General features: G+C 38.2%; 11 protein-coding genes across 13 annotated transcripts in view; 9 read left to right on the top strand and 2 right to left on the bottom strand.

Annotated features, from left to right (window-relative positions):
• Nucleotides 1–2,018, top strand: part of LOC145785092 (uncharacterized) — a 2,978-nt gene extending 960 nt beyond the window's left edge. Inside the window, exons 2-5 of the mRNA XM_082596790.1 lie at nucleotides 241–329; nucleotides 499–563; nucleotides 1,175–1,305; nucleotides 1,825–2,018. Of these exons, the coding sequence (XP_082452916.1) occupies nucleotides 281–329; nucleotides 499–563; nucleotides 1,175–1,305; nucleotides 1,825–1,885 (306 nt within the window). The 5' untranslated portion in view covers nucleotides 241–280 and the 3' untranslated portion in view covers nucleotides 1,886–2,018. The remainder of the gene's footprint in view (nucleotides 1–240; nucleotides 330–498; nucleotides 564–1,174; nucleotides 1,306–1,824) is intronic.
• Nucleotides 2,019–6,236: 4,218 nt separating this feature from the next.
• Nucleotides 6,237–10,186, top strand: LOC145785708 (uncharacterized). Its single transcript, XM_082597403.1, has 4 exons — nucleotides 6,237–6,345; nucleotides 8,186–8,253; nucleotides 9,069–9,208; nucleotides 9,303–10,186. The coding sequence occupies exons 1-4, from the start codon at nucleotides 6,294–6,296 to the stop codon at nucleotides 9,349–9,351; spliced, it is 309 nt and encodes a 102-aa protein (XP_082453529.1). The 5' UTR covers nucleotides 6,237–6,293; the 3' UTR covers nucleotides 9,352–10,186.
• A 572-nt stretch (nucleotides 10,187–10,758) lies between these two features.
• Nucleotides 10,759–18,768, bottom strand: LOC145785694 (transcriptional activator Myb-like). Its single transcript, XM_082597388.1, has 18 exons — nucleotides 18,532–18,768; nucleotides 17,882–18,012; nucleotides 17,325–17,509; nucleotides 16,902–17,030; nucleotides 16,525–16,675; nucleotides 16,235–16,354; nucleotides 15,847–15,957; nucleotides 15,579–15,687; nucleotides 15,267–15,381; nucleotides 14,908–15,068; nucleotides 14,589–14,674; nucleotides 14,165–14,329; nucleotides 13,900–14,012; nucleotides 13,652–13,763; nucleotides 13,287–13,394; nucleotides 13,025–13,135; nucleotides 12,501–12,887; nucleotides 10,759–12,280 (listed from the first exon to the last, which is right to left on the bottom strand). The coding sequence occupies exons 1-18, from the start codon at nucleotides 18,743–18,745 to the stop codon at nucleotides 12,173–12,175; spliced, it is 2,616 nt and encodes an 871-aa protein (XP_082453514.1). The 5' UTR covers nucleotides 18,746–18,768; the 3' UTR covers nucleotides 10,759–12,172.
• A 16,824-nt stretch (nucleotides 18,769–35,592) lies between these two features.
• LOC145785795 (uncharacterized) lies at nucleotides 35,593–47,285 on the top strand. 2 transcript variants are annotated; one of them, XM_082597506.1, is made up of 6 exons: nucleotides 35,593–35,731; nucleotides 38,238–38,438; nucleotides 39,357–39,454; nucleotides 39,716–39,814; nucleotides 45,844–45,988; nucleotides 46,749–47,277. In XM_082597506.1, exons 1-6 carry the CDS (start codon nucleotides 35,624–35,626, stop codon nucleotides 46,959–46,961), a joined length of 864 nt encoding a protein of 287 aa, XP_082453632.1. In that variant the 5' UTR covers nucleotides 35,593–35,623; the 3' UTR covers nucleotides 46,962–47,277. The 2 variants fall into 2 exon arrangements, with proteins under 2 accessions (XP_082453632.1, XP_082453631.1); XM_082597505.1 differs by lacking the exon at nucleotides 35,593–35,731 and adding an exon at nucleotides 36,392–36,547 and having other exon boundaries at nucleotides 46,749–47,285.
• Nucleotides 47,286–61,617: 14,332 nt separating this feature from the next.
• Nucleotides 61,618–63,816, top strand: LOC145785405 (charged multivesicular body protein 3-like). The gene has a single exon (XM_082597062.1). The coding sequence runs from the start codon at nucleotides 61,690–61,692 to the stop codon at nucleotides 62,335–62,337; it is 648 nt and encodes a 215-aa protein (XP_082453188.1). The 5' UTR covers nucleotides 61,618–61,689; the 3' UTR covers nucleotides 62,338–63,816.
• A 110-nt stretch (nucleotides 63,817–63,926) lies between these two features.
• Nucleotides 63,927–80,767, top strand: LOC145785514 (uncharacterized). Of its 2 annotated transcripts, none has more exons than XM_082597170.1 (24): nucleotides 63,927–64,026; nucleotides 64,914–65,005; nucleotides 65,378–65,480; nucleotides 66,701–66,755; nucleotides 66,893–66,928; nucleotides 67,472–67,602; nucleotides 68,285–68,333; nucleotides 68,670–68,905; nucleotides 69,082–69,255; nucleotides 69,595–69,728; nucleotides 70,285–70,403; nucleotides 70,774–71,318; nucleotides 71,667–71,703; nucleotides 71,836–71,954; nucleotides 72,493–72,803; nucleotides 73,365–73,900; nucleotides 74,043–74,211; nucleotides 74,524–74,833; nucleotides 75,201–75,341; nucleotides 75,602–75,948; nucleotides 77,706–77,832; nucleotides 78,711–78,798; nucleotides 79,052–79,197; nucleotides 79,729–80,767. In XM_082597170.1, exons 1-24 carry the CDS (start codon nucleotides 63,961–63,963, stop codon nucleotides 79,867–79,869), a joined length of 4,212 nt encoding a protein of 1,403 aa, XP_082453296.1. In that variant the 5' UTR covers nucleotides 63,927–63,960; the 3' UTR covers nucleotides 79,870–80,767. The 2 variants fall into 2 exon arrangements, with proteins under 2 accessions (XP_082453296.1, XP_082453295.1); XM_082597169.1 differs by having other exon boundaries at nucleotides 71,836–71,966.
• A 399-nt stretch (nucleotides 80,768–81,166) lies between these two features.
• LOC145785622 (intraflagellar transport protein 70A-like) lies at nucleotides 81,167–86,289 on the bottom strand. Its single transcript, XM_082597298.1, has one exon. The coding sequence runs from the start codon at nucleotides 86,243–86,245 to the stop codon at nucleotides 84,290–84,292; it is 1,956 nt and encodes a 651-aa protein (XP_082453424.1). The 5' UTR covers nucleotides 86,246–86,289; the 3' UTR covers nucleotides 81,167–84,289.
• Nucleotides 86,290–89,212: 2,923 nt separating this feature from the next.
• On the top strand, nucleotides 89,213–90,863 carry LOC145785266 (kelch-like protein 12). The gene is made up of 2 exons (XM_082596946.1): nucleotides 89,213–90,230; nucleotides 90,298–90,863. Exons 1-2 carry the CDS (start codon nucleotides 89,213–89,215, stop codon nucleotides 90,816–90,818), a joined length of 1,539 nt encoding a protein of 512 aa, XP_082453072.1. The 3' UTR covers nucleotides 90,819–90,863.
• Nucleotides 90,864–93,732: 2,869 nt separating this feature from the next.
• LOC145785111 (kinesin-like protein KIF3B) lies at nucleotides 93,733–105,767 on the top strand. The gene is made up of 16 exons (XM_082596813.1): nucleotides 93,733–93,944; nucleotides 97,065–97,241; nucleotides 97,590–97,784; nucleotides 98,106–98,223; nucleotides 98,508–98,628; nucleotides 99,252–99,321; nucleotides 99,917–100,026; nucleotides 100,196–100,347; nucleotides 100,709–100,824; nucleotides 101,286–101,458; nucleotides 102,194–102,418; nucleotides 102,694–102,789; nucleotides 103,397–103,536; nucleotides 103,701–103,887; nucleotides 104,175–104,266; nucleotides 104,842–105,767. The coding sequence occupies exons 1-16, from the start codon at nucleotides 93,803–93,805 to the stop codon at nucleotides 104,951–104,953; spliced, it is 2,226 nt and encodes a 741-aa protein (XP_082452939.1). The 5' UTR covers nucleotides 93,733–93,802; the 3' UTR covers nucleotides 104,954–105,767.
• A 5,059-nt stretch (nucleotides 105,768–110,826) lies between these two features.
• On the top strand, nucleotides 110,827–119,280 carry LOC145785684 (calcium and integrin-binding protein 1-like). Its single transcript, XM_082597375.1, has 7 exons — nucleotides 110,827–110,980; nucleotides 112,125–112,159; nucleotides 113,637–113,750; nucleotides 114,132–114,271; nucleotides 115,449–115,561; nucleotides 115,971–116,059; nucleotides 116,384–119,280. Exons 1-7 carry the CDS (start codon nucleotides 110,930–110,932, stop codon nucleotides 116,403–116,405), a joined length of 564 nt encoding a protein of 187 aa, XP_082453501.1. The 5' UTR covers nucleotides 110,827–110,929; the 3' UTR covers nucleotides 116,406–119,280.
• A 6,516-nt stretch (nucleotides 119,281–125,796) lies between these two features.
• LOC145785807 (glucokinase regulatory protein-like) lies at nucleotides 125,797–142,042 on the top strand. Its single transcript, XM_082597518.1, has 16 exons — nucleotides 125,797–126,112; nucleotides 131,380–131,520; nucleotides 133,888–133,949; nucleotides 134,438–134,504; nucleotides 134,657–134,805; nucleotides 135,398–135,438; nucleotides 135,730–135,794; nucleotides 136,314–136,465; nucleotides 136,656–136,813; nucleotides 137,617–137,693; nucleotides 138,913–139,054; nucleotides 139,837–139,937; nucleotides 140,341–140,520; nucleotides 140,890–140,964; nucleotides 141,283–141,420; nucleotides 141,606–142,042. The coding sequence occupies exons 1-16, from the start codon at nucleotides 125,978–125,980 to the stop codon at nucleotides 141,723–141,725; spliced, it is 1,803 nt and encodes a 600-aa protein (XP_082453644.1). The 5' UTR covers nucleotides 125,797–125,977; the 3' UTR covers nucleotides 141,726–142,042.
• The last annotated feature ends 394 nt before the right edge of the window (nucleotides 142,043–142,436 follow it).

Here is a 142,436-nt window from a genome sequence, read left to right as displayed (position 1 = left end):
CACAAAACTTGGCTACTTTGTAAACCTGGCATCTTTACGGATTGACCAAAAAATGTCAATAAAGTTTGAAAGTCCTTTCATGTGACCAGACCTGGAATCTAACCTAGGCCTGGCAGATGCAACCAGGAAAGACACTAATCAGCAGACTGACAGACTACCAAGCATGAGCGTTAAGTCAAACAAAATTTAAAAAAATTATCAACTTTATCCAATTACTCTGTGCACATGTTTTATCAACAGGTAGATTTCAGTTTGTGTTTAAACCAACGATTTGATAACAATGAAAGCTATTGTCTTCTTTTGTGGATTTCTTCTTCTGGGTGTTGTATGTAAGTATGAATCGAACTTGGTTAACACAAGTAGGCTACATAGGCTACAAACTTGAGACCTCGTTTATGACAGTTACTTTAATAGTGGTAATCACAGTAAGCTAATCATAAGCTAAAAACAACACACAACATCATAAATAATAATTTATCACTTGAAGATTTTTCTCAGGCAGCAACCAAATAGCAGATGATTGTGAAGAACTGCAAATCTATCATTCCGACGGCACGCTGTATGTAAGTATGATTGGTTTGATATGGTTGGATAAACTCAATTATTCTGTCATATTATTCATTTCAAGAACAGTTTAATGAGAAAAAACCTTGATTCTTAGAAGTTGTAAAAATATATAACTTTGTGAGAGAATTTATTTTGTCAAAATTTTAAGGACTTGCTTGACGAAATAGAGTAGCCCGATTGTGAATGCCATAAGTAAGACATGGAATCAAAAGCTGCGTTTCCGGTTCACCTGGGATAAAAAACGTGGATACTCATAGGCTACGGTACTTTTATATGTATTTAAGAACCGACTTTGAAGTAATCACTTTTACGTTCAGTCAGGGGCGGGCTCAGTAAGCAGCCTTAGAGGGGGGAGACCACATTTCAACAAAACACAATAATGTCTAGGCTTACATTTATCCATTGTGTTTTGTTGAAATGTGGTCTCCCCCCCTCTAAGGCTGCTTACTGAGCCCGCCCCTGACTGAACGTAAAAGTGATTACTTCAAAGTCGGTTCTTAAATACATATAAAAGTACCGTAGCCTATAGGGAGAGAGGGGCGATTCGCGTCTATTGTTCTCCCTCGATCCGCCATTGTGCTTACTTTAACTAAGTTACTTTCTACAGAGAACGTGCTCTTGCATCCAGATGAATGGAGCTTGCTCGAGAGAATTCAATGAAGTTTGCGACACAAATTTGAATAAATACTCGAACCCTTGCATAATGTGCTACCAGGCTGCGGAGCTGTGGAACTACAAGTAGGCTATAAGTCATTTTACTGAAAAAAAGCAAACATGACTGCATGGAATCGAAACTAGAAACGCATAATAAAGAAAAAGATATTTCCGATAACATTGGTTTGAGATCAAGTCTTTTTGGTCGATCAAACGTCACGGCAGAAGTTAATTTTACTGTAAAAAACTTTTGCGGATGCCACGTTTCTTGTTTTCCACATTGAAAAAGCATAAAATATTTACATTTACTGACAATTTCCTTTTCAACAAAAGATCGAAACAGCGAAGTTTTATCGCAAAGATACGTGGGGTCATACAACTTTCTCTCTTTGGTGCGTTTGAACAATAAAACAGGCTGCATGTTATTTCTTGTTTGGAGCGTGGAGAACAACGTCTTAAACTCTTTTCCAACAATGCAAAACTTTCTTTTGAAAGACTTTACATGACAAAATAAAAATATTGTCACAATCCATTACTTTAGATTACTTTTACCGCGATAACTTTTGCACAGTTGTCAGGCTGCTTACTGTGTATTATTTCTAGCTCCACAGTTGTCGTGTACAAAGGAAGTGTGCAAGATGGAGAATGTGACTCGGAATCATGAACAAGGACAACACAACGTCAGATCGGCATTAACACCAACAGCTTCGACAGTTAAACAATGTCTGACGCTTTAACGAACAATCAAAGACGTCACAAGAATTAAAAACTAATTTGTTTTGTAAATGTCATATTATCGTTGCTACTTTTTACAATAAATTGTTTCAACGGTTGAAAACCAGTGACATAATAAATGTATGTGGACGTCTGATTTCTTCTTTCTTGTATGTTTTCTAAGTATTTCAGTGTTGTTTGCTCTTTACTATTTTCAAATTCCATCTCATATGATCTACGTCAGGGGTGTGCAACCTTTGTTACAGGAGGGCCAGATATAAATAACTGGGTGAAACCGCGGGCCGCACGTTTATTTAACATATGATTTCTAGTAGTTGCAGGCACAAAAGAGTAGTTTTTCTTGTTATTCGTGTTGTTCTTATATTAGGGGTTATCTCCTTCCAGAAATAATAAGTTAGGACGCATAAATTTCTGAAGAAAACTGCTATTCAAATTTATTGTCACACTGTCTTTAAACGAGCTCAGTGAGAAGTTTGCAGCTGGCTTCTTTTCCTGACGGCTTTTTCCAAATTTACTTTAATGGAAGTGATCGCAATTCGAAGTCCATTTTTCAAGTGTTGGTCTGTCAGAACCGATCAATAGAGAGATTTCATGACACCCGTTTTAGAAAAACATGTTCGCACAAATACGTTGAGCCAAAAAGTGCCATTTTTGAAGCCATGGATTTTTGAAATGTGGAAAGTCATCTTAGTTGAAATGTTTTCGGTAGCCTAAAAATCGCCAAGATTCATTTTTAAATACTTTGCTTTCAAATCCTTTTTCTCTTGAAGATCAATCAGTTCAAGTTGAATATCAGCTGGTGCTTTGTCAATTGGCGAAGAGAATATATCAAACAAATGTTCATGAGATTTGAAGTCCTTGAAACGAGCCAAAAATTCATACAACAATTTTTCAAATTTAGTTTTCTTCTCCGGATGCATTCCATAGTCTCTCAAAGTTGGAAAGTGGAAAAGATGTCCTGTCTGTATGTGAGTTTTCCAAAGTCGTACTTTGTTCATAATGCCTTTTATGTGACCATACATTTTTAGAAATAATTGATTAAACTACCATTCAACGTTTTATAGGCAGAGAAAACTTTTTCTCGAACCGTAGAAAATTTCATGATCAGATCACCGCTTCAATGCGTGATGGAAAGCTACAGATAAATCTGCATCTGGCATTACAGAGTGCAAAAAACAGTGTTGCAGAACGCGTTTTCGAATATTAAATTCTCATCAGTGCAACTACGTTTATGAACGCAATAACAGCGGTTAACTTTAAACTTAATACAATACATTACAAACATTATAAGGACATATTCTCAGTGTTCAATTAAATCCAGAGACATCAGAATTGAAAATTAAATACAATGGATTGGCGGTGGCCGGTGGGAGACTTCTAAAATGGTTAACAGAAGGTGCGAAATCTACAATATTCCACTCCACAATGAGTTGTTCAAACGTACCAGACTAAACTAAATTACCGTATAAACATGTTTCGCGGGCCGCACACAATTCAAAATTGGCACATCTTCGCGGGCCACATAATTTTTCTTTGCGGGCCACATTTGGCCCGCGGGCCGCACGTTGCACACCCCTGATCTACGTCAATGCTGAGTTGTGGAGTTGTGGAACATCTGTCAACACCCACTCTAGATATCTTGTAGATTGTAAAAGTTGTCATAAGGCGCAAGCGATCAGCCTACCAACATTTCCGAATACTTTTATCCAAACTTTGAAGATCTTCAATATTTAATCTATTGAACAAAGAATATGTATTTGACCTTGATTTCAATTTGTTTTTAAATCCAAACAAGTTCATGTGATCGTGAGGCTGAAAAAGAAACGTAGCCTATCACAGTTCAATTGCTTTTATTTCTGACCATCACAGCAAAAACAATATATAGAAGGCCTAATATAGCAATATATATAAGCTTCAATATAGCAAAGGTCTAAAAAAGGGTAGAAGCGACAAAACGCGAACGTTATATTGTACTTGAGACCGAAATAAGTGTTAAGTTAAAAGAAAATTGGCACGGTCGCAACACTTCCAGAAAAAGGAAGGGGCGGACCCAACAAGTAGCATTAAGGGTGAAGGGGGCGATTTCAAAATACAATGATGTACAAGTTTACATTAATCCAACCTAGCAAATACACTGTAAATAAAGTTACTTTTCGTGTTTTAGGGGTTTGTCGCCCAATCTCCCCCTTCTGGATCCACCACTGGAAAAAAGTTTACACATTTACGTTGTTCAGCATTTAGAATACTGAACAACCTAAATGTCGGCTGCATAGCCGAGTGGTGAAAGCGCTGGAACGGCAATCGAAAGGGCGCCGGTTCGACACCGCTCATAAGTATGCAGTTGTGTTTTTGGCAGGACACTTGCAATAAAGGCATGCCTCAAAGTGGACATGAAGATTGACTTCATTGCCTTCCCGCTCACTTAATCTAAATCTTCAACCACCAGGTATGGGATGATGAGCACCTTTACGTGGTCCCTCGTAGCAGTAGCCGAGTTCAATTACAAATGAAAAGGCGAAACGAAGCTCATCAAAAAGTCAGCACCAGGTGTAAGTCTGGATACGACAAACAAAAAAGTATTTTATAGCATGCCTTTAGACTTTTGTATATTTTTTTCAAACTCATTGCTACGAGCGAATGAGTTTTCATGGTCTGAAGAGAATTTACTTGAGAAGTTTGAACGCAGCGTGCGCTATTTCACACAGGAAGGTATCCGGAAACAATTGTTAATAATTATTCGTCAATGTATTTTGCTTGATGACTTCTGAATATGAGTAGTAATAAGAAGATTTTAAATGTGAAACGAGCGCTGTTTGACTCCACAGTCCAGTAGTTAAACCATTGCGACTTGATTCGTTTTGTTTTCAGTCAGATGTTCACCGAAAGTTGTTGGTTTGTTGATTTTTGCCAAAAAAAATCACAATCTGGAGAAAAGACTTAGCCGGGCTAAAAGAGAACATTCCAAAACAGTTGATGTTTTTGCGGAGGCAGCCATGACTTAGGCTTGTTTGAAGTTTTGACAATTAATTGGTTGGCCTATTTGAAATCGAATACTTCCGTGACACAGCACACCAAAGATTAGCGATTTCATTTTTTTCAGCTGCAAACGTTTTAGAAAACAGCAAACAAAACCGTGTGCTTTCGTTTAATGTTTGTTAAAAGTAATTCAACGTCAAAACAGCGGGTGCAAAGCAGCATGATGGTCAAATGCTAAGAATTTTCAAGTTAATGCGTGGTGCATTAGATTTGATAGCATTTCCTTTTGCTGCTTGTTGACCTTAACAACTTGGCAACTTCGCAAACGACAACTTCACAAGCAAACAAAGATTTCCTTCTTCTCAAAGCTGTTTATAAAAGGAAAAGCTAGTAACAGTATGTGGAATAAAAATCTAAAAGCTACAGAAAGCCAGACACAGAATTATCAATGGCATGTATGTTTTCACACAGCCTAACGCTGCATTTTCAGCTGGTAAAGATTGTTCTCGACTCTCTACAAGTCTAACAGCTTTTAAATAGCCGGGTGGTGGCGCTGTTGTTAAGTCATTGCACTAGTGCTACTGCTTTTAAAACGTTAAGTTACGTTTTAAACAGACTGCTCAAACTTTTCGTCGACAATGTTGTTCAGTGCAGTATCGTCAGTTCAGTTTGTTTTGCTTTGTTTTGCTTTTGCAGAACTCTTGTGTTCTGACGACTAAAACTTTTCAAGTTAAAAACAAGGACAACGAAACAATGCACGACATCTTATAGCCGCTGTTCGAAAAACCTAATAGCCTATATTTGTCCGGCGACTGTTGTGGGTTTAGAATAGCCAAAGGTAGGATTAACTAAGGCTGGGGATTTTGAACAATTTCCCGTTTCTAAAGTTAGTTCATCAAAAACTGCAAAGTCATGATCAGATATTTGGATCGGACTCGGTAGGACAGACTTGATACAGACAGACCTGACTATCGACACACGACGAGTGCAAATCTCTGCTTTGTTTAGAAAATAAGGTTTATTTCAGCTTAAAGTGAACTTTATTTGAATTTGTAATATTTGCAAAACCTAAGTTATTTTAAATTTTCGTTTTGTATCTTGTCCAGGCAATTGTTCTGATTTGATTGTTTGAATTTGTTTTGATTTTTTTAAAATGTAAAAAAAAATTTAAAAAAGGGCTTAAGTTTGCCTGAATTATTGCGAATTGTAGGTCCGAGGAACAGGCTCTACAGAAACATACAATTTAAGATTTTAACAATTTAACATTTTTTGTTTCATTATTTTTTTTATACTGCATCTTTTTAATTAGACTTAAGCTAACACTTTACCATACTTGACTTGTTTCACGGCAGCTCGAAAGAATGAAATTTGTCCTACTTTGTGTTTTCCTTTGTCTGGTCTGCGCATGTCAGGGTGAGTATTACCAACGTCAGTGCCGGTCTTTGGGATGTGCAAACCGTGCGATCGCACAGGGCCCGCAAATTAGGGGGCCCGCAATTTACTCAGAAAATGCAGTAATTTTGTCATTTTCAAAGGAAAAATTCAACATGTGAATTCAGCAAAGGAATTCGCAGCAAGAAAATATAGAGACTCAACGAATTCAACCTATTTCGTCGCCTGAATATTTCGTACCCTGAAAAGATCAAGAGAAAAAAAACGACATAGCCGAAATCGCTGATCGGAGTTGCCGCAAACATTTCAAAATTTCTCGATCTTTTCAGGGAACGAAGTAGGTTGCATCCAGACTTAACATACTGTAGAGACATACCTTTATTTCCGAAAAATGCCAAAAAAAGCATGATCTTATCCTTTTGCTATGCCACCGGACAGCACCATTTCACAGTAATATTCATACCTAAATTTTTGTTGAACATGCTCTCAGAATGTCCCAAATTCAAAGTAATTTTTCAAAATTTTCTGGGGGAGGCCTCCCACACCCCCCGCCGCTGGTTGTCGTTTTTGGCAATCACGCCGCCACCGTCGCCCCTCCCCTTTCAAAGTACCTAACTAGTAGCTACGCCGCTGAATTGGATTATTGTCATTGGGGCCCGCAAAAGCATATTCCGCACAGGGCCCGAAAAACCCTAAGACCGGCACTGCCAACGTCAATTGCTGATGACACAAAATCGATTTAATTTTTAGCTGTATTTGTTTTCTTTTCAATTAGCATACATTGAAAGAAAGCATTTTTGTTTCGTTGTGAGCTGAAAACAAACATAGCCAAAAATAAACAAATCTTTAAACTTATGGAATCTACAAAGCGCGCATCATGAAAACCAGTGATTTCGCGAGATGCTTATCAACATCTAGGAGTAGTGACATTTGAAGTTCTTGGCTTGGTTTTCTAACCTTGAATAACTAGATTAAATTTAGGAGCAAAATTGTTGGAACGCCTGGTTAATCTAATCAAAAAATAAAGAGCCCAGAATGTAGATACCAAACTCATGTTCAGCAAACAAACGTTTCGAAAACTATACTGTCTTCATCTTCAGTGTTATAAATGTGTTTTAAACAGTGTTTTAAACATTTATAACACTGAAGATGAAGACAGTATAGTTTTCGAAACGTTTGTTTGCTGAACATGAGTTTGGTATCTACATTTTGGGCTCTTTATTTTTTGATTAGATTGAATTTACTATACGTATATTGATTTTTTTGTCTGCTTTAGTGTATAAGCTACTGTAGGCCTTCGTGTTTAAAAAAAGCGTGACCGAATTCTCGTTTTAGCAGCCACTCAATTTCTTCGTTTTTATTTCGTTTCAAACTAAATTTTCTTAAATAATTTTGTTTAGCTTAGGAATGCCTTTTAAAAACTTAAATTTAGTTTATCATCTAAAGGATTTTTAACAAAACCACTAAACTTGATGCAATGTGTTTTACTCCCAAACAATATCAAATCGATTAATTGATTGTGGGGACCAATATCCTCACACAGGTTCGCATACTTGTAGTAGGCCTAGAAGCTTTCAACCACTGACGCAGGCCCGGCCATCGAAATTGACAGAATGGAGTTTTCCCTTGTTGCTGAAATATTGTTGTCTGTGAATTAGTTGATCTACCAGTTGGTGCTAAATGGTGAGTTGTCCTAACAATGAGTTGTTTAAGCGCACATCCCGAGACTCAAACCTGCGTCGCTTGATCTTACTGATTTTTCGAATAATTTTAAACAAAATGCAAATAGTTATACTTTATTGCAGGCTACGTTGAAGACGTTTTTGTCTTTTACTGATGTCTTTACTGTACATTCACTTAGGTTACTTCGGAGGAAAAAAACGATATGATTGTGATCGACATGGCGAGACACAAGATATTGGACCTATGGTAATCAAGCAGAAGTGGCGTGAGGAAACTACTTTAACATTACGAAATTCTGCCAGATCCAAATGACTGCAATGACACGGCCAAGCAACCACATGTCATAAGAGGTTACCGTCCAATTGTGACCCTTCTTTTTGGCACGGGGGCCCCCGATCTAAAAGTGCCCCGGGTCCCCCATAAGCTAAATCCGGCCCTGGAAGTAGCAAATAGCATTGTTAGACCTAGCGAGACAGACCTAGCTTTACGAAGCTCGGTTTACTATGGGCTCAAGCTCAACAACAAAAAGGTGCAATTAAAGATCACTTACTAAAATGTGCATTTCTAAATTAAGCATTGAACAATAGTCTGCTGTCTTAAAACAATGAGGTTGGACATATAGCCTGAAAAAAGACTTTTACATAAAAGTTTTTCAGTTAGAAAACCGAATCTTAGTGTCTTTTGATATTTTAAACGACGCATCAGTGGGTCACGGCGTACGTTCGAGGATCACTGTAACACACAAATGAAGCACAACCAATTTTTAAATGTCTTGATTTATCAGTCATGCTACAAGTTCGAAACTTCCATGGACCCATTGAAGATGCTTTGTGGACCTCCGGTTTAGAGCCGCTGATATACCCCATAGCTGAAAGCATTATTGGCCTAAGCCATAGCCTCGGTCATGGCCTAAACTATTTTTTTCTTGATACAAAACTGGATTATTGCATACTTTCGTGTGCGTATGAATCCATAAATCAACCACTCCGCTGAAATTGAAAATAATATTGTTCGAATAATCAAGCTTAAAAATCAATTTGAATTTTTTTCTTATATTTTAGAAGCCCTGCAGTTGTCGGGAGTTGCGAGGTCTTTGCCCTAGAAATGTACACCCAGTTTGTGATACCAATGGAAAGAAGTATTTTAACCGATGCCTGCTATGCCAGGTGAATGGAAATGGAATCGAAGCAGATCCCAACGGGTAAGTCACCTAACTCAAACGTCTTTGAACGAACACAGGCATTGAGACGTTTCGCATGGAATCTTCCAACTTGTTGTCTCTTTATTGTTTTTAGATTCTCCAAGATTCTCTATCAACCTTGCAACTCTCCTCCGAGAAGATAAAGTCAGAATGTAAATCTCATTATCTGTACATAAACCAACGATTAAACTGCATTGCAATAAAGAAATCTCCTGGTGAAACTACAAAATTCACCTCTATCCTCTATTACCATAACCGTATGAGATGGAAGTGCAGGATCGCTTCTCCGCTACAAAAAAAACATCGCGAATCGGGGCAAAAATGTTCAGTTATTTGAACAAATTGTAAAAAATCGTAAATTGCTGCGCTTTCAAAAACATATTCGCAAAGACCAAATTTTATTCGATCCCCCAAGATGCTATGACTAATACTCATCGCTAGTTTTCCTAAGGCTATTAAAAAACTGCAAAATATGCCCGGCGGGCAGTTGCTCCATCAGGGGTTGTTTAAATATAATGTGACGGTATTTTTCGGTTTGGTGTTGAGCATCGACTGTTCTATCTTGCCCAGTGCTCATCTGGTGGAGAGAGTAGAGCAGTGCTGGTCAAACAAAATAACCTACCGATTGCCCCTGGATATTTTCAACGTCAACGGCTATAACAACTATTAAGATTTTCTCCCCCCCATTATATTTTGTTAAGTATAATAACATTCTTCGTCTTCTATTATCCCAGGCGTTGAATCAATGTAAAAATAGGTTGGTTTTCTATCTAGAATAGCGGCTTTGGTCCATCTTTCTCACCGACTTCATACAACAAAGTAGTTGAACTTGTAAATATCGATTGTATTTTGCTAATTGTCTCATATTATTTGAATTAGATGTCCCAAACTGCTGGTTGTGAGTTATTCTTCAGCAACTGAGGTCGTCAAAAAAAAAAGTGATTTGTTCATCACAATCAATAAACTTCTCGCTTGTTTCCATTGAGGATTCTGAAGTACAAGAAACTGAGATAAAAAACAGCTTTCCAGTTAATTCGGATTAAGTGGACGGAAAGGCGAGGAAGCCAATCTTCGTGTCCACCTTCAAGCATGCCTTTAAGTGTCTTACCAAAGATGCAACCACGTGCTTTTGAGCGGTATCGGACCGGAGTCCTATCGAACGAAGGAATACACCACTCGATCAGATTTTTGTTTTGACAAAACTTCAGCAGTTGCTGCATTGCAAAGTTGCTTTATTTGAAGCTGTTAAAGGATCGTTGTTAGTCAGGAATGCTTGCAATTTCTGTGCTGCCAGCTAGCAAATCAGCTATTTGTTCATATTGATTCAATCTCAGCAGGCGTCGAATCAATGTAAAACCAGCTGTGTCTGGCTGCGATTTCATTGCCTCAACATCAACAAGATAATGCAAGTTGTAAACTTGATTTTGCGTTCAACTCCCTTTCATACTTTTCTTAGAATCATGAGGCAAATCAATTGCTGTTTCATGAGGCGATCAACACTGAACGAAAAACCAATGGAATATTGGTGGCAAATAATTAAGGCGCCAAACTTTTGTTACAACAGTTTATTTGTAAAAATCTACACGATAAAAGTTCAAAAAAATTTCGCTTGATTTCAACACACAACAATAAATCAAACACGATTTGATTTCAAAAGAACTTTAACAACAAATAACAGTGAGATGACACAAACGACGTCACACAACACGTGATCGTGACGTCACAACTGTACAGTACACGGGAACAAAGACATAGATCAAAAAGGCAAAAGATATTTTTTATGATTTTAAAGAGAAGGTTAGGAAAACTAGTTTATATGACTGATAAGCGGGGACCATCAGACAGCAAAATCTGTCATTTTTACATTGATTCAACTCATACAGACGTTAAATAAATGTAAAAATGACAGATTTTGCCGTGGGATATAAGCTCAAGCATCAAATATCGAACAAGAGCGGATGCAGTCTTTACAAAAGGCTGTTCCAATATCATGTGAGGTACCTGGGGAAGGGGGGTGTCAGAACAATGTATAAAATTATACAGGGAGACAAAACCCAGACAGCCAATCAGTCGTTTTTCAAGTCTGCAGACGTTGAATCAATGCATAAAACGACAGATTTGCGATCTGGTAAAACGTCTCATCGGACAAATAGGTGATAAGAGTTGAATAAACGCAAAAATAACGTCACTTGATATTCAAACAGCCACAAAGGAAACGAAACAACTTCCTTCACCAAGTTAAAGCAGCATCGGTTAAAGTCAGGCAAGCAAAACGTGGAGCAGCGACATCGCGTGGAGGAAGTTTGTGACAAAACTAGCAGCTTCATTGGAAAATAGACAATTGTATGACGAAACCAGAAGCAGATGATCAACAAAAAACGTAGTTTTTTGTCATCTCAACATTGTATGACGATGACATAAAAACAAGTGATTTGTGAAACAATTGAATCACCTTGTGTTTTTCGATGGGTTCGTAAGTAAGCATGACGAAATACAGACCGTGGTTAACGAAAATGCTTCGATTGGACTTCAAGTAAGTTGCATTGTTCGCTGCAGTGATGACGCAACGCTCTAATGACGTCATTAAAAGCACCACACTAAAACTACAATAGACACAGCGTAAGATACCTCACTTAGGATGGGAATATATTATTATTTACAACAAGATGTAGAAAATATAACAAACGATGAAAATCACAAAGAGGTAGAAAAAATAAAATTCTCTGTAGCAAAAAGGTGAGCCAGAAATATTTGGACGTTCGATCAACGTAATGTGAGTTGAAATATATTTTCATCAAAATAAAACAAACGAATGAATCAACCGCGTGTCGGTAGTTCCATCTTGCGGAAAGCTGTGTGGTGTTTTCAATCCGCACGGAGCGCTGCATTGGACCCTTGATGTACAGCACTCGGCTCATTGCCCAAGTATTGAAGCCATTCCAAGCGGGATTCGAACTTCGGTCCTTAGATGCCAGATGGGCTGATGAGCATTAAATAAGACTTGGCTGCTTCCGTCATGCTCTGTTGATCATTGGTCTTCCCACACGCTATCTCCTCCCATGCAGAGTTAAGCTGATGAGAAAAAAAATAAAGAGCTAACTAAAAACAAGTGATGAAAGCAAAATAAAAATGTATAGTTTCCATCATCAATACATGGAAATGAACTTAATATAATCTCATGCTGACGTCGTATACATAGAACCAGTCACAATGCAAATTCCATAATACGGAAGTAATTTCTTGGCCATGGAAACATGTGAAATAACCTAGCCTAGTGATCCACATGGGCTACCTGAGCTGTTTCTCTGGTTCTTCTTCTCTTTCCCATGAAGGTCGGTTTCATCAGCGATTGCAGTGAGGTGGTCGATGACGTCAACGTTGATGACGTCAACGTCGATGACGTGAGCGTTGCGTCAGATTCGTCGTCGGTGAAAAATCGAGCAAAATCGTCATCGATCAAGTTGGGATTGTAAAAAGACAAATCCGGATCGTAATCGTCTAAGACATCAGCGCCGCCAGAGGGCGACAAGGAGTGGTTGGTTGCTGGATAATCAGGAGAGGTGGACACAGGATCTGCAGGTGAGTCGGATTCAAACTTTACGTCTCCAACTGGAAGAGGAGCAGGAGAAAAGAAGGAATTGCAGGATGAAAATGCTGGAGGAGGTGGCTCTTGCAAATCCTAAAAAACATAACCATCTCTCAATTCACCGTGTTACATGACACCACCAGGAAACGATGACGTCAGGAATGACGTATGATCTAAAGCGCTGATCAACCAACTTTAGCTTCAGGATGGCAGCAAGTCTTAGTACTTACCACATCTGTCTTGGTGAGGCCGGTTTTGAGGGAGACCTGGCAGTTGATGTTCGGGGAGCGAGTTTTCATCCAGTCATCACCGAGCAGCAAAGCTTTGCGGACTCGATCAGGCTGAACAACAACGGGTTCTATTAGGTAACAATAGGGTTGTAGTGGAGCCATAAACAGGTTGATTGTAGAAACAGGGTATCCAGTAGCGTAATGCTTGAGAAAAGTGAACAAAAGCTCCAGTCTGAACGTCGCCAGCCGGTTGGAAACTTACTTTATAAGAGGCGTCGGGCTTCGAGCGCTTGGCGCTAGGTTCGAAGTCGGTCTTCTCTTCTCTGTTTATCATTTCGAACAAGTCGTCGAGAGAATTCGGTGTCAAAGGCTGGAAAGGAAGGGTGGGTTTAAGCGGCGTTTGCAGCAATGGAGCCATACCCCAGACAGCAAATCAACCATTTTTTACATTGATTCAACGTATACGGGTTCCAGCTTCACATGGTGAATCTGGGATAGTAAAAAGATAGACTCTCGGCCCCAGAGGCTTACACAACGACAGGTTTGTGGGAACGTAGTTGGCGAGGTACATTCTTATTAAACTGGCTCATCTATGCTCACAGGTCATGATAGATGTATGTAGCTTACCATTGAGATGGCCCCATGTCTCTTTACTTGAGCTGCCATCGCGTTTTTGAAAGGAGTTGGGGTCCTAGGCACAGATTCGGCAATCGAACGGTACAGGTTGGGTGTTGAGCCACTGAAAAGAAAATGTAACTCTTACACATTTCGGTTCGAAAAAAAAATGACCCACTTATCACAATAACTCTACAAAGATAATGTGATGCTAGGGCATGGTCATGATTAAGATATTGAAAGGCAATATATTTTCTTACTCGAAGTTTTCTTTGTTCTCTACTTTGACTGGGGTGAGAAGCATGTGGCTTTGTTCCTTCACAGGTGTGGAGGTCAGGGAGGGTTGCTCCATGTTCATCGAGCTGTTCATGAACTGAGTAAGCAAAAGAAGAAGTTAGAAAACTTCACCGTCTGTAAAATTTTAATTCATTCCATAACGTTGTTTTGTCTATTTTTTTTAAAAGTGTTTTACTGCAACTTAAATAAAATTTTAGTTGCAGTAAAACACGTAGGTCTAAAAATTACCTTTGATGGAGAGAATGGAAGAGATTTGATCGGAGTAAACTTATGAGCCGGTTTTGGTACGAACGGTTTGACGTCGACCAAAAGGTCAAGGGGTTGAGAGGAAGACATCGATGAAAGGCTACTATAGGTCATGCCCGGGTTATTCGAGGTCGCGTTCTCAGAAAACTGTTGCAAAAAACAGAAACGTGCTAAAAGCGCATGTTACGACAAAAACATCCAAAACTGCTTCTCGCCAGGTATCCCAACAACCACCAGACATGAATGTTGCCAGTTGCCACGCCGTGGTAAATCAAGAATTTTCCGGGTTTCGGTAGCAAGATGCCAAGCAAAATATTTGATATTGTGTAAATATGAGCAAAAGTATAAAAATGTTCGAGTTGTTACATTTTTCATAAAGTTTTGTTCCTAACACTCGGGTACTTACATCGTGCATTTGGGAAGACACCGGAGGCATGCTTGAAGCAGGAGGAGTTCCAAGATCACTTTGATTCTCGGAATTAATGAGTTCATCTGAAATAGAATATTTCGGCGTGATTAAATGTCGCACACAACTTGGGCCGCTCAGGCAAGCAAAGTATGTGGTCTCGGGTTAATTTTCAAACGGTTTTAGCACTGCAAATTTTGTGTTCTTAGAAAACGTAGCCACTTAAGATCGAACTTCAAAAGAGAGAAATTTTGAAGGCTAGACACTGTTTTACAACTACAAGACTTTTTCAAACAGATCTATCAACCACAGGACCAACCTATCATTGATTCGGTCAGCTGGTCATCAGATGGTTTAGTGTCAAGCATCACGAGCTGTCGAGATGCCGGGCACTTCACCTGGCAGTTTCCAGGCAACGGGGTCTGGTTGGTGGGAAACACGTGCTGAGGATTGGGTTGCTTCCGAATGTGATGACGTTTCCTGCAAACAAGATTTGTTTGAAATGGGTAAAAAATATCTTTTTATTTGTTATTTATAACAGTACTAGAAGAATAGAGGCACCCCAGACAGCCAAGCAACCGTTTTTTTAGATTGATTTAACGTCTTAAGACGTTGAACCAGTCTAAAAAAACGGTTGATTTTTTTGTCTGGGGCTGTGCTTGTACGGTTGAAGCATACCTCTTCAAAATAGTGGGAGGTGAAAGAAATTTTGTCGCAGCAGGGGACATCATTGGGATGAGTCCGTTGGTGGTGCGTGAGAGCGATGCAAGGTTTTTGCTTGTCAGACGAATTTCTGCAAGACAAGGCGGAGTCCAGGTTATTCATTGGTTGTCATAATCCTTGATCAAGTCAAAGTTAGATGAAATCGAAAATGCGGCCGTATTAAGACACAGCGGCTGACCAAACGAGGTTTCAAAGTGTTGCAGGTTAAGCAAATTTGACTCAGAAAATATTTTATGCTAGCATAGAAAAGAAGTCAAAGAAACTAACCGGTTTTTCCTGTTTTTGACATCTGGGTGAATTTGATGGGAGTCACTTGTTGCTGGCATCCTCCTGTTCCCATGCGGGAGGGATTGATGCAAGTCCAGCCGTTGGCATCCTAAAGACACAATGCGTTCAATTATTAGCTTAAGTAAGAGGTAAGCTTAATAATATATTAAGCGATTCTTGGAAAATGACAACGACGGAGGTGATACAAATGCAAATTAGGGTGTTTCCGAACTTGTACAAATATTTGCCCAACAAACAAGCTCCGTACCTTCGATATATCTGGAATGCGGATGATGTTCATGCCTTTGAATGGAGAGAGGGACTCAGCACCGCTCAAGTCGACCAGTTGGTACTTCTCTCCGTTTACCTCATGTTGGATCTGACATAATAGGTGCCATTATAATAACGTAATAAGAGCTATTGTAGTCGATGTGCAAAAGATAGATTCCCGTTGACCAAAGTTGCCTTTTTTAAGTCATTTTAACGTTTAGTGAAGTTAAGATATAAAAAACCAAGTTTCGCTAGATGTGTTGTTATTGTGCTATCAAAGCATGTAGCAGTATAAAAGCATCAGCGATAACCATCAGCTACAAATACTTTGTTTCATTTTCAAACGCGTGTGATAATTGCTATGTCACAATGCTAGAGACAAATACCTGAGAATAATCGTGCTCTTGCGAGAGAACGAACGACGTGTTGTGATTGGCTGAATCATTAGTGACGCCTGATGGGGTATACACTTGAAATTGACCAGATACGTTGTTGGGATATTGTCCCTGCAATGCACATGATGCTTTAATGTGGAATCGGCAATAATCAGGTTTTTTGGAAATAGTGACAAGAGAAATTCACTTAGCCGACGAGGTGAGACAAATTTTCAAAACAACTTGGTAATCCTAAGTAGCTTTAACTTTTAACGTGATAAAACAGGAAAGCAAATACATACCTGAGGACTCCACATGGGCAAAACTGGGTGTCTTGCTAGAGATCCCAATCTTTCCAGCACAAAGTGGGGCATGGGACCGGATAGGTACCCTTCATTTTCAACTTTTCTCTTCATTGTCGAGTTCCAGTGATTCTTTATGGCGTTGTCTGTCCTACAAAGAAAATCGATGACTTTAAAAACAGATAAAACTTCGCTCACGAAAAGTCTCTTTTGATAGGTTTGCACCACCTTGCAGAATTTTAGCGCAACTTTACCTTTGACATGTTAATGGTAACCCAATGAGCAAAATCTATCTTTTTTACGTTGTCTGCAGACGTTCAATCAATGTAAAAAAGACGGATGTTTCTAGCTGAGGAAATTACAAAGCAAAGACCAACCTTCCAGGCAGCAACTTGGCGATCTCTGCCCACCGGTTTCCGAGTCTTTTGTGGGCCTCAAAGATGACCCTGTCCTCATCCTCCCCCCAGGCGCACTTCTTTATGTCCGGATTCAAGTGGTTGTGCCACCTGGTAACACATGGATGTTTAGTTTGACTGAAAGTTCCCAAATATTTTCCGATAAAGATCATAACATCTCAGACAGCAAAATCCGTCATTTTTACATTGATTCAACGTCTACAGACGTAGACAGACTACAGACGTCTACAGACATAGAATCAATGCAAAGTGACGGATTTTGCAGTCTGGGATTGAACACTAGGACAAATTCGGTTAAGAAACTAGTTTATAACGAACATTTGATGCATCGTGACGCAAATTTAGCATCAGATTACGAAAAAGTGGTTTGGTACAAGTAGTCACCTTTCTCTGCATTGCTTGCCGATCCTCCCTTTGAGATGCTTCGATATGAGAGACCATTTTTTTGGTCCATATTTCTTGACAAGCTCCACAACTAAATCATCTTCTTCCTTCGTCCAGGGACCTTTGACGAGGTCCGGACTGAGAACCTTCTGCCAACGTTGGAGACACTGGATGTCGGAGCGATCCTGGAGGAGGAGAACGGCAAAAGTTCAAACACCATTGTGAAAAATTTTGTAAGTTTGCTGAAATTTCTAAAATAAATATGAGCATATAGATTTCAACGTCAACGTGTTCATAGTACCAGAAGCATGCTTTAACAATCATTGTCGAGAAAAAACAAAATGAAAATATTTCGTTAATTCGTTGAAAAAGTTCATTTACGCAAGCTAAAACATATGGATACAATCTAAAGGCAGAGATTTTATTGTCAGCGTGCTATATTATCAATAACGTGCTCCAACAATTATTTTCGAAAAAATACAACATGACCACAGATTTTGCAAAGTCTCACGAAATATCTACCGGCAATCGGTCGAGTTTAAACATACGACTCTTACCTCAAAAAAGGAAGCGATTTTCTGAAAGTCCTCCATACCGTGCTTATCCACAAGCTGCTTGAGCTTGTCGTCTTCTTCGCTACTCCAACGAGTTTTTGTTAATCTTTTCGAGTGACTGCTCGATAGAATGCCTGCAAAGCCAAGCGGCGATGTATTGACTAACACGTCTATCCTCGGCTTAGACAATTAAATGCCCTGACAAGAAATTTACTTTAAAAATATTTTTTACGAAGTTCTGTATAAGATGATTAGTAGAACTAAGGTAACTTAGGTATAAGCGTCACTTCGTTGCTAAATATGCAAGCTGGAAATTTTAGCCAGTTTATCAGCTCTACGCTTTGCTGCAGGCTCAAGAGACGAGTGACAAATCAAAACGATTAATCAAAATATCATAGCAAATAAGCAGGAAATCCGCTGTGCAGTCTACTCTTGAAATACATTGACAAGAGTAATATGAGCTGTTGTGAAGGAGGCTTCTTATGTCAACAACGGCTACCATTGTTTCAAGTCTGCCTTTATATATTTGTTTATTCAACAAGCAAACAGGAAATGCCCACAAAATAAAAATTGTGAAGTTTTAATACTTCTCAGCTCGAACAATTTTTATTTACGTTCAAAAGCAACTTGATATTATTCAATCTTTACTGTACCTTGGTTGCTGGTAAAAATGTGCGGCGTCTTGACGTCATAATCGTGGTCATAGTTTGATGACGTGGATGAGTCTTCTGACGCAATAGATTCGGTGCGGTACAGCGGCGTGTGGCCGGAGCTGACGAGGCCATTGTGACGAAACGTGTTCATGTTGCTGACGTCATACGAGCTGAGGTCGCATGGCAATTTAGTGGGATGCAGAACGCTTAACATTTCACAACATTTGTCAACCTACACGTCTCTGAAACAATGGAAAGCGCATCAAGAAAAATGTTATAAGCAGGGGTATGGAGTCGGAGTCGTTGAGAGCCAACTCTGACTTGATACAAAACGATTGAACTATAAATTTTTTGAAAGCAATTGTTTTTTTTAACTGTTGCTTTTTGTTCCCCGTATTGCGGCCTAAAACTTGGCACAAAAATGAAAATGCTTGTTCTTGTCAGTTTTTGCGAAAGTCGTTTCAATTTCCATCACAACATACGTGAAACTGAACTTAAAAAAAAATGCAAAAGAGCAATAGTTAAAAAACTGGCAACCCTCAAAGATCTGGCAACATTGAAGTTAGAGTCGGCCAGTTATAAAACCGAAAAGTCGGAGTCGTATATTTTTCGCCCGGCTTTACAGCTCTGGTAATAAGCCACTTGGTGCATAAACAACGTGAGACAAAAGCTATTTACTCCAGGTGAAAACAACGCGGTAACTCTATCACTCAATAACATACATTGTGTAAGACTTCCATCATCCAATAAAGTTGTTAATAAACTTTACCAAAAACTTTAGACTAAACCAACACGAAGAACAAAAGAGTGAATAGGCTTTTCGGGATGACGACTAGAGGTATTCGATGTCTTCAAAAGCTGCAAGTCTGAAAACGCCTCGGCGATGAATAGGAATGAACAATAACAAACCGGCATGCTCGGACAAGCAGCCATTCCACTACGAGCCGTGATCGCTGCGACCATACCATGACGTCACAGAGCCAGCCTTCGTAAATAACTCAGACTTGAAATATCAAAAACAGAAAATATTCGCAAAAACTCGACCAAAGAAATAAAAATATAGATTTTAATGTTTCAACTTATGAAGTTTTCTTGTGACTGTCTTCTTTGTGTACCATCCCTGTGCCAGGCTTAGGCGTTCATGCATAGTTCTTTGCATTTATCTCGGTATTTCACTGTATTAAATTTTTCTAGTGACTTAAGAACTTAGTTTATTACCGTCACTACTCATCTACATAGTCAAATAAATTAAACAGTAAACGCAAAATTAATACTTTGATCGCATATCGGCTGACGTAAAATCTGTGTTGTATGACGTGCAGTCGACACCACCCTGGCTTCATTGTAATCTGTACAAAACATTTCAAATCTGCATCAGCTCATTACTTGCAATGCTTGCTATCCGTTGTAGTTTTGTTACTATACAGTATCACAAATGTTACTATCACCCTGGTCTTTGCAATCGCCAAGTAGAACTTCTTGTATTGTTGGCCTGTAGCTGCCTGGCTTCATCTGTGTATAGCCTGTCTCACACGCGCTAAGTAATAAATTGCTAATCCCCTTCAAGGGGGGCCATGAGAGGAAACGGAGGTTCACCTTGCCCGAGCTGCACTGGCGACAAGTTGAGAGAGCGACAGGTTTAATACAGGGATTTGCACTTTTTTTCTGTGCTTTTAATCTTCAATGAAAACGTGAGAGAAGTGCCAGACAAAAGTACGCTCTGGCTATGTCAATACGGCGGAGTCAAATTCCAATGATCGGCCGATTTAAATTATGAAAAGGCCACAAAAAACTCATTCATGGCTGTTTATACAAGCTCTCTTAAAGGCGAGTCCAGGCTGGCCGTGTCCTCAGCCCTAATAAATGTCTAAATCATTTATTGGCGAAAAGAAATCGTCGATTGTAGCATTGCAAGGGCTATTTCTGTCAACAAAGCGACGATAAAGTTTGTAAAAACATTGCTTTGTTGTATCAAATTATAAAAACTTCACTAATGGCTTCGATTGTCAACAATTAAGCCTTCCGACTGAATGATAGCTTTCATTGTGACGTGATGGGAATGTCATGTGGGGACACAAACACAAGGTTGAACAAGATTCGGCTTCGATTTGGCCGTGACATTGCATGATAATTTACTAAGCTTTAAAGATGCTAACTGGGTCATTAAAGCATTGCCGGTATGCCCTAAACATGCTGTGAGTAAAGAAATGAATAAAAAAATCTCAAGATTCAGTCCAATGGCGTGTTGGTAATAAACACATTGTGGGAAATCGTTAAGCAAAGTAAACATTTCATATTTCGACATTGAATGACGGATTTATAAGAGCTCTGACGTAATTATTACCCGGGTTTATGACCCTTGAAGTCTTGAGCGAACTTGGAGCCGACGCCATGTTTCAATTTTGCGATCTATTCCAGCATTGTTCCAAACTGGCTTTTAGAACCACACGCATACAAGCAACAAGGCACCAGTATAACATGACAAAGATATAGAAATATTCAAAGCAAATTTTCTTTGCTTGACACTAAACGAAAATTTGCAATGACAATTTTTTCCAGAAGTAGGCTAAATCGTTTTTTACGAATTTTTCTTCAGTTTACAAAACGCAACCATGTGCTGGAGGAAGTCCTGTATCATTCATCAATGAAGACCAGGAAGATCCAAAAATAATAAAATTACCGAAACGGAAAATTCAACAAATAGAACCGCAAAGCAATTTCGATGAAAATGGTCAATTGCTGAAGCCGTCCATTCATTGCCCGTCAACAGTTTGTAAGAATAATGTTTGATGCCGCAGATTGACAGGCAATTAGGCAGATGCCTTTATATTAAATGGAAGCGCCACTTTGTTGGCAAGAAATGACGCGCTTCAACTGGTAACAGATTGATGCCTCGACATTTTAAATCCCGGTCGCCAAATAAAAGCAGAAAAATCAAAAAGACTGATTTTGAACAAGGAAAACCCCCGTTTTTTTTAATGTTTTTTCAATGTTGGTTATCTTTAAACAAACGCAAATAACTTGATGCTTAAGTCAGTTGTCCCTTGCACGTGGCAGGAAGAAAAGTTTTGAAAGGCTGATGAAAAGTTAAATCTTCAAACAATGTCAAGGTTAATGGACCATGACCGACTATTAAACGGTCACTTCCTGGCCAATCACAACTAAGCAAATCAACACTTGGGCTCCACCTAAACCATTGTGACATCACAATAGAATCCACGAGCCTTAAAGCCATAGGTTTGCCAAAAACAAACACATATTAGCCGAGCAAAAAATATCCAAAGAGCTTTAAAAATGTAGTTAAGTTTAAATGCTAAGCCTATTTTTCACTTTCCTTCGCAAATACTTTAATGAAACGAAAGTACAAACGAAACAGAATCTTTAGCTTTTACACGGAAATCGCTGATACCACCAGCCATGAAAAAAGGACTCACAGTGCATCAAAACGGAAAAGCATTTTGATCATGGATGAAAACGTTTATTTAACGTTTACAGATGCGGAATCAACGTTGCGATGAGCCGCCGTCAACAAAAAAATTAAAAGGATGTTTAAAGTATTTTTGGAATTTTGATGAAAATACAAGAATCGGATTTTTGTTGACAATGATAATAATGAAGACCGAACTTCCGGGAAATAAAAAAAATCGTGAAGTTGAGCGAAAAAGAAAAAGTGATAAGGTACAAAGGAAAGCACGAATCTATAACAAAAGGTTAAATACCCGTTTCCACATAATATCAAGTAGGTCCAGGTGAAGGGGGCGCCTGGGCCATTGTTGGCCCACAGACCTACCATTATGACACAATACACCAGCAAAGGTAACAAGATAGCTTTGGATACAATGGGAGAGAATTCCAGATGACTGTGTTCACGTTGCTTCAATCAACTTAAAACATTAACCTACCACGAACTTCAACGACAACACGAGTACGAGTGAAACTACATCAAATAACTTGTTTTTGATAACTGGTTAAAATCGGAAGTGATTGGTCTTTGCCAGTACAAGTCAGAATAACAATGAAAAGAACGTGTTAACAAAAAGATGAGATTTGTTAGAGCACGAGGAAGAGTTAGTTCCCACAGATGCTCGACCTACAGGAAATTTAAATTCCCAGATAAAAATGTAATGCGACACGCTAACTTGAAAGCTGTGGAATTGAAGTCCACAAAGGAAAAACATTCATTTAGACCTGAGGGCACCTGTTCACATGTCGTTAAAGTTTAATTCAATCAAAACCTGGTGGCACCTGTCTCGAGCAAGTGACAAGCATAGCATACAGGCTCCAGAAGAAGAGAAACAAGGAAAAGTTCAAACTGATGTTTGTGGATGTTGTTTCAACTAATTAAACTTCAACACTGCTTGAGTGGTTTGAATGGAATAATACGCCAAGAAAACCTGGCAAGCATGAACACAATTGCTAATCGCACTAAACATCAAATTAAAACTTATTTTTGTATTAAAAATTATAACCAAGACAGAATAATACATGGCAATGCCAAGAAACCGCCACCGATGACAAACACAAACCCAGGACAGGTAGTGGAAGTGCGACTTTCACACCTAAAACATGGCAGGTCGAGACTTAATGTCTGGAACGCGACAAACGATTGAAATTGAAAACACTGCTTAAAGGGAAACCCATGTTGAATTTTGCGTTTATTACAGTTTGAAACATAACTAGAAGTGGGTCATATAAATTTGATTATTAAAAATCTGAATGTAGATTAGAATTCAAAGTCGCGTTACATCGACAACACCATCTCATCATTGACAGAGCCGTCATGTAATGTTTTCATAGCCACGTTGGATGAGACACAAAAATTGAAATCAGAAACAAGGACCATAAATCAACCCCAAATCCATGGAGAAACTTCAGCCTCTACTTTGCTTTGAAGGGAAAGCCAATATTTGCTCTGAACTTAAGCGTATCAAGTGAAAAATCGAACAAGCAACCATGATCTCACAGCTGAACACCGACATGAAACAATATTGTTTTCTTGCTTTAAGAGAACTAAAAAAGATTTTCTGAATCCGAAGCATCTCAGAAACCAACACCGTTCGCGTTCATGCTGCAACAAACTCATTTCACAGCTTTCAGAAGATTGGATGAATATTTGATTGTTTGTGCAATAAGATATTAATTGAGAAGTGATCAAAGGCTTGCCCAGACTTGTGATGAGTGTACATAGCGGGACAGTAATTTCAGCAGAGTGCGCTTCTGTTGATTCAGTTTTATAGAAGGAAGAATTCAACAAACAATAAGAAGTGAATGAGCGAAGTACGGGCCTGTCATTGGTATTCAATTCATTCTTTGATGAAACCCTTTTACTTTTTTTTTATAACCCCGTTTAATGAAAACCCTACTTTTTATGACGTCTTAAATTTTTAAATAATTGCAATTCACCAGCGACTGATCTGAAACGCAAATGACAACAACATGCACTTGGCGCGATTGCATTGCTTGTATGGTCAATACACCTAATTACTAGGGAATGAAAAACAATTTAGATCATTGGAAGTCATCCATGAATCTTGGATACATTTTTTTTTGTTTTTTTGACTGCCGCAAAGAGATTTTTACAATAATAAAACAAAATACACAGAAACGTTTTAATATTTGAGGCAAGATGTCATGAGAAGGTAATTCCGTTCAATTAAAAGTTATGCTCTCGTACACAAATATGATAATCACATAGCGCAGCTTGTGGAGATTTAAATCGCCATGTGGAAGTTAAATGGACAAGTCAAAATAAAAACTCTGAGCTGCAATGTACCGCAAGGTGAGCCGGCAAGTCCTCATAACCTCAAGCATCAGAGCGCAGGCAATAAATAAATGAGACCGCTTTGTGGATTTTAGAAATCTTCACCGTATGTCAAAGTTGGAGAGCTGTCAAAACGAGAAATCACACCCACTTTATTCACACAGCAGTCAGAACTATTCAATTTCCTGAGAATAACTTTTGCCACAGTTTTGTTTGAATAACGTCAGAAGATCTAGAAAAAAAGTGAAAAAAACACACGATGTTTGCCACAGGCTTGGAATTGACGTAAATACTTTCCAACAAAGAGATTAAAAAGTAAATCGTTAACCAGGCGAGTTGGGACATGCTTTAAGGCGTAAATGCCAACTAATCTAAGCATTTATAACCATAACATCAGACAAACAAGGCGCATTCTTCATCTGCGCCAAAGACAATGCTGCAGCTTCAAGTGAGGGACAAACGTCACAATAGTTTCTATTTGGTGACCTTGGGGTCAAGCACAGACTTGCCCATTTGACAAAATATTAGCCGAAGTTTTATCCAGGACGGGGAGATACGATCAAAAGTTTCAAATGAAGTTTGCTTTGAAAATGAAGGCAAATATTGAAACTTATTGTCGCACCAAAGGAACTGTTAATAGAAAGATTAAATGCGAAGCGCACACAACACTTTCACGCCTAAGCAAAGCAAGTCAAAACTGAATATTTGACCAAGAAGAAAAAGTCACAAAAGAAGTGTTATTACACTTGTCAACTGATAGATATCCATCACCAAGCAGAAAAAAGTATATATTTACAATGCAGCAAATTTTGCACTGAGCAGTTTCGAAGTAACAAGAGGAGAGAACTACCACTGTGTTTAACCCATTCCTTGTCTTCAGTATTAATAACATAGTAAGTTGAATTACGTATTGACATTACGAATTATTTTTGCACCCTCCTATCTTGCACTGTTAACGAGTTCATTCATGGGAGCAACGTTGCAAGTTCGCTACAGTTTTCCAATAAAAAAAACTTCATATGCAGTCAAGTCTCATAAAAAAATAAAACTCGTTTGACACAAAAAAATAATATTTAAAATATTTAAAATCTTGAAAGCAACAACAAAAACAGCGCAAGGTTGGCCAGTGAATGGCAAGATGATATCGAAATAACGGGCATTTCTTAACAAAACTTCTGGCCCTCAACGGTTGAAAGATAAATTGTTCAATGCGATGGTTGTGTAGCTTGTTATGATAAGAACCGTTGTCATAAAATATCCATTGTTGACATCTTTTAGCAACACTTTAGAAAATGATAGCGCAAGGTACGTTTTGTCGCCAACAAAAGGCAAGGGCTCACTCAATAAAGTTGATCTTTGACTGTCAGTAATATTCACAGGCCACTGACTGCTTTACAATAACAAAACAATATCAAGTCCTTTTTGTAGAAATCGAAAAGGGAGCCTATTTAATTTTCATTTGCGCTGAAAACAAGCTTGTAGTACAAAGAAAAGCTTCCTCTCAAACCAAGGCTGACTGCATGGTCTGTCCACCAGAAAATTCATTTCCGATCGTAAAATAAGTGAAAAAAAAAACAGGCCAATCTTCCAAGGCAAACAATACCTTCTTTTCGTATACTTTAAGTTATGGCACATCGTTTGAAAGCATATAATTTGCACAAGTTTAAACGCCAAGGAAAAAGTCCACTTTTTATTGAAAGCTTAACGATTTTAAACATCAAGATTAAGGTGGTAAATTTAGCTGATCTAGTAGCAAACATGGCTTTGTTTAGGTTGCCATCCAGAGAGCACAAGCTAAGAGTTGAACACACATTAGACAATGTTTTCTAGCAACGTATACAAAACATTGAAAATCTGACGTCATCATCCGCTTTGTTGAACATCGAAACTAAGGCACCGACTCACTACGAAGATCCTCAAGTCAAGCCGCCATTCATAAAACTGTTCACATTTAACGCCACTACACAATAACGCCCTGCAGCGGCTGAAAGAAAATAGAAAATTCTGTTCCAAACGTAATTATTGAAGATACACTTCGATGGGGAAATGAAACATGTTTTTAGCGATTTAGCAACTACGACGCTACGTACTTAACTTCTTATGTTGGACAAAGCAACTGAAAAAGAAATCGACTGTAAACAGATAAACTCCTTTACGTGTAAGACACACAAGAAAGTAAAATGTTTGAAACGAAAATGTTACGCAGAGAAGCAGTAGCATAAAACAAGCAAGAGTATCTTAAAATGACGATCTTATCCACAGAAAGCATAAAGCTAGAACCACGTATTGAACAAACGTCTTTGCAGTCCTCATTGGGCATCACAAGGAAAAAGAGATATTATTCTTCAAACATTTTTACCAGACGATGTCAATTGACACTCGCTGCAAGCAAAGCATATCCCAACATAACACAGTACCGGCAGTAATTTCTGCTTATTTCATTATTAAAAAAACTGCAACAGCAACTTGGTATGCATCTTAAAGCAGAAGTATGCAAGGAAACTTTGATTTTGCAAACACACGCTTGGCAAGCCATATGTGGTGGGGGCAAGTAATCACCAGTCAATACAACGTTTCCTCACAACTCTCACCCGGAAAGAATGTCACGTGCGAGTGTAAAATCGTGACCTAATCAACGACAGAACTTGATCTGTGCGACAAAACGTGCCAAATGCAACCAATACACGTTGCCCACATTGACTGGCAACGTGCCGCCAATGATGCAAGACATGCTAAATAGTCACTACAATATGGACAAACTGTTGTGCAGAAACAAATGACTGCATTAAGAAAAGCCTTCTAAATCAACTAATCACTAATGTGATGCGGCCATTGCAAAGCAAAAATGAACAATAAAACATTTTACACAGCTTTAATCACAGTATATCACAATTTACTGCTGTAAATTAAATAAATAAACAAACAGCAACGCAAAATTTACAAACTTGTTCAAACTACCAGGCACTCCAGGCAGGCATAAAAAAACTCGCAGAGAAAAGTTGCTTGTTTGTGCGCTTCAAGATTGACCGCAGCACTTGCCATCTTTGCCAGCACGTCATTAAAAGTTGAATCAGTGAAAAAGTAGTTTTCATTCATCTAGGTTGCCAGATTACTCTTACTCAAACATTACTTCAGTAGATACTGCAGGTTTTATGTGAGTATAAAGCCAGCTTCACCATCTGTCGCTTTCTTTTCGGTTGCTGTAAAGCATAAAGCAACATTGTCCAGTGAATTAAAAAAACGAATCAATTTGCAGAAAACCGACATCACATAACTGTCAATGTACTGGATTATACATATATCAATAAACAGGCGTCATCTGGAGAAAATATGCCATGCAAATTGGTGTCATTGGCGCCAATAATTTCGATTCAAAACACTAAAAAACACATCTGTTGTTTCACAACAAATGCTTTTTGTGAGTAACCCATCTGTTAGCTCACACACTTGGGACACCCATAACTGTACTATGTACATTGCGAGAACAATAAACCCGTCGCCTTCACTGCTACAATAAAGACATTGCATCCACTTTGCTGACACTTGCGAATGACAAAGGATTATTTTGATAGACTAGAACACTAGCACTCTTACTACAGCTAATTTGCATAAACTAACATCTGAGGTATCTTTCAAGCAAAGTTATTTACTATAAGTTATTGACCTTGCCTCCAAACATCTCGTTATAGAATGAAAAACAAAAGCACCACACAACCCAAACAAACAACTTACCACAAACTCACGTTTCATCAAAAGCGCAGGGTTGAAAATGACTGCTATCAGTGCCTTTGTGAAACTTTTATAGCAACTTTTTGAGCAATATCATCGGTGGAGCACAATGGAAATGACAGCCAGCAGGGCCAACCATACGCATCACAACAGCTGTGAATTATATGGAGATATCCTGTGCACTTGCTATACAGTTACAACATGGAACAATCCACACATTTTGATACTTTTTCGTTGATGTGATGTGGAATTATCTATTTGTATCAAAATTCACAGTGGGAATTAATGTAACCCAGAAGTATCTTATAACTCTCCGCTGGGACAATTCGTAAAACCTAACAACATTTCAGAACACATGTGGCAAGATATCAGGTTATTAGAAATACAGTAGCAACATAAAAAAGTGCATTTTTTTAACCTATTTGGAATAATACTCTCAAATAGTCAGTAATGGGAACTTACACCATACATTTTTTCGTTCACTTTTAAGTCGATAAAGTACGGTCGGATAAAAGAAACATGTTTAGTAAGGATAAAACCTTGCGTTTGTTCACATTTGATAAAAACTTAATTTGAAAATCATTTTCATGCCTGTATTCATTTGCAACCACTTAATGACTAAAGAATCAAATCTACTATCTTTATGTTTCAAAAATTCATAAACACAGAACATAAAACATTAAGAAAACTATAAAGTATACAACTATATAATACAATACATATAATAGCGGTTATGATACAGTGGACCAAGAAACGAGCATACCATAGAGCAGTGCCTTTCAACCTTCGAAACAACAGTGTGCACTTTTTTATTTTGCAAAAATTTCATCAGCAAATTTCACAAACCAAAAATAGTTAGTTCGCAGCTATTTGATTTACCTGTTCGTGGAGTAACAATGTAAGGGTTTATTCAATAAAATCGTGCAACTAAACTAATTTTTAAGATGACAGGTCAATTTGTAATAGATTGATCAGATTTCTACTCTACTTACAATTTAAGAAACGTGAACGAAATTTTATTTTAGCAACAACAATAACCAGCACAATGGGCTAGTGCGTTTGAGTGCTTGCTTCTGCGTCGCTCGGTCGATGTGGGCTTGATTCCACTTTCCACATCGTGTCATGCCAAAGATCTTTAAAAACAATCACTGAGCACTCTATTACCAGTGTCGAGGAATAGACCCTACAGACTGTGCGAATTGCGTTTGCTCCTTTAAAAAAAACTGGCAGTTGATTGCAATTCAAGAGCTCTCAACCTTAGAGCCTAGGAAGGAGTCCAAATTACTCAGCAAACAACAACGAAAAATTCTTATAATATATATAATTATATATGTATATAAACGTTAGGAAAATTAGCATTTTTATTCAACCATCCAAATATATTAATGACTGATTGCACAGATCCATAGAATATTTCAGAAAATATCAAATCACTGACTAATTTCTAGTGCACTAAATCCCTTTTGAGCCAAAGTACCTAGTGGAATTTTTGCGCAAGAACTTCAAGCGCTTAGAACTTTTAGGTCTTGAAAATCTATCAAAAACTCCAACCCAAAATTCAGTGTTTTTTCACGCGGTTAAACCATTCGCCTTATAAACGTGTTGCAAAACAGCCAAACGCTCCTTTCTAGTGTAAACTTGAACAAGTAGCATACTTCTAAATTGCGAAACCGAAAACAAAAACCAGCAACTGCTGAATTTTCCTCCCGATTTTGAATCAAAACGAATTCCGCAGGAAGCCCGCAAGACTGGCAACCCTATGATGGCGTATGAGCGATCTTTCCAGGCTAGATTGGAGGACAGGAAATCTTCAGCCACTCAGCAGTCTCGTCGTCCAGGACCCTCAGACCATGCGAATCGTGTGGAGGCCGGTGGGTTAGGCAGTGGTGGATGACATGGTCTGCGGTCTGTTCCGTGGCACCACACTCACATTCTGATGAAGGAGCCAGGCCCCACTTGTGCAATGTGCATGTCCGAATGAAAGCGGCCGACGCCAGTTCGCAGGCAGTTAAGCCTGACCCACGCAAGCCTTGCAAGGCCTATGATGAAGCACTTTAAAAGAATAAAAACTATATTGGCATGCGGAATGCAGGTCTGCTACTATTCGGCGAGTCCGATTGGGCGAGTCCAATTCGGCTAGTCTGATTCGGCAAATGCCCTATTTGGCGAGAGCCCTTTTTGGCGAGTTCCCTATTCGGCGATTTTTCGAATTTTTTTTTTTAAATTATCGGGTACCGTAGCCTAATTATCCTTGCCGCTTTTACATCGTTTTAACGTCGCTAAACGTTCAAATAACCCCCTAACCCTTATCCCCCTAACCCTTAACCTCCTAACTCTTAACCCCCTAACCTTTAACTTCCTAACCCTAACCCCCTAACCCTTAACACCCCAACCCTCTAACTCCAACCCTAACCTCTAATCCCAACCCCTAACCCTAAAACGGTAATGATAATTAGGCTACAGTACCCAATAATAAAAAAAAAAATTCAAAAAATAACCGAATAGGGAACTCGCCGAAAAGGGCTCTCGCCGGCGGAATGCACACACATGGCTTTTAATACGGCTTATTTGAATCATTGCACAACATGAAAAGTAAAAATCATGGACGATTTTCGTCCGCACCACGTTTGTCATTTGCATTACAATATTTTTCATCTGCACAAGTGCGTACCATCTTACGGGTTGCGTACCATCTCACAAGTGCGTACCATCTTACGAAAAGCACTGCCACAGAGCAAAAAGTAATGGTGCCAAACTTAGTTGTTTGCCAATTCCATTAATCAAAACAATTCAAAAACCTTTAACTTCCACCTTTCTTGGTTATGATAAGGGCATTTAAAAATGTAGTTATATTATAGTTATTATATTGAGCATTGGTCTGTGCTTTGCACCAAAATCAAATTGTCAATCAATTCTTTGTATTAATGATTAACCATAAAAAAATCAAGATTAATCATGCAGGACTAACAAACCTTACTCAAAAAAGTACATAACCATGAAATCTTCTGTTTGATGAAGTTTAGATCACAACGCAATAGAAACACGCTTTATCAAAATGCACACATAACTTTCTGTGGCTATGTTCTCAATCTTATACAGAAAACTTGTAACTAGATAAACATTTGTACTTATTTTGACAACTTTGTTCATTTAATGTTAATAGTTTTGAACAATAGTAAATGCAGGGTGCAATCTAGTTCGTACCTTGAACCCTTCGTACAGTCAGTTCGTACCCTGCAAAGATCGAGAAAAAAAATTAAAAAAAGCTGAAGTCGCTGATCGAAGTTTCCCCAAACAATTTGAAACAAACTCGAGGGTTGGGGTTAGCGGAAACTGCGGTTAGTGGAAACTGCGATCAGCGAGGGTTAGAGCATAGATTAGGGGTAGAGCCTACTCTATCGTTAGGGTAAAGGTTAGCAAAAACGGCGGAAAAATGTTTGCGGAAACTGCGGAAAAATGTTTGCGGAAACTGCGATCAGCGAGGGTTAGGGTTAGAGCATAGATTACTCTATGGTTAGAATTAGGGTAAGGGTTAACGGAAACTGCGGAAAAAATTTTGCAAAAACTGCGATCAGCGAGGGTTAGAGCATAGATTACTCTATGGTTAGAGTTAGCGGAAACTGCGGGAAAATGTTTGCGGAAACTGCGATCAGCGGACTTCGGTTTTGAGCTATTTTTTCTCTCGATCTTTTCAGGGGGAAAATTTTAAAATGATTGCAGAAACTGCGATCAGCGACTTCGGCTTTTTTTAATTTTTTTCTCGATCTTTTCAAGGTACGAACTGACGATCCGAACTGTTCATGGTACGAACTAGGTTGCATCCGTAAATGCACTGTGTCAACATTATACGTTTTCCAACTAAAAAGTAGGCTAGCCATTGAAGTACTTAACAAATATCATGATACATATTATGTATGGCTCACAGTCACACAAAATTGGCTAGGCTACTTAATCAAACTACAAATGACAAAACAGAAATTTTCAAAGTGCTAAAGTTGTCATTTACAAAGTTGTGCAAGTATTTTGAAACAAGAAAAATTAGCTCACTTTTCTGTTGAATACAATTATAGACACACAAGCAAACAGATGAGTGATTGACCTTGACAGCCTGCGATTTTCTTAGGATCCAACATAAAACCCGGCTTCTTTGAAGGAAAAAGAGAAACATATGGTACGGTACATAGAAAAAAACACTGGTTTTATTTAAGCTAGTGCATGCTATTTCATAGGCAATTAACTGAGCATTCAATTTGGCCTTGCTATTCAGCCTTGTAGCAAGGCCAAATTGGTAGGTCATGTAGGTCATAGGGGTCAAAACACCCAATTGTAACACAGCCTACCATGCTGATTATTAGGGTGAGGTAAAATATATTTTTGAAACTTAAACAAATGATTTGAAAATGGGACATGTCACTTTAAAACACAATTTGAAATGCTTCTCGAGTTTACCCAACCCAGCTAGCACTTTCCCTGCTTGTTTATAAAAACTACTATTGCAAATCAGCTATTCTTTTATAACTATTTAGGATGTTGGGACTTTTTCTGGCTTCTTTCTTCGTTCTCTGGGGCCGAGGGTTTATCCTTTTACCACCCCAGAGACGCCCTGATGTGTCTCTGTTTGTTGTCATTAGCCTGTTTTGTGCAGTTACCAGGACTCACCGCGAGGAGGTTGACAACATGAGTGCCATCAGCGCAGCACACTTCATGGAAGACACTTGGAATGCAGCATGGTGTGCCACCGACACGAAACTACATGGTTTTATGCCCCACCCGGTGGCGCGCCCCCCTGGTATGGACCTTCCTCGGCCGACTTGGGTCAAGCTCAACAGAATCCGAACCGGAGTCGGTCGCTTCCATTCCAACATGCACAAGTGGGGTTTGGCTCCCTCACCGGCCTGCGAATGCGGCGCGGAGGAACAAACTGCTGACCATGTCGTTCTCGAATGTCCGATCTATAAGGCACCAAATGGAACGCATGGTATAGCAACGCTGGACGAAGCTACACTCACCTGGCTCTCCACCACCTGCCCTGAAATTTGATCTAGTCTCAAACGAAAGAAGAAGACTATTTAGACTAGCAAATTATCCTGACTTTGATACATTAAAACCTTGTTTAATCTTTTAAAAGTGAACATTTTCTCTAAGCCATATATATACTATTCAAAACAGGTTATTGGATCAGACTCATACAAAAAGATGACTGAATCAAGCTCCCAAAAAGGCTTTCAATAGTTTGAGCACAAAGACTGATTCTCATAATAAATCAAACAGGCAAGGTTAACTATGAAAACTAATATGTCAGCGTCAGGAGCGAAACAACAAGAAAAAATCTAGTTTTGCAAAATAACTATGCTTTAAAAAAAACAATTTGAGGTGGCTATTTGGTAATGTTTAAGCTATAAGCAACATTCCATGCTAGTATGTTGGCTAATGCAATTAAAACATATCTAGAATACAGTGGAGCTGTTTGAAATAAAAAAGTTTTGAAGTTTAAACACTTTCATTGAGCAATTGAAACAAAACATAGAACAATCACAGAAAACACTGAAATTCATAATTTAAAAATAGGGAGAAAATTAAAAATGTTTGAGGCAACTCTATCAGCGACTTCGGCTCTGGGAGCTGGTATACAAGTCCCCCCCACCCCCCTTGGCAACTCATGACAAAGAGGAATTGACCAAAACATGTGGACTGAAGTGTGTGAACAGTAAAGCAAAGGTAAAGTAGTTTCACCCTATATGTTTGGTTGAGTCCTGTCTTTGTCATGAGTTACCAAGGGGGGGAGGGGGGGACTTGTATACCAGCTCCCGGCTCTGTTGTATGTTTTTCTCGATCTTTTCAGGGGACGAAATACATTGCACCGATTTTAAATTACACCAAGTAGAAAAATCTTAGCAGTTGAAAGCAACGAATGTCAAGTGGAGAATCCAAAAAACACGGTTGCTACAGGATGGGGGTTTGAGAAAGGAAGATAACTTGTTTGAAAGGTACCCCCAGGCGATTTTGAAAGTGACCTATCACAGCTTTAAAAATCCAGATAAACAGAAATAAAAATGAATGTCAATTGAATTGGTAGAATATTAACCAAACTCACTTTCCAATGATGGTAAAGCTAGAGCACATTTTATAACTGTGTCAGCAACTTCCACCTCAAGTGAGTATTTGCAGTCGGCCGCATATAACATTGTTTTACCAAACCATGAAATCTTAAACTCTTCTAGCACAAAATGTTATGACAAAACTGGGGAAAATTTTCTTGCAAACATCTCTAAACTGAAGCCAAACCCTATTTCAGGCTATTTTTTTCTATCATTCTCACAATGCTCATATGAAAACTGAGCTGCGGTACCCACCCTAAAAATTGCTTTATGTAACTGCTCTGTTATGTGCAGTCTGATAACTGGTGATAAGGGTAAACTACCATGTGCAATTGTGCATTGATGGATGTGTCGAAGCTGAACAAGCTTAGTGTCAGTAACTAGATACATTAACAACTATCTTGTCATACTAAATTGCTCCAGTAGCTCAGTTGCCCAAATGCCCCAATTTCTCGATGTTGATAGCTAACTAATGGCAATATCAAGTAGTGCTAATTCAACTCTCGATGTGTGCACTTGAGCAATGCATTTGAAGGAAAGCTCTAAACACCTGGTGGTTGAAGATTTAGTTTAAGTGGACGGGAAGGCAAGGAGCCAATCTTCGTGTCCACCTTCAGGCATGCCTTTAAGTGTCCTGCCAAAGACACAGCCGTCTGCTCTTGAGCGATATTGAACCGACGTCCTTTCGATTGCCATTCCAGGGCTCTCACCACTCGGCTATGCAGCCGACTAAAGATGTTTTACTATTTGTAGCCTGAGCTCACTACGGTATCATCTGCTGTCTACAGTGTAGCTTCAACATGAATAAAAGTTATGTTTTTGGTATTGTACATTCAAAGATATGTGGAGCTAAACTAAAATAAAGTTGATTGATAGCCACTTCTGCTACCCTATGGTGAGCTTTTTAAACCTCTTAAGCTGATTTAATCATCTTGTATCTCTGGTATTTAACTGATACCGGTAGTCTAATTGTTGTCATTGACTCATGACTTTTAATGACAATATTTCATAGCAAATTTGTCGAATTGCATGCAGCTGGGTGCATTCCATCGTATTAAATTGATTAATTTCACTGTCTGTTCTCACACTGTCCTGCAACCTAAATCTTCTTTTGAAGAGTGCTTCAAAAAAATTGAAAAACGCGCGGCTGCTCACAATGAATGATCACGTGATTTGTAAAGGTTGAGTAGTCACATTGAACATCTGCCACCAATGCGAGCGACATCAAACGAAAGCTGGTAAGCGGAGAAACAACAACGTGTGGCTGATGATGATGGAAGCGATGATGTCATCGTTCAACTGATGACGAAAGAAACTAGAGACAATAATCGAAAGGTTGATAATTTTAAATTACGCTCAGTTTTCACTGTTGGGTTGCTACTGAAACAAAAATTGATTGCTTCAAACAATTTGACATTGTGACAATCAAACGTCATATTGTGACCAAAGGGATGACATAATTTTTTTTAAAAGGCTGATTTTAATTCAAAGTGGAAATGTAAAGATGGATGGTCAAGAACTGGTCACTCTTGCTACATGTGCGGCTAAGTCGAATCAAGAAGCAAAAAAAGCTGAGGCTCATGCCAGAGCAGGCAGGGTATACGCAAAAAAGGTAGGCTGTTGCAGTTGCACCATAGCTATTTAGAGCAATTTTTTTTATCAAAGGAAACTAAATTATAGCCTAGTCTACTCGAAAATGAAAAAAGTTACTACTCTAATCAAAAAATAAAGAGTTAATTTTAATTTACTGATTTTATTTATTTATTAAATTAACATATGTTAAACTCATTATTTATCATATTCATTTAACCCTGAAGGTGGACACGAAGATTGGCTTCCTTGCATTAATCTAAATCTTCAACCACCAGGTGTAAGCCTGGATACGACGACAAATCTATATTTTGGCCTCTGTTTTTAATTAGAGTAACCAGTCTTTCCAACCACTTTGCTCCTAAGAAACAAAGTTATTCCCAAGAAAAATATTTTTAAAGGACTGGGCTATCGAGTTTTCTGTTGCATGGAAACCAGATCGGGTTTGACCTATATTGTGTCGAAATAGGCTATTTCATTTTTTGCTACATTATTTGTCTTGTGTTTGCTTCATTTCAAAACAGAAACAGTTTTGCTTTATTGTGAATTTGAAACCATGCGCTAATTTTATTGGATGTTCAGCACAAAAATTTTTCTCTTCGTCGCCACATAAAAATTGTCTTGAATATATTTCGAGTCAAACTCTTTGAGAAAAAGTTTGCTTCATGTTTCAGCGTTAAGCTCTCCATTGACCATGCAGCGGTATCTAATGGATGGAATAATTCCCGGCAACAAGACTTCAACAATCGGAAACTTCACTTTGTCAATCTCGGTGACCGGGCCGCGAAATTTTTTTTCCCACGAGATTTCTGTATCATTGATTCTAGTCACTCTAAAAGTAAGATTTTCCGAAAGTGTTAAGAGATTGGTTGATTCAGATTGCGAAATAACTATTTACCAATCAAATTCTGCAATGATAATAAAATATAAGCTTTCCCTAACTCTACTTTTTTTGAAAAGCTCTTGTGCACCGCAAAAATTAATTTAAATAAGAAAAGAAAGTTTGACTCCGTCGAACCCTCGTTCTCACGATCACTAGGCGAGGATGAAACCACTGAACCAACCGTGCCAACGAGAAAATGTTGTATTCACACGGTTTTAATCCAAACTTTTACCAACATATGTAAATGAGATATGTAAATATTCCTGTAAAATGGTGCTGTCTGGTAGCATAGCAAAAGGATATCATGTTTTCTTCGGCATTTTTCGGAAATAAAGCTAAGTCTCTGTGTTTTCTTGTTGCTAATTCCTGGCTGAGATGTTTGAATGTTTGGTATTGGCAAAACTCGCTCTTTTAATGCAATTTTGTTTAAAACTAGGCAATTTTTTTTTTGACTGAAAGCATCATTCTCAATATCGTGACGTCACATGCGTGCCAAAGGGGGGGGGGGGGTTGTAACCCTCAAACCCCCCCCCCCTGGCTACGCTACTGCTAGAATCTATGAGACAGAAATGTCGTGGGAAAAAAAATTTCGCGACCGGGCCTGCGTCAGTGATTCAAATCCTCTACAAGTATGCGCGAAGCTTCCCAGTCCGAGGATAAAGATTCAATCAATCAACAAAAATAATTACTTTTGAGCATGAATTCTCGGCGCTGCATTCTGTGTTTCGTTTCAACACATAGCGAAACAAACTTGTCTGCATTTCGAAACAACACGAAATTTAAAGTCATTTTTTTAGAACGAAATGAAACGAAGCAGCGGCAAAGAAATTTATGTCAAAACAAAAAAAGTCGTTTTAAACAAAGTTATTTTTCTTGATTGCCTCGAACAAAGTTCTTGGTAAATTTTTTTTTCTAATTACCGCAGTAGCGTAGCCAAAAATTTTGGAAGGGGGGGGGGTTTTGACGACCCAGCGGCGGGGGGTCTGGGGGCCTCCCCCAGAAAATTTTGAAAAATTACATTGAATTTGGTGCATTCTGAAAGCATTTTCAACAAAAATGTGGGTATGAATATTACTGTAAAATGGTGCTGTCCGGTGGCATAGCAAAAGGATAAGATCATGTTTTCTTCGGCATTTTTCGGAAATAAAGCTAAGTCTCTATGTTTTCTTGTTGCTAATTTCTGGCTGAGATGTTTGAATGTTTGGTATTGGCAAAACTCGCTCTTTTAATGCAATTTTGTTTAAAATTAGACAATTTTTTTTTGATTGAAAGCATCATTCTCAATATCGTGACGTCACACGCATGCCAAAGGGGGGGGGGGGGTTGTCACCCCCAACCCCCCCCCCCCCTTGGCTACGCCACTGAATTACAGTATTTCTAACTTATAACTAAAAGGAATTTTCAATTTTGTGTCATCGCCAACTGGAAACGAAATTTAAACGGGCAAGAACTAAGTAAACGAGTTTCAGCAACTGTAATTATTATTTTATTTAGTGTTGTTGACACTTAAGCTAATTTCTTTCCTTTTTTTATTGCAAACCATCATTTCATTTGATGACGAAAAATGTGAAGTTTTTGTCATTATTTTCATTTCTTTGACTAAATTTTCACTTTGACCAACCAAAAGTTATTTGTGAACCCACAGGCAGAAACGGACGCTAAAGAGGCCCAAGTGGTGGCAGCACATCTTATTCAATTTGCGAAGGATATCTTACTTCGTTTGATCTACTTCAGTGATGACGTCACAGAGGTGTCGTTGGAAGATCTCGATGCCCTTGTAAAGGTTGCCAACATGGGGGAGCCCATGATCGATGCTGTCACTCTACAATCTTTACTAAACTGTGAGGTAACTTTTGCTTGTTTTTTGAAGTTGCTTATATTTCTTGGTCAACTGTAAAAAGAGTCTTTGTTCTATAAATGTGCCACATTAGTGCTTAGTTTAATCAGGATGAAATGTAAGGTTTAGCTTGCTCCAGTAAAATTGCATTGTATAGTATTGCGTGTGAAAGACGATTTTTCTTTTGCATTTTGGAAAAATAGAATTCTACTTGCTACAAATTAATTTTATCATCCTGCTCACAAGTCCGTCTATTTTATATTGCTGTAACATCTGCAGACGTTGAAGCAATGTAACAAACGACCGTTTTTCTAATAATAATGATGTTATGATTTTAGTTATTTTCGCTCTACAACAGCTAATGCCTAGTAGCGACAGTAATCATTCGTAATTTCTTACCAGGCTTACATACGATGTCATCACATTATTACCCGACTTATTTTCACTGCCTTATGCAAGAAAAAACACAATCGGTATCGTTTCTAAAGTCTTCTGTTTGACCCGACCTGGAAATATGGAATCGATCTTTGATCAACCGACACGATACTTTATAGTCCAAGGCGAAACCACTCGGCCACTGAGCTGGTTTACCGTTGTTTAGTTGTGTTTCATTTCGAATTAGCAATATATTCTAATTAATGGCCTGTTGGCTGCATGGCTGAGTGGTGAGAACGTCTGCTAGACATTCCAAAGGGCGTGGGTTCGACACCGCTCAAGAGCACTTGACTGTGTCTCAGCATGACCCCTAATGGCATGCCAAAACAATGTGAGCAGCTGAATACATCTTTCGTAGCTTCTTCTAGTCGTCTCTTGCATCGCATCTGTAACTGAGGTGGACTGTACGTTGTCGCAATGGTCCAAAAATAAATCACGACTATTATTACTGTGCAGGTTATTGCTTTTAAAAATCTGCTCTATTTTCTAAAGGTATTCAGCATTGAAAATTCTTTTAAAAAATCCAGTATGTTTTTGACTGATGATCAAGTTGCAAGAATTGAAAAGGAAATCAGCAAAACTAAAATCAGGTTTGTAACAGGCTACTATAAGAGTGGCGTTGACCTGGGTTGGGGGCTTGGATTGTTTTACTCCTCCCTTCTTACCTAAAGAGGATTTATATTTCGAAAAGATGAATGCAAATTAAAGACAACTTTAGCTTGTTTCTCGCAGCTCATCTACAACATTTGGGTCGAAGTTAGGGCCTGTAGATCTCTTAGCTAAAAAGGTGTTTTCCCCATATTAAAAATTAAAATCTCTTGAATTAATTTCATATCTTGCTGTTCTTGCAGTGACAGTTCTTCAGATTCTGAATGCGAACATACTGATCCGTATCTTCCGCCACCACGAAACTCAACCTTGTCAAACTTGGATATTTATCTCCCAGGAAGGTAAGTGACCAGCTATATATATAATCAGACCAGCAGCTTCCAAACGGGATAACTGACATGTAGACAACTCACAGGGCGTGGATAGAATGAAGGACAATTTCTTCTATTCTATATCATAGAAATTTGTTATTTCATCCCAAATGTTTTTTTCAGTTTTGGCAGTAACGGATTCATGGGGGCACTAGGTCACTTATTACCTTCAAAACGAAGAAAAACGTGTAATTTTTTTCAATTTCTTCAAATTTATCTCTCTCGTATCGCTTACTCAACCACGTTTCATCCACCTATCTTGTGGCAGGTTGATGAATCGCGTATTTTAGATAGGAATCGCGTATTTTCAGCAGTAGATATAAGCAAGGGTGTGCATTTTTGTGCTTCTCAAAAACAGAAAAAAATAAAATAATTCATTTTTTTAAATCACAACATTTATCTAAATTTTTTTTTCGCTTGTGCTGGTGTCTGGTTTTTAGTCCAATAGTCCATTAAGAAAACAAAAAAGTGAAAACGCCACTGCTCTTTTCTAAAATAAAAGAATGCTTACCGTCTGTAACAAAGACGTAAAAATAAGGAAACTCTCAAACGATTTTAATATGTCAAGCGCAATGGGGTTTGAAGCCTTTGTCAGTGCTGTTGGAAGATGATTTGGTCCAGTTAAAAACGAAAGGCATGAGTACCTAAACGAAAGGCAATAGTACCGCCCCAATAGCTCAATTGGTTAGCGCGTCACTTCTTGAACGAAGAAACTTCAAGATCAACAGCGGCGCTGGTTCGACTCTCGGGGTGTGCGCTTGAGCAACGCACGTTAAGGACTGCTCTCCATTCAGCGGCATCTAATGGATGGAATAATTCCTCAGCTACAAGACTTCAACAATCGAAAACTTCAATCTGTCAATCTCGGGGACCGGCCTGCGAAGGTGATTCAAAGCCTCTACAAGTATGCGAAACTGGCAGGATTAAGCTCTGCAAGAAGCTTTTCCAGTCCGAGGATAAAGATTCAATCAATCAATCTACCTTAAATAAGACACTTTTAACACAAAAAACTGACATTGCCTCAAGAAAGAATAAATTACCTGTAAGTTCATTCAGGAAAGAGATAATTTTTTACCAAAAAGGAAAAGTTATATCAAACAGAAAAACAAGATCAGGAATAGTTGGTTGGTTGGTTTTGAATCAGTTCAGTTCAGTTGTTTTTTATTTCTGACCATCATATCAAAAAACAATACACGTCAACATAGCAAAGGTCGAGAAAAAGGTAGAAGCGACAAAACGCGAACGTTAAAACGTGCTTGTGACCGAATTAAGTTATCAAGTTGAGAAATCTGGCACGGTCGCAACACCTTCAGAAAAATTTAAGATATGGAAAATTTAAGATAATTTAAGAGAATTTAAGAGAATTTAAGAGAATTTAAAAGAATTTAAGAGAATTTAAGAGAATTTAAGAGAATTTAAGAGAATTTAAGAGAATTTAAGAGAATTTAAGAGAATTTAAGAGAATTTAAGAGAATTTAAAAGAATTTAAGATAATTTAGGAAAATTTAAGATAAAAGATATAAAGCTTTAGCTGATATAGGCCTATTTAAGATTTGTATGGACAGTTGCTATGAAGATCGGTCATGGTGCGTTATCAAGAGTGCTGATGGTCGTGAGGGGAACACGTCTTGATGCGTTTAGCTCATAGCAAAGAAGAGCAAGGCAGGCAAAGAAAACCCCACAAAGAAATCCTACCACGGGCAAAGCCATTTCAATCGCAACGCACCAGGCCTTGCACGACTCACAAAACAGATACAACTTGAGTACTTGACGATGCGAATCAATGACGAAAACAAATAAAACAAACTAGAAAAAACAACATCATCATCTTGCGGAAATTCAATTATACCCAGGGAAGTTATGTCTTGAAGATGTCAAGCGTGCTTTGATATAAAGTTGCGTTGATAAAGCGATAATTTTACACCCCAGTCAGCTAAACTCGTCACTTCCACACCGATCCAACGTTTGCAAACGTTGAATTAATGCAAAAATGACAGGCATCGCTAGCTGGGACGTAGTAGTGGCATGTCACAGTAATATGAGAAATTTGGGTTACCATATGTTTTACACGTTAAACCATAATAAAAGTGAAAAAAAACTTCGGCATATTACGTTAGAAAAAATAGATGAACAAACAGACAATAGCATGACGATCCAGTCCAAGATATTGATATAAAACAACTGGTTGGAGCACATGGCCACCGCTTCACCGAAAGATGGCGATTGGTCAAAGTGGATGGAAAATCTTTATCCTCTGGCTGACAAAGCCTTAATAAGTTATCCCTGGTAGTTTCGCATACTTGTAGACTAGTGGCTGTTGATGCAGGATTGGTTACCGAGATTGATAGAGTGAAGTTTCTAATTGTTGAAATGCTGTTGCCGGGAAATTATTCCATCCATTAGGTGCCGTTGAATGGAGAGCAGTCCTGAAATGCGTTTTTCAAGCGCACACCCCGAAAACCGAACCAGCGCTGCTTGACCTTGAGTTGAGCGCTTAACCACTGAGCTAACAGGGCGGATAAAATAATAATAGCCTACAATAAATGAATACAAATGTGGGCCACTGTAACCAAACAAGACTCTCAAGAATACGCGATGTTTTTTTCCAGTGTTTGGGCGCCCATAAAAAATTTTGAGACCCTAAAAACATCCCAAAGACCGGGTGAAAGGGTCCTATTGCTCTTAGCTTTCTCTGCTGACTGTGAAGCGGCGCACTTGTAGACACCGAGCTAATACAAAAAAGACTGATTACATACCACAAATTCAAAACAAATAAAAAAATTTGTTCTTTAAATCGAGGAGCTGAGTTTGCTTTTATACGGCGGTAATCTTGCTTAGGGGCTGTGAGGCTTGTGCTTACAACCTCGGGAAGGTCTGAGACAGTGGCGCTACTCATCCGTGACGGGTGACGCAATAAGAGTGTCCGGGAAGCAACAGCAAACAACCAGTTCAGCATCACAATGGCGGAAGATGCGAATCTGCGGACGCCGATGCTCAAATTGGGTTGAAAGCTTCCCCGCCAGCTTGCAGAGTACAATTAGCAAGGCGACCTATGTCGTAACTCAATTCAGACTATTCTACTGCCGTACTTTTTTCAAAGAAGACAAAATTGTATTTTTATCGTCACATGTGCTGCATACCGCTATGATATTTTTACTGACTAATTTAAAATCATAGACAGACACAGGTCGGAGTTTAAACTTTTAATACATTTAAACGTATCAAATAATGATAATCCTTCCTTGAACAGGCAATTGCATGTTTTGTAGTGCGTTCTCTAATCACCTTGTTTGGCGCTTTTGCATATCTGTCGCATTGCACCTCGTGAGATCACAGTGGCGAATCCAGAAGGAGATCGCCTCTCCCAATCCTTTTTCTTCTTTCGTTTGAGACTAGATCAAATCAAATTTCAGGGCAGGTGCTGGAGAGCCAGGTGAGTGTAGCTTCGTCCAGCGTTGCTATACCATGCGTTCCATTTGGTGCCTTATAGATCGGACATTCGAGAACGACATGGTCAGCAGTTTGTTCCTCCGCGCCGCATTCGCAGGCCGGTGAGGGAGCCAAACCCCACTTGTGCATGTTGGAATGGAAGCGACCGACTCCGGTTCGGATTCTGTTGAGCTTGACCCAAGTCGGCCGAGGCAGGTCCATACCAGGGGGGCGCGCCACCGGGTGAGGTATAAAACGATGTAGTTTCGTATCGGTGGCACACCACGCTGCATTCCAATTGTCTTCCATAAAGTGTGCTGCGCTGATGGCATGATCGCTGAACGGATGTAGTAATTCAACAGCAGCTGGCACAAAGGGGTGTCTTGACTTTAATTGCCGGGGAGATTCCTGAGGTGGGGTGTTGAGTTTTGCATGAAGCAAGTGGTTAGGATCCCCTGCCCGGCGAGCCAGGTGTATAAGGGCTCCCTTTCGGCGAAGCTCAGCAGGTTGGATGCCTGCGAGGATTGGTAAATACTCTGTTGGAGTTGGGCGCAGGCATCCAGTTACAGTTCGCAATGCGTCGTTGATTGGGCTGTCGATGAGACGGGTGTGGGCACTGCGGCACCAGGCAGGGGCGCAGTATTCAGCAGTGGAGTGGACCAACGCCAGGGTTGCAGTGCGCAAGGTGTCAGCACCTGCACCCCAAGTTGTGCCTGCCAAACGTCTCAGCAGGGCGACGCGAGATGTCAGCTTTTTGCGTAGTGACTGTAAATGGTGACGGTATGTGAGTGACCTGTCAAGTGTAACCCCAAGGTATGTAGGTTCTGGGCAGGGCGGCAAAATTTTGCCGTTAACGGTCACTTTCAGGTCACGTTTTGCCTCCCTGTTGTTGAGATGGAAGGCTGCCGTCACAGTTTTACTTTCGCTGAGCTTCAGTTTCCATTGGTGAAGGTATCCAGATATGGTCGTCATGTCTTGGCTCAACGTTATTTCTAATGATTGCCAGTCTTTCGCAGAGTGCAAGATGGCCAAGTCATCAGCATATGCATATTTGTCAGATGTTGTTGATGGTAGGTCATGCATATAGACATTGAAAAGGAGGGGAGCCAAGACTGATCCCTGTGGGACACCGTTTTTGAGTCGCCGCAGTCTACTTGGTTTTCCGCTTCCGGTGGTAAGGGTAAAACTCCTGTTGTGGATCAGTTCCATGATCATTTTGACCATGTGCCTGTCAGGGAGTAGGCGGAGTAGTTTGTAGACTAGGCCACGGTGCCAAACAGTGTCATAGGCTGCTGTTAGGTCGATAAAGACAGCCCCCGCTTTCCCGTGTCGGAATCCAGCTTGTTCTTTGGGAAGCAGTGGGTCAATTATTGGTTCGACACGAGCGTAGATCAGTCTCTCAAGGATCTTGAAAGGGATGCAGAGCAAGGAGATGGGGCGGTAGCTCTTTGCATCGTCTAGTGGTTTGTTTGGCTTAGGGATCGCGACGACCAGAGATCTTCTCCATATTTTAGGAATCTTGAGGCGGCGCAGGCAGGACGACAGGAAATCGCATAACCAGGACTTTAGAACATAACCAGCGTGCATGATAAGCTCTGGACATATCCTATCTGGACCAGGGGCCTTACCAGGTTTTAGGTGCTTGAGGGCAGCATTAAATTCGCTCCGTGAGAAGGAGCTAGAAATGCTCTCCTGGTCGGGTGTGTTGATCTTCCATAGCTTTTTCACTTCTTTGGTAACAAACCGATCGGAGGTACGATCACACGGCTTATATATCCCATTTTTTATTACCTGCGATGCGATCTTATTAGCAGGAATGGGACATTGTCGGGGTGATTGTCTTGATAGTCCCGTAAGGTTATTGAGTGTGCTCCACGCTGTACGGCTTGAGTGCGAGAGATCGATAGATTGGATAGTCTCTGTCCAGCGTTCTTTTCTTTTTGCATCGAGTCTTTCCAGAAGAGCCTTGGCGGCTGAGGGTGTTGTTTGACCATCTGAAGAGCTAACAAAAGATTGGTAGAGGCGCTCGCACTCAATCCCAATCCTAATACCTAGACAGAAAAGTAAATTTATTCATGGTACATTTGCAAGATATAATTTGTCTTCTTCTTCTTCTTCTTCTTCTTCTTCTTCTTCTTCTTCTTCTTTTTCTTCTTCTTCGTCTTCTTCTTCTCGGCTTAATGTAAACCTACACCTCATTATGTTTTGTTGAAATCTCCCCCTTCCTAAAGCTACTTGCGAGATCCTCCCTTATGTGAGATATCAGTTCCCCACTTGTGTAGTTTCAACATGTGATTCTCTGACATTGAGTTGTCTATTTTCTTCAGAGGTATCGCTTGCAATTTACAGTTCCGGAAATTTAAATTATGCTCATGTGTAGTCTATACTTTAGGCTACATGTTCTTTTTTTTCCTGAGGAAGCGACAGCTGTTCTCAAAAAGCGTTTATTTTGTTTTTTTAAGTCGATTTCTTTTTTTTGTATGTTTAAATAGCACAATGATGAATTCGTTTGTGTTACTTAGTTTTGTATATTTGTTTTCAGATTTTGACTTCGACATTTTGTCTTTCAGCGTTTTTGGAATGCTCCCTTCCACCTTGCCCAACTTTCAACAGTCCACTGCCGCCACCAAGCGGAAACACAGAAGAAGAAGAAACACCAGTGCGATGGGTGTTCCTTCACCGCTATTGTCACAAGAAGAAGTAACAATTGTGAAGGTAAAATTTCATACTTTGCAACAATGGTTTTTATTTGTTTAATTATATAAGCAAATAAAAGTATCATTATCTAAATAATTTCAACAGTGCGTCTTACCCTTGCGTTTTCATAAGGTTCTTTTTTAAATTAATTAGTTGGTAAATTAAGATATTATATCAATCACAGGAGCCTTGAAGTTTTTATTTCAAAAATGCTTTCTTTTAATATAATAAAAATTGTCTTGATTTGGTTTGAAATAGATTCTATTCAAATTTGAACCTTCTGATTACTCCAGCAAGGGTGAGACAGACTATATACGTTTTTTGATGATAGCCACTTAGGCCTAACTCTATTTATTTAAATGTGCTCTCTCTGGCTTTTTGCTTGGCACCGGGCACTTTTTTTGTAGTTTAGGTATAGGCTGCTATTTATTGTATACGTAGTTATTGACAGCTAAACCCCTTAACAGCCTGTGTTATCCTCATCAAGATTGACTCGGCTAGGATTTTTGTTGAGCAGCACTCTTTCTGGTGGTGTTTAGGCTACTGTATTCTATATCTATAGCCTATGTATTTTATTATTTTGACATCGTGCAGATCTGAAAATTATTTTCTCACGACATTTTAAGTTGTTTAAACGTTACTGAACGTTAAAAAAATTAAAAGTAGCGATAAAGTGAACAGGCTGTAATTCATATTTCATGTTTTTTGGCACTACAGTTGGCCATATTCTTCAAAAATGTAGAATTTGGCCTCACGCAAACCATTTTTGCTTTCACAGAGAGCCACATCTCCAAGCCCATCTCAGCACAGTGGGCTTAGTCCATTTATAGGTGCGCAGCATAAATATTCTGTTCGAAAGAGAAGAAGTACTTCTAGTTTGCAGACGATAACTGACGATGATGAAATACCAAGTTCACCACTAGCTTGCCTTGCTCAGCTTTCGGAAACCCAGAATTCTACCAACGCAAGAGACCATTTGCAAACAGATTAAACACACCACAAATCCTTAAAAACAATAGATGTTGAATCAAGTTGTAATTTTGTAAAATGTTTACATTAAAAAAACTCGATATTTCCGTTTTCTTTTATTAATTTAAGCTTTAGACAACTACAGAGAGCTAAGTGATCTGGCTATCAGTACAAATAATTCCTAAACAGACTTGTAAAAGCATTTTACAAGGTTGTTAAAACAAAAAAGAGAAAGCAGGGTTGCAAACTCGAATGCAAGGAAAAACGTAATTTTGCTCAACTCAAAATTGCAAAATAAAAAGTAAAGGGCAAACCCGGAGAATTGAAATGACGTTACCGTACCAGATTTATCATTTTTCCTAGCCGTAAGTTTGTTTACAAAGGCATCGGGAGGACGACCTTCGATCCAGTTTTATCAGAATGTTCTTTTTTGTCAGACCACCGCATTAGAAGTCTGAGTTTCAATGATGGTGTAGCAGTGTTGTCTGTGAATTAATCCATCCTTCAGGTGTCGCTGAACGAAGTCAAGTCAATTTGTTTTATTTCGTTTGCAATTTCGATTTTGTTTCAACCAATTCTTGAAATGTTTTGCTTCAGCTCGAATCGTGATGCTTTGCTTGATGTTGCCGTTTTTTTGTTTACAAAGTGACGCTTACATTCAACTGCAATAACGAAGAGACGGAAAGACCGATAACATCGTTAAAAAAGCTTTTTGGAGCTGAACAAGTGGTTTCGCAAAGCAGCTGCAGATGCTTAAAGCACCAACTGACCGTCCTCGTCATCAAGCTTGACATAGTATAAACCTTGCTTTCAGGAAAAATAACAAGATCAAGCAACGCTTGTTCGACTTTCTGGGTGTGTGCTTGAGCAACGCATTTCTGGATAGCTCTCCATTCAGCGCCTTTTAGTGGATGGAATAATGCAGAGACAACAATAGCCTACTTAACAGTCGGAAACTTTACTCCATCAAACTTGGTGTCCGGGCCGCATATTTACAAAAGGTTCCCTATTTTGTGCCTATCTCGAAAACTGACCAATCAGAAGCCGTATCGCTTTCTTACGTCATTGCGTCATTTACGTTTTCTTTCTATGGTCTTCTGCTAGTAATGTCTGAAGCAGGAGCAGGCTGGTAGGTTAAAGTTCGCAAGTTAGTCAGTTAATTGAAATGAATGAAAGCGCGCATAAAATAATTATCAATGGAAAATGAGTTAGTGTAATTTTCTTGGCACTCGATGTAGAAGTTATAGCAAGTTAGTCAGTTAACTGTAGCCTAGGTAGCCTACTGGTGCAAGTGAAATTGAGCCTGACAAATTGGCAATGTTAATTTTTTGGTAGCCTAACCTAGGCAATTGCTGGCATCATGGCTTCTCCGGTAGCCTACCACCTGTGCAATTGGTAAAGCGGTTAGAACGTTGCAAACTTGAGAAAGCCTGTGCAATTAATATCTTTCTCCAAGCTGGCTAATAAAACCACAGATAGTCTAGGCTGGTTGCCAGGGTCAGCAAAGTTGCCAAAGTTTAAAAATGAACAGCTGTTTCGAATATTGAAATTAAGAGAGCGAGGAGGTTCTGCTATTAACATTTTCTATTTCTACGCATAAATTCGTTGTCCTTGAAAGATTTCTGATTTCATCAGAATTGTAAGGCATGCAGTGCATGTATGGAGAATACGCCACTGAATTAAGCAATGTTTTATTAAAATTGCACACATTTTGCCCCCTAAAGTGGTTCTGTACGGTTATAGCTGTAGGCCTAGGCTATAATAGGAAGTAAATCAATATTGGCTAACTAAAAGGCTAGCTTGTTAGTAGTCCAGAAAGTTATTTATAAACAAAAGTATATACATACATATGTTAAATTTTAGTAGCAATCTAAGGTTTTAATCGGATCTTTCATTTAGGTTTTATTGTGATTAATTCAGTGCTTTAATAATCTATATTTGTGAAATAGGGTTTGTGTGTTGTGTAACAAGCTGTAAAAGTGGGTAGAAGTCTTGCAAGACTGCAGTGAAAGTACCAATGTTTTAATTTCCGAAAGATGAAGAAATGAAAAAAAGATGCTGCCTGTTTCATAAATTTAATTGCAAATGTGTGGAAAATCCTGTCTGTTACAACACCTACAAAAGGTAAGAATAAGATCAAAAGAATGGCTTTAGTTTGATTGATAAATTTAATTAATTAGATTGAAATTGTGTAGAGGGACAACAGTATTATACTTATTACGGCCCAGCAAATAAGTTTTGCTCATTTATTCACCGTCTTCTGACTTTAATTCGAGGCAAAAAAGGTTCGTTTTAGCGAGGCCTGAGGGGGCCTACCAATGCCTAGTACACTACCATGCAGGTAGCAAATTATTTTACTAATCCTACTTGGTATTTTTGCTTCAGTGGATAGCTGAAGACACTGCTGCTCACAAGAATACTGTGAGTACAGATGGTGATAGTGAAGCACATGATTCTGTGAGAATGAATGCTGACCTAGATATACATCAAACATCGGTACGTTGTTGGTGAATGACGTAATGTTGATTTCTTATGAACAAATAATAAACATAGTATAATCTACACCGACATCATGCCGTTGTGGACACATCAGGAGTTGTGGAACAAAGTAAATGATAGAGTAACGAGTCTGCCTAGTTATGTGAGCAATCTGAGTATATGCTATTATGATACCATAAAATTGTTACCCTGTTGTCAAAATGCTTAAAGCATTTCCTATTTTGTTTGATAAGTCCATAGTTATTGTTGCTACTTTTACCATTATATTGAAAACACAAACGGCACTATATAGCCCATGCATAAATTTTATAGATCTTTTCATGGGAAAATACCTTTTAATTTAATGCATTAAACGTAGTGGAAACATCAAACTTGAAGGTTGAAAAATGCATTACAAGTAGGCTATTCTACATGTTAAAATTTATAGATTAATATAGAATGAATTACGATTTTTATTTTTGTTTTTCTTGACCTGATATTGTATTATAGTTACAGAAGGCAAATTTTTGCCTGTTGCTTCTGTAACTTTTTATAAATGTTATTTCAAAAAAGTCCCATGTACCATTGTCACTATGTACCATTGTCACATGTACCATTGTCACATGTACCATTGTCACTACTTTAAACTGTACTTTTTGTTTTATAGGAAATTGTTTGTTGATCTGTGTGGTGGAAAGCTTTCGCACAGCATGGGGTATCTGCTTGACTCGAAGACCCATGGTCTCTTCGCAGATTCCCGTTGCTGGAAATTCCTTTTTTATTGCTGTATTTATTGTATTATATTTACCTACAACGAAATAAAATCAATCAATCAATCATAGAGCATCCATTGAGAAAAGAGGAAAAGCTGTTTTTATTTTTTTATTTTACTCATAATCTGAAGAATATTTACAACAATTTTGGAAAAAGGAAACGGATGAATCTCCCTTGTGCTGGCCATGAGCACCTGCTTGGTCAGTCATGTATTGCAGAATTTCATCATATGTCTCGCCTGTATGCTGTGGAAGAAGACACGCCATTAAAGGTTGCAAACAAACTAAAGAAATCCTCATTAAATCCAAGCAACATTTCACGGACATCTCCACTGCATGCTTTCAATAGGTTTTTAGTTAGCGTTCTTATAAATGGATAATTGTACAAATGTACAGTGGTACAAAATGCATTCAATGTAACTTCTTCAAAAACTTGAAGAACATGTAATCAAGTGCAAAGAGCCTAATTCTGCATTACACAACTATAGTTGGTGAACAATTTTTGTGTATTCATGTGCAAGGTTTGTGTTCATGTCAATGCTTTACTAGTTTTTTTGTGTGACCACTAACTAGTTATTTTTTGGCATGCAGGTGTTTTCAATGAATCAACTGTTCGTGGCTTGGAACAGCACAGCTTCTTCAGCATTTTCATAAACTGCTCGATACATCAGTTTTATCACCAATGTTTGAAAAGTAATATTTGTTAAAACTTGCTTTAAAGGTATGTACATTGTACAGTCTGTGGATGTCAAAGAAACAAGCAGTATAGTGCAGATATGATAAGCCTATAAAATTTTGGTACTTTGTTCAGAAGAGAAAGAAAGAGATCCTGTGTTCATGCTATTAAGCATCAGCCATGTCCTGGACGACAAGACTGCTGAGTGGCTGGTGATTTCCTGCCCTCCAATCTATCCTGGAAAGATCTGCTCATATGCCGATGATGAGCATCAGCCATGAACAAAATCATGTTGGGGTGCATTTTCATGAAGGAGGAAACAAAAATTTTGAAGAATTGCGTGGATGTGGAACGGCTGGGCTTTTGAACAAGACACTCACAGCTTGCATTCAGTCCATGGGAGCAGTAGTTGAACTTGCACCTACCTTCAAACCAATCATGGTATTGTTTATCTGCTTTCAGGAAGATTATGTGCAAGTGTTCTGAGTGCAAGTGCTGTATAGTCGCCAAGTCAGGTTTTTCATTTTAAGAAAAAACCATTTTTTGTTTCAAAGTTCTAAAAATCCCCATTTTCAACTGCTTCAAATTTTTATTTTTTGTCCTGAAAACACCAGGAATGGCATTTTAGAGCATATAAAAGTGCAAAATTTTCTGGAGGGGCATGCCCCCAGACCCCCCTAGGAGGCTCGCGCCTTCGGCGCTCGTCCGTTCCTGCCACTCTATGACGTCACACTTAACAACATTATTTGCAGCGCCCCCATGAGCAAAAGGCACGAGCCGCCACTGATTTTGAGCTTTGAGAATCTCCTCTAGATTTATGACGTAATAAATGTTACTAAAAATTGAACAACAGACGAAGTACAGGCTACAGCTATCCAACATCACGCAAAAATTGGTTGCCCTAATAAGCAACATTGTTTGAGTATCCTGGTGAGAGCATCATCTTGATTCTTATTGACAATATTGATTTTCTTGTTGCGTTTACTTTAAACTAAGTTTATTAGGCTTGAATTAAAACATTCCTCTTTTCTTAAAAAATAATGACCCATTTGTCCAGTGACTAATTATATCTACTTCAGTGAAATGTTTGCAGCATATAGAGGAATGAGATGTAGGGGTGAAATGCTTTCTTTTTGTCCGATAGTCCAAATCTAAAATTGCAGATAAAATGTATTTTAAGAATTGGATAATCATCACGGTTCATTTACTTTCATTACTGCACATTGTATATTCAGTGATTATTTGATACATATAAAAATATTACAAAATATAGCCTCCCACAGTACTAGCCTAGCGATTAGCCTGCCAGACAGCATAGCAGACACATACAGCGAGCAAACTAAGGTTGCCAGATGTTTTTAAAATTTATAGCCCAATTACTACTGAAAAGTAGCCCAGTCGTCGAAAGTGATGAAACAAGTCCAGAATATAGTCAAAGTTTTTTTTATGAACATAGAAAAAAACAAGTAAAAACCCCACTGCTAACATTTTTCCGCGACTTTGAAACAAAACTAGCCTAACTCCACGAGAAAACCGCAGAACTGGCAATCCTGGAGAAAACCTACGAACTCGACGCAATCACGCAAAGAAACTTTGCAAATGAGTTGACGTAAGAAAGCGATAGGGCTTCTGATTGGTCAGTTTTCGAGATAGGCACAAAATAGGGAACCTTTTGTAAATATGCGTCCGGGCCCGCGTCAATGCTCCAAAATTATGAAGAACACCAAGATTAAGCTCTTAAAGCGCGAATCGTGAGCTTGGGTGGCAGCTGACTAGATGACCGCTTATGGGCATTTGCTACGATCCTGAGTGCGCCATAATTACCAACAGCTCTAACTTACGATGCATTATTTTTACTTTTTATTTACTCTGCTTGTTTGTTTATATGTGATGTTTCATTGTTGGGCGCGATAACTCATTTTTCAGTTAAGCGATAACGATAATCGATAAACGAAAAATGCCTAAAGCGATAACGATAAACGATAAATCAAAAAAAAGTAAAGCGATAAACGATAAAATTATCGCCGATAATGTCCGATAACGATAATTTTTTTTTTCTTGATTAGCGCTGCCCCATCCCATGCAGCACGAACTGTTTTCATCAACATGACGAAAAATCGAGCATAATGTACTGTAAAGGGACACAACTTTTTGCAAGTTCTGCATGAATAGAATCGCCACAGCCTGCATGTTCGACTCCAGCCACCCGCACTTGCTGTTGTTTCTCTGGGCAAGAAACTTTACGATAATTGCCTCTACCCAATGATCGATTTCGAGTAATGGGTAGTACCAAATTTCAGTAATAAGTAGAGTAGACAACCGGAAACAGACATTGCCGTCGGCTGCAGCGTGGGTCAGGTGTACGTCGGAAGGCGTACACCGATGCATAGCGCTCAAGTCCGCTTTCCCGCAATGCAGGGTAAAGATATGAAAAACAAACAAAACAAACAAACAAACAAACAGTGGGTATCGAATCTTCAACCTCTTGATCCAGAATCAAACCACTGAGGTAACCGCCGTGCTTATAATTATACCTTCAGATACCAGTTGGATGCTTTTATCAATTGAGTTACACTGCCGCTTACGTGCAGTAGACAAAATAAGTTAATTAAATCAAATGAAAATACCATAAAAAATTCCAAACTTTGTATTTTGCTTTCTGCTTAAAGGGCTGTTTAGCCTACAGCAAAGTCAGCAATAATTGAAAAAATTCCAAAAAACGCAAAATCAAACGAAATTTATATCGGAACAACAAAATCGGATTTTTCAATGTTAAAATTAGCCAGTTAATGCCAAAAACACTCTGATAAACTCCCTGAGCTTCCGATCCTCGGATTCCACTGAGTGAGTTTGCGGCGCTTCCCCGCAGTTCTCTGGCTGAATTTTAAATGATTTTTCATTCAAATTCACTAGGCTATTATTTGTTACGTTTTTGTCTCTGTGGCCTTTCCTTATAAACCGATTTCTTATTATGTTGATTAGTTATTTGTTAACTCTGATTTGCAAAATTACCATTCAGCATTCATAATATTGTTTTCTCACGAAAACTTATGGCGTTTATTATGTGACCGGCTTTTTTATGACTTGTTCATTAGGTTAACATTTTGGTGCTTTCTCACTTTGGGCAGATGCCCCCCTCCCTACTTTTTTCGCTCTGGCAAGAGCACTGAACTATAGGCCTACTGTATTGTTCTTGCATCTTTTCTCGACGGTCATACATAGCCTATCTACTTCATACTTACTGCATGGCTAATTTTCTTTAACTAACAGGAACAACTTTTAACTTGCTATACGCTCCTAATCTAATTAAGCCTATGCAATAAAATCCCACTCTCCAGAGTCTTGATCTTGAAAAGTGCGCTAAAATACACGATGCTGCAATCAGAGTTCTCTTTCTGCTGCAACGCTTACTTGAAAGCGGCCTCGTATTGCGACACTTTCACAAACCACTTGCCAATTTCTTTCGCTTCGCTTTAAAGGAAGCTTCTTCTTCTTCGCCGAAGAAGAAGAAAGGAAGCTGTTGTGCCTGTGCGCTTACATTCTAATTGTAAAGTTCTTTCGCGATTGGCGATTGCCGATTGCAGCAAAACAACAAGACAATTGTTGCATGCATTTCATTGCATTGCAATTTGCAACTCTACAAATTATTGTGTTGTCAGGGCCGTCGCTGCAGGGGAGGCGTGCCCCCTCTCCTGACAACGATATGTGCACACACACTTCAGGCACTGAAGAAGAACTGGTTTCAATTTTAGTTTCATCAACTAGGTGGCAAGTAAAAGTATTACTTTTCATGGTTTTTCCACTTGTGTGTTAATCCGTAATAAAATTTATCGGCGATTAATTATCGGCGATAATCAAATATTGCCTTTGGCGATAACGATAAACGAGAACCCAAAAAATAATTGAGCGATAACGATAAGCGATAAAAATTTATCGCCGATAATTATCGCCGGTAAATTATCGCCGATAATGCCCATCACTGGGTGTTATTGAAACAAAATAAATTGATTTGACTTCAAAGAAGTTTTCTCAGTCCGCCATTGCATCACGCAGAAATTTATTATGAAATGCTGACTTTATTCTCTTCAATTTAACTCAGTTAGTGGTTATTTTTAATCATCATGAGATAATTTTGTCTTGTTTGTATCTCAAAGATTTTCAATGAGCTTCATTTTTTTATAAATATTGTGTACCGGTAATTGAGACTTATAACCTGACACATAAACGTGTTTTAGCTTGTGCTTTGAAAGACAATAAAAAAAAGTAGTCCTTATCATTTTATAAATATATTTTTTTATACATAAATCGCTGTAAGATTTGTTTCTTCTGAGCAAAAAAAAAGAAAAAAAGAATTAGCCCAGGCCCCAGGTATTGGACAAACTAATAAAGTGACAAATTGGCATACTAGACTTGAAGTCTTAAACCTTAACCAAGCCAAAGAATTAGGGAGCAAAGTGTTTGAAACGTCTGGTTAATCAAATGAAAAATAAATTTCAATACTAAACTCATGTTCAGCAAGCCAAACGAGTTGTTTGATAACAATAATTGCATGATACCGTACAGTCTATGGTATGTTTTACCAAATTGAGAATGATACCTGATACCGAGAATGATACATGATACCGTATGTTTTACCAAATTGAGAAGCATTTTTCAAAACAAGCATGAATTTGTTATGTAGTAGCGGGTGCCCACCTCTGGTAAAAGGTGGTTAGAATACGACAGGCAATGAAAGCAAGTGGATTGTGTAATGCGTATATAGTCCAAGTGCAGTTGTGTATCAAGTTCGGAAAGTGGAATATGCATGCATCAGCTATTTCCTCTTTATAATTGGCAACGGGATAAGAGAACTTTGCGGCCGCATGAAACAATGATGTCAGTTTGGCTAGGTGATATTAGCGGTAAGAGATGTCGTTAATGCAGGCAATATCTGCGACCAAGACCATTAAATACAGGAAGGCCAAGTACCAATTTTCACGTGTTAGTGAGCGGATTTTGATTCTCGTGCGTCTGGTAACAAAACAATACGGTACATTCTGTTGAATCATAATTGATCTCACAGCGGAAAGACCTCGTTGATAATAGCACGTCTAATTTAGCTACGGTAATTTGCTTATTATTGCTGTGAGTAGTGTTACATGACTAGGCTATTTCAGCAGTGTCAGTTACGGTACTCTACGCTCTACTTTAAAATTTCCTCACCGTAGTCCGTATGTCAATGCCAATACTTAGATGAACCATCGAATTGTAGTGTCGGGAATAAGCTATTTGACTTATACACGGGAGAAGGAAATATCACCGCTTTTCAGCTTAAAAGTAGAGGTTCGACATACACAAGATTAACCTGTACTCGAGTACCGGTATATATGGTATATAGCTTTGCACTAGAAACTAATAATGTGAAGACCCACGCAATATAGTCGCTGTTCTTATACCCCGAAGATCAACAGCATGACATCCAATGACAAGGTGTTAGTTTGCTCTCATTGATACTACACGGCTATTTAAACGAAGTGAAACCAACCAAAAAGAGTTTTTTTGATCTCATTGATAGAACATGCAGTTATTCAAGCAAAGTAAAACAAGAGCAAGTCTTAAGCGCAGACAATTAGGCGCCGGTCAAATAGGCGCGCACACTGTGGCGTCTGGAACTCTGGATATTTAGGTGCGGAGCACTGTGGCGCTCGTTCATTTAGGTGCTATTCCTATTAAAATCTGCAGATTGTATCAGCTTGGCAGGTAGGGCAATGCTTTTGGATGCAACCTAGTTCGTACCATGAACAGTTCGCACCATGAACAGTTCGTACCGTCAGTTCGTACCTTGAAAAGATCGAGAAAAAAAAACAAAAAAAGCCGAAGTCGCTGATCGCAGTTTTCGCAATCGCTTTAAAATTTTTCCCCTGAAAAGATCGAGAGAAAAAATAGCTCAAAACCGAAGTCCGCTGATTGCAGTTTCCGCAAACATTTTTTCGCAGTTTCCGCTAACCCTAACCATAAAGTAATCTATGCTCTAACCCTCGCTGATCGCAGTTTCCACAAAATTTTTTTCGCAGTTTCCGTTACCCCTTACCCTAATTCTAATTTCTGACCATAGAGTAATCTATGCTCTAACCCTAACCCTCGCTGATCGCAGTTTCCGCAAACATTTTTCTGCAGTTTCCGCTTTTACCCTAACCATAGAGAAATCTATGCTCTAACCCTCGCTAATCGCAGTTTCCGCAAACATTTTTCCGCCGTTTCCGCTTACCTTAACTCTAACCATAGAGTAATCTATGCTCTAACCCTAACCCTCGCTGATCGCAGTTTCCACAAATATTTTCCCGCAGTTTCACAATTTCCGCTAACCACAGTTTCCGCTAACCCTCGAGTTTGTTTCAAATTGTTTGGGGAAACTCCGATCAGCGACTTCGGCTTTGTGCAATTAAACTGCGATCAGCGACTTCGGCTTTTGTTAATGTTTTCTCTCGATCTTTTCAGGGTACGAACTGACTGTACGAATGGTTCAAGGTACGAACTAGGTTGCACCCAATGCTTTTCACACAAAATGTTATATTGAACAAAAAAATATGTCATGGCTTCCGTGAGTGAAGCTGCTTAAACCGGCAATGCTTTTCACACAAAATGTTATATTGAACAGAAAAATATATTGTATTTTAATGCGCGTGTTTGACATTTATTTGTTGTTAGACCAGGTTTGCGTCGACGAAAGCTTTATCAATAAATTATTCAAGTTTTCGAACATGACTGAGTTCACTTATTGTGAGTCAAATTATAACTACACTAAACATTAGTAAAAAAATATACCGTACCGTAGCCTATATTCAAGCAGTGGTAGGCTTGAGTGAAACGTAAGTTAGTTTTCCCTCAAAACCCCGACTAGGTTCAATAACGAGCAAAGTCGCACCATTATGCTTGCAACTTGTAGCCAGGGTTCGTATGCCCTATAGAAATGTATTCATGTAGCAGAGCGTTCTCTTATACGTACTAGCCACACGACCAATCCATCCCAAGTAGAAATAATTGCGAAAGATAACAGATTAAGTAAGGTTCCATCTGGCTGCAACCTGTGTTCAGGATGCATAGTAAATGTCCTGTGGAGATGTGCTAATATCAAGAGTAGTAGAGCATTGTCTGGTACCTCATCTCCACACGTGCATTAACAAAACAAGATATTTTTCTGTTCAATATAACATTTTGTGTGAAAAGCATTGCCCTACCTGCCAAGCTGATACAATCTGCAGACTTTACTAAGAATAGCACCTAAATGAACGGGCGCCACAGTGCTCCGCACCTAAATATCCAGACGCCACAGTGTGCGTGCCTATTTGGCCGGCGCCTAACTGTCTGCGCCTAAAAGACGTGGACCCAGTAAAACTAACCAACAGAGAAGACTTTTCATTTTGATTTAAAAAAGTCGGACTGAAGGAGGAAGATGCAAGGGACAGAGTGAAATGGAGAAAAGGGATTAAAACAATTGCTGCACGGAAACAATCGGCCACCCCCACTAGTGGGGAACAAACCGACGATGGATTATGATGATTTATAGTCTGCAAGCTTTAAAACAATAACTATGAAAAGACAGGTTTTGCTACCTAGGGTGTCACACAGGAAAAGCGCAGATTAATTTTGGTGTTGCAGTGCTAATGAACCAAACGATTATAACACCAATGACTGTCCCACTGTTGGATTATTATTGTACCAATGACTACCGCAGCGGTGGTGAACAGACAGACTACATGTTATATGTTACTATTGTTACATCAAGCTAATTGTAGACTTTGAGAAATTAAATTAACAGCAGCCTATTATGTTAATTAGCAAGAAAGCGTATGTTGGTTAATGTTACTTGTTTTACTTGCGGTTCTTACAAAAGTCCTGTTGCAACGTCTTTAGAAGCAAACATTATAGTTTTCATCTGAAGCTTGTTTAAACCAAGTATTTCTAAACAATTGGTTTAAACAAGCTATATAGCCTATTTCTAATAAAACTTCGTACTTTTCCTGCAAAGACAAACATTTTAGCATTATTGTATTTTCTGACGTTGCCGTAAAGTTACAAAATGTGAAGAGTTGCCACAAATCTGTTAGCACCGTTGAACTAGAGAATAACTTGTCAAGCACTGAAGTTAAACTACATGAAGACATAGGCCTAGGTGTTCAGAAATAAATTTTATTTTACTTTTTAGTTTTTTGATAAATTGTTTAAATCTAATTTAAGAAAAAAATCGAAACATTTTAATTTACGGTATATGAAATGATGAACTCTAATTGAGTAAAGATGAAGCATATGATTGTTTATTTTTTTGTGGTTATCTTGATCAGTTTTTCTCAAAAATTTTTATTTCAAGAATTAGCCAAAAAATGCATAAAACAAATTAGCCAAAAACGCAAAAAATAAATTAGCCAAAAAATTTATATTAAATAAATGCAATAAAATTGCTGAATAAAATATTTCAAGTCATATAAAATAACGTGAAGGACGAAAGGTGACATGAAAAAAAAAATTGGGATCCAATATTCTAAATTGCCCATCCCTGCTAATGATGTGTGGTGTTTTGTTGATTTAGCTTGTTATCCTGTCAGTAAATCAATTAAAGCACTAATAGTCTAGTTTATACCTTTAAACGTCAGCAATTTTTTATCATGGAAGAGAAATTGCTTCAAAGTGTTATAAGTTAAGTTTGTTAAAATTCAGAAGTGTATGTTTATTATATGCACTATGCACTGCAGTGGTTATGGTTACCCTGTATGGTAACCAATAACCATAGCTGTTGAGTGTTGAGGTTATGGTCATCTAGTCACTTCAGTGTGAAGTTGCTTCTTTTTTGCCGACTTTTCAACAATGAAAAATTGCTTTTAGTTGTGTCATAATTCATCACTTTCTGTGACATCTTACATGGATCAACCATAGTGTTTGTCCGTGACGCGACAATTTAACGAAAGACAATTTATCGAACGACAATTCATCAAACGACAGTTTATCGAAAGACAGTTTGAACATCGAACGACAATTCATCGAAACGACAGTTCATCGAAACGACTGTTTCTCGAGCGACGAAGCACATATGCAATGGAATACTCAGGGGTTAATGGTTAGGGGCTAAGGTCTAGAGGCTAGGGGTTAGGATTATGGTTAGGGGTTAGGATTATGGTTAGGGGTTAGGGTTTTAGGTTAGGGGTTAGGTTTTCGATTAACTGTCATTCGATAAATTGTCGTTTAATCAACTGTCGTTCGATAAACTGTCGTTTCGATAAACTGTCATTTCGATAAATTGTCGTTCGATAAACTGTCGTTTCGATAAACTGTCGTTCGATAAACTGTCGTAGTACGGTACCGTGTTTGTCTGCAGGATGCCGTAAGATCTTGTAGTTAGACACACTTGTCAGTACTTTTTTGGCTGCCTTAATTCAAATTTGAAGTGGCTCTTTTGATCATAGTGTTTTTTTTTGCTCTTCCCAACTGTCTTTTGCATCACATGTTTAACTGTAAGCTAAAATCTAACGTCAGGTAAAATCACTGCTATTTTGTTGTTTGGTTTCTTTAATTGAAAGCACGATTTTTTTCAATTGTGAGCATAGGTATCGATTACGCAGGGGTGTATGTTTAAAAAAGCATTATGGTATATATATATATATATTTATTATATTATATTAACTTTATCAGAAAACTGCTGCCTTTCTGCTGTTCATGCAAATGCACAAGCTACTTTTGTTTTAAATTCCAAAATGTCATCTTTGCTAAATGTTTTGTCATAAACATTTTTCATCGGATCGTGCATAATCGACTTTCGCTCATCTGTTTAACGTTGAGAAACGAGCTTGACTGGAATCTTTGTTGTGACTTTTGGCAATATGTAGTCTAGTGAACTTGAGTTGATGCTGGTCACATACTTTTTCATGCTTCATAATGACACACAACAAATACAATAACAAAAGCAACACATGCCAGAAATTTGCATTGGCACTTCACTGCGTTATTCTTGAGAGTGGCTTTCTAGATTTGCAGTAACTTAAAAACAAAGTATCTTGTTTTTTTTTTCATAAACTGATTGCGATACCACTCACATATCATTAATTAATTATCAATAGTTAACGACCACTTGCTTTCAGATTCAGATGGCAATGGCTAACCTAATACTGCAGCCTTTGATTTCAACCACAAAAACATACATAAAATCATACCGCCATTAACATTTCCTCTTACCAACTTCTTTCTAAATCAACAGAGAATGTAAATTTTTTTTCTATTTGTCTGGTCTAGGTTGACGACATTCAGCAATTTAGACTTCGAGCATGTAAGCCAAGCAAATGTCGGCATTCATATGAACAGTTTTGAAGCTTTATGTTTAGGCTAATTATTGTTTAAATGCTGAGTAAATTTCGAAACTCAAGTATAGACACTGAATGATTCTAGCTAACGTATTTTACACCGATTTTTTATTTTAACTTTTTCTGTAGTGTTCAAACTTACACACCAGAATTTAAAAAAAGAAGTTTTTCTGGTGCTGTAAAATGACAATGTTGTTCAAAGTCATATACTCATTGCAATCAAAATAATATTTAAATTATGAATCAATAATCACCTAAATAAAAAGTGTTATCATCATGTGCAATCATAATACCAGTGTAATCTCCATGTGGCTGTTTGCCACCAATTGAATCCATTAAGACTACCAAACGAGCATTCTTGCAAATGTCATATTTAGCTTATTTGTAAATTCTGATTATTACCCTTTCTTGGATTTCAATTTTTACAGTTGTTTACATTGTGTCTGCTCAGTTTGTATGTAGTTTGTTTGTTGTAACTCAATTATTCAACATATCATGCATTTGTTTGGTAAAAAACCCACACCTGATCCAAGGGAAAAGGTTCGGCAAATGTCGACTGCACTTCGGAAAGAAGGGCGGGTTTTAGATAGGCAAATCCGAAACATTGAACGGGAGGAAAACAAAGTGAAGCGCACTTTGAAAGAAGCTGCTAAGAAAGGAGACAAGGCGACATGTACCATCCTGGCAAAGGAAATAGTTCATTCAAAGAAGGCAATCAGTCGAATTTATTCTTCGAAAGCACAAATCAATTCTGTTGAAATGACAATAAAAAACCAAGCCGCAATGGCTCGTGTCTCAGGAGCTTTTGAGAAGAGCACTGATGTGATGAAAGCTATGCAATCGTTAGTCAAAGTTTCGGAAGTGCGTAATTCCATGATGGATCTACAAAAAGAGATGATGAAAATGGGAATTGTAGATGAAATGTTGGAGGATACATTTTCATCTTTGGATGAAGGAGATGAGATTGAGGAAGCGGCACAAGGTGAAATTGACAAAGTTTTGTATGAAATCACTGCTGGTGCATTAGGAAAGATGCCTGACTCTGAAGATCATGAGCTTCCCACTGTTGCGCCTCAAGAAGAGGAAGATGACACTGAAGATGAAGTACAAATGCAACAGAGACTAGAAGCTTTGAGAAGTTGATCGTTTCATGATTGTTGTAATGTTTTATATTTTACTACTGACTGAAATTGCTTCATCATGAAGTAAAGTTGCTTTATATTGTGATGTCAAGTTACCCATAACCTGGACGCAAGCTGGTACCTAACAGCAACATTGTAAATTTTAATTTCTATATAGGCTGCACGATTTGATTTTCCAATGTTAATGTTGGGAGTTTGTCATTCTATTTTAAAAGAAATTGCAAGTAACCAATTGATTCATTGGCTTTGTATAGTCGATTTACAGTTCCAACTTATGTGTGAGCAATTGCCTTGTGATTTCCAATCATAGAATTTGCTATAACTTCTGCATTTTGTGTCTTTATTTTTATTACCGGATATCAAGGCCACAACTAATTAAAGAAATTTGATAAAAGAAAACTCGTGGATGAATTTTGAAGGTTGATGTCGATATTGCTTCTTCAATACTTTATCTTGAATGTGACAAAACACAAGAACGTGGCAGCTTAGGTTCATAAGTGTATCTTAGTGCTGTTCAGCACCACAATGTTTTGCGATATATTCCAATTAATTACTTGCTTATTTGTACTTTTCGTTAGTGTTTTTCTCAATCTGATGTATGCTCAATTGCTCATATTCAACTTCTGACTGGGAGATAACACATTTTTTGAAATGCTTGATTTTTAATTATCACATATGCTTTGTGTTGCTTGCAAAGATGCTTGCCCATTTTTGGAAAAGCACATTTGCACATTATCAGAGCTTCAAGTACAATCCAGTTGACCAGTGACCACTCTGGGTACCATATAGGCCTAGTTTGGCATAATATTTTAATTGAATGCATGGTCAGTGGTCACTATCTAAAAATGCAAGACATAGTAAATAGTCACCAGAAGAACGCAAATTACTTTTATTATCAAATGCCTGGTGAACAGTCTCTCTCTGTTTTTAATGCAAGACATTATAAAAGTTAAGCCTTTTACAGTTCATTTGATACTACTGGTTCGGTAGTCATCACAGTAATATATCCGTTCGGCGTTCATTAAAAGCCAAGTATACCTTTAAAACAAGCTTCTATTGTGAAATTTGCAGTATCATATAATATTGTTATAATATTAAAGTTTTTTAATATTAAATATTCGTTCCGACATTTTCCCTAAAAATAGTATGTCAGTGTTTTTGTCCAGTGCATCCACCCAACGCTTGAATTTTTGAATTGTTCTATAACATATATACAATTTCCATCTTAACTATAGCTTTTGTCAATGAAATATGCCAGTGCCCAGTAGTCACAAGTATTGATGGAATCGCAAAGAAACCTTAGCAAACTAGCCATGCGACTCACTGCTTTTATGTGTAAGCGTGCTAGGGGATGAGTGTTAATTTGTGATTTAACGTGCAGCAAAGTTTATGAGTACCTTTAGTAAAGTACAGTTAAAAACAATGAGATAATAAAATTGGTTTTTGTGTTGGGCACTTATCACTGCAAACGTTCTTTCAGCATGACTTGATGTAGGAATGTGTGATACAAGTTTGCAATAATTGTCCATAAAGATTGTTGGATGTTCCAGTTGATCCAGCTGGAAGGTTGCATTGAAGATCAGTCTCGTTGCCTTGTTTTGTTTGTTTTCCATTGTTTGGTGCAATGAATAGTCGTGCATCGAAGAGAAAAAAGAAAAAGGACAGAACATGGGCAGAAGCTGCTGTGTTGGTAAGCATAGAATTTGGTGGACAAAACACATGCTCTCTTGTTAAATGTATAAACATACATAATATACGTAAATTATAACATGGGTATCTCGTCATCATCTAAACTTGGTTTTGTTCCCACTAGTGGGGTGGCCAATTTTCCCTTGCAGCGATTGTCTTTACCTTATTGCCCATCTCATTCTATCTATTGCATATGCTTTCTTCAGTTCGACTTTGTCTGCCACATTCTTCAACTGTTCTTTTTCGTCGCCCCGTTTCCTTTTTTTATCTATCTTTATAAGTCAATCCTTTTCGAAAAAAAAAAGCAATGACTATGCCAGAAACAATTTTTGTAATTCGTGTCCAAGTATACTGAGGTCATAATATTGCCCGGAATAAGAAATTAATTATCAAGTGTGGTTAAGTTTCCTCTGCACTTTATTAAATTCATGGTGATTTAAACAAGAGGTTGTAGATAAGGTGTCCTACTTTGTCTCAAATTGTACTAAGATTTTAGGATTATTGTTATCAATGTGATGAATTTAACCCAAAGAACACGGTACGCGGTTTTCTAATTGATTTTTATTATTTTGTAGTTGTGTGTAAAATGCTGTTTTATTATATCAATTAGATGTCACCTCATGGGGTCATGGCATCTGATGGGCCAGGTTTGGTCGAATAGTTTACCAACACTTGATTTACAATGCACTGTGTTAAGTGCATGTTTTTGACTACATGGTTGAGGAAACCTGGTATGATACTTCTTGTATTTTACTGGTTGTTGCATTACTTGTTCATCGATCTTATTGTTTCACTTATTCAATGGTTTTATTATTCCACTTATTCCAGTTTCTAGTTCGCAATTTAATCAGCAAATGTTATTTTTCATCACATTTCTGGATTGTTCAGGCTCTGCAGATGAGCCCAAACAAAATGCTTAGCATCCGACAGATTCTGCAAGCTATTCATCAACAGAGTCTGAAGGAAATATCTATGAACAAGTAAGTGACATTTAAAGTTCATCCTAAAACTTATCCATTTGCATGCTAACTTTTGACGTATTTTTACAAACTTAGTGATCGCATGATCAATTGATCAGCACGAGAACTTGTTTTAGCCACGTAAAATCAAATAGTTGTTTCTTGAAAGTTTACTGCTGTAGTATTTGGTGATGATAATCATGCTGTTAGGAGAGCATTCAATTAAATAACAACAAAAAGTTAGCTTTTTGTCATTTAGCTGCATCTTTTCTAGACTGCGTGAGCCTCATTACCAAATAAATAACGCATCTCTATTAAAGTAGAATAATAATTTGTCTATTTTTAGAATTTATTTCAACAGTAATTTATACTATTTTTCTTGCAATTTAACAGAGCTGCTGAAAATGTACTAACCACCATGTTGAATCATCACGCACAACTTCCCAACTGTTCGTTCTTCAGGGTCAAAGGTCGCCTTGGCTTATATGCATTGAAGGTATGCCCACTTTTGTCTAATGTACATGTAATCAGGAATCGTATGCTACAGAAGACACTGTTTTGCTTAGAGGGAAGAACTCGTTTACTGTCACAAGCCAGAAAATTAGCATCGTTAATTGTTTTCTTCACACAATATTGTGTTCTTTGGCTGATTGATTGAGCGAATCGTTATCCTGGGACTGAGAAAGGCTCTTTGACACGGCCTTTCTTTTAACATTAAAACGTACTCAACGTATTGCACCGGTGGCCACAAAAATAAAACTTTGTTGTGGGAATAACAATGCGTTAATATCGAACTAGCTTATCTGACGTTTTTCTGTTCTCCCTGTTGCATTTATGCATGGATGCAAAAAAAACGTTTTGAATTTCGTAGTGATGGAACAACCTCCGGTTTCGGCCACTTTTTTCAACTCCGGCCCGGGGCCGGAGGTGTGTGTGCCAACTGTGTGTATGACTGTGGTCAAGTTCATGACCTTGGATAAATGTAATTTTGTGTTTCATTGTGGTATTTTAGTAATGCAAGAATACACAATTACATATGTTGAGTGTAACAATGGTCTTAAATGAACACGTAGATTTGAAAGTGGGTTCAAGAAAGTCAATAAAAATTTTCAATATCTTAAAAACAATATTACATCAGGTGGATAGAAAACACAGCCAAATTTGAAATGAACCCCTTTAAAGAACCGTAAGCATTGCCATTAGGGAATTTCATTAAGGGTGCCAGGTTATCGCTTCACTGCTTGATAAGGTTGGTGTACCAACAACCAGGGCCATTGAGAAGATAGTTTGGGCCCAGTATCAATGAGACTCTCAAACCCTAAGTTCAGACAGAATCAGACACTTCTAAGAAAAACGGTCCATATCCAACAAATACGAGATGGTTTCTTCAAGTTACCGGGCCCATTGGAATGGTTACAGCCCTTAAAATCAGCCTGGGTCCAAAAGTACCCTCTGGACCACCCAGTCAACGCTACTGCCAACAACTGCTTGGTTAAAACATTGATTACATGAGGTAGATATTAACAAAGGCTGGAAGCTCTGGCCGGAGTTGACATTCTCTGGCCGGAGTTGACATTCTCTGGCCGGAACATGAGCCAAGCCATGTCCAGCCTTGAACCAAAATCTTGCCTCCGGTGCATCCCTAGAATTTTGATTTTTTTTAATGATGCTATTTTCATAACAATTTTTATTGACACAATTTGTTTGTTTTTTCAGAAGTCTCATCTGAAAAAGAACGGAGAAAGCACCCATGAGAAGACAGATGACGCAGGTAGGTGATCATGATGTGCTGTGCCACGAGCTTTATGACACAAACATAAACTAATTCTTTTTCAAAAGCAGATAAACGTACATGGCATGGTATTGCAGGATATCCTGCTGTTAATTGTTTTAATTTTTTTTATTTAGACGCTTGCGAAGATGAAGACGACGTGTCACTTTCAGGTAATTCCATTGTCCTTAAATGTTCTTTTACCATTTAAAATTCTTGGCGTTTACCTCTTTATTAAATGAACCAAGGACCTGCAACGCTGCAACCCAGTTGGCCACCTAACGTGTGTCGTTGTGCGTAACCTGATGTTCTAATTCTCATGCCACATACAATGCAACACCATCGTCTCTCAGAATCTTTCAGACTTGGCTTAAGCTTTACGCTTAAATGAATATCAACACTTGCTTAGAGTTTAAACGTGTGAGACTACATGTCGGCTAACACTTTAATTTCAACTAAATTGTGGCATTCCAACAGAGAATATTTTAACGGCATGAATGTTGTTGCATTTCGGCTGAAAAATTCGTGAGCACTGGATCTGTTAACGACACAGTGGAGTTCATGAACTTAACTTCAAGGTGATTCTTGATGGCGTTGCTACAGAGCAGGCCAGGAGAGTGTTTGCGTTGGGTGCATTTCTGAAGTGATTTCAAAGTTACCTCAAGTTGGTCATTTCCGACCAGCAAAGCCCTGTTAGCTCTACGCTGTTGTTTCAGCATTGTTGACCACGACGCCATGTGATGATCGTCTGGGCGGTTGCACCAATGAAGTTGGCAGGGAAAACCATACCTACTCAATACAGGGCCGAGCACTCAGGCCAGACCAAAACAACCGAAAACCTGTCAAAGTAAGAAAATTTACTTAAAGTTGTAATAGATGTTTAAACAAGCATAACAAAACAGCCCCACCCTTCTTTGTGTTCGCATTATTATTGTTAGTGTAATTTCTCAATGTCATTTCTAATACATGCTGTGTTCACGAAAGAACACGATTGGAATTTAGGAATTGTTTGACCTAAAAATAATTAAACATACCCAGAGAAATAAATAAACTTGTTTTGACTTTTCAAATTCTTTTTGCGTTGAAGACAGTTCAAGCTTCTTTCGTCTGAGTTCATGACACATCAAACTTCTAGGTATAGAAACCACTTTCTGTAAACTCTTATTTCCTGGCTTGAATAACTTGAACTGCATAATTGTTGAACTATAACTTGAACTATAACTATAAACTATAACTTGAACTGCATAATCAATCAAAGGCACTGAAGATGAAGACGGTTTAGTTTTCGGAATGTTTGCTGACAATGAGTTTAGTATCCACATTTTGGGCTCTATTTCTTGATTAACTTGAAAATTTATTATTCTTATGTTGTTGTTATTAGTTATTGCCTGTAAACTATTATGTTTATGTTATTAAACTATTTGGTGTGAATTGATCTGAAATTGCAGTTACAGCATTATCTGACAGAAAGTACAATAGAGTATATTATAATATAAAGTCTAAAGCTTGACATAATTGCTTTTTTTCAGCCCTTTTCTAATCCTGCTTTTCGCAAGAAGTACAGTTCTTTACCGCAAGGTATGTGTGCTTCCTGTAAACATTGTTATGTCTGTGTTGTGTGTATTTTTGATCTTCAAAAGGACTTCTTTTTTTATCAATGCAGCTCTAGTATTGCATTGTGCGACACTTTGACCTAGTTCACATAATTTGATACCAACAAATGGCTTCAAAGTAAATTTCGTTTTTACTCGCAACAGAAACATAGCAAAAGTACTATCTGATCAATAGGTTTGTAGACGTTTCGTTGTAAAATGACTGATCGTTCGGCTGGGTACCAACTTTGGTGTTACTAATTCCGAGAAAAGTTAAATAAAAATTTTTTAATCACAAATTTCAATTCTACGACTTTATAAGGTGTCGCGGCATCAGTCGGGTCATCCCGAAGGCATTCGTCCCCTCTGGTTTGCCCATACCAGTCCACCCGGTCAGCTGTAACCAACCGTCACCCTCATCACACTGTGACCAGAGCGAACTCTTTTACAACTCGCCACACCGCCACTGTATCTCATCCGTCGCATAGCTCGCCGAAACACGCTTCAACTTTGGACTTGGAAACGCCTAGCAGTATCCTTGTAAACGCCAATATGAGGGTAAGGTGGTTTTGTTTTTGTAACGTAAACTTATTAACTTGGGAAAGAAGTTGTTTTTTCGAAGCTAAGAGCAGAGAATTGGCTTCGTCTGCCATTTCCATGAGGCGTTTTTCTCCAAAAGTTACTAAAGCTGTTGAAGCGAACTTCCAAACAATCTCCTTGTGTTGTTTATTCAGGCATTAGTAAACCGCGAAACCTTTTCAATGCTGCCTCCCTCGTATCGCTACATGCTCACTAAGCTGCTACCCGGTTGTGACCAGGCTCTCACTGATGTGGACGGGGGAGAGCAAAAGATTATCACCCCCTCCCAAACTGCTCTTACAAATGAGTTTTTCACCCAAGCTGTACAGGTGAGAATAGCTTAGCAACTTCATACACCATGTTTACTTTTAGTATGTTGATGCGCCGTGGTGATTACAAAGCCAAGTACAAGTCGCTCGCTATTTAGCAACAACTGCATGGGTCCAGGACTTTCATTTGTCACCACAACCCACGACATAAGTGTAGTTGCAGCATCCTTCATTTACTGCTGAAGAATTCACAATTCTTTTCCAATAAAATAATACGGCTGCGTATTGACAGTCTAGAAATGATGTTTTTTTTAATCAATATACACGCTTATTAATGACGCGTTTCGTCACCAACCATGACGTCATCAAAACGCTCTTCATGGTAATGACATGGCACAGGAATGGAGGGAGAGGTTGGCAGATGGGGAGTTCACCCAGGAAACCCAGTCCCGGATCGTCCAAGAGATTGCAAAGGAGAGGAGTAAGATTGATCCGTGGAAGGAGAAGTTCTTCGAGGAATACTACGGCCAAAAGTAGAGTTTGTTATTTAAACTGTGTTTCCAAGTTTATCATCCCTTTTTCGTGTCAATGTTGTATGCCGTCGGACATCGCAGAGAGGTAGCTATCACTTGCTTTATTTCATTGAGGGAACAGTTGGCTCGCTGATGAAGCATCTGCAATAAGTCGAACTACCATATTGTTTATGATGCTAGGATGCGCCGGTTTACTTCATCTAGAAGTTTAATTAACGGCGACTTTACTCACATTTTCATCAATCTGATGTTGGAACCTTGCCTTGGCAGAACAAACGGCTTTGGGTCAGCTGCCTCAAAGACACATTCAATTTACTTACCCCAATATTGTATAATATTAATAATAATCCAACATGAAACCTATTTCTAAATGTTTGTTTCGTTATTTTTTACCTGTTCATCCCAGAAACGTGCATTGCAAAAGGAGTTTTGTTTAACGGCAATTGTTGCTTGCAAATGTAAACTTGAGTTTGTAATACAAGCTTTGTGAGCTAAATTTCAAGCCTGGTTCCGGACCGGTGAGATTCGAACTCAGCATTGAAAACTTTTATTTCAGGCAAGTTCCGAAGAAAAGGTTGAGAAGCAGAAGCCAGAACCTTGCAGCTGAAACTGGTCACAAAATGAGGGATCTTGGAATGGAGGCCCAGCTGCAGTTATTCGCCCATCTCAGACCTGGTACGTCTGTCTTTCCGTACTTGCACAATGCACATGTCATATTCAGTTTCAATACAGAATTTCGTAATTTGTACGTTTCGTGCTTTCAATGAAAAGGTCTTTATTGTTATCGGCTAATTGACCAACTAACTTTGCTCCTAGAACGGTGGTAACTGTAGAACTGACTGATCCTTTACTATGTGGCAACAAATTGAGGCTATGAAGGAAAGGTATCTTGGTGGGAGGTAAAAACATCATAGTTTCCGCGTTTTAAAATTAAACAAAAAGTCTCTATTGGATCAAAAAGATGTTCTTGTTTAGTGAAAGTAGAAAAAAAAGCTGTGAAACGCTTTGTTCCTTTTCATTCACAAAGATAATATTTCGTCATCAGAATTACAAGACACTCAGGATTCTGAATCCTCATCGAGCGATGCCGACCTTCAAATAAGTGATGACGATGAAGAATTCTTCAAACCTGCTATTCCTCGACGACTCACACCAAGCAACAACTTGCATTTGAGAACTCTCGCTGTAGCGAATTCGTTCAAGAAAATAAGTTACGCGGAAAGGGTTGCCAAAAATAAACTCATGAATTCACGTCTTACAAGTCTACGCACAAAGAAAGCGTCAACATCAGGATTTGAAGCTCCAGAGCGTTCGAAAGTAATCCCAAAGAAGTTGATGAAGAACACAACTGCCACCTCCTCAGTCGCTGGAGAGTCTGCGATCATTTTAAAACCTTCCTGGAGTGTGTCCGCTTTTTCCCGATGTGTAAAGAAGAGTCGTTTGCAAATGAATCCTCCTCCTCTTGCAACGAATGAAGACACACCCGACCAAGATAGCAACTCAAAAGCGATCTTAAACGTTCAAAAGAGGTCTGATAATGTCTCCACCGCTATGGCTGATCACTCGTATACGTCTGCATTGTGGCTACAGGTAACGATTGATATGGTCAGCTTTGCTCTTTTAGAAAAATTTTTTCCAAAGCATGTTGATTTGTTTCACTAACTTCTTAAATATTAATTCTCTTTCCCAAGTGTATAAGTGTATGATTTAGTTTGGTTTCATACAACTCAATTAAACTCAGCCTCATGTAGCGTACCAATTGTCTATTGAAACTATATCGTTGTTTTTGGTAACCATTCAAAGTTCTAAATTTCCCGTCATCCTTTGCCTATCTAATTGCCTTTGATTAATTCATTTATTTTTCATAACCTTTCTTCGTCGAGCTATGTATTTAGTTGCGATGTACTTTATTTCATCAAAAGTTCTTTAATCTTTCAGAACTCCACCAATTCTTCAACCAACAACAACCACGCAGGTACGATGACTTGTTGTTTTGTTAACTGCAATCTTGTATTGCCGTTTTTAATGAAAAAAATAGTCCCACATGTTTCGGTGTTTATTTGTCTGATCACATGATGACCTTTAACCTTTGACCCCACATTTTTAGCAAAGCCAATGACGTCATCCTCCGCAACGTCACGTTCATCCTCGACCCTTGTATTGTGCCCCAGCGGGAACTTGACCCACTTCACGATTGCAAACATGACCTCTGCGAAGTTGCTTGGTGTGAGTAATGCGGTGTGTACCATAGAACGGTAAAGATTAAAAATTAAGTTTTGATGCTAAAGATATGAAAGTTTGAAGATCTTGTCTTGATACAATGTCTTCCATAAAATGCTTCAGCGCCGTATTGCAGTTGAGGAAAGTGAAGCGAGATTTTGGGTGTGAAGCCACCTTGTTGGGAATGGAAGTATTTTGCCTCCGTGTGGTGTCGTGGTGGATTGACCTGGGGCCAGGCGCACAATTCTGGTACATTGTGCTCTTTTGTGTGTGGCCATGGTTCCTTTTATGCACACCATTGCCAGTAGCAGTTGCTTATGAATGGTTAACATATAAACAACAAAAATCCAATCTTACTGGGTGCAGCGCTAAAAGTTTTCATAATAAATGACTTTTTAACATAATAAATGAAAAGAGACTTCCAAGTAATATGTAGAGTAGACGAACTTACATCCTTTATATGCAAATTCAACGTTATCAGAACCTGAGCTGTCATGCCCTTCTTAGGTTGTGACGTTTACATTTTTTTGTTTTTATCCTCCAGGGTTCAAAAAAGGGTCCCAGCGTCTCCTCATCCGCTTCTGATCCCATCAAGTCATCGCTTGCCCGCTTAAAGATGGATGCGACTGGATCTTCATCCCTTAAACCGGCAGCTCACCTCCTCAGCACTGGAGTGCCGACAAGTTCATCCGAGACAGAGAGGGTGTTGAGTCTCTGTGCGCGACCATTGACCCCTGAATCGTTCGTCCCGGGCAGTGTAAAGCCAGCAGGAGTTATCAGTGTCAAGCGAGTACAAAGTCCGCTGTCATTGGATCCCCCGGCAGAGGTCCCCTCCTCAGCAAGCAGTAATAAAATGTGAGTTTCTTTTTTATGGTTGTTTAATAAATTTCGACTAAATCATTGCACATATTTCGTCCCTCACAACAATTTTTCATGCGTTATAGCAAATTACGACTTCTTATTTTTCATCAAATTTATCTTTCGTGTGTTTCAACTCATTGTTCTCCCGGTTAAGACCGAGACAATGCTTTTGCCCCGCATCATGTATTTGACGAAGAACATCTGAAAAAGGCAAATAAGTTTAAACTCTGATGAAGTGGGAGGCCTTATTACGTCTATTTTACCTCTCGTTGTGTTGAAGCAGTGATAATCTGCCCAGTCAGAAAACCAGCCACTTGTTACATTGATTCAACATCTGAAGTCGTTGAATGTAAAAGAAGGTAGATTCGTTAACTGGGTGTTCAACAGTGCAATCTGCCTTGCGTATTTTATGCTTCAACTAGAAAAACTGGTCCTTTTTGCATTGATTCAACGTTTGTAGACATTAAATGAAGTTCGTCTTGAACAAACTCGTTGTTGATCAATTCGACATATTGAATCAGCCAAAATAAGTTCAAAATTTGATCTTTTTTTCAGTAAAAGTCAAATCAAACAAGAGGTGAAACAAAAGGAAGAGAGTGACGTCACAGAGACGAAATCACCTCTGTTACAACCGTCTAAAATAAAAGGGAGTGTTCTGCCCGCTCTTTCCAGCAGTCCGACTACAACTTCGGCTCCCGTGATATCTGCCAGTCGTACAACTCACACTGTGTCGAAACCTATTTCCAAGAAATCTTTAGTTCCCAGTTTAAATGCAAACACTTTCCCTTCGCTTTCAGCACCTTCAACAGCGACTGTGTCTGCGGTCAGTTGTTTATCAAACGCCAGCCTGACTGTGCCTTCTGTGGCCTTAAGCGCGTACGGCCATATGATCCCATCTACGTTGATGCAGTGCAGGTCAGAAATGATGCTACCCCATAACTTCTCCCATCCTTTGCAAGTGGCCTCACTCTACCCTTCTATGCTCCCCACTGTCTCACCCCATCCCCCTATGCCTTCCACAGTCCCATTTCGGCCCCCTGCACCCCACACTGCCTCATCCCCACTTATTCCAGGTCGCCTATCCCTCGCAGGTATGTTCATTGTATTGTCACAAAGTTTCCTCAATTCTTTGTTGGTTGAAAGATGATGTTACGGCTTTGAAGTAGCATACAAGGTTTGCTGAAGCAATAAATCTATTCGTGTTTAACGCTAAAAGGTACACCTCCTTTTCAGGAAAAAAACGCTCCTTTCCGCCACCACCTGCCACGGTACCTTTAGAGTCGCCACCCGCTAGGTGGAGCATCTCGTCCGGCTCATCGCCTTCCCCAATGAAGAAAACCAGGACATTAGCTGAAATCAAGGCGCAGATGAAGGCGAAGCGGGCAGCTGCCGCCAGTACCAAGTGAGTCGGATTATTGTGAGCGACGTGAACACTCATCACCAGCAAAACTATCGCACCGTTATCACACCCTTAATCTGACATTCCAACTTGGTGTTCCAACTTACTTACTGACATCTGCGACATTCTGACATCCGCGACTTACTGACATTCCAACTTACTGACATCCGCGACCAATGTTTGCCAAACATTCATGCAATGCTCTTTTGAGTTGTTGAAAGTAAAAACATTGCATAAGGATGTCAGATCCACGACGACCAATGATTGTACTGGATCTTATGGGTTACTGAGCCGTTTTTATCCTGTATTTTTCAGGCCCTTACCCCCTCACCAGCCTGGCGTGGTTGCTCCCAACTCTCGGACCCACTTGTTTTCTGCCCCGACCTTCCCTGTCTACTTTCCTATGGTAACGGACGGCGACGTTAGTAATCCCATCAACCATTCGCAAAACTCCTTGCTTTCCAACTACATCCGACTCCCCACGACTGCCACCTTGCCACTAGAAAAAGTACAATGGGTAAGCCACCAGATGGCACCAAGTATACAAGCCAGTACGCCTTCCAACCAGTTGTTCAACCATACACACGTTGCCGCTGCCTTGAGAAATCCTGTTCCCACTCAACAGGTAAGAATTTGTCTGTGTGTCGATAATAATTTGTTCAGCCACAGGTCGTTCGACTTTTAAATGACAATAAAAGGCGATGTAGTGCCCCGGATGTTTCCTTTTACTTTTGGTTGATTTAGAATTTCGATGCAGAGCTGGCCGAATGATCATGTTAAAGTGTATCTGGAAGCATTGTCTTGGTACACTATGTTAAGGGGTTGCGCTAAGGTGAAAGCCTTTACTGTTCTTTGATACAACTCATCGTTGATCCGAAAACTTTGCATCTATAGCTGGGACCGGAAGCATAGATTTGTCAAGTAAAGGTTAACTTCACACTGTTTCGTCATCTGGGTAGATTCTGTAACATCTTTTTCCTCTGTTCTTGCAGCCTCCCGTGGTTGCTACATCCTCCTCATCTACAACATCATCCACGAAGCAGCCGCAACCGTCCGCCCAAACCACAAAGTCGGAAGGAAAAGGAAAAATTACTTTGAAAATAAAAGCAGCAGGATCAGCCATTTCCCTCAAGGTTTGCAGATAGCCAAGATAGGAAGGATCTGTGTCTTAACGCATGGCAATCACCTACGCTGTAGTGGCAACCCAGCCAGTAAATGTCAATTGATTCTGCTGCGTCTGCAGATGTTCAATCAATTTAAAAGATGTTTTGTTGAATTGTTTTCGCTGTTAGCCATTTATTATTTAAAAACTCTGTCAATTTTAAAAACTCTGTCATAAATTTTATCTCTTGCATTGTTGAATGGTCTATGACGTTGATGTATGCCTTTGTAGGTTGACGCTGACGTCATAAAGAAAGAACTAAAGCGGTCTGCTCAGTCTCCTTCTAGTGACGATGATCTTTCTTCGGACGATTCCATCTCGGATGAGTCGGACGTCGATCGTCCCAGAATCTCAAAGCACCGGGGTCCGATCAAGTTGCCCAAAGTTGCTCGGCGCTCCTCCGACTCCGGAAGCGATCTGGAGAAGTCCACGGAGCGGAGGTGGGCTCCTAATGCAATCGACACCGGCCAACCGATGAAAAAACCAAACGCCCCCACTCTCAGACAAACCCCTGTCACGTCCCCGATTCTGCTACCTAAACCTCCCCCTGTGTTTGGGAAGTCACCCTTCAATGTCAGGTACGTGTTCAAGCTTTCATGGCCACCAATTCATAACTTGCAGCTTCAATGGTGAAAAAGTTAGCTGATGAGTGTGCCACGGCTTTGTTTCTATCAGCAGTACTCTCGCAGTGTGAGCTGGCCCTGTGGTTCTATATTCACTTATTCAGCCAATATCTAGTCTTTGCGTATTTTTTTTCCTTAACTATATTCACATTGTTTGTTAAGACATTTCTTCTGTCTATGGGAAGCCCAGAAGTAATTGCTGCTTGATTCGTTTTGTTAGCCCGTGCAATCGTTCATACCACATCAGTCTCACTTTAGAACACACAGAGAAAGTGGAATCGAATCATAACTCAAAAATGCGCTGTGTTCATATTATTTTGTCCCTTTTTGTGTCCTGATAATGACGTTGTCCTCCACCATGTATGACGCACATGTTGGTTCTTGTGCCATTCCCAATGACGTCATATGATATGTAAAGATTACCTTACCTCAGATTTGTCATAATTATTGCGGAAGTGGCCGATGTGTCATGCTGTTTCACAGATTGAGCGTTTAGTAGTCTGATGCATCTGATCTGAATGTAATTAACTTGCGGCTTTGTCGCATGTCTTTCTTCGTAGCAAGAACCTTTCTTCTGGTGTATATATTAAGCTAAACTATGGCCAGGTGGTTTATGGTGTTATCTCCGTTTATTTCAGCGTTTCATCGATCCCGCTTAACTAACTTTTTCAATCTTTACGTCGTTGGATATTAATCACTACTTGTCTTGTAGTGATGCAAGCCGCGTACGCGGCCGCTTTTGACTTTTTCGCCGCGTGCCGCGCCGCGTGGAAGGTTGAAGTGACAAAGCCGCGCCGCTTGCCGCGTAACTTTCAAGAAATTAAACTTTCGTAAACGTAAACTTTCAACTTTTCAAGAAAATCAGTTATGAAACTTCAAATTTAAATTGGAAACACGATCAGTTTTTTTTTTCTTCGGAAACCGTAAGCTGGAAAGCTATGCAAATTGCAATTTGCAAATGGTTTGCAGTTGACAGAATTTTTGGGGCTGTCTTGTGAGGGAAGCTGTACGAATGTTTTTGGTTAATAGCCAAGCTGATAAGCTCAGCTCCCAGTTACCAGGCTATAGGCCTGGCGCAACTACCGCATTAGTTACTATAACAGTTAGCCCAGTGAGTTCAGGCTAGCCTATAAGTTTTACTCTTGTGTCTGTATTCATATAGCCACTAACATTAAAATTGCATTATTGCTTACAAAAAGTGTTCAAAAGTCCTGATACTCGATCCAGGAACATTATATTTGTCTTAGTTTGTATTATGTCTTAGAACTTAGATGCATTGCTGATAAGAGAACATGATCTGGTTAGCCTAGTCAATTAGTGCACAACTGTACTGGTACGTAGGTTACTAGTTATATGACATGGGTGCTTTTTGCCACAATTGACTTTCTAAAAAATAACGCGTTAAAATATTTTTTGAAAATTTTGTAATTTGCGGTGCGGTGCAGTGTCAAAGTTCCAGATAAATTGCGGTGTGCGGTGCGGTGCGCGGATAGATGAGTCAGTTGCGGTGCGTTGTGCGGATAAAAATTTTGGGTTCGCTGCATCTCTATTGTCTAGCATACGCCGTGTGAACACTAAACAGCTTCTTCATTTTATGTTTCATTCTTGTTATTTTTAGAAAAGTCGGGGTATGTTGGAACGCTTCTGGTCCCTCGTTCAATATTTCATTTCTATTGGGTCCAGTATATTTTTTAACAGATTTATGCTTTCAGCGTCAAGCCTGCTACAACGATCATGGACCCAGCTGTCAATCATTTCACCAAGAACAATTTGTTTCATCACAAACCTCCGCTATCGTTCTCATCTGTTCCTGCCTCAATATCATGGGCCGCAAACAAGGTTGGTTTTGATATCTTCTGAAATTATTCAGTGTTGTTTCATGGTAGCGTAGTAGAATGGGGAATTCGCCCTCCGACATGCAGCACTGGCTTTAGCGCTCACTCATACAGAGAGCATAATACTGCATTGAACTAACTATACCTAGGCAGCCTTCACACTAGACGTGACACATTGGAATATTTCAATTACAGTAGAATTCGTCAGTTTACCCTATTTGTTCCTTTTTTGTTAGTCCCGGCACAATATTCCTATAGTTTTGACCTGTTTGCATAATTCGATTGTTCGCCTAATTCGTCACTTTTTATGATCCCCTTGAGGTAACAAATTAAGCAAATTTTACTGTATATTCTTTACCTGTAATGCATCCATCCTTAGATGCTCCTCTCAGTATGATACAGCTCCGGCGTAATCAGCGTTGTTTTCTGCTCTTAATTGGTTTCTTCGGCTGCGTAACCGATTGAAAAGAGCTTTGCTCGATATTCCAAAGAGCTTCTGTTCAACTCATTTCGAAAGCGCGCACCTGAGCCTTAGCAAGGCTTCAATGTCTTCAGAATGTCAGTTTATGTTCAATATTATTGAAGTAGATTGATTGATTGTGGAAATCTTTATCGTAGGTCTGAGAAAGCCTCTGATAGGATATTCCTAACAATTTCACATACTTGTAAAGGCTTTGAACCACTGGCGCAGAGCCGGTCACGGTAATTGACAGAATGCAGTTTCCTTTTGTTGTTCTGTGAATTATTATTCCATCCACCAAGTGCCGATTAATGTAAAGCAGTCCTTGAAACGCCACGCTGGACCAGCGCTGGTTGAACTTGAGGCTTCTGCGTGGTGACACGAACAAAATAAATGAAGTGCTAACATCCATTGCCTTGCAGGTCGTCAGCAACACGTCGTCGGCGATGGCCAGCGATCCGCTACCGACGTCGTTATACCAATCAAGCAAATACCGATCCACAAGCAAAGGTATAGCGCATGAGTTGGAACACGTTTATCCATTAATTCGGGTTACTTTCCAGACAGCGTATTACATTGATTCAACGTCTGCAGACGTTGAATCAATGTAAAAAATAACTGATTTGCTGTCTGGGTTCAAACCGATACTAATGGTTTTAATCTTTCGTACTGTGTATTAAACATATCCTACAACAGCCGCCCCACTCAGCGACCTCATTGCATCTGCTGTGCCATTAGAATCATGATTCTATCTGTTTTACAGGTAAGAGCTTGCAGAACATGCAAGAGCTTGCAAGAACTAACAGGATCCACTCTGATGATTCTGCGGAGGAAGATGAAGACTCCTCCGGAGATGAAGACCCTTGCGATTCAACATTTTCGACCACAACCGCATCAGAAAATGATAAAGTATTGATTTTTTATTCACATTGCTTTAACTTCAGTCAAGTTCATCTAATTTACTTTTACAACATAAACACTTAAACAGGGCATATTTCATCTTATATAATTTATGAAGAAGAGTGCAGTCGTCTTACGCCTATGAGAAGGTGTAAGACGATTGCGGTATGAAGAAAATCGACCACCTCCAGTGGTGAAGCCCAAATTAAGATAAATTATGGAGATGTGAGGATTTGTAGACATTAAGGCCATGATCGAGCAAAAATGAAAGACGCCATACTCGAGTTTCACCTTTGTTCGGGATCGTCAGTGGTGCATAGCGATGTTATCTTGAGCGGGAATCGAACTTTCAACCGAACTTAAACCAAAAATGATGTCGAAATAAAATGTAGATGACCTTGTAATTTTTTTTTATTGTAAAACTCGGATTTTTACTACAAATAGCTAAAAATCAGTAGATTACAGATGATCCTTTGTTACAGTTGGACAATGTACTCTTTGCGTTATATCATCGTTTTTAATTTCATTTTTTATATTCAGTGTTCGGAGAGCGACGATGATCATCCTGTGCCGACGTGGACGGGAGGAAAAGCATCGGCCGATAAAGTGATGACGATAAACGACAAACGCTCGACACGTTCTTCTAACGTTGGAAATAAACAAAAGAAAACTGGTGTTTGAGATCTTGAAACAATTGCTTTGGAAATTATTTAATAGTGGGGAATTCTTTCTAACCAATGCATATTCTCGGATATCAGATAACCATTGGGTATCCGCATATATCGGATGGAAAGTTCCTGTATAATTTCATAAACTGCAGATTTACACACAATTCTAGTTCCTTGAACCGGATAATCCGGTTAGATGCATAAAACATATAATGTGGATGTTGTTAACTAGATTTGTTTGCATATCTGTTTCCATGTTTAGCACATTTGTGATGTGTGCTGTTGTTCTTTTGTCCTTGGTGGCTTTTCACATTTTCTGTTTAAAAATTTCTAGGTGTAAATCAACTTGTATTTTTGCTGAAAAAGAATTTTAATTTATCTTGATAGAGAGTCGAACTGTTTTTAATCTCACTTTTGTTGCGCAGGCGCCCGCTTAAACTGTCTACTTTAAGCTAAAGTCAATTTAAGTTTTAATGTTTCTGGCGTGGTTATTGTGACCACGTGAAGCAGCTAGCTATGTCATCTAAATATTGCTGTGTCATCTCTGCGAACTGAAAGTTCTATTCAAATTGAAGTTTTTCTTATTTATGGGATCTCTTCAGCGGTAAACCATTCTCGTTGCGTGTTCCTTCTGTGTATTATTCACAGCAAAATCCGTCATTTTTACATTGATTCAACGTTTGCGAATGTATAAATGACGGATTTTGCTCTCTGTGTATTTTACTTGCCGGATGTGTTAGGTAGTGTCCGATGAGGGAAATCTTTTAATTCAAAATCGTAGTTTTTATTGTTTTTTTCATATCGTTTTACAACAGTACTTACTGTGTAGATAGACATTGTTGTATTTTTGCACAAAAATTCTATTCTTGCTGGCATTTTGCTGCAATAAAATAAACCTTTATTCCTTCCGATTTGTCTGCCCATATGTTGTGCGACCTGGCGGTGGCCACACTTCTATGTTGCTGAAGGTTGGTTGGAGACTCATTCGGTTCTAGTCATTATGGTTGGTTGGTTTTAAATCTTTATCCTCGGACTGACAAAGCCTTGATGGGTTATTCCTGGTAGTTTCGCATACTTGTAGAGGCTTTAGGCGCAGGGCCGGTTACTGAGATTGGAAGAGTGAAGTTTTCCGATTGTTGAAGTCTAGTTGCCGGGAAATTATTCCATTCATTAGATGCCGCTATGGTGTGATGCGTACACCTGTGTTAGAGCTGAGAATGCTGACCGACAGTTTCAAATTCAGTGTAAGTAAACTTAAAAGTCACCTGGTCGTCATGTCTTTACTAAATATCGCAGCATAAGACTAGGCTTGGGGATAAGTTGTATTATTTACAAACTTAGATTTTCACCAACATGGTACGGTAATCAGAGATGTACGTATGCGCCGCAAATTCTACGCCGCATACATGCGGCGTAGACTTTTTGTTTGCGCTAACGCTTGCGGCCACATTTTTTTGGATAGTTTGCGCTTGAGGATGCGCCGTAAAGTTTTCGCGGTTTTTTAGCGCATAGCGTCAACGCATACTTTTTAATGTCTTAGTTGTTGTTTGCAATTTTTTTTGTCAAACTGCAAAATGTTAACGTCTTGCAATTGCCCATTGTTCTAGTGTTGTGTCACAGTGTCATCTATTGTTCAGTCAGCTGGAGTTTGTTTGTATATCGCACTGCCTTTGACGCTAGAGTCCCACGTGGAGACTGAAGTCTTGCAGAAAAAAAGAAAGAATTAATTAAAACAACTTAGTCCTACTGAGAAATTACTTAGTAAATTACGGGTCAAAACAGGAATGTAATGTAAGCAAGCAAGTAGGTAGGTTGGTAATGCCGCTCCATGTAAAATGTAAACAATGACTTGGCTTCGTAGTGTGAAGTTTTTTTAGGCAAGCAGTGTTGAAGGCGTTTGTAAGCAATTGTGAGCACTTTAATTTATATTAGTTAAGTCTTGCATTTTGGGGCAAATCAGAAACTTCTCATGCAATGAGCAGTGCATCCTATGTATCTAAACAAACTCAAATATTTGGTCTCCGACCGTGATTGCTTGCATGATGTTGTACTCTGTATGTTATATGTAGTACATTACTTTGCCGATTATTCTTGTTGTAGGCTAGGCTATGTAGCGTAGACTGCGTAGTAATGTGTAGGTCTACATACAGTAGGCTATCAAGCTAAGGTAATTTTTACTTGACAATTTATACATTCTGTTGCGTAAGTATGTAATTATATATGTTTTGTAACTTGATGAGCAGTTTAGCAAAACATGCATCCAGGGGCCAATTGTGAGAGGCTTTTGAGTAGCCTACTGCTAATAACACTAGTAATGCTAACTATCCCTGAATGCTAATAACAAAGAGTTGTGCAGTTCAGAATCTAAACTTGCTTGTGTCTGGCAGTTTTGTCTTCCATTAACCCACTTTTTAAAAATCTTATCAGAAAAAAGCATGGAGCTTACTGAGAGAATTATGGCATTAAAAGCAATATTAGTCTTATTCAAACGGAATTATTTTAAAAAGAGTGTTTTTTATAATGGATTTTTAGGGAGCGACAGTTAGTATATTACTAGGAGCGACAGTTAGTATAATACTAGAATTTTCTTGATAGGCATATGCTACAGTTTCTTACACTACACTATTGTATTCAGGGAATAACTTACGGTACCGGTAATACTAATCTCCAAGTGAAATGGAGCATGATAATACAAATCCATGGCCCTACATGGAAAAGTATTTTAAGCTCTTCTTCGAAAGGCAAAAACTTATATTTTCAATGCCAGATGTGCCTTCCGGCCAAAAAGATAATTTCTTGTAACGAGAAATCGCGAAGTGGCTTGAAAAGTGTGTTGTTTCGAGTGGTTTATACCGTGTGAATGTTTGGCACCTAGCAAACAAAATGAGTATGCGCTAGAGTATGCGCTAACGCTGACGCCGCCAACTTTTTTTACAAGTTGCGTTGACGCATGCGGCGTATAGTTTTTCGAACGTTTGCGTTTGCGCTGACGGCGTCAATATTTTTTGTATGCGCGTACATCACTGACGGTAATACGAATCCGAGCATAGGCTAACACAAATCAAGCAACAAAAATTTCTTAAAAATACGAAAACTCTGCTTTAAAAGCAATAACGCCTCATTTAAATCTTCGCTTACATCAATTGCAGACAGGCGCAGTTTACTCTTGAATTAAAATTGTGTAGTGAAACCAGGCAACAGCTACACGGTGAGCACTAGAATGGCATTCCTAACAGGGCTGTGGGTGGGTTCAAAATTGTTTACGCAAGGTTGAAGTTTTACTCCCAAGTATTTCAACTAAAAGCACAACCAACCGTTAGGCAACAGGACTGATCCAAACAAAAATATCTCGTTTGTAAAAACTCTGTTTTGACCAGCCATATTAAAAGCTGTTGAAATATCGCATGACACCGTTTGTTAGCTTATTTTCACCCCTGTCCACCGTATTACACCAAATATGACATTTTTTCAACCTATATAGCACAATAAAACGGTTCTATTAATATCCCCATGTGACATTTAAACAGACCCTAATTGACACTTCTCGCCATGCACTAATGCCAAACAACTTACAAATACCTGCTATAGTTATAAAGACGAACTTGGATAAAGAAAAAAATCCAAGCGGGTTAAATCTATAGATTTTAATATTATTCATCAAACTGGTTTAAAAACCACAGCCTTCATTCCACCTGTGTTGTGAAGAGACACTCAAATTTAACTTAGTTTTGAAATTGGTTTACGCTACTGGGTAATAAGATCCACAGAACAATGCCAACCAAATAAACATCAGGATAGATTCTTGCTAAAGACAAAACTTAAGTTTTGTTGTGGTAATCAGACTGCGCATGAAGGTGGTTGAGAATTCAAAACTGAATAGGAAGGTATAAAAGATAACGTTTGTGTCCATCCTTAAACATGCGGTGAAGCATTTTAGCAAGACACAGAGATATACCCTCGCTAGGTATGGAAGCCTCGTTTTTCAAAAAGTTATTTAGGTCATACAGTTCAATATTTTAAGAGCTAGAAACAATACTATTTACAGCAGGAACACATGGAGGCCGGCTCCCTTATCAGACACAGTGATGCAATGAATAAGCGTGGCGCTGGTTAGCAATAATGGCTTCCAGACCGTTCATTCCTGAGGGGAAGTACAAAATATAGGCTACAACTTTTATTAAAGTTGCGGGAAAGGTCGATGTTTGGAATGGTTTAATTGTAGGCAACGTGCAAAATGCAAATTTATATTTGACAAAGTGCCACTATCCAGCCACAAACAAACCGGATCAATTCCTTGAAGTATTGCATATAACTTGTCATTGTGCATTGATTACTGTGCATCTATGGAAGTTAAATAAAATATACAGAATTAACCTTTACAGTATACAGTACACTACGAGTTTGTTGAAATAAAACAATAAGCTGGAGGAATTTCAAGGCCAACCTATGTATTCCAGAAACAAGGCTTTCAAGAGTCTGGCTTCATATGCTACAGTTTGTTTTCCATCCGGTGCTTTCGGACTTTCGTTGATTGAAGGCTGTGCATTGGAGACAGGAATGTCTTTGCCATGGAGTTCACAGTGTTCAAGAAACTGAATCACTTCATGCAGAATGGCGTCTCTCAACGTCAGCATATGCCTACCAAGAGTTTCAAGCAAAGACAAGACACACCGCTTAGCATAGAACCATGTGTCGACCCCCAATTTTCTGTTGTATGGTTCAAGACTTTTAATAACTCTTGAAATCCCGAAATCAAAGTTTCCTTTGGCGCAATATAAAGTGCCAATGACAATGTTCACAATACAGAGGTGGAAAACTTTTCGATCAGGATCATCATAAGACATTTGCTCCTCTTCTTTTTCTATCTTCCTCATCAATTCTTCTGCTTCTTCATTCTGACTGGTCATGATGTAAGAGACACAAAGATTTGCTAAAACTACAGCTTCAACATCAAGTATTCCATCATAATGCTTTTTAACGATTGGTTCGTAAAATCCTGTTGCTTCTTTAAACTTGTTGTCTTGCATAAACAAAACATGAGCCACATTCAAACGCCAGGTGTCATGTTCATTACAAAATTCCACTGATTTTCGAAATATTCTTTCAACAGCAGCATGGTTATCACGATCCCAATATATCTTAGCTTGCTGCATCAATACAGGGATATACTGCTCTAAAGCTTCATCATAGTCATTAACAGTTTTCTTCACTGCTGCTTCATCATGCATTTCCTTAGCTTCTTGCACTTGCTTTGTTAGCTTTCTAAGAGTATCAATGTGACGACTAGCCATATCATCAAGTTTTTTAAAGGCTTCTTCAGCAGCAGTTTGCTTTGTAATCACTGAGTCAATGAACTCATACAAATAGGGAGTTAGATATTTGTATGTGTATTCAGAATATTCAGCAAGTACATCAGCAGCCAGGTCCAAATAATCATGCTTAAGATAGAGTAAAAGTAAGTTTCCAAAGGTCTCTGGTGGAAAACTCGGCTGCTGCAGTAAAAATTGAAGCTTTTCAAAACCTTCTGTTGCCTTTGTCTGCATGTTCATCAATGCTATGTTGTGTAGAGTGTATGGATCCAGTTCTTCTTCTGATCTAGGAGGCATGTCAGTCAGTGCTTCTCCAGCTGCTTCATAATTTTTCAACTGATATTCAATTGCTGCTTTGAGGTTAAATGCTTCCACCAGAGCAGTTTCTTTGAGAAGAACAGTATTTCCGACACTACGAACATCAATGCCTTCTGTTGTCATGCCAACACTCAGTTCTGGATGCTCTCTGATACCTCTTTCTATGACATCAGCAATATGCTTCAATGCAGGTGCATAGTGCTTTTGCCTGTAGTAACATAAGGCTATATTATAAGACAAACTTGCCCGATATCCTGCCATCTGAATAGCTTGTTGAAATTTCTTACACGCATCATCAAATTGATTTTCTTTATATAAGAGGCATCCCATATTGATGACATTATCAGGATCTTCTTCTTCTGAAGGTTGCTCCACAAGGCTCTTTGCTCCTGCATAATCTTCCTCCATGTACTTAATAGCTGCTTGGATTTTTTGCACTTTGGTGTGATAAGTTGGATTTTCAATACCAAATGAGGCCTTCATTGCAGTTTGATAGTCTCCGCCTTTGTAGAGGGACATTACATAGTATAATTTATAGTCATCCACTTCAGGGCACAGTTGAGAGAGCTGGTTGTAATAATCAGCTGCATTTAAAAAATCCTGGCTGTGGTAGTAGCAGTAAGCCAACAATGACAGTGTTGCACGAAGTTGCGGTTGCTTTTGCAACTCAAGATGCAAAATTTCAATAGCACTTGCATACTGTCCATCTCGAATTTTTTTGTATATTGTTGAGGTGTATTCCCCATCTTTGATCACATTCATTTCTAATATTTTTATTAGCTTTAGAAAGTGAAATTTTCCTAACAGATAACTGATAAAGCATCAACAAAAATCAATCTAGTATTAAGTTATTAACTAATGTACTGACATTTGTTACTTATTACCTTGCACATAGCAACTTAAATTAAACTTTATCATTTCAAAATACACACTTGTGAAAAAGGTTAAATTTACTTTATTACACTCTAGTCTACACGCTGTCCAAGACATGTACTTGCTGTTTCCTCAGCCTTAATTTGTAAAACTATGATGGCTATAAGTAGAACAAAAACGTTCTAGGAAAGTTAGATACATGTGAGTGTTGAGCTTGATAGATTACCGTACCTATTAAGTAAAACTTTAAAGTTTGCAGGTTTTTTGCCACTCAGCTGAAACATATAATTTTCCTTTTAAAGAAGAATAACTTTATTTGATGTAATTCACTCTGCTTGTTTTTGTTTTTTTTTGTTTGGCATTGAGCACTTTTTGTAGTACGGTACTAATAGTATTTATTGTTTAATTTTCTTTTCTTCTTTGTTTTTGTAATATATTTATACACAAAACTCGATGGCTTTAAAAATACTACCGTAATTCCCAAGTTTATAATGTCACCGAGATTCACACAGAAATTCACTAAAGTTCTTGCCAATTACTATTGTTTTAAAATTATTATAGGCCAATTTATTATGTGCTACTAAATGAAGAGCTGTCCTTGAAATATGTAGCTAAAAAGCACACACAGTAAAGTCAAGAAAGCATTGCTTATTTTATCATTTCTTTGTTCATAAAGTCAAGAGCTTAACCAACTAAGCAGCTGAGGCACGTCTTACCATTTGGATTGTTGCTTCTACCTTTTCTAGACCACTGCAACGTAGACTAGGCTATGGTCTTTAGACTACTGTTTTTTGCTGAGATAGTCAGAAACAAAAAAAAAAGAGAACAAACATTAATAGTCTCGAAGACAGTTCAGTTTTTTTTTATTTCTAACCATCACAACCAAAAGAAACAGATGCTAAACATAGCAGAGGTCCAGGAATTATGGTAATAACGGCAACACGCGAACGTTATAATTGCTTGAAACCAAAATTGGACAATGGGTTTAAAATTTAATATAGTGACAAGATACAAACAAGGAGGCTAGCTTATGTAAATCCGTTTTTTTCACTGACTGATACCAACTCTCTCAACAACTTTACTAGGCATCATTTGTCTACATACCCTTAAGAAATTTTGAAACACCATCACCCGGTTGACTGCTCACGCAGCTAACACAGCCCATTTCTTCTGTTGTTTTGCTTGGAATCTCCCTGTGATGCTGCTGTTAGCAGTAAATCCAGCTGTTACTTTTTAGAAGGAAATCAGAATAAAAGGATTGTTAGGATTAACAATTAAATAGAGGTAAAATCATGGTGATGGTGTTAATTTAAAAATAAAGTGATAATAATCCTAGTAACAACCATTTTTATGCATCAAATAAAACTCAAAATAAAGAATAATACCAAGAAGAATTTGAATAAATGGATTAGAAATTTAAATGACGTCTGAAGCAAATCAAGAAATGGAAAACGTAAACTAGTGTCACCATGCGGCAATATGATCAGTCATCTGATTCTGGTGACAGAATGTAAATTGTGTGAGTGCAGTGCTGACTGCTGAGTGGGACTGTGGGGCGTCTTAAATGTCGAATACCTCCTACAGCTGTTAACCTTGTTAGCTATAAGGTTTTCTCAGCCGACATAGAATAGATAAGCTAGACTGTATTTGTAATTTTAAAAGGCTCCTATTGTGGCAGATATACGGTACCGTACTATATAATTATTTATAATTCTATTTGAATAAGGACCTTCTGATGATCCTCCTTTTAGGTGAAACAGGCTGTCAAGGGTTTAGAGCAGGGAGTCAAACCGTTTGATTTTTCCGGTTTGGGTCCGGTTCTGGTTCAAAGATTGTTTCAAAATTTGGTTCAGTTTCGGTTTGGGTTCGAAGAAACTTAAGAAGAGTTCCGGTTTAGCTCCGGTTCAACAACAATGATTTGTGGTTCAGGTACGGCTCGGTTTCGACAAAAATAGTCTCAACACCGGTTTTATAAGTTCCGGTTCGGGTCCGATAAAATTAGGCCTAGGCCTAGTTATTGAAATCCAACACTGGTCAAAAAATTCCTTTCCAAAGCATCGATGATGGTGGATCGTGTGTTACGGAATAGGCTATAGTTCATCTGTACAATGTGGCCTCCAAGATAACAACATGCTATGAACAACTTCACTTACCACAATGCGAACAATGACGTAATGCTGGAGTGAACCGCTTTTTTCAACCGGTTCGGGTTCGGTTAGAGTTTAAGCTAACTCAAATTTTCAGTTCAGTTCTGGTTAAGGTTCAGACAAAATCGCACCAAAATCGGTTTACAAAAATCCGGTTCGGGTTCGGTTCGACTCCCTGGTTTAGAGACTAATAACTTATAATATAATTATTTATAGATTAAAGGTAATAAAGCTAAGGTTATACTGAGACCTTATCTTTAAAAACAACTCATAGCTATCAATTAAACTGTACAAGGTTTACGACATTCGAAGATGCACGTAGTGGGTGCCAAAATTAGGCAACATGCATACTAACTTTTCAATTATAATCAAGCAGCTATTTTAAGCGTTTAGTCTATTTTTAATCAAACGTTTGAAGTCAACAACAAAAAAGCTAAGCAGCCTACCAACTAGGATATGGTGCAATACATTTGAAATGAAGGTTGATATGAGTTAAGTGATTGGTAGGCTACTGGTACGAAAAATGGCTACCGTATGCAGCTAGTCAAGTCAATTTATTTTCTTTCAACAGCGCCATATATAAACAAACAAGTAGAGTAAATGAAATCGTCAAAACAATGCTATTTGAATAAGTAACCTACTGCCAGGATTATTTAGTGGTTATTATTATCAGATTATTAGAACCATTTTTTAAGGTTTGATGTTGAACATGAAAACTAAAAATTACAAAAGCAACCATATGTTGGAGATTTTATCCAAATTAAACAGAGAAAGAAAGTCAACCAAAGATTTTTGTGATGTCAGTTTGACAGCTGGATCACGAGATTTTGCTTCTCACAAATGTATTCTTGGAGTCTTTTCAACATTTTACCAAAAATTGTTTACTGTGGAAATGCGTGAAAAATATGAAAATAAAGCAACTGTTCAAGGTGTGGATGAAGATACAATGGAGACAGTGTTAAACTTCATATACACTTGTAATGTCACAATAACAAGTGAAAATGTGTATGAGTTGCTGGAAGCTGCAAATTACATGGACATACAACAGCTCAAGCAATTTTGTGTGGAGTTTCTGCTCGATGAAGTGGATGCATCAAATTGTTTGAGATTTTTGGAATATGCGAAGCTTTATGACATTGATAAAGTACTTGAAAAAGCAAGTGCAGTTATTGTTAAAAATTTTGAAGCTGTTGTCCAAATGAAAGAGTTCAAAGCGATGAAGTTTGATGATTTCTACAAAATACTGCAAATTAAAGGAAAGCAGGTTTCTTCAGAGGAATGCATTTTTTATTCGCTGATTGGTTGGTTAAAACATGACATTACATCTCGTAAAAAGCACCTCGCACAACTGTTCAATGAAATTGAACTTGAAAACATTTCGCTTTATTTTCTTCAAAATGTGATTGGAAAAGAGGAGTTGATCATGAATTCTTGTAAATGCACAAAGATTTTATTTGAATTAACTCTTTCCCGCTGTAAAGCCGAACAAAGTGGTGTATCTGTCCATCAGCAAGAACAGGGAATAAAATTTCTCACTTTTGCCAGCAAGTCTGTGTGGGTAGTTGATGTCATCAAGAAAGAACTAACGCAGTTACCTGATTCTCTCTGCTACCACTCTCATGGATCAGCTGTAGTTCATAACAACAAGGTCTATCTTATAAGCAGAAAAGATGTAGAGAAGATTGATTTGAATACCAGATCAAAATTACAATGGAACTTATTTCCAAGTACGAAAATTTCCCGAGAAGGATCAATGTCTGTAATTTCTGATGATTTTTATTTATACTGTTGGAGGCTATCATAGAGATGCCATAAATTCAGGAGAGCGATACAATATACGAAGAAATTGCAGAGAAATGATTGCTCACATGAATGAACCACGGTGGTATCCTGCTTTAGCTGCTGCTAGAGGATCAGTCTTTGTCCTTGGCGGTTATGATTTCAATGTTCCTCTGAAAACAATGGAATGTTTTGAAGTGCAAAAGTGGCGGTGGAAATATATGCCACCTATGAAAGTTGCAAGATATAAATTTCCATCTGTCATATTCCAGAATAAGCTGTATGCAATTGGAGGTTATGGCAATGGGCTGCTAGATGCTGTGGAATGTTATGATTTTCTGAAGCAGACATGGAATGATGTTGCCAAGTTGAAAGTACCTAGAAGCGGCCATGGAGCTTGTGTGGCAAATGGAAAGATTTATGTTGCTGGAGGTGGAACTGAAGTAGTGGAGGCGTTTGACCCAGCAAGAAATGTCTGGGAAACAGTAGTGAATATTCCACTTCTAAAACAGGCAGATTTGGTTGCTGCTCTTTGAGTAATAAATGACTGAATAATCAAAATGCTTTTTTTTAAACAACTTATCAACTCACCAAGAATCCAAGATATCAAAACAGAGGTTGAGAAAGCTGCACTTTACCACTGACATTTTGCTTTAATGAATATTTGTTGTTTTGAGACAGCTATGGCAGAACATTTTACTTAATATATATGACATACGTATATATGTAATCATAGGCGTCGATTTTTTCTTAGAAAAGAGGAATTCTGGGTGGACGAGAGTTTTCAAACAGATTTCATTGAATGTGTTTTGTATATGTTTGCAAATTCGCAATGGTTCAGTCTTTAAAATTAGCATATTTTACTTCGGTAAAAACGTTGCCTAGGCCAAACGGCAAAAGTTGAAATAGCCTCGGCAATTGCTGTGAACACTTAGTAGGAAAAGATTATACTAAAACATGTAAAACGAGAAGCGAAAAATATACTAGAGTAGTCTATCACGAACGCATTGTTTGATTTGTTGTAATGTAATAATACCAAAAGTAGTGATAAAGCGAGCAACGCGATACGCACGCTGTTACGGTAATTCACGTTAAAAAACTCACGGGGAGGAGGAAAGTAAGTTAATTTTGGGTTGATTAAACGTTCGAGTCAGCACAAATTGATTTAATTTTCTCGGCGGGTTCCTATTGCGTAACAACAATGCCCAATAAGAAATTTACGCTTGTTTTACATTAATTCGACATCTAGTACCGTTGAATTATCATAAAATAACGTTAATTGCTCAACCAGGTACAGGTAACATATCAAGAGCTCCCTGCGAGAAGATTGCCTCGATTTATGTAAGCTTATAAGCCAACATAATTTCGGCACAATTGGGACACTGCGAGCAACACAAAGTCTGTGTGATAAACTAGTCAGAATCGGTATCATCAGATGCTGTATCAGCTGGACGAGATAACAGAAAGCGAGGCGCAACAAGGAGTAGATGCTTACAATAATTTGACGTAGAAATCAATGCAAATAGGGTGATATTTCTATAAAAGATTCTCCCAGCTGGGCACATGTCTAAGCGCCGGCAAAGTAGGAAGTAACCCAAATAAAACATCCAGCAATGGTAAGATTGAATCAACATCCTAGTCTGGTGTTGTCTAAGACAATTAGTTTTTTCTTGTAATCTTGTGGTCCTTACAATCACCTCGGCAATTGCCGACGGTAATTTCGAAGAGTGTGGTTTACTGGTTAGTCTTTCTCACAAAGACTGCGTTCAGCGTCGCTGCAGCAATTAGGCTAAGCTTTAATAGGTTGGATGTTTTCTTTCTTGCACCTTGCGATCGATCCTATGAGCGCTGCTAAACTAAACAAACTTCTTTTATGTTTTCTTTTGCGACCTAAAAAGCGCGTGACTCGTGACCTGTTATCTTTAAAGTGGCGCCTTCGGATTTGTCGCATTTTGATTTGTAAAAGCAATTGTTTCAGTACGTCTTTAGTTTGTATCGGTTATTTTATTGTCATGTTCATTATGATGTCATATTCACATTTGCTTATGCTGACCGGGAACTGAAGTTTGATTGTGACATAACGAAAGTGAGACCATTCGGAAAAAGGATCAAACGTGGCTTTCTCTCACTAGGAATTGCCAGCTGTGGCAGTTGCCGTAACAACAACAGTGCAGTGAGTACCGCTTTTTTTCCACCCAGCGTTGTTGCGGAATTGCTTTGTTCTGTCGTATACTTAGCGAGAGACATAGCGTAAAACAAAAAGTTGCGCTGCTGTTGGTTGGATAATCCAGCGTTTAAGAAAAACGGAAATAATTGTAACAAACACTTCATAAGTGTCATGAAAACAGGGTGGGTGAAACATATTTTGCCCACCCTCGTTTCGCGGCAGGGTGGGTGTCGCCCACCCTATTTCGACGCCTATATATGTAGATTGTAGAATTGTAGATACATAATATGTATTTAATTATACTTAATTGTATCTCACGCTTGGTTTACTTTTTTTTGCTGAATTCATGCAGTCACACTGAACTTTTCACCTTACTGAGTCTTAATTTTGTGACATCATTTCATTAAACCTTCAAAGTGAAAAGTTTTGGAAACTAGTCTAGGCCTCGAAATTCACGGCGGACATGTCCGCTAGGCTGTGCCAAAAAATGGCAAGGTTCATGGATTTTTCCTTGATTTTTTGAAAATTTATTTGTCCGCCGAGATAGCTGCTCAGACCGGACACGTTTGTCCGCCATTAACAAAACGAATTTCAAGGCCTGCTAGTCACTATTAGTTTTTTTTTTTTTTCTGCTTTAAAGTTTAAATTGCCCTTGTTGCAAGTGTTTGTGAAAGAGAGATTTTGGCCTTGTTTTGTTCAACTTCAGCTCATGGTTAAAATCTCCTTTGCTGCACTGGCAAGTGTTGATTGTATATAAGTACTGTAATTGTAGGCCTATTTTTGTATTATTTTGACATAAAAAGTTTTCTTTTTTCTATCTGTTCCAGGTTTGGTGGCTGTGCAAATTAAAATTAAACATTTGCACAGCCGCCAAGTGATTTCCAAACACTGCTTTTGCATATTTTAATTCTTTTGGTTTTGCCATCTTTCCCTTTTTTTGGTGCCAAATCCGTGTGTTTGCTTTGTCGTTCTCTACATGTTCATGCCAGCAATGAAAAATGAAACTGAATTGAATACATTATACAGCTGTTGGACGTGTTGGTTAGATTATGGCGCAATCAGGATGGTAGTGAAAAACCATAAGCGGTCATCTAGTCAGCCACCACCCCTTATCTATAAATCTTTAACCTCCGACTTTGTAGTTGGTCATAAAGTGGGAAAGGGAACTACGTGCATTAAGTATGGTAACAAATCAAATTTTACCAAACAAGTTGTTCTGTAATTCAAAATAGTGTAGTCCTTAACTATCCTATGTTGATCTGTACACTCTGTTTAAGATTGTATTGTAAATTTGATTTTGGTGTACTGGTAAATCAGAGGGATTGTAAGATTGGAAAAAAGTAAAGACATATTATGTCAAAGTCCAAAAATAATGAGTGCGTTAAAGTTGTAGTGCGATGTCGTCCTCTAAATCGAAAAGAAATTGAAGAAAATCATGAAAGTGTTGTGGAAATGGATGTCAAACTTGGCCAAGTTAGCATACGAAATCCAAAACGTGAGTAAACACAATTGTAATGCTAGCTCTTTAACTTTCAGCATTGTATATTTCCAGGAATGGGAATCTTTAATAATGTTACAAGTGCAAGCAACTACTGCCAGAAACTTTACTTTTTACAGCATCTGAGATAAAAATAAGCTTCTGGTAATGAACATCCCAGCAAATTATAAGATCTTTAATGTTTGTGCTTTATTTTATAATTTATATAATTTTTCTTATGATTTTTCTTCCCAACTACGGTACTACTAGATATGTTAATGTATCTGCACAATCAATCACTGGTTTATTTTTTCTTATAATATCACTATAATACACTTGCACATTATACACTGAAATGAGAGAGGAAGGAAGCGAACGCATAAAGAGCTTGTCTTCATTATATAGCAATTCCTAGTAGCATCTTAAGACACAGCTTTGTAACTTGTGTGGTGACTCTGTTGCCCATGTGCAAACATTAAAAACTTTGGTATAACCTTGTCCAATATACAGTATATTGCTTTTTGTTTAAAATGCATGTGCGTGTTTTTGCATTTGTATGGTTATATGTTTGTTGTTTCTCTTATTCTAGCTTGGCTTAATTTCTTGATGATCTACATTCTTTCTCTTTGTTGGGTCACAATTGCATGTTAACTGCAAACACCCACTTTGTTAGCATAGTAAACCACATTTTCAGGAAAACAAGAACGTGGGACTTAATTCAGAATTAGTAGTTAGAGGTGGGCAGTAGCACGCTACTTTTGTAGCGCGCTACTTTTGTAGCGGCGCTACTTTTTTGGTAAAAGTAGCGGTAGCGGCGCTACTTTTTAGTTGGAGTAGCGGCGCTATTATTTTTCCAAGGTAGCGGGAGAGGCGCTACTTTTTTTCAGTCGCACTCCCCCTACCCGCTACTTTTTAATTTAAAGTGAAAAAAATACTCTTTTTTTTAGCAGCACTGGCGCGGTCAAGCAGCTACAGGCTATAATCGGTTTGGTTGCAAAGTTTGGTCTTTTGGGAATCTCGTTTTGTGGTGTGGAGCTGCGATCACGTTGCGGGATAGCCTACATCAAGCCAGGTTGATACCGAGAAGAGTGACACCAACACCAGTCACGACTCCAAGGATGAATTTTTTGGTGTGTTGGCGCCATCCGTGAAACGTCGGTGCAGAAGGAAACAGCAATTGTGAACGCCTTTTTTTCAGACAGGAGCAAGTCCTTGAGCTTTTCGAATAGGCCTACCGAGTTTAAACATCTGTTCATTAAATACAACACCTCCATTCCTTCCAGTGCTGCGGTGGAGAGACTTTTCTCTGTTGGAAAAGATGTGCTTAAGCCAAAGCGGGCAGGACTTAGTGACTCTCATTTTGAAATGCTCGTGTTTTTGAAAGATGCGTAACAATAAATTTCCCTTAGAATGTGTTTTCTATAACGACGTTAAAACGACAGTGTAAACCAGGGGTTCCCAACCTGGGGGCCATGGCTCCCTACTGGGCCATGAGCCTTTTTCAAGGAGGCCATGGAAAAATTTGAAAAATAATAATTTTTCAAATTTATTATCTCTAAATCCACTCCAACACTGTATAACAAAATAAATAAATTAAAATTTAATAAAATACTAGCACATTTTGCCCAAATCTTCATGAAATGGTCTTTAATTCCCAGTTGTTTCAAAAATAATAATATATTATAAGATTTCTATGTAAAGTTGTAAACAGTTACGGCTGAAATAGGGGGGCCATTGATTTTTCAAAGGGGGCCACGGTGTATAAAAGGTTGGGAACCCCTGGTGTAAACGAATGATAACATTCGTTTTCAATTTCATTTTTGCGTCACTAGGGACTTGAGTGTTTCCTAGTGTCATTTTAGACAAAAGTAGCGGAAGAAGTAGCGGTAGCGCGTGCTACTTTGGTCTGAGTAGCGGTAGCGGGTAGCGCGCTACTTTTGTAAATTGGTAGCGGTAGCGTGCGCTATTTTGGTCCAAGTAGCGGTAGCGGGTAGCGCGCTACTTTAAAAGTAGCGGGTGCCCACCTCTGGCTGCTGTACAGTGTACGAGCTCTCCATCCTGAAACCAAAGTCTTTTTGGACATTGACCATATGAGGCTTGTAAAGTCGACTTTAATGGTATCTGAGTGCCAAGTTGTTGAGAAATACATTGGTATAGTCAAGGAAAAGAACGAGTTTCCCATCTTTCTGTGGCAACGTTGCTTAGTAGTCTTTGGGGAAGCATTTTGAAATACTTGAAGCTTCAGTACTTCTTGGGCACATCGTTTGTAATGTGCAAAAACTTATTTTCAGTATTAAAAACTCTTTGGCAAACCATGTTACAACACAGAAAAGGACAGCTGCAATTTACTTTGAAAAAAGATATCACAATTACCACAAAAAGACGGACAGGCCATTTGAAAGACACTATTTGCTACTATTTTTACTTCTGGTAAACGTTAGTCACTACCAGATTCCCACAATTAATTTAAAGTGTGCCTGTCACATACAAGGACGTATGTTTACAACATACATGGAAGCTAAGAGAGAAATACAACCCCCCTTAATGAAGGCATAGTTCGAGTTAGAACAAACAGTAAACAATGTAATTAAGTGAACACTTTTTACACAATAATGTTTAACTTGTGTCATAACAAAGCAAACACTTCTGAAAGAGCTCAAAATAATTTTGATTTAGTTTACACACTACACAGCCGTTGGTCCTAACTAAAATCTTATATGCACTGTGATGACATGCATGATGTCTATTTTGTGATGATAATATTTTCTTGTTTCTTTGTTAGTTAGGCCTACTCCTTCATTGCTTTCTTGTGCGGAAAGAATAACTTGCACTTGTTATATTGTTGTATATTTATACAAGGTTCTCAAATCTTTTCAAAATGAGAAAGTAACGTTATGTAATGTATTTTTTATTGTTTGTATAAAGTTTTTGTCTCTTCACCTCAACAACATTAGCTGTTTTAACATTAAGCGTAATTGATCTTGAGAATGTTGACCTCCAAACATGCTCTCCCCCAAGTTACAATGTCCTGGCGTCTACACTAGCTCTAGTCTATATAGTTGTGTTTATTTTAATTTTTATAGCATCACATGGTGAATCGTAATCTAGAAATTGATTAAATTTTTGTTGTTGTAATAGATTCCGTAGAACCTCCAAAGCCATTTACTTTTGACGCTATTTATGATTGGAATTCAACACAAAGTGATATTTTTGAAGAAACGTTTCAAGCACTTTTAGATTGTGTACTGAACGGATTCAATGGAACAATATTTGCATATGGTCAAACTGGTACTGGGAAAACATTTACTATGGAAGGTATAAAAAAAATTGTGCAAAAAAAGGTTTCATCTAAAACTTGTAGATTTTACGTTTGATGACATTAAATTTTGTTTTGTGTTGACTATTACCTGGTATTGGTGTTGGACATAATTTAAATGTTTTTTTACTGCTTTGGAAGATTTTATATTTTTGCAAAGAGCTATTATAATGGTTTTATTAAAGTTTTTCCATTTGGCTTGCAATAGCAATTTTTACCAAGCTTAAACTTTTTGATATTGCTGTGCACATGATTTATTGTGTTTGGTCTTTTTAATTGCAAAACGATATTATGATATTTTTTTAATAGATTATAATCGAAGTGTAATTTTACTGTTGAACCTTTAGGAGTTCGATCTGATGCTGTTTTGAGAGGTGCCATTCCTCGTTCATTTGAACATATTTACAAACACATTGCGCGTACCAAAGACCAGCAATTTCTTGTTCGAGCCTCATACCTTGAAATTTATCAAGAAGAGATTCGTGATTTGCTTTCCAAAGATCAAACAAAAAGATTAGAATTAAAAGAGAGGCCAGATACCGGTAAGACTGAAAGATAAATCCATCAATAAAAGTTAAAGTTAAAATATAAAAATATAAATCCATCCATAAAGTTTTAAAGCTTCTTCAAATGACATTTGTAAACATTTTTTTTATGAAATTTAACAAAAAAAATCAACTTTTGAATGCGAAAAATAAACTTGAAATTCTCTAATTTTGACACCATTTTCGTAAGTCCCTTCATTATCTTTCAAAGTGAAATCTTTTTTCGTAAAATAAGTTGCTTCATTTGCATGAAATTTTTTACCAACAGTTTATTGACTAAATAACACATTGAACCAATAATTAATTGATATCTTTCAGGCGTTTATGTGAAAGACCTTCTTTCATTTGTGACCAAATCTGTGAAAGAAATTGAGCATGTTATGAATGTTGGAAACCAAAACAGAAGCGTTGGAGCGACCAACATGAATGAGCACAGGTAATATTTAATGCAGTCATTGTGAATATCAGGATGAAAGTAGAGATGCAGTACATGTGAATGGAGAATGGTTATTTCTGTCTTTGCCATGAAAATGCACATTTTAACATGCATGCAATAAGACATGCAGTGTTGCCATCATAATAGTTTGTGAGGAATCTATTATAAACTGAATAACTGTGGATATGTTAAAAATCATTTCTAACCGTATCACAGACTACACAATAGATTGCATCAACAAATTCACCAAACTAGGTTTAACACACTGTGTATACATTTTTCAGCTCAAGGTCCCATGCTATCTTTGTGATCACAATAGAATGCAGTGAAGATGGTATGGACGGAAAGAACCACATCCGGGTTGGTAAGCTTAACCTGGTCGACCTTGCTGGCAGTGAACGACAGGTCAGATATTATCCATGTTGGCGATTTATATTTATTGCTGCAAAACTTGGTAGCCAATATATGTCGGTCCGTCTGTTACTATTTGGAGAATCCGATTCGGAGAAATCCCAATTCGGAGACAGCCTTTTTCAGAAATTTCTAAAATCTTACAGCGGCATCTGTTTATTCAAAGGAATTAGCTTATAATAGAGGTTAAACAAATGAAATCTCAGCGGAATTGTCTCAACTGAAGTTGCTAGATATCGCTATAGCTTATACCCGCAAGATATCAGCTAATTTACATCTACCTCACTGAAACAATAACCTTCTCGTTTGCATGGGTATGGGAAGGTAAACACAAAAACCGCTTACTCAAATGATCCCTACAAATTCTCTAAAGCCGTCGCTGGATTTAAGAAATCGCGGAATCGTTTTTTTTCTGAAAAAGACTGTCACCGAATTGGGATTTCTCCGGATTCCGAATATATGCACACTATTTGCGTTAGATTTTGTAGGGAATTGTTTAATTTCTTTGTTATTGTTGGCGGTACTTCGTACATTTCGATACTCAGTGCATTGCTTATCGTAACAACACTCATCATACTGTTTTGGAGTATTATATATATTAAACATTTAATCTACAGGTAAAGTCTGGTGCGACTGGAGAGAGATTAAAAGAAGCCACCAAAATTAATTTGTCGCTTTCAGCATTGGGTGAGTTTTCAACAGAATCGCACTTTGCTATTCAGAAACTCAGGTTGCGAGTGGCCTATCTAATGTATTTTACCAACTAGACATTTTTTGAATTAAAATGCTAACCTGGACCACAGAAAAATATTAAATCGCTCCCACAGGAACGTTTTAGATATAATATTACTTGTTTGTATTTTTCATTTCGATTTACATTTTTAATCGGAAAAATTCATGATGCATGATGCTGCAAGGGACATGGAAGAACAAAAATTGCTACCCATCACGAAGTTTGAAAAATTATCATCATTATGTTCCTTCCACGTATTGAGGGTTGGTACCATGCGCCATTGTTCTCTATGATGAGCTGTTCGAGTGTTCGTACTGCACTTTTATAATTTAATTTCGTCCATTTAGAGATGTTTTTTCTCCAAATCATTCTTGGTCTGCCTTTGTTTCTTTTACCATTTATCTTCCCTTCTGTTATGATCTTAGCAACGAGTTTTGCCTTATAGTGTGTCCGAAATAGGCTATTTCAATTTTCTTGATCTGATTTCTGTATTTGTAAGAGAACTTTGCTTGAAAAATAACATCAGTTTAATGCACTTTAAACTTCCAGGAAACGTCATATCATCGTTAGTTGACGGCAGAGGTCACATTCCCTACCGTGATTCTAAACTCACCAGACTGTTGCAAGACTCCTTGGGCGGGAATGCGAAGACTGTAATGGTGAGTAGATAATAGGCAAGCTGCACATTGCGGTAGTTCTATGCATTAAGTAGCAGAATTACACTTCAATACTTTGCACTAGCTTAGCTGTAGCAGATATTTAACTGCTCTCACACGCTGCAACATGATAGAATTTTTTGAAGTTGTTCAAACAACACTCTTCCTTTAGGTGGCGAACATTGGTCCTGCGAGTTACAATTATGACGAAACGATGACCACCTTACGTTATGCCAACCGTGCTAAAAATATACAAAACAAACCAAAGATCAATGAAGATCCTAAAGATGCGCTCCTGAGAGAGTTCCAGGAAGAAATAGCTAAGTATGTGACTGGATAATGGATGTGCTTTTTCATATCTTGTTCATTTGCTTTGTGTTTTCTTGCTTATATATTGCTTGTGCGAACCATGCCCAATATCAAACCTATTTCTGTAAATATTTTTTTATGTTATTGCAATTTCGAAATTTTTTATCAACTTTTGAGTTCATTCAGCATGTTTTATTTTGTTGGTAAGTTTTCTCGTTTTGTTTGCTGCAAAGTTGATAAGTATATTGCGGACAACTATATTTTGGACAACAAACATATTGCCTACTAGTGACATCACTGGCTTTTTAGGCGAAATGAGATTAAAAATTTTCTTAACTTAATATTCATGATGATGGCAAGTTCTGCTTTAACTCAGACTGAAAGCTAATTTGGAAAGCAAAGGAAAACATGGGACAAAGAAACGTCGCAGGAGGAAAGACGGAGTGGAGGAAGATGGTAGTGATTCATCAGATGAAGACACTGATGAAGATGGTATGATTAATCCTCTCTAAATACACAATGTTGGCATCATCATTGAAGAGCACTACAGCTTTAGAATAAGTCGGAGTTGCAATTTTAAAGCTATAATGATTTTCAAAATGATCTTAATAAGTTTCGAGAAATAGGGTTAGGTCAAAAGTTTACGACTCTACAGCAAAAGGTTCTTTAAAAGTGTTGCACTTTGTTATATGCAGTATAAAAGTAATATTTTCATGTATTTATGTAATTTTCTGTTTTTTTTTTAAGTTTTGTGCTTCTGCTCTCTGACGTACGACGAAGAATCTCTCCCGAAATCGTATTTTCCGAAAAATTTTATTTTTACGTTTTTTAATATTGTTGTTGTGTGTTCAACAACACTTTGGACTTGAAATGTCACCTTGTGTAACCATTTATGTCCACAATACAACATTGTACAGCTGGCAGTCTTGTCATATTTCTATCTTCATCTTCAGGAAGCTTATCGGAAATGAAGCGAGCCGCTCTTGAAGTTGAGAAGAATCGCATCTTGCAAGACAAGACTATGGCAGAGGAGGAGAAAGCGAAACTCTTAAAGGAAAAGGAAAAGAAGTTGGTTGAACTGAAGCAGCAGCAGGAAGCAAAGGCTTCTCTCGCTGCCAAAATCGAAGTAAGTCATTTTTACGTATTTGCTATGTTCTAACCTCCGTGGTTTAGTATAAGAGTGTTTGTATTCTAGAGTGGGTCTCTATTGTCTTTACTACTCAAATAAAAGGTATTTACGTGCACCAAGCCACAACCGCAATTGACAAAAAGACCAGCAATCAGCATTTACTCATTATGATTCTGCTACTCACTTTGTGCTTCTGATTTGTAGTATGATAAGTAGACCGATCGCTGTTGGCGAATTTTGCTTTCTTGCAGGTCCCCTCCATGTTTTCGGCCTGGATCAGCGATTTTTGATTGCTACGTCACGGCACGCCAGTGTGCCGTGATACGGTGGCAAGTGTACGGAGAGTAATCCTCACAAGGCACAATTGATTAAAATTGTGAACTTGAACCAAACAATCTGGTTGTTTTACGATATAGTTCAGGCGAACGGTCCAATTTTAATGTTTTGAGATAATTCACGAAACAACGACGTAAACATGGCGTGTTCTGTTGTATCCAGGCTTACGTCCGCTGGTTGTAGATTTAGATTAAGTGAACGGAAAGGCAAGAAAGCTAATTTCCGTGTCAACCTTCCGGTATGCCTTTCAGTATCTTGACACATGCTCTTGGACGGTGTCGAATCGCCGCCTTATCGAATGCCGCACCAAGGCTCTCACAACTCGGCTTTGCATTCTATAGCTAGGCGATGTGTTTATTTGAAGCTTCTTCATTTGAAGGGACATGTCTCTTCCAGGCAATGCAAAGCAAGCTCTTGGTCGGAGGACGCACCATCGTGGACCACACCAATCAGCAGGAGAGAGAGCTGGAAGAGCGTCGGAGGGAGCTCATGGAGCAAACACAACGTGAGAGGAAGATGCAGCAACAGCTCCTCACGAAAGAAGAGTCCACACTGGACATGCAGGAAAACTACACATCCCTCCGTCAAGAAGTGGATAGTAAAACTAAGAAACTTAAAAAGGTACGAACTTCGTGTTTCTGATGAAAGCGTTCAAAAATATCCCACTGAGATGTATTTTAACATCCGGATGCGTGGAGTGTTTTGCTCTCTTCTGTTTATAGTTCCTTATAAAACAAAATTAAGTTTTCAGGCTTGCTTTAAACTTTTATAGAAAAGTTGTGAGCAATATTTCGCTTAGAAGTGGCAGACTTGAGGGAACTCTGTAGTCTGCAGTCTCAATAGAATTCTTATTATTACTTTGTTTTTCGTATGATGACGTCAAAGCATCGTTTCAGCTTTACGCCAAATTGCAACAAGTGAAAGGAGAGCTGGATGATCTAAGACGTGTCCACGTCCAAGAGCAGGAGGAACTTGAAATCGCTCAAATGGAGGTAACATGTTTACTAGCTTGCTTATTTAATCATTATCGGTTTTTCAAACGAATCTTTTTAAACAAAGATGTTGTGTATCCCGTTTTCACATAACTATTTATTGGTAGATTTTTTTAACCATGGACGAATAAAATCTAACAACTACACGGCATTTAACATACCACGAAAATAAACTAGAAATTACAAACGTTTACAATTACAAATTTTTTTTGTGTAATTTCAATTTATGAAGAACGTCAGTCAGTTGGTTGCTTGAAAATGGCTAACATGAGTATGGCCGAAAACGTTTGTAATTTTTAGTTTATTTTCATTTTATTATGTTAAATGCCGTGTGGTTGTTAGGTTTTATTTGTCTATAGTTAAAAAAATCACCTCTCTACCAAAATTGTATTGATAGAAAACATGTATTGTATAGTATAATAGATACCAGTTTGTTAAGCTTGATTCGTCTAAACTTTTGCTTTGCACACAAAGCACCTGCACTCCTGCAGCCAATAACAGACAATGGTATAGCCTGATAGACTGATTATGAGTGAGACAACTTGTTTTGTTCGGACGGCTCATCGGTTGCCCATTGCATTACAATTTCCGAGACATTCTTATGCAGATGACCCGTGAGCTGAAGTTGAAGAGTTTGATCCTCGAGAACTTTATTCCTCTGGAGGAGAAGTTGAAGCTAGAGAAGCGAATCCAATACAATGATGACAAGGATGACTACGAGATACGAGCTCTCAGTAATGCTGGAAGGTCTGCTATTGTAGTTTGCTTGCTTTTTTGAATTGCTCGGTTCTTTATTCTGTCAAGAAAGCTCATGGTTTCCAACTGTGTTGTTGTCAAGTTTTATGTGAGCGAATTTCCAATGAAAAGTGATGTATTTTTGCGGTTATACGATGTAATTTTACGATTTTCAGTCAAACCATGATGAAACGGCCACAGAGTGCTCACGGGGGGAACCACCGACCGACATCACAATACGCTAAGATGGCGGCCGCCGTCGGGTTCAATCCTCGTTATCGTGGCGACAACATATTGCTGGTGGAGCTGGACATGCCCACCAGAACAACACACGATTACGTCGGACCAACAATTGCGCCAAAGGTTAGTAATTTACATCAGCAAACATTTCAGCCAAATCAACTTGTCAACATTTTTCGTCTTTTGCAACCATCTGTTAAAGTTCTCATGTTAAAGAAGTAATTCTTTCTGTGCTGCTAGGTTCGATATTGTTGCATATTTCAAATGTATGTAATTACTCAAATAGCCAAATCCGTCATATTTACATTGATTCAACGTCTCCAGACGTTGAATCAATGTAAATATGACGGATTTACCTGTCTGGACATGTATCTATCTTGTTGTCCCCCTTACAAACTTCCACATCACAGGTACAAGCTGCTTTGAACGCCGCGTTGCAAGATGAGGATGACATCCAGCTCGATGCAAGCGCTGACAAGTTCACCAAGAAGATAAAGGCCAGGTAGTCATATTGATAAGACAGCGATATATATTGATATGATTTTAACAAATATAGTCAATATACAGTGGTCTGTCTAATTCCTCACCTCCAGGGAGTTAGACGAAATTGACGAATTAGGCCTACTGACAAATTATGTAAACAGGTCCCCCTTATGAATTATAGCCTACAGCTGTGACTGACGAATAAGGCGAACTGACTAAAGACATTTTGTACTGCAACTATATTTGTTACTCTCATCCTAAACAACTAAACATACTTTCCGTGCCTTCTTTCTATCCATCATGACATGCTGCACAGTGCAGTGTGCACACATTCTTCGCAGTGTTAACAATACATTCTTATTATGCAAGTATAATAAAAAGCGAAATCTCTCCTGAAACTATATTCTTAGTTTGGTTTAAAGTTGAAGCAACTGTTTAAATTTCATACCTCAGTAGATGATAATGGAACTGCCATGCTGCGCTTTTAAGTTGAGACAAGCGTTCTGTTTGGGTAGCACATGGAGGTGGTAGAAAAAAACAACAAACGCCGATAAGAATGTGTGTAAAGTTATCTAACTCTGCACGCCTTATTAGGGCCAAGTCAGCTCGATCTCGAAGGGCTAGCAAGCGCAATGATAGTAAACCTCCCACCAACGGACAGGAGACCTCCATGTATCCAACATCTAGAGGATTGGTTCCAAAATGAAGGGTTGATGTTTTATCCCAATCATTCCACGTTCAAGTTATAAATTCAAATCTATCATTTGTTCGGTTTTTTAGCAACAAGAATGCATGAAGTGAGGCGTTGTTATTGTATGGAACATAGTGTTTCATATGAAAGTGCATGCTGGAAGATTTTTTTTTCAATTTCTCTGCATTTTCGTTATCTGCATGAATGTATTGTCCTGTGCTTTTTCGCCCACTGTGACGACTTGTCATCGTATTACCGTTTAGAAAATTATTACCCGCGCACTGTTCATTTAGTTGCTAAGTTGTCTCGTTGGATTCACAAACGGTTCTCATGTCGTCTGCAATTAAATAGGTGCTTTTGTGTTGTTATGATTTTATGCTTTTTTTTTACATCCCAATGCGTATTAATTTGCACACAAACATGGACACATCGACAACGGCTGACAAAGCAAGTTGAAGTTGTGCCTGACGTTTTGTATTTGTGACGTCGAAAGTTATTTGGCCGTTCAAGTGTAAACCTAGGTTATTTCTCGAGTTGAATTATATGGCTACTCAAGGTTTAAACTTGTTAAAAGCTATTAGGCCTATATGGAACGTATCGGCCTCTCAGCGACTTTGTGAGGCTGCTCTTGTGAAATATATTTTTTTGTTTATTTATGTTCGCTTTCTCATGCATTAAGGAACTTTCTTTGTTTTTTTAAATAGAATTGAAGCTGTAACGGTAACCCAAAGAAACATTTGACAAACGAAGAGTGCTGATAGGCTGTAGTGTAGGCTACAGGTGGTTTGTGACAAAATAAAAATGGAGTGGAGACATTTTAATCACAGCTGCAGACACGAAGGGTTCTTTGAGATAACTACGTTAGGCTAGCTCGCTCTTGCATTAACGAAAGAAATTTAATAAAAATTTTCAATGTTATCTCAGGTTTTGGATACATTTGAATTGCCGTAGGCTAGGCCTATGGTTTTGCTCGAATATTGCTATCACAGCATCAACTGAAGTTTTTCGTGCCTGAAAGGTTGCATTCTTCAATTTATTTTTCATTGCTGGCGCGAACATGTAAAGAACAACAAAGTAAACAAACGAGTTTGGCACCAACAAAAGGAAAAGATAACAAAACCAAAAGGTTTAAAATATGCATCGATAAAACACTATCTTAAAAATGCACAGCCACTAAACCTAGAAATTAAAGAGAGAAAAAATAAGAACTTTTATTTCGTCGGTTGTAAAAATAGGCCTAACCTACAATCAACATTTGCAAGTGTAACAAGGGCAATTTATGCGTTTTTTTTGTGCTTACGCATAGCCTATATCTTAAAGCTAAAATCATTTGGGGTTCGCTAAATTGTAAAGCACAACAGTAAGCTCACTACAGTTGATGGGCCTATATTTTTCTCTTGCCACCAGGTTCCGCTGAATGAAGAGCAGCCATTGAAATGCGTTGCTCAAGCCCCACTCCGAGAGCCGTCCAAGCGCAAATACCCTTCTAATTGAAAACCATTTCATTAAACTATTAAAGAGGTTTTAAAAATGTGGTTTCTTGTATCAAAGATGTCATAGAAACAGCAACAAACCTAAAGTGGCAATGGGCGGACATGTAGCAAGAATGAAAGACAACAGATGGGCCAAGATAACCACAGAATGGACACCAAGATATAAAAGAAGAACTAGAGGAAGACCAAAAAGAAGATGGCGAGATGACATAGAAGAAAAGATTGGCATCACCTGGATGAGAACAGCAAAAGACAGAATGGTGTGGAAACATATGTGGAGGCCAGCAGTGGCATGACCGGCTGATGATGATGATATAAAAACTAAAACAAAATTTTATATTTTAAACGTTATTATTTTCAGGCCGATTAAATTTTTTTGCCTGTTTGAAACCAAAATCGCTTTAACTTTTCTCATTGATGGTAATCTAAATGCGTGAGATAAATTTTAGTAACATTGTAGAGTGCAGATAGATAAACACCAGTAGCCTGTGCGAAACTGCCAAGATGAAGCTTTAAAAGAAGCTTTCTCAGTCTGAGAATAAAGATTTACTATATAAGATAATTTACAAAAGATTAGGCCTAAATAACAATAATGTCGATTGCTTGTGCTGTACTTTTATGTTTTGTAGATATAAACAGCAAACGCAACACTCCATAATCAACACGACACGTCGCAAAAGGAATGAGAGCTTCATCAACACCATCAGGACATCATCATCTACCAGCTCATCCATTCCATCACCCACCAGGACAAGAAACAATAACTTAAACTGGATCTCAAACCTCAATCGTGTGTGATGTGCAGTCTAACCACAGAAAGAGCTCAACACTTGCTCTCCTGGGCCACATCGAAACGGGCTTTTGCCTGAGGATGGGTTTCTTTTATGTCCGGTTTTCTTTCTCCATCCTATGATTATTATTATGACTGCTCATCCACATCAATATTGGAACTGGCAAATTTAATCCACAACAGTTTTCATTAGGCTGTCATTCATTACTACATGTGTGCTTCTCTTTGTTTTTGTTTTATTTTTTGCTATTTGTTTTTTGGGTTTTGTGGCCGTGCTAACTACTGATATATAGCCTAGGCTACTACATGATTTTCCATTCAGGCACGTTTTAAACCTTTCAAGGTTTTCCCACCTTTTTCCGTTCATTAACGTGCTGGTAGGTCTATATCGATTTTTGTACTTAGTATCTTTTTCGTCCCGGACGCGTTAATGACGAAAAATAAAATGATTGATTGATTGATTCCGACAATCACAATGAATCAATCAATTTAACCCTTTAATTTTTCTCCGAATCAGTCATGCTTGAGTAATCTGGTTCACACAAGATTGCACAAGATTGAAGAAACCAAGGACAACATTACAACAATCACAAATGCGTGCTTTTATGAGTTATCCTATCCCAATTGTGAAAGTTTAGATTTTCACCTATAAAGAAAGCGTTTGACATGGCTATCGGTGTTTATTTAGAGGAGTGTAAAAAAAATATTACATAGTAAATTGGGTTTTGGTGATTGAATTGTATAGAACAGACTGCTTAATTTTGAATTTGTACGGCAGGCTAGGTACCGTACGGTAGGAATGTGTCTAATCAATCACTAGTTTATTTTTTTTCTCAAATTATCACGACAAATACATTGGCACATTACATAGAAGTGAGAGAGGAAGGAAGCGAAAGACCTTATGAGGTCACCAAGTCAGCTTCCACCCCGGCGGCAGTATCGTATTTTACAAAAAAATACTACCAATGAAAATTATACTGAAAACACTTAGAGAAAATAATGAAACGTTGAATAAGGTTACAATCGCAATGTGGGGGTTAGTAAATGCAAGCCAAAACATGAGAAGATTCAAGATTGTATATGAACATAACATAAAAAAACAAAACAAAAACAGAGAAATCAAACAAAACACAAATTAGATCCCAAAAGTTGTCAGACACGTCAGATCAATTTCACTGAAAAATACACAACAGAGTTACATTTAGCAAGAGTAACAACCGACCAAGTGCGTTTGATATTGCTTTTTGAATGAAAAGGGAGACAAACATTTAATTTCTGAAGGAACCTTACCCCATGCTTGGGGTCTCAAGTACTGTAGCATTTTTTGCCCGGAGTTATTATTAGTTCTGGGTAAGAAATATTGGGATTTTATCTTGTGGCGAGTATTATGTTGATGGATATTATTTAAATCATTAAAATAAGCACTAAAACAATCAGGTAGAAGTCCATTTTTATATTTGTGCATGAAATTGGCATACTCAATTTCAATTAAGTCATTAAGCTTGGGAACATCAAATTTAACATATAATAAATTTACAGAGGCATGTCTAGGGTAAAATAAACATGCTCTAAGAGCTTTATTTTGAATAACTTCTATGGGATGTAAAATAGATTTATCAGCCCTACCCCAATTTATTAATGAATATTGTAAATGAGATTGAAAAAGAGCAAAATAAACAACACGCAATGTACTAAGTGGTACAAAATGTCTGAGCTTATATAAAATTCCACAAGTTTTATTTAGCTTTGTGCGAAGACAAGTTAAATGTGATTTCCATGATAGCTTGTTGTCAAGGGTAACACCAAGATATTTAATTGAATCTACTTGTTGAATAGGATTTCCATTAATACTTAATTGAAAGAATTTGGCTTTGAAAGGATTTTTACATATTATCATGTATGCAGTTTTTGAATAGTTAATTGACAGCTTATTTTGTCTCATCCAAATATCGACAAATTTCATTTCTTTATTTACTCTTTTTTGAAGGCAAGTTAAGTCTTTATCTGTCATATGTAAATTGGTGTCATCAGCAAATAATGTTGTTTTAAAATTTGTTGCATTTGGTAAGTCATTCACATATAACAGAAAGAGTAATGGCCCTAAAACAGAGCCTTGAGGGACACCACATTTTACCTGTTCAAAGTCAGATGTATTTCCAAGTATTTTAGTAGATTGTTGTCTATTAGATAAGTAGGAATTTAAAAGACTCAGAACTTTACCTCGAAGGCCATAATTGTAAAGTTTGCTTAGTAAGATTTTATGATCTACATATGATCTATGTTCTACGATCTATGTATCTATGTATGATCTACGATCTATATGATCTACATATGATTTTATGATATACATATGATCTAAATTAATTGGGCATAAGCAGGCAATGTTTTACAAACAAACTTAGTAACAAAAATGTAAGTATTTTGTTTTTTGCAACAAAGGATTTTTTCAGCAAGCGCCTACAGTGAAGTGGGCATTGTAATGAAGAGGCATAGGCTAGGTCAGTGTTTCTCACTAGTGAGTACGGTAACAAAGCTATTTTAATTGGGCCGCAAAGCATTCTGAATTGTGACAGTTTACTAATGGATCAAAAATTTGTAGCATTAATATTACGTACCAGTTATGAAGCAATATAACAAATATTAACAATTAAAATTACGCGTTGTTGTGTCAACAATTTTGGTAGCCTACCTCCATATTAGGAAGTGTAGGCAGGCTGATAGGTAGATAAGAAACTTGTTAAATTTAGAAAAAAATAGCAAACATGCCATTTTGTATAGGTGTTCATATTGTTTAAAATAAGTTGCATTTTAAATGTTGGCTAGACCAGGGTTCTGTCTCAGCTCATGCACTTAAGCTATCAAGCTTTTTGAAAACAGCACTCTAAGATTTAAATATCAAAAAGTAGATTTTACTTCATTTTGGCTCCATGCAAGCAAGCAGTACCCTTTACTCAGAGCGTACCACCAAATTTCTCGTGGCTGTAGTTGATAACTACATCAAACACAAGGAACATTTTGATATCGTACACTTTATTGTATGTGAGCTTGTCACTTACCAAGCCTCAACCTGATCTAATGATATAATTTGGGAAGAGAGCTTGTTTTTTATTTTAAATATAAACACTAACCATCTAAAATTTCTATATAGGCTATGTAAAATTGTTTTTCTTTTAAAGACTTGAAAAGGACTATATGAATAGTCGAAAACATTTGCTATTTTATTTTATTTGTTTATGATCTAATAATATCTAATGTGCGAATTCAAATTTCACATTGATAGTAAATTGCATGAGAGTATATACATTATTATTTTTTTTATTACTTTGTTTTTTATTTATTTGATCATAACATCTCATAGTGGGTCACGTAAAACATATGACAATAAAAGTGGGTCAGAATCATATCTGTCGGAAGCACTGGGGTAACAGATCTGAACGAAAGCATCAATAGATTACAACTAAATCTTCTTTACTTATAGACTATGGTACATTTTATGTCTAAATGCAGCAGCTTTGTTTTTAAAAATGCAGTCAGTTTGCCCTTTTCAGTTTTGGTTTATTTTTTGGCATACTTTATGACTTTAATTGTACATTACAGTATATTCTTAAGGTACAAGTCTGCATTTATTATTTATGGGTAACTATTTTCAGAAACTTTAAAAACAGTTTTGAGGATATCCTTGATTGTGTAAAAACAGTTTGAAACATCATGGGAGCATCTGACAGCCATTTTACACACGACGAATTACAAGAATATGCTGTAAGATCATTTTGTACTTATTGTGCAATATTTAGCTTTTAACAAACATGTGCTACATTCAAGTCTGGATTTTTGAGTAGGTGTGAAGTATTTTGGCTGTATCATCTGTATGCATATGACTGTTAGATGAATGGAAACTGGCAAAATTGTTGGAAACTGTTTTCACGTGGCATTATCAACCACCTTTTATATTATAATTTGTAAAATGACTAACAAAATAGTCTATAGCTCTTAACTTTAATATTAAGTAATGCCTCCCTCTTCATAAATTTTAATATGGTAATATGTATGATAATGCTTATTACTGTATTTGGATCATTTTATCACTAAAGTAACTATCTTTTGCTAAGAGGATGCTTGCAAACTGACATATGCCTTAGAAGCTTAATTACTTATGTCTAAGTTACTCTCCTATTTTTCAAATCAATATTTATGTTGTTTAAAGAGTAATAGTTATCTTTTCATAGTTACAGTCAGTGGCGTAGCCAAGGGGGGGTTTTGGGGGCTACAACCCCCCCCTTTGGCACGCGTGTGACGTCACCATATTGAGAATGATGCTTTCAGTCTAAAAAAATTGCTTAATTTTAAACAAAATTGCATTAAAAGAGCAAGTTTTGTTAATACCAAACATCTTAGCCAGGAATTAGCAACAAGAAAACATAGAGACTTAGCTTTATTTCCGAAAAATGCCGAAGAAAACATGATCTTATCCTTCTGCTATGCCACCAGACACCACCATTTTACAGGAATATTCGTAACTACATTTTTGTTGAAAATGCTCTCAGAATGCACCAAATTCAAAGTAATTTTTCAAAATTTTCTGGGGGAGGCCCCCCAGACCCCCCGCCGTTGGGTCGTCAAAACCCCCCCCTTTCAAAATTCCTGGCTACGCTACTGGTTACAGTTGTTAATAGTTTTACATCTTTTGTACAATATGATTGACAGTTGTGTTTACAACTTGGTAAGTCGGATACAAGATAATGAATCCAAGTTTGGAAAACCTGAGTTGTATTGCAAAAAGTAGAAATAATTTACAAGTTGGCAGTCCGTATATGAGCATAGTTTGCATTGGTGATGTGGTGCTGCAATGTGAAATGCTGACACCAGTGTTAGTATAATCATTAAACAATTTTTGTACTTTTAGGATCTAACCTATTTCTCCAAGAAAGAAATTATTCAGTAAGTTCACAATGTTTTACATTGAAACATAGGCTTAGGATATACGTTAATTGTTATTATTATTATGATTTAAAATTCTTTAATGGCAGCAGATTAAAAGATGGGCTTTCTATAAAATTACACTTTTATAATAATTTCAAACATCATGTTTTCTAAATTTTGAACTTTCATCTTGGAAACTATATTAAGACTATGAGACATAATAAATGATTTTTAGCGACTTATAGTGTTTTCTTTACCAAGAACATGCTCTAGAACAGCGGTTCTCAACGAGATCCACAGACTCCCAGGGGTAGTGAAGTACTTTCTGGGATAGTATAGCTTTGGTAGAGAGGTACTTTTTAAAAACCATAGACAGACAATCGATAACAACTTAATAACATTGAATTGCATAATTCAAAAATACAGAAATGAAATAGATACATAATTTCAAACGTTTTCGGCAAAACTTTCTGCCCTCTTCAGGAAAATATCTTAAATCATCTAAACAAAACAATTATTCGTGAAATGTTAATAATAAATGACTGAAATTCAATAAAACTGCACTGACCTGCGTACAAGCAACAACTGACGAACAAACACAAAAGGTGGTAGCAATCTGTCATAATCATGCGGGAGTATGGTCATGAGAAAGATAGTGAGCGGACAACATAACATAAAACAAACGTAAGATAATACAAATTTAACAACAAATTCAAACGTTTGAAGTTATGTATCTATTTCATTTCTGTATTTTTGAATTATGCAATCAATTGAATTGCCTATTGTGATATTTAGCCTCAAAAAAACTTTTGTGATTTATTACCCACATTTTGATGTAACAATGTTTCATTGACCAATCTTGACTAACTTGAAAATGCAGCTGGGTGATGATGTTAATTCATTTTAGGAAATAAGTGGTTAGGATATTTACTCTATTGAATGTGAGCAACATTTAGTTTAAAGAAGTAAGTTTCTTGCTTAATTACCCATAATTGCTAGATCTAAATATTCAGAAAGGTTTATTTTAGCCAAGGTTTGAAACATAGTAATCCATGCAGTCTAAGCTAAATGCTAAATTTGAGGCAACAACTATTCTGGGGGTCCTCGACTGCTTGAATGGCAATTAAAGGGTCCGCAATCACAAAAACTGGAAAACCACTGCTCTAGGAAGTACTCTGACTACTCTAAAATGTGGTTAAATTTTATATGATTTTGTTATTTAAGGTAGAATGTCATACCTGGTATCACAGTCATAGGATTAAATAGTATTGTACGGCACTTTATAGTACACATTTCTTATCTATTTTGTATTTAACACTCGTGACATCTTGCCTAATTTGCAGCATGATCAAACTATATTTGGTCGGCACATCACTTAAACATTGAGAATTTCACCAAGACATGCCCAACATCTAAAATATGTGTTTTTAGCATTGAGCATTACTCACTTTAAGCCATTTTTACTGATAGTTTATTTTTATTGTGTCTTTTGTAGTGTCTTCAAACGATTTGCTGAGTTGGATCCAGATACAGTCAATAATGATAGATTTTGTCGAATTCCAATGGATACAGTTTGCCATATGGCTGAATTAAAGGTCAATCCTTTCAGGTATGACCTCAGCTCAGCTCTGCCATGACAGTTAAATTGCTAAAGTGGATGTTTTCTTTAATTTTATAGCTTCAGTTTTTTTTTCGCTTTTATCTAATCTAAGCTTCATATCAAGTAAAGGTGAAGCATCTGGACCACTTACTGCTGCAGGGCTTGTGCTTTTATTTGTTCAATAAATTGAATCTTTGATTTTATATTGTACCTGTATGACATAAAAAATTTAAATTTTTATTGGGCTAGACGTACTAAAAATATTGGCTTTTTTGTTCAATATTATTCTTCCTTGGACAAGAAGCAAACTGTTTGTCTTACTTCAACCATCGCTTTCTGTACTCTGTCAAATGACGTTTCTGTGAGTATAAAATAATTGCAACTCTTCAGCGATCGCATCTGCAAGGTGTTTTCAACCAGTGAGAATGGAGATGCGAGTTTGTCCTTTGAAGATTTTCTTGACATGATGAGCGTGTTTAGCGACGAAGCACCGAAGTCACTGAAAGCTGAATATGCATTCAAAGTTTATGGTATGTTTGCTTTTTACATCTGTATGTTTGCATAGCTGCGTCAGATGTGGGTGCACGGAGAGAAGGGAGGAAATCGCACCTCCGCCATAAACAAAAACTAAAAAAAGACGTAGAAAACTTGGGCAAAAATGTTCAGTTATTTTGACAAATTTTGTTCGCAGCCTCAAAACATGTTATTCTTCTACGGCAGTGTGAATTTGCGTTAGATTGAATACCATGAAGAGCTGTGTTCCAGTCTCATACGTTTATCCTTATTTGTTCAATTCAATTTATTTTTCATTGCTGGCGCGAACATGTAGAGAACGATAAAGTAAACACACGAATTTTACATCAAAAAAGGAAAACATAACATAAAATACACGTAAGCTAATACAAATTCAACAAAAAAGATGCCCCTCCAGCGAATAATTGTTTGTTCACGGAAAAAGGAAAAGTTGACAAAACCAAAAGGTTTAAAATATGCATCAATAAAACAGTGTTTGAAAAACCTAATCTTAAAAATGCACAGCCACCAAACCTAGAATGAATCATGTTCATGAATCGTATGTATCATACTAAAAAAAAGTGTTTTTGATGATTTTTAAATTCTAACATAGTCTATGACGTTATTGTGCGAAAGGTTTGGTTGTTTGAAATGCAATTTGTACTGGGTTGGTAAATCTAGATATTTTCAGCTCTCATGCGCTTTCTCAAAACGCTTAGTCTTAGATTTGTGAGACTTCTGTATACAAGTATAATGCATTGCAAGTTATCGTACAATAATTGTGGTGTTGTACTTTTTTTAAAACAAATTCTTACAATGATATAACTTCCTTCATTTTCATCATGTGCCATGATGTCTGATGACACATAACAGAACAAAAATAGCTCGCGATCCGCATCGATCTTCTGTCATGTTCTTCGGACATCACCAGTGCGTATCCCTTGAGCTTTTCATTTTTTTTCATGTGTCAGCTGTGTGTTTGTTCATCTGTGAAAAGTTGTTTACCAGACAACAAAATTTGTCATTTATACATTCATTTAACGTCTGCAGACGTTGAGTCCATGTAAAAATGACAGATTTTGCTCTCTAGGTTCTTTTTCATTGCTTAATAGTATCTTGACCTTGAAGCAGCGTCTAAGAAGTTCCATTTACCACTTGAATTGAACCTTCAATGCAAACTTACATTGCAAATAGATTTCAACGAAGATGACACGTTGGACGCAGATGACATACAGTTAGTCGTTTCCCGTTTGACTGGAGGGATACACAATCTCAATGAAAGTGAAATGGAGCAACTGGTTAAAAACGTAAGTTTCGTTAACAATTATTTGGATACGTATTATTTGGTAACACAAACAATGCATTATTTGATAAAGAATGCTACAAACCCACCACAACTCAATGTGCTGGTAACTCACATACACGAGAAGCATTTTTTGTAGTTGCTACCAAAATAGTGATATCTTCCCTTATCTGATTACTTGCGTAGCATGATGCATTCTTGTAACTCGTTATAATTACGAGGAAAGGAAATACGTTATTAAAAAAATTGGTTACGTTTAAAAGTAAGCTGTAGTGTTGGTGCTATAAAAGCTAAGAACAGCGCTACCGTACTGATAGCAGTGACTTTTATTTCTGAAATTTGGAGTACTGTCTATGTCGAACATTCTTTTACCGTACCACTTGCAACCATGACAAATATAAGAATTTGTTTAGATCATGGTCGAAGCGGATTTAGACGATGACGACCAGCTGTCCTACGCTGAATTCGAACACGTCATTTCCAAATCGCCTGACTTTCTCAAGTGAGTTCATTTCACAGACAGGAACTTTTCAGGCGTCCAAAAGCGCATTTAGCTAGAACTAATAAGCATGGACAGCCATGAAAAGTCGGTCATTTTTACGTCTGCGGTGTCAGCAGCTTGCTTTGTAGTGTTTACAATATATGGTATTTATTACTGGCGTTAAAGTTACCCAGACAACAAATCAATCGTTTTTTACATTAATTCAATGTCAGCAAACGTTGAATCAATGTAAAAAACGAATGATTTGCCGTCTGGGCATAACTTGGAGGTAGAATGTCGATTGTATGGTTTGTTATCTTGATAATCGTTGCTTGTTTTATGCAGCTCTTTCCGAATTAGACTCTGAAAAGATTCTCTCAGCTCTAATGAAGGTCGACTTGAAGCACTCTGAACTTACCAAGTGTACAAAAACGATGGTCCACTGTTTTCCAAATACATACGAACGTTTTCTTGTATTTTATGTTTTGATAAAAACTTTAAATGAAACCTCCATTGATGAGAGCATTCCCATGACAACTCACATTGCTGATAACAACTGATATTCCTAGCCAAGTGAATCTTCTTTATCGGTCATAGTCTCCACTCTCCACTGCAATGTTTTATAATTTTGTTGTTGTGGCTGTCTTCCTCGGCTGATTGTCCTTTTTGCATGGTTTAAATTACCACTGACCCGTTTCTATTCATGCCGATACCACTGGCACACCTTTATATCGTTCTTGTTCACGTTGCTTCAATCGTTTTCCGAAACTTATTTGTTTTCTACCGTGTCAAAACTCACCAATTAAGCTCATTTCCGCCTTAGCTTTCGTTTAACGGAGGCTATTGGGTTATTTTCTGCTGGGTTGCATCTCCTCTGTGATTGTCTGGGAGGGGGAGGAGGAATTTTTCAAAAACTACATCGGCTCATTGATAAAAAAAAAAACTTTCATAAGTTGTTTAAATATGTATTTTTCTATTTAAGACGATTATTGCATGTCTTCAACCTTGTTGTTTCTTGCACCAGGCAGCAAAGTTCGTCATTTGTACATTGATTCAACGTCTGTAGACGTTGAATCAATGTACAAATGATGGATTTTGCTGTCTGGCTTGTTGACAATGTTCGAGCGCGACTGCTTCTTTGTGAGGTTATAATTGTTGCAATGTTTCAAATCCGAGTAATTTGGCAACCTCGACATTTTGTCACCTTTGCTTAAGTTGAACTTTGGTGCAATTTATTAAGGCACTTACAGCACATGTCAGCAATCTGCTTTGTTATATCAGTATTTAAATAGGACAGTGTGTTGATTACAACTGTTTTAATTCTTATAATTGTATTGGTTTGTGATTAGGCTTTTGAAGATGATTGAAAGATATTGCTGTTGTAGAGTATACTTCTTTATATTTTCAACACAAGGCTGGACATTTAGTGACCACTTTTTGTTTCAAACAAACGTTTTTCTGTGTTTATACAATGTGCAACAATAAGCTATTAATCGCACAAGGTTAGATGTAAGTTCTCTGAAGTGTTCTTTCTTGTGTTACTTGTTTCAAGAAATCTACTATTAACGATGCTTTTTAAAACGATGCTGAATGATCGTTACTTTTCAAAGACGTTGGCCTTCTGTGAATGTTGCAGTTCTTATGCTTTGTATTCATCATCTGCTGTGACCTATTCTTCAACGTGTTTGTTTCTGCCATGATTTTGTAAGAAAATTACTTTTTGATGTTTTACATTATTATATTCTATGCTGGTTGTTTGTGTAACGTTTTTTGTATGAGAATACGAACTTTTCGAAACATCTTTCTCGGTTGCAGCCTGGGTTATTACAGTATCATGAAGACGATTGCCTGATTGTACCTGTAGCCACAGCCTCGCGTGACCAACACCGATAACCTTGACACTTTGTATGGTTTTAATTGGGCAATTTATTCAATTATCACATGACTGATTTATTTACTTATTAATATACTGAATCTAGTAAAAATTATTGTCAAATTTCATGACTTTTCAATCTCCCATCTTTTCAGCGTCAAAAGTTGAATTTTTGTCATGCTGAGGCTTTCAAGTTCACAAACGTATCTTTGCACGTCGTTTTACTGTCGCTAGACGTTAGGGCGATGTAAAAACATCAGCTATTGTTAGTCGAGTGTTTGCTGGAAGGATGTAATTTCCAGTGATCCACCTTTTGTTAGTTCAATTACAATTCCTCGTTCTACCTTTGAACAAACACTTCTCGTCATTCGAGTACTGCTGAAAAGGCGTGACATCATGGTATTGTACACAAAGGTCTTCACGCTTGACGTTTCAGACAACAAAATCCGTCATTTTTACATTGGTTTAATGTCGGAAGACTTAGCTGTTTAGGATGTTGCCACAGCAAACACTAGTTGTGTATTTTGTCCTTTACTTTCTGCAGATTTACATCTGCTCGCGACAACATCCCAGTCAGTAAATCAGTCTGCAAACCTTACATCAATGTGAAAAGGGGTTGATTGGTCGTCTGCGGTGATACCACGTACCAGTCTTGTCTTGTGGAATGTACTGATAGCTCAAACTAACATTGATGTAAATTGAAGCTACACGTTGTGAAAGTGATATGGCCATGAATATTGATGTATTGTGTGGCAACTGACATAATTAACAAAGGTTTCATAAACTTCACCCAACTCCCGATTTCGTTTTTCTTGCAATGTATACCTTAAAATGTTGGAAAAGGAAATTGTAATACGGTACCGCGTTTCTTACCAATGACAGATGATATTTTTGTTGTTCAGTGACCGTAACCTTAAACTATCCCAAAAACCTACTTACGAATATTGCATCATATTCTTTGCTGAAATCTGGAGCTTTATATTTATAATTTATGAAATACTATGCGTTTTCTCCACCAATTCAATTAGGCTTACTTTTTTTCATGTTTGTATCAGATACTTCAACTACGATGTTACTTAGGCTACTCTTTTCACAGTTTACATACCGTAAGTTAGCATGCTGTTCATGAGATGCACAACCCCGGGCAGGGAAATAACAAGCCCTCCACAGAGAGTTAGGGGACAGTGGCCCACTGATAAAACTTTTTTTCTTTAGCAATTAATGCTTAATCTGGTTAGATTTTGGGTTGTTATATTTTCAAATTTTCATGAAAAGTTAGTTTGTAAACTTGTTTTCCTCTGTTTTCACCTCGTTTTGCGGTACTATTTTTGTATATATACATTGTACACTAATAAAGCATTGCAATACAGTAAGTCTAGTAAATTCGCTGACGTCTTTTTCAGTGGTGCCTTCGTTTCAAGAAGCTCTGGAGTTGTTGTTTCAAGAAGCTTGTCTCCTCTTATATTGATACGGAAATGTGTGTATTGACCATGGGCTGGCATTGTGACATGGTGCAATTGACACTTGTATTGTCCGAGGATAAAAGTTCAATCAATCAATTATTGTAAGGAGGGAAAGGGGCAGCATCTGTGAAGTACTATAATTGACATTGCAATTTATTCTATCTAGCACTACAGGGCAGGCCTACAACAATGATGGCATGCGTATTGTTATTAAGTAAGTCCGGCGCTCGAAACCTATAGCATGGCATGTTAGCTCAGTGGTTACGCGCCCGGCTCAAGATCACGCGGCGCTGGTTCGACTCTCAGGATGTGCGCTTGAGCAACGCATTTCAGGACTGCTCTCCATTCAGTGGCACCTAGTGAATGGAATAAATCCCCGGCAACAACACTTCAACAATCGAAAAACTTCACTCTGCCAATCTCGGTAACCAGCCCAGCGTCAAGAGCCTCTACAAGCATGCGAAACTACCAGGAATAAACAATCAAAGCTTTGTCAGTCCGAGGATAAAGATTCAAAACCAACCAACCATCACAAGTCCGGGCGCTCAAAACCTTCGTTATGTTCAGGGCCGGATTTAGCTGATGGGAGGCCCAGGGCACATTTAGATCGGGGGGCTCCCGTGCAAAAAAAATTTTCGCGCCCAAGGCGCGAAAAACCATCTCTACGTCTACAGTAGCATCAGTCCAGTACTGCACAGCATTTTGCAGAAACTTTAAAGGCCAAAAGACAAAAAATAACACAAAATCACATTTTTTCCACATAAGGGGGGCCCTTCAAAAGTCGGGGCAACTGCCCCCTTAAATCCGGGCCTGGTTATGTTAATAGCAGTGGCGTATAGCTAGCTAGGGAATGTGCCGCCCGGGGCGGATTCAGATTTTGCCGCCCCTTCAAGAAAAAACATGTGAAAATGAAATGCGTTTTTTTATCAGATTATAATCAAAATCAAAAATCGTAGTCTGAAAGTGCGCCCCCAGACGTGCCGCCCGGGGCGGTCCACCCCCCTAGCTACGCCACTGGTTAATGGTGAAGTCCACCTCTACTTTGGCTTGAGCTAACATACAGCACTGACACTGGTGAATGTTGAAGGAAGTAATGAAGCTTTCTCAACGTTTGCGCTCAGTAGTTGCTTTTGTTCGTTTAAAAGCCCGTGGATTAATGATGCTTTATGTAGAAAGCTTCTTGTTATTATCTGAAGTGACATCCTGGTCAGAGTTAAAAGCTGAAGCCACTCTACCACAGTGGCGGATTCAGAACGTAATTTATGGCTGGGCCTAGGAAATATCTTGGTGGGCCTTCACCAATATTGCCACTGCGGGCTAGCATATAAAAACTTAGTGTTACCGACAGGGCCGGATTTAGCTGATAGGGGGCCCAGAGCACGTTTAGATCGGGGGGCCCCCGTGCAAAAATTTTTTTGCGTCTATGGCGCGCAAAACCACCTCTACGTCTACATAGTAGCATTAATCCAGCACTGCACGGCATTTTGCAGAAAACTTCAAAGGCTGAAAGAAAAGAAAATAGTTACATACAGTAGGCTACAATCACATTTTTTTCACGTGGGGGCCCTTCAAAAGTCAGGAGGCCCGGGGCACCTGCACTCTCTGCCCCCCCCCCTAAATTCGGGCGTGGTTACCGAAGCTTCTACACAAGGCGTAGATTTAATAATATTTCGAGATAAAAAAAATGTTGATTATGTCATCATAATCCGAACTATCAATGAGTTGTCTTTCAAAAGACAAAAGTGTCAAGCTGTTAAGGCGTCCAGTCAGCATGGATGATCTCAAGCGCGTTTGGATCCTGTTTGTTGTGGAGAAAAGTCTCTCAACGCTGCACAACGTGGAAGGCAGACAGGCAGTGCTAGCAAACAGTGCAGTGTCGGGTGTTGAATGAATACAGCATGTTCAGCATCTGCGATCTCAATGCCATACAGTGCACACGGACCATGTAGAACATTTTTTTGCCAAAAGTGGCAGATCCAGGTGCGAAAGAGGCCGCTGCTCTCATTAATTCATACGTGTCGTCCATAAAGCGGCAGTTTAACTCCGTTATCTACCTGTCAAGAATACACTTCCACAGCGCCCTTAAATCTAACCAAGCTAACTTAAAACAACTTCAAACCATCAAGCTAACTTTTTTCCTGGGAAACATCGCTTTGTGTAAATTGTTTATGGGCTGTTAAAGGGTAGGCACTTTAACATTACCCACTCGTCGAAAAGCGTACTCGCGATTCAGCTGATTTCAGTCATGTGACTCGACACGTGATATTCTGATCGAAAAATGTTGATACAAAGAAATTTAACTGAATGCTTCGCTACAACTAGCGTTGCCTAATGGTTAGGCCAGAGAAGTAGTAATTTCGTGGGTTCGATTCCCATCCTCTGCTAATACTATTCTTTCTTCTGCAACTGAACTGAGTGCAAGAAGGATGTTAATGACTGCAATCAATGGAGTTTATAAGGAAAATTGTGACTAAAGCACAAAGCAATTTCACATTGAAAAGCAGGCACTCTTCGACGAGTGGGTGATGTTAAAGTGCCTACCCTGTTAAAGTGGTATCAATCATGCTGTGAAATAGTGACGCCACAGAAAATTCAGTGCCACTTGGTTGTTCTGGTGTTAAACATTAATATGTTTTTTTCATGAATCTGATTTTGGGTGGGCCCACTATCAATCTGGGTGGGCCTGTACCAATCAGGCCCACCCGGTAGATCCGCCCCTGCTCTACCACTGGGATTATGTAGTTCACGGTAAGCAAAACCTTTTTAGCGACAATGGTGGATCATTCATTTTATTTTTCGTCATTAACGCGTCCGGGACGAAAAAGATAGGCTACTAACTAAGTACACAAATCGATATAGCCTAAACCTACCAGCACGTTAACGAACGGGAAAAGGTGGCAAAACCTTGAAAGGTTTAAAACGTGCCTGAATGAAAAATTATGTAGTAGGCTATATATATCAGTAGTTAGCACGGCCACAAAACCCAAAAAACAAATAGCAAAAAATAAAACAAAAACAGAGAGAAGCACACATGTAGTAATGAATGACAGCCTAATGAAAAGTGTTGTGGATTGAATTTGCCAGTTCCAATATTGATGTGGATGAGCAGTCATAATAATTATAATAATAATAAGATGGAGAAAGAAAACCGGACATAAAAGAAACCCATCCTCAGGCAAAAGCCCGTTTCAATGTGGCCCAGGAGAGCAGGTGTTGAGCTCTTTCTATGGTTAGACTGCACATCACACAGTAGCCTAAGACGATTGAGGTTTGATATCCAGTTTAAGTTATTGTTTCTTGTCCTGGTGGGTGATGGAATGGATGAGCTGGTAGATGATGATGTTGATGAAGCTCTCATCCCCTTTTGCGACGTGTCGTGTTGATTATGGAGTACTGCGTTTGCTGTTAATATCTACAAACATAAAAGTACAGCACAAGCAATCGATATTATTGTTAGGTAAGCCTAATCTTTTGTAAATAATTTCGGATTTCCACTAAAATCTTCACAAGAATGCAAGAAAGCCTTTCTACGTTGTCTTTCTATTGCGTGTCCGTATTGCTTCAATGTTGTTTTAGTTTGTGAATAAAAAGTGAAGTGACTTTGTATCAGTCTTTTTAATTGAAGAAGGAAATTCGTTCCATGTTTTCGCACCTGTGAATTCTATTGAATGTTGAGTAAGCGTTTTTGAGAGTATAGAATGTTTAGAGAATCATTATCATGGTTTCTTGTAGACAGGCTGTGAACCTCTTTCACATATTTAAAAAGGTTGGATCCAGGGGAGCGATCGCCCCTCTTAAAAGGCTAAAACACAGAAAAATAATGTTATTGCATATTTTTTTTTTTTAATGTTTCTTTTTATGGGGCGGGCCTCTTATTGGCATGCTACCGGACCAAATTAATCTCTCAACAGCCCCGAATCCTTGTAGGTAGCCTATCAGGCTATAATTTAGAAAAAGAGCACCAAGCAGTGGCGTAGCCAAGGGGGGGGGGGGTTTTGGGGGTTACAACCCCCCCTTTGGCACGCGTGTGACGTCACGATATTAAGAATGATGCTTTCAGTCTAAAAAAATTGCTTAATTTTAAACAAAATTGCATTAAAAGAGCAAGTTTTGCCAATACCAAACATCTCAGCCAGAAATTAGCAACAAGAAAACATAGAGACTTAGCTTTATTTCCGAAAAATGCCGAAGAAAACATGATCTTATCCTTTTGCTATGCCACCAGACAGCACTATTTCACAAGAATATTCGTAACTACATTTTTGTTGAAAATGCTCTCAGAATGCACCAAATTCAAAGTAATTTTTCAAAATTTTCTGGGGGAGGCCCCAGACCCCCCGCCGTTGGGTCGTCAAAACCCCCCCTTTCAAAATTCCTGGCTACGCTACTGGGCAATGGGCATGTACTTCTTCATCTTGTAGATGTAGACTTATGGTGATTGTTAAAGCTTCGAAATACATGATAGCCTACAAGACTTACTATGAAGTCTTTCTCAGTAAACTCAAAACAGCAATCATCTGCGCTTCTGCAAAAAACGCAGTATTATATCCTACACTATTTTATGTTTGTCGCTCTTAATTTTTAGAATACCTCAGCTAGCCAACTGTGTTTGTCTTACACTTCAGGAAAAAAAATTTCTCCACCAAAGCTCAGTGAAATGACCTGGTTGCTTTCTACGCTACCGCAAGTCCGCAACGTTGATTCAGCATCGTATAACTTCTATGCGACGTGTAATAGACAGTTTGCAATTGAGACCCAGATAGCTTCAGGATATCAGAATGACAATATCCTTCATTGTCTTGACCAAGGCCGGATTAAGGTTTTGATGGACCTGGGGCTATATGGTAATCTGAGGCTTATATTTCATTCCCCTCATTGTACCGATCACAATTAAAATGAAATAACAAAAATTATACCCGAAGTACAGTTAGACTATTTACTTATTAAACACAATCAAATGACATGTTTTCTGGATTTAAACAAAGCAAAGCTGTTAGTAACACCATCGGTGTCTATTTTTTCCAAAATTTTGTTTTCAATGCAGAGTAGAGCTAAGGAATGCAACCTTTTCTGGCCCATGGATGAACGCAGTTGATTCTTTACTCTTTTAAGCACTGAAAATGAGCGCTCGCCTGAACAATTAGAAATCAGCAGACAAAGATACATTCTTTATAGTAGGCCTACAGCAGATGCGTTAGGAAATGTACAGGCGACATAAACTCGTTTTCATTGATGAATCGAAACATTTGAGTTTCTTGGCTGCATTCGCTGTTAAAATGGTGTTGTTTTAGCAGTGCAGGAAAACGAATCATCTCTTCAGGCAGTGATTTTTCTAGAATCTAATTCTAGATCATCTGGATATGTGAAGCAATGTTTTAGAACTCTCTTCCATTTTACAGTTAGGCTATACATATTTGCCAATCATTGGCCAAATTATTTTGTGTATGAAATCCCAATTGCAGCATACGATCGCCTTCAAATAAGTTTTTCGTTTCTGGCGGAATTAAACACCATGAGTCTACTTTGAATCTGCTTGATGGATCAAGTAATGTGTCGTCAGATCCACCTTCGGTATCCAAGCATAGCTTACTTTTCTTCTCTTCTTATTTGAAATTTCTTCAATATAGCCTAATGATGACAGCCATTTAATACTCTACCCTTTTCTTCGAATTCTTGAAATTGGGATCTTAATGTTTGAACAAGGTCATGTAGACCCTGAAGCAAATTTGTTGCCTTATTCAAAGTAATTTTGCTATTCTACAGTGCCCTACTAGTTTTATGAAACCGTTCCATTATGCAAGACCATAACTCAATTAAAACAACGGTTTCAAGCTTTTCCATTGACAAGATAAACCCCTTGGCTATTTCTTTAGTCTGTGATTGTTCGTTATTGTCATTAGACATTGCTTTCAAGACTTGAAGAACTGCTTGATAACCTTTTCTTAGCGCATGTAGCTATCCCTGTAGCATAATATCGTGCCTCCCAACGTGTATCAGACAAAGGCTTAATTGTTGGCAAATAAAGTGGTTTCAGTAGGTCTCGCTTTCGCTTGGAATTAGCTGACGCCCCCCTTGGGGAGACGTGCCCCCAAGATAAGAAGCACTGGCTTACACAGTTAGCATTCGTTCAATGGTTTTCGTCTTTTATTCTTTTGAACCTGATAATAAGCATGGCAGTTGCTCTTATACTAAGTTGTTATCAGTGGGCGTATTTTTTTGGTGGGCCTGGGGCTACAGCCCCATCAGCCCCCGCCTTAATCCGGCCCTGGTCTTGACACAGCTTCAAAAAAGCTATTTAGTGTAACCACACTGCAACTAATAGGCTATGGGACTTAGCCAGTAACTTGTAAATTTCTATGTTTTGCAGACAGGTTTCTGTGAGCTACTTATAAGCAATGTGTTGGAATTTTTTGTTGAAGCATAATTCACTAAGATAACTGAACAGCTAAATATAGCCTACTGTATAAACAAAAATTTAGAAACGTTGTTGAAAAAGTAGGCTACATTTTAAGCGTAAACTGCTGTTATTGAGTAGTAGACTAAGCTTCATACAAAGGTAACTGTCAGCCCAACCACAACAGCAGAGAGAAAACAAGACAGAATATGCAACCTTACACAGAAGCTGCAAATCCTATCACCACTGATATTGATATTTCCAAACCTGACAAGATTGTGGACAAATTGCACAAATGCGATGTTGAAATGTTTCAACCGAAAGAGCTGAATGATGATGTCAAAGTAAGTAATTTGGTAACTGCTCAGCACTAGCAGCCTACTGTAGGCTACAGAAAATAACATATTTGTTGGGCTGTATGCTTGCTGGTCTTCTACAATCAAATCATTATTAATAGATATATCAGTCAGACAGTCACAAATAACATTTTATTAATCGGTTTCTTTTACAAACCAAACAATCCAAGTTTCACAATTTTTTCTTGTTTTCGTACCACAAATGAAAAAATAAAACAATCGATCGTTTCATTAGTCGATGTCAAGCAGCGTTTCATCGGGTGTGTGCGAAGGTTCTGCCTGTCTGGGTATTTGATCGCTGTTACCGCCGTAGCCGCCGTAGGCCGATCTGCTTCGATAGGTGATTTCTTCGATAGATTTCGTCCCGCTCTCCCGATGCCCTGCGCTCGGTTGAGAGCCGAAAACTTCGCATAACTTCGAGCTTGATGCAAAGGGATAGCGCGCCGGTAGGACAAGGGATCCCGCTAGTGTGTGTCGTCTCATCTGATAATGGGAGGTCTCCACGCATCGTTCGAACGCCTTCAATCACACCTATGTAGGCACTGCACGTGGCAGTATGCCCTTATTTTTAAGTATAAAACAAGCGAACCCTTTATGTTGCCAACGTTCACATTTTTTAGTTAAGACAAGGTTTTTGATTGGTAACATTTTTTACGGTTTCAAAGCGAAATATTAAGTTTTGCTGAAAGAAATTTGTTCAGTAAACATTTTGAAAGTCTTGGAATTGAAGTCAAAATGGAATTTTGCTTTTTAAAAATCATTAGTTTCTTCACCCTCCTCAGTCCAACTGCTCCTCAGTCCAACTGCTCCTCAGTCCAACTGCCAATATCAGGAATCTTATGGAACCTTCTGCATTTTGAAAGTCTTGGAATTGAAGTCGAAATGGAATTTTGCTTTTTAAAAATCATTAGTTTCTTCACCCTCTTCAGTCCAACTGCCTACCTACACCACACCAATGATGATTTGTGATGAACTGATTTGTTAGACAAAATAAATTAATTTGCAATTGCCCCCTCCCCCAAAATTTTTTAACAAACGTTTTATTTGCTTTGCTATCACAGCACCATTTGACTGAGTTTTGCTGTGTATTTAGGCTGAAAGTAAAAGTAGTTAATCTCAGAATGCGCAGTTTTAAGGTATTTTTTTCAAATTTTTCTGGGGAGACCCTTATAGACTAGGCCCGTAGTTATACATTTTAGCTTGGGTGGGCTCAAAAGCTGTTGCGAAGTAAAAGGCTATGCACCAGTGGCGGCTCGTGACTTTTGGCCATGGGGGTGCTGTAAATGGTGATGTTCAATATGACGTCATAAAGTGACAGGAACGGACAAGCGCCGAGAAAATTTTGCACTTTTATATGCTCTAAAATGCCATTCCTGGTGTTTTCAGGACAAAAAATAAAGATTTTAAGCAGTTGAAAATGTGGATTTTTAGAACTTTGAAACAAAGAGCACGAGGGATCAGAGAGAGAAAGCGAAAAATTAATGAATGTCATCACGGAGATTGAAAATACTTTATTTCAAGAGCTCTGTGCCCCTGAAAAGAGCGATGTTGGTGCAGTGGACCTCACTAAAAGATTTAGGCTATATATCATATATGCTAAACCATCACAGCATTCTTAGAATAGTGATACCTTTCAGAGTAAACGTTTTCAAGGCATGTTTTTGAAATACAACACACCAATACCATCCAGCGCGGCTGTGCAACGCATGTTTTCGCTTGGAAAGGACATTATGCGTCCCAAACGCAGCAGATTGTCAGACAAACGTTTTAAAATGCTTATGTTTCTACAGGGAAATAACTAAAAGCTTTAAGAGGCTTGGGGGCTTAGGGGGCTTGGGGGGGCATTGCCCCCCCAAGACCCCCCGGCAACTACGGGCCTGCTATAGACCCCCTCTGGGTGCTTCGCTTTCGTCGACTCGTTGCCCAGCTCACATGTGCAATAAACACGTATTTGCCTCCTCGAAATTTTTTGCCGGCTACGCCCGTGGGGCTAGCGGTTAGCCTAATTAAAAAAAAAACTTTCTAGCACAAAAAGTAGTTTTTATCTTGCGGGGGTCTTCTGTGACATCACAACTCATTTTTTAACTTGCCTATGACTATGAAGACTCAAAGTAAAAAGTTCAGGAAACTTGTAATTTTATTTACTGTAATTGCTGGCGCAAACACGTAGCGAACGACAAACTAACAAAAGGGAAACTGGAAAAATAACTAAAACGTAGTTTACCGATGCTTGACATTTGTCACCTTAAGAACAGGGAAGCAGCTGACTCGATGACTGATAGGCTATAGTAGTAGTAGGGCTACCATATCTCCTCTTTTATGAGGATTTGTCCTCTTTTTTCATAAAAAATGAATTGTCCTCCGAGGACACATGAAAATGCTCAAATGTCCTCTTTTTTGCATTGCTATCATTTTCAACAAGGTTTTATTTTGATGTAACGTTGGCGAAAGCTAAATAAGGCTAAGCAACCATACCAAAAAAGAAAAGTATGTTTTCTGTGAGTTGTGGCAGAAGTACAGTAAGCTATCCTTGTTTAAGAAAAGTGTTTAGGGTTATTGACTTTGAGGTTGACAATACATTGCTTGCTGTAGATATGATGGATACATTTATTTCTGTGGCAAACGAAGGCAGTGTTTCTCGATGACCATGTCAGATGTATTTCTATAGTTCGACTCTTGTGTTGCCTATTTGGATGAATAGACCCGACCACTAATTTCATTTTCCGAGTTCATATCCTTTGATTGAATGCTTATTGCTTATGCTGTTATACACCAAAGAATAGCAGATGGAGACAGCAGAAAAATGGTCTACCACAAGGGAGTGTTTTAGCCCCCATCTTGTACAACATTTATACAAACGACCAACCAATCCATCCTGGTACAAGAAGCTTCATATACGCTGACGATTTGTGTATAACAACACAAACACTTCACTTCCACGGAGAGAGTACTTAGCGATGCTCTGGATGGGCTGACAACATACTACACGGACAACCACCTGCGTGCCAACCCCAATAAAACTCAAGTCTGCGCATTCCACCTTAGATTCGGGGATGCATCACGCCAACTAAACATTTCCTGGAATGGAACCAACTTGGCACACTGCATCAATCCAACATACCTCGGTGTCAAACTAGATAGGTCCCTCACATACAAATCCCATATCGAAAAAGTAAGAGCTAAGGTGGCTTCTAGAAATAATATTTTATAGAAACTCGGAAACTCTGATTGGGGTGCCCTCCCTGACACAATACGATAAGCTTCTTTAGCCTTATGCTATTCGGTTGCAGAATATGCTTGCCCAGTGTGGGAAAGCTCAGCACATGCCAAGAAAATTGACCCCATATTGAACCAAAGCTGCCGTCTGATTACAGGTTGTCACAAACCAACCAACATCACGTCGCTGCACATTCTGTCTGGAATTGCTCCCCCAACATTAGAAGAAGCGTGACCAGCAGAAAGGAAAGATCTTGTCTGGACATAGATTTGAGACATCCACTGTATGGTCAAACTCCAGCACACAGGCGTCTGAAGTCAAGAAAAAGTTTTCTTGCTTCAGTTGTCCCATTAGGTCAAGACGATGTCGCCGCCAATGTGCAGATTCAACTATGGCAGGAGGGACTGGCAGCCGGACCGACAATGGCCAATATGGAGCTCACACCCATGGAGAGCCTTCCTCCGGAAAACGTGAACCGTGGAAGTATTGGCGATGCCTCAACCGCTTAAGAACTGGTATTGGCAGGTGTAAAACCTTGATGAGACACTGGGGGTATTCAATGGGGAGCACAAGTTGCAAATGCAGACAGTAGCAAACGATGCAACATCTACTCGAATGCCCTGACCTAAAAGCAAGGTGCTCTGCACAAGATTTGGCGGAGTTCAACGATAGAGCAAGAGCCTGCGTGATGCTCTGGGCTACGGCCGTGTGACACACGATGAAGAAGATCAAAGAATAGGATAACGCTTTTCAGCGGTGTGTGGAAGTATCTGTCAGAGAAAAATGTTGGCATTGATGATGTTAAACTGTTCGATCTATAAGTATTGTTCGAATTAATTGAAACTGTCAAGAAAACAGGCTGAATTTGTGTATCTTATATTTGGTTTATTGCGATAATTTAACAGATGTGTATAGTTTCATGCCTAATATGGCCTCCAGCTTCTTTCAATATTGCACGAACACGGTTTGGCATGGATTCGGTTAGTTTTTTTGCAGTTCTCTACAATTTTTTGGATCCGAAACCACACCTGAATGATGGCCTCCATGAGCTTCCTTATGGTGGTGCAGTCCTTCTTGCGTGATCGTGCCTTGATTATGCTCCACAAATTATCGATAGGATTTAAATCCGGAGAATTGCTAGGTCAATCTAACACGGTAATCTTGTTTTTTTTTCAAAAAATTAGTGTTTTTCAGAAGAATGGCATGGTGCGAGGTCCTGCTAAAACATGCCCCCACCTTCTGGAAATGCCCTTCGCAGGTCTGGGATAACTTTTTTTGTGATCACATCGATATATCGTTCAGAAATCGTCATTCCTTTCACCGGAAACAGTGATTCAACCCCGCTGTGGCTAAAACTTCCCCAGAACACCCTTCCCAGTTTCCACTTAGCAGAAATATTCCTAGTTAGCATAAACATCCCAGTTTCAATTAATTCGAACAATACTGTACCAAAGCTAGTCTTAAACCTGATAGCTAGCTTGCATTAGTTTTTTTTTAAATGATGGCAGATTAAAAAATGGACAGAATAGTTCAAATATTGCAGAACTATAGATTTGTTTAATGAATTGTTAAAAATCCAGCATTGTTAAAAATCGAGCATGCAACAGACTATGGCTCAAAATGCAAAACGCATGTTTTTCTGTGAAGAAAATCAAATGAACAGCAAAATGTTCATTGACTGAATCTGACAAATAAATATGTTATGTTTTTTATTTGTCACTTTTGCTACATAGGCCTATAATCATCTAAGAAGATGTAAAAATTGTTTAAACGTAAAAATCCACTGGCATTTTACTTGCTTACTAAACATGTTCTCTTTTTGGGTGATGAAAATATGGTAGGCCTAGGCTATAGTCTTTCGCTGCTTCCCGTCTGTTGTGGTACCTAGATGGCTATGGTGCTATTCTATTCACCTTGACCTTGTGTATAATTGTACCGTGCTATTCTTGCAACAGACAAAATAAAAGTTTTCTTTCTCTCTCTCTAAACTATGTATGATTTTAAATAATTTCTCAACGTTTTGTTGTTAATTTTTCAGGTTTTGCACAGCGACAGTATTGTGAAAGCAATAACTGAAGTCGCAAAACTCGCGAAGGATTTTCTATCCGAGCAGTCACGTGACTCCCTGCTCCTGATGAGCGGCTGTGGTACATCGGGAAGGATAGCGTTCATGATGGCGGTAAGTTTGGATGTTGCAGAGAGTAAGTTGATTCATGGTTTGTCACGCCACTGTTGGAGTCAGATGAGAGCATTGTTGGTGATACTTTGAAAGTCATTGTTCAAGAGTGCAATGCTGACAATATGTTCCTAGTCTGCTCACATTTATAGCCTACATTAAATTACGAGGCATCTTGTGTTACTTTTTCGCGGGGCTTTTTCGTATTAAACCTCGAGGATAAATGGAAGCAATATATTCTTGTCACATAGTCTTATAACAACGTGTGTTTAACGTAACAGTGTTTCTTTCGCAAATATGTTGCTCTCAACTCTTTACTGGGTAAAGTATTACCAGGGCCGATGAGAGGTTAATTTGGACCCTGTACCAATGATATCTTCGGGCCCCGAATTAGGACACTTTCAAGCAAAACGTACAATATCCAACGATTATGAGGTGGTTTCTTCAAATTTCTGGGCCCCTTGTAAATGTTACGGACCCCTAAATTCATCCCGGACCAGGAACCAAAAGTACCCCTGGACCCCCCTGTCAACGCTACTGATTATTACCCATGACTATATAGAATTAACAAGGAAGAAAGAGAAGCATGAGCTGTAAGCAACACAGTGTAGGTTCTGAAAACGCAAAAATAAAATTTCGTACTTATTAATTGTATGGTCATGTGCAATGTTAACGCTTCGCGATATGGGAGTCTGAAGTACCTATATGTATTCTACGCGTGGCTTGCCAGTGGTAAAGTTTATTTGAAGTCATTATTTTCAGTTATAGTTTAGGCCAGTGATTCCCAACCGCGGCTCTTAGAGCCGCATGCGGCTCCAAGCTAGCCTTCTTGCGGCTCTCATTGACCCCTGAAAATCCCACAAAAAATACAAAAAATCTAATTATAATAATTAGGGCGATTACTTTTTGACTTGTCAAAATTATTTACTAAGTCAAAATTGTTAACAAACTGCATTGTCGTGGTGTGGTAGAGGTTGCACTGTCAGTGAACTTTTCATCTTACACCTTGTAGCCTGCTTTATAGGCCTACTGTTGTGAATGGCCCATTGTCGGCTTATTGTGAATCATAAAGCATTTAGTGAAATAATTAGGTTGATATGGTGTGGTGCTCAACACACCTCAAAACGTGTAAAATTTCTGGTAGGTCGTTAAAAACAGACTGAAAAAAGCAGTAGGCTAAGTTATTGCCGCTATAAAACTGTGATAGGATAATCAGCCATTCGCTTAAGTTTTAGTATATTCAACCAAAAATTATGTCAGATCAGCCTTAAAAAAAAGCACGTACTCTTCAGCAAGAGAATCGGGTCTTTCAAAGCGCTTGGGAAGAAAAATATTTTCAAATTGAGGTAGACAACAAAGCGCATTGCCTTCTATGTCCTGTGGTGATAAGTAGTGTAAGATCTTTTAACATTGAGAGGCACTACAAAACTCATTCTACAAAATATGATTGCTACCAAGGAGAATCAAGGAAAAGAAACTTGGAATCTCTTAAGTCGGCACGGAATAAGCAAACAAATATGTTCAAGGTTAGTAATGAATCTGAAGGAAAACGCAGCTTGCAGGTGGTGTTGCAACACATTTCCCAACGCTATCTGACCATCGAACCAATGGATCATTTGAAGCATACAGCAGACTTAGCAGTAACTTGATTGATGAGTTCAACCGCCGCATTAACAGAATGAATTTATTTTTGCCAATGGTAAACATGTTTGCAAATCCTATTGCAGTTAATGTGGCCACTGCTTCTGATAATTTTCAATTGGAGTTGCTAGACATGCAGTCAGATATCGAGCTCAAACAATTATTTCAAAGTGAAGACCTACTTGAATTTTGGAGTCGATCGAGTTCCAGAGGGAAAGTATCCCAACTTGAAAACCAATGCCCAGAAAAATGCCTCTGTATTTGCATCAACTTACGTATGTGAAGCACTTTTCAGGAAAATGATCAGAATCAAAAATAAATATCGCAATCGGTTGACCGATGACCACCTCAAGCAGCTATTGCATCCTCTGCATTTGTGCCTCGCTTTGACAAACTTGGCTCAAAGCCAATGCCAAGTTGGAAATTAAATTGATTTGTGTTATTTTTTTTGTTAGTGTTGCTATTCGTTGGTAGCTTTCATGCTTTAAAATTTTCGTTATAATTACTTGAATGTTTTCATGCGGCTCCATATGTACTCTGAAGTTTCAAATTCGGCTCCGACACCAAAAAAGGTTGGGAACCACTGGTTTAGGCTATATTTAAATTAAAAAAAAAATGTTTTTATTGAATATACGTTTCTTCATCAATGTTTTAAATTTTTAATTGCGTCATAGTTTCAAATTGCAATGGATTTCTTTAGACGTTTTAAGCGTGTTCATATTTGCTTAGAGAATATACAACCGACTTCTTGGCTCGAAGAAACTAGCATACACAATCGCTGGAGGTGATAAGTAAGCTTGCTGTTATTTCATGCTGTGATAAATTTCAAGCAAAGTAGTATCTGTTTTACAAAGAAGAATAACTGCATCTGCTGAGAGAGCCTCTGTTTCGATTTTCTGGATTTCATCAGTGCAGTCATGTGCTGCCGAAAAAACGAACACAGTCAACGAAGAGCATTTGGTGTGTTTTCTCGTTGTGGTGCCAAGTCAACGCATCACTGCGCTGATCAGATCCGTTTTATTTCCGTGTTTTATAACAAGTGTGTGTTACAATCTCTGTGTCGGATACAGTGTCCAGGAGAACTAGCTACACAGAAAAAAAGAGTAGTATTTTGTGTATGAATCACATCCATTTAAAATTCAAATAGAATGTCAATGAAAGTTTTGTCAATGAAAGTTTATCTGCACTGTCGAAGGAGGAGAATTCATAGGTGACTTTAATAAGCTTATTTTAATAGACGCAAGCAGCTGGAACAGAGCTTATCTGTTTTATTTTTTAGGGCTTTGTTTACTTCACAAGAAGCCCCTGAGGATGACCATCAAGCTGGAAGGAATGACCTTATAAAGGTAGCTCACACAAGTGGCGCAATTTATACAACGAAGTGTAACTTTCTCATTCATCTTATAGCCTACTGCTTGTCTTTTTGGTTGCATAATGGACATTAGGGTACATATTTTTTGTAACTTAGTTGTCATTAGCAATGTTGTCAATTTTTCAGGCTTGCGAAGGGAAAAAGAGGGTTTTATACATCGGGATTACATGCGGGTTGTCTGCCCCTTACATAGCAGGGCAGTTGGACCATTGCATGTCTAACCTAGACATCTTCACGCCCGTGTTGCTTGGTTTTAACCCCACAAGTTTAGCCAGGTATGTGATACGTTTCAGAATCTACATTATTCGTACTATTTTTCTTTTTGATGGACAAGTTTAAAACGTGTAAGCGTTTCACTGTTGAAACGGTTTTACTTTGCTGTGTGTACGTAATTTCTATTATTTTTTAGTAGAGATGCCATCTTACATGACAACAAGAGCATAGCTAGGATTTAGGACCCCTACCTAAAGAAAAATCAATCTTCCCGCTGAAAAATAATGTTTAACAATAATCACTGATGTAATTTTTTTAATCGCAATTTTCTTTATGCTGTCAATAATATCGTCCCAAAAAAGTGTGTGTGTTTTTCCCCTTGCTTTCGCATTGTTTATCTGGCTTTGTCACTAAATGAAGTTGATGTTCCATCTATTTAATGTACTCGTAGAGGTGAGCTACCCAGGCAGCAAATCAGTTCATGTTTGCAACAGCGCAACGTCTGCAGACGACACAAAAATAACTGGTTTGCTGTATGGGTGATACGTATTGTGGGTCTGACATTACACCCATGGATGGAGATTTCACTGCCCAAGAGGATTGTGGATGAATTCACTGTTTTTACTTAATGCCCAACAAAAATGTGTTTTACAGAAACCTTCCTATTTTCAATTGGAACAAGACATTCTTGAACGGTAAGTTATTTTTTGTTTATGTTTTTTTTTATTCATATAAATGATCGATAAAACATGCTAATTGTCATTCACACGAAAGTAGTTCTTTTGCAGGAGATAAAGTATTGTTGATAGTAACTTATAGCATATAATATTAACAAATAATAACAAAACTATATCAAATAAATAATAATCGATATATCATTTTAATGGTTATTCACACGCCTTTAAAGAGAATCAAATGCTGTTAGAGAAAGCGCGGATGTTAATCAACAATAGGCTATTTACTATTTGTTATTTTCTCTTTTTTAGTTGCTGATGCAATGGAAGGATTGGCTGAACAAAGAAAGGCTTTTGTAATCAACCCCGTTCTTTTGGTGGGACACATTTATACAATTTCTGTGCTGAATTGTTTATGACAATTTATTCTTGGCATTTGTTTTGAAAACTGTACAATTGGCAAGAATAAATTGAACGTTTTCGGCAGAACAGGATGCCCTCATTGAAAACTGCAACTCTCGCAATAGAATAGTCCGGCAGCAATTGTGTGTCTGTTTTTACAACTGTTGCAGTCAGTTTTTCAGTGTCTAAGTAGTAATATATCTTATAGTTATTTTAACATGATTCACAGGTAATCCTTTTTTCTTCCAATGTATTTTATTATTTTTCTGGTGAGGACATAACGTTTATTTGAAAGTAGATCATTTTATTTTGTTTGTAATTATTTGTACTTTTTTAATAATGTTTTTCAATCTCCTCAAAAAAAAAGGTTTTCATTCAACTGCTAAAAAAAACTTTGAACCAGCTACAGAAGTTCGATAATTGCGATAAAGGATTAAAAAAATTTAATCACTAGAAAGATATTGCACAGTTTCTTTTAAATATCGTGGTTTCAGGGTGAAGCCATCACTGGATCATCGAGAATGAAAGGAGGCTCCATCACTAAGGTCATTCTTGACACCATATTTCTTCTCGCCACGTCATCGGTTACGTCATTCACCACGTCAGATTGTAAAGGAATTTTACAATCGTATGAACATACGTGCAGGTGGTTTAAATTTATATTGTGTGATGTTGATTTTCCTACCATCAGTTGTCTGGATAAAATAAAGTTTTAAAAGTGTGTTTTCACATGATAAGGTATTAGGCTTTGTCAAGTAATTTATCGCAATAATGATGAATGTTTTTAACACCAACAACGAATTTGTAATATCACCATTTGCTGTATTTTTATTCAGAAATCTGTATGAATCTGCTTCGAGTCTTATAAGCTCTTTACTGCAATCTGGTGGCGATTCATTAAACACTGGTGGCCACATTTATTACGCGGGCTCAGGTGGAACTGGAGTTTTGGGCATAATTGATGCAACAGAATGCACTCCAACGTATGGCTCAGGTTGGGAAACTATACTCTGATCAAATGCTTAATTTTAGTCTTACAACATAACTTTACTATGGCCCTGTTCGTTTTACTATCTCCTTTCAATTGAGGCGTAGCCTACATAGTCCGCTCCGTTAACTCAGTGTCCGCTCCGTTAGCTCAGTGGTTACGCGCCCGGCTCAAAATCAAGCAGCGCTGGTTCAACTCTCGGGGTGTGCGCTTGCGCAACGCATTTCAAGACTGCTCTCCATTCAGCGGCACCTAGTGAATGGAACAATTCCCGGCAACAACACTTCAACAATTGGAAAAACTTCACTTTGCCAATCTCGGTAACCGGCTCTGCGTCAAGAGCCTCTATAAGTATGTGAAACTACCAGGAATAACCTATCAAGGCTTTGTCAATCCGAGGATAAAGATTCAAAACCAACCAACCACATAGTTAAATTTTTAAACCGACAGGCTACATCTGTTGAACGGCATTGCAAGACCAAGTGGCGATGGTTCAATCCTAAGTGTATAATGTAATTTGACTTACTTTAAGGACAGCCCCTCATTTAATAAATCTTCAATGTCTCCTCAATTGAACCATCATTTGACATAGGTGTGGAAGACATATGTTGCGACCGTGCCAATCCTTGTATTTAATGAATCATTTCATCGTGCAGTGACGTTTTGATGGGGCATCGAATATACTCAATAAAGAGGATTTGGTGCGTCTGTGGTGCTGTGTCAGCACATTATTGCGCTGATCAGATCCGTTTCATTTGTCAAGCAATGTGAAACTTTATGGCAGAACTCGTACCAACATTATTTTGCAGATCTGAATGATGTCCGTGGATTTATTCAAGGAGGCTACTCGCAATATGACAATAATGAAGGAAATATTGGACATTTTGTCAGTATTTGTTTACCTTTACTAACTACCAAGCCAAGCCGACTGTAGGCTACTTTAGTACTTTAAAGGTTGAATGTACCAACAGTGGATTAATTATCAGTTAACCTAATTTGCTGATTAACCAACTTATTTGACAGACAATTTTTTGCGTGCGCGCCAACCTTAATCGACTGATTAAAACCACCGATTAGTGACCCACCAATAAACTTTGCCCAAACTGATTCTTGATTAACTAATCAGATGTTTAGATCAATCGATGGCTTAAAAGATTCATTGTTGGTGCATGTAACCCTGAAAGTTATGTTTATCTGATTTTTATTCTTTAAGATTTATTTCAACGATTGCCCCAAAGAGTAAGCTATCAGTGTTAGTAATAATCATATTTTGCATTGCACTGTTTTTTTTTGTTTTTTTTTTTATTTCTGACCATCATATCAAAACAATACACGTCAACATAGCAAAGGTCAAGAAAAAGGTAGAAGCGACAAAACGCGAACGTTAAAACGTGCTTGTGATCGAAGTAAGTTATTGAGTTGAAAAAAATTTGGCACGGTCGCAACACCTTCAGAAAAATTTAAGGTATAAAGGGAAAATAAAAAAATAAAATGTTCACTGTGTCCATTTGGTTTAGTTTCACGAAACAAACTTGTTCCTGCTTATGCTTTTCAAATCAACCGAGCTAAAATCGTCATCAGTGTGTCAAAGCTCCAAATTGTTTTGGCACAAAGAAAGATGCTTTTATCTAATGTTATCCACAACGTCACATTGCTGAATGAAAACTATTGCAGTAACAACATAATTCGACAAAGTTACCTCTTAGTGCCAATTGCCATGACAAACATTCCTGCCATATCGTCCGCCCCGTTAGCTCAGTGGTTACGCGCCTGGCACAAGATCACGCGGCGCTGGTTCGACTCTCGGGATGTGCGCTTGAGCAACGCATTTCAGGACTGCTCTCCATTCAGCGGCACCTAGTGAATGAAATAACTCCCCGGCAACAACACTTCAATAACCGAAAACTTCACTCTGCCAATCTCGGTAACCGGCTCTGCGTCAAGAGCTTCTACAAGTATGCGAAACTACCAGGAATAACCTATCAAGGCTTTGTCAGTCCGAGGATAAAGATTAAAAAACCAAACCATATTTAAGTTTTGTACCACAAATCAACACTCAAAGTTACCTCTCTACCAAAACTCTAATGAGTTCACTTTTGGTTTAGGGTGAAAACTACCGCATAGACACGAACGACCTGGCGAGTTTATTGGAGTCAGTTGACAAGAACTCTGACTTCAGCAACACGATTGTGATTAGCGTCACTGGTGAAGATGATCCTTTGCTCAAAGAGCTGCAGGAAGCAACCAGTAAGGATTTACTTCAGTCTACAGTACAATCTCACTTTGAACAAGCTCGTGCTTTTTTATTTAACATGTTTTAAAAAACAAACTTTATTGCGTTCTAACCTTAATGCTGTCACGGTAATTTGGAATAAGATACAATAACTACTAACTAGCCTACTTGATTCAGAATCGAACCTTTAATTTATTGCTTGCACTACACCGCCGCTTGTTCCCGTAGAAACATTCAGTTTGTTTTAAGATGTTATTCAGAATTTATTACCGTACTGGAATATACAGCAGAAGCGTCTACAACTGTTCAATAACTCCAGCGAAAGTTGTGAAGCCACTGCAGAAAACCATTTGTAGCAGCATACCCTGTTACGTTTCTTTGATTAATGTATTGTATGTAGACAAAAGAGTGAAAGTGTATTTTTCTCTACGTGTATTAACAAATACATGCTGAAACCTTGTTACAGCTTCAAGCAAGTTTGGATGTAGCCTAGGTGTAGACATGTCTTATACTAAAATATATTTTTGTCTTTATGGCTTGCTGTAGCCTTGTAGGTCTTATATCTTATAGTTATAGGTCTACACTACAGTAATATCTGACGGTATATTGAGTATGATTTGAACCCACAACGAGAGAATTGTTTTGCTTAACTCGGTGTATCATTGGTTGTTTTGTTTCACCTCTTGGTTCAAGACGATGTAAGTGTGGATTTATTTTCAGATAGAAAACAATTATCAGCAACCACGCTGTATGGTATAATAAAACTAGAATAATGACTGTTGCTGTTTATGTTAAGAGTTGGGGGCTCACTTAAAGAAAACTTGTGAAGACCCGGCTAACAAATCTGTGGTGAAGATGGTTTTGCTTCTGAATGGTCACTGTGATGCTCCACACGTGGTAAGTCTAATGTGACACATACCCAACATTATCTAATGTCTTGAGTAAAAGCTTTGACTGGCTCCTAAGCTACAAATTCTTCTTCCCCCATGGTGACAGTTCCTCCTCTATTTTTCCGATGGTAAAGATTTCCTCGATCAAATTAATCTATCTTTGCAGTCAGGTCTAAAATCTTTTTAACTTTAACTTTAAGAGGACTGACATTAGCCAAACTAGCTTCGTTTAGTTTTAGACTTTAAAATAAAATGTTATTGCTTTGTCTTGCCGCGCTGCTTTGCCTCGATAAGCTCGCACCAAGTAAAACATGACTGACCTCAATCACGAGCAACGAGCTAGCTCTTCAAAGCTTTTCGTCAGTGTTGTTGATTTCTGTACGTTGTAATGACGTTTATTTACATCGCAGCCTGACTATTTTTCTGACATCCATGCACTTCGCTTGTCGTCAGATGATGAACTCTCCAAGCTTCGTGCATCACTACTGTCACCTAGCGGTAGTAAAAGACACGAGCAAAGCATGTTGGAATTCTACGCGAAGTGGTTGTATAACGGAATATCCACAGGAGCACATATACTGAAAGGAAAGGCGAGTAGTCGTTGCCGTTTTTCAACTCTAACGAAATATAAAGATGATTGAATTTTCAAGAACGGTTAGATTTGTTTTTGGTAGGTTGTGGCTCACCAAATGAATCCACAACACTAAATGGGTATATTTTCACCTAACAAAATTGGTATTTTTTATATTGATTTAACATTTTTAAACTGCGAAAGCTTTAAAAGCTTAGCCCTGCTAGTTTTGCAAATGGACACCGGCCTGGTCGTTTCTTTATTGTAGAGCTATGTACCCGCATAGCTGTCAAACGGGTACTATAGAGATGTAATCAGGTTGTTTATATCTGGTGTTTCAACGTCTGCAGACGTTGAATCAATGTAAAAATGGCGTGTATTTTTTCAGGTTTTAAAGAACTACATGGTAGATCTGAAAGTGAGCAATCAAAAACTCTTTCATAGATCGATTGGAATCATACAGGTTTGTACATCATAGTAGAGTGTTAGTATATTTTCTACTGTTAAAGAGTGTTCTCAGGGAATTTCTGAAATTGGGAATTTCTGATTAATTCTTCTAAGAGGCATTTTAAAGGCCAGAAGTTATGAAGCTTGAAGGAATAAGAATCTTTTGAAAATCCCATCAAGAGTGAAACAGGTCAAGGTTTTTACGAGAATAGCATTTATATTTTTAGCATTTTTGTACGGCATCGTAGCATTGAGCACACTTTTCTTAGCTAAGAATATTAAAAGAATAATATGATGACTGATGGTATTTGGTCTATGGTTTTTGCACTTTCAGAGATTTTGCTCCGACATAACAAAGGATGAAGCAAAGGATTATTTGCTGCGTTCCATTTATGAGCAGGATAACATTGACCCTTCTCTTGAAAACGAATCGATTTCATCACATATTTTAAAGGCAACTCCAAAAGACAAGGTAGCCTATTGTTAATTTGTGAACTTATTGTACTTTTTTGGTGTTTAAATCCTGTGTGGTAGAAGACTTACTTCGTGCAGTATCACAATTAGTTGCAATCGTCTGAAGAATAGAAAGTCCAGTGCACTCTCGTTTTGAAGATCAAGGATGCAGCATATCCGGCCTACACTGTTCTGTGCTTTCAGGTTGTTCCAACGGCAATTGTGATGGCAACCAAGAAATGTCGGTTTGATGAAGCTCGAAGTATGCTGGAGCATCATCATGTGATTAGAGATGCTTTGGCTAAACTGACATGTACCTCCTGACTTACGAGTGTCAATATCCCAACATGAATAATTGAATATGTTATCTTAATTGCCGCATTTATTCATAAACAATACCGGTACATCAAATAATTTATGACATGCTGTCGAGCAAAAGCACTCAAGCAGTAGCTCACTTTAATGGCTTCGATTGAAATGTTTCGGCATTTGATGTATCAGTCTTTATATTCTGACTGCGCTTAATTATATTGCTCAGATACTTTGTTTTGTGTGTTGGGTGTGTGGCCATCGTTAAAGACGTCGGCACGATGTTCGAAATAACGTCGGTTCGACACCGCTCCAGAGCACGCGACTGTGTCTCGGCAAAAACACTTCCTAACGACAAGTCAAAATAAAGGGAGAAGCTGACTCGAAAACTAAATGTTCCTTCGCTGCGTCCTGTAGTGTTGCATAATCGCAGTTTAGCCTATGTCGCAATGAGCTCAAAATAAAACATTATTATATTACTTCAGTTAAACAAAGTGGTCCGAAAAACAACCTCTAAAGTAGGCTATAATTTTATTGTATAAAGTAGGCCTATTTTATTTACTTAAACGAAGTGTGTTTTTCTGTAATGTCACAATTCTTAGTTTTGCTTGAGTTCAGTTCAGACAGGCTATCGTATGTCTCAAGAAACGCCAATTCACAAGCATGACTAGTTTTTCATACAAAGTCTACTTTGTGAATGTTGTTTCAAATATGGTGGTTACCACC

This window comes from Aplidium turbinatum, chromosome 16 (assembly GCF_918807975.1).
Source record: "Aplidium turbinatum chromosome 16, kaAplTurb1.1, whole genome shotgun sequence".
Lineage (NCBI taxonomy): Eukaryota > Metazoa > Chordata > Ascidiacea > Aplousobranchia > Polyclinidae > Aplidium > Aplidium turbinatum.
Note: the sequence above shows the minus strand (reverse complement) of the source record. Positions and strands in the feature narration are given on the sequence as shown.

Excerpts from the sequence above, each read along its gene's own strand:
- LOC145785708 (XM_082597403.1), top strand. The coding sequence starts at position 6,294 with ATGAAATTTGTCCTACTTTGTGTTTTCCTTTGTCTGGTCTGCGCATGT. Across the intron at positions 6,346-8,185 it reads TCTGGTCTGCGCATGTCAGG|GTTACTTCGGAGGAAAAAAA; the intron begins GTGAGTATTACC and ends ACATTCACTTAG. Across the intron at positions 9,209-9,302 it reads ATCGAAGCAGATCCCAACGG|ATTCTCCAAGATTCTCTATC; the intron begins GTAAGTCACCTA and ends TATTGTTTTTAG.
- LOC145785694 (XM_082597388.1), bottom strand. The coding sequence starts at position 18,745 with ATGTTAAGCGTTCTGCATCCCACTAAATTGCCATGCGACCTCAGCTCG. Across the intron at positions 15,688-15,846 it reads GCATTCCAGATATATCGAAG|GATGCCAACGGCTGGACTTG; the intron begins GTACGGAGCTTG and ends TTGTGTCTTTAG. Across the intron at positions 15,069-15,266 it reads CCTCCCACTATTTTGAAGAG|GAAACGTCATCACATTCGGA; the intron begins GTATGCTTCAAC and ends TCTTGTTTGCAG.
- LOC145785795 (XM_082597505.1), top strand. The coding sequence starts at position 36,404 with ATGCAGCGGTATCTAATGGATGGAATAATTCCCGGCAACAAGACTTCA. Across the intron at positions 38,439-39,356 it reads AATCTTTACTAAACTGTGAG|GTATTCAGCATTGAAAATTC; the intron begins GTAACTTTTGCT and ends TATTTTCTAAAG. Across the intron at positions 39,815-45,843 it reads GATATTTATCTCCCAGGAAG|CGTTTTTGGAATGCTCCCTT; the intron begins GTAAGTGACCAG and ends TTTGTCTTTCAG.
- LOC145785405 (XM_082597062.1), top strand. The coding sequence starts at position 61,690 with ATGCATTTGTTTGGTAAAAAACCCACACCTGATCCAAGGGAAAAGGTT.
- LOC145785514 (XM_082597169.1), top strand. The coding sequence starts at position 63,961 with ATGAATAGTCGTGCATCGAAGAGAAAAAAGAAAAAGGACAGAACATGG. Across the intron at positions 69,729-70,284 it reads GAGGAATACTACGGCCAAAA|GCAAGTTCCGAAGAAAAGGT; the intron begins GTAGAGTTTGTT and ends CTTTTATTTCAG. Across the intron at positions 71,319-71,666 it reads CGTCTGCATTGTGGCTACAG|AACTCCACCAATTCTTCAAC; the intron begins GTAACGATTGAT and ends TTAATCTTTCAG.
- LOC145785622 (XM_082597298.1), bottom strand. The coding sequence starts at position 86,245 with ATGAATGTGATCAAAGATGGGGAATACACCTCAACAATATACAAAAAA.
- LOC145785266 (XM_082596946.1), top strand. The coding sequence starts at position 89,213 with ATGAAAACTAAAAATTACAAAAGCAACCATATGTTGGAGATTTTATCC. Across the intron at positions 90,231-90,297 it reads ACAATGGAACTTATTTCCAA|GCTATCATAGAGATGCCATA; the intron begins GTACGAAAATTT and ends ATACTGTTGGAG.
- LOC145785111 (XM_082596813.1), top strand. The coding sequence starts at position 93,803 with ATGTCAAAGTCCAAAAATAATGAGTGCGTTAAAGTTGTAGTGCGATGT. Across the intron at positions 103,537-103,700 it reads GCTCTCAGTAATGCTGGAAG|TCAAACCATGATGAAACGGC; the intron begins GTCTGCTATTGT and ends TACGATTTTCAG. Across the intron at positions 104,267-104,841 it reads ACCAAGAAGATAAAGGCCAG|GGCCAAGTCAGCTCGATCTC; the intron begins GTAGTCATATTG and ends ACGCCTTATTAG.
- LOC145785684 (XM_082597375.1), top strand. The coding sequence starts at position 110,930 with ATGGGAGCATCTGACAGCCATTTTACACACGACGAATTACAAGAATAT. Across the intron at positions 110,981-112,124 it reads ACGAATTACAAGAATATGCT|GATCTAACCTATTTCTCCAA; the intron begins GTAAGATCATTT and ends TTGTACTTTTAG. Across the intron at positions 114,272-115,448 it reads ATATGCATTCAAAGTTTATG|ATTTCAACGAAGATGACACG; the intron begins GTATGTTTGCTT and ends CATTGCAAATAG.
- LOC145785807 (XM_082597518.1), top strand. The coding sequence starts at position 125,978 with ATGCAACCTTACACAGAAGCTGCAAATCCTATCACCACTGATATTGAT. Across the intron at positions 133,950-134,437 it reads ACAATCGCTGGAGGTGATAA|GGCTTTGTTTACTTCACAAG; the intron begins GTAAGCTTGCTG and ends TTTATTTTTTAG. Across the intron at positions 139,055-139,836 it reads AGAGCTGCAGGAAGCAACCA|AGTTGGGGGCTCACTTAAAG; the intron begins GTAAGGATTTAC and ends GTTTATGTTAAG.